The 142,823-nt window shown below is 42.1% G+C and overlaps 6 protein-coding genes and 1 long non-coding RNA gene across 9 annotated transcripts; 1 reads left to right on the top strand and 6 right to left on the bottom strand.

Annotated features, from left to right (window-relative positions):
* Window positions 1-66,153: 66,153 nt before the first annotated feature.
* On the bottom strand, window positions 66,154-68,920 carry LOC146439101 (uncharacterized). Its single transcript, XR_014851223.1, has 3 exons — window positions 68,791-68,920; window positions 68,589-68,617; window positions 66,154-66,279 (listed from the first exon to the last, which is right to left on the bottom strand). It is a non-coding gene; the product is annotated as an uncharacterized LOC146439101 (long non-coding RNA).
* Window positions 68,921-71,097: 2,177 nt separating this feature from the next.
* DTD1 (D-aminoacyl-tRNA deacylase 1) lies at window positions 71,098-83,298 on the bottom strand. Its single transcript, XM_085054554.1, has 6 exons — window positions 83,158-83,298; window positions 81,200-81,290; window positions 78,962-79,197; window positions 75,637-75,734; window positions 73,068-73,244; window positions 71,098-71,710 (listed from the first exon to the last, which is right to left on the bottom strand). Exons 1-5 carry the CDS (start codon window positions 83,198-83,200, stop codon window positions 73,089-73,091), a joined length of 624 nt encoding a protein of 207 aa, XP_084910680.1. The 5' UTR covers window positions 83,201-83,298; the 3' UTR covers window positions 71,098-71,710; window positions 73,068-73,088.
* A 1,251-nt stretch (window positions 83,299-84,549) lies between these two features.
* SMIM26 (small integral membrane protein 26) lies at window positions 84,550-85,874 on the bottom strand. Its single transcript, XM_085054556.1, has 2 exons — window positions 85,720-85,874; window positions 84,550-84,880 (listed from the first exon to the last, which is right to left on the bottom strand). The coding sequence occupies exons 1-2, from the start codon at window positions 85,835-85,837 to the stop codon at window positions 84,696-84,698; spliced, it is 303 nt and encodes a 100-aa protein (XP_084910682.1). The 5' UTR covers window positions 85,838-85,874; the 3' UTR covers window positions 84,550-84,695.
* A 269-nt stretch (window positions 85,875-86,143) lies between these two features.
* SEC23B (SEC23 homolog B, COPII component) lies at window positions 86,144-100,779 on the bottom strand. 2 transcript variants are annotated; one of them, XM_085054545.1, is made up of 20 exons: window positions 100,642-100,779; window positions 98,539-98,774; window positions 97,483-97,540; window positions 96,780-96,866; window positions 96,365-96,601; window positions 95,938-96,023; window positions 95,328-95,472; window positions 94,610-94,768; window positions 93,898-94,013; window positions 92,804-92,927; window positions 92,232-92,312; window positions 91,811-91,900; window positions 91,463-91,569; window positions 91,174-91,327; window positions 89,740-89,817; window positions 89,280-89,441; window positions 88,955-89,041; window positions 87,821-87,976; window positions 86,955-87,020; window positions 86,144-86,404 (listed from the first exon to the last, which is right to left on the bottom strand). In XM_085054545.1, the coding sequence occupies exons 2-20, from the start codon at window positions 98,757-98,759 to the stop codon at window positions 86,315-86,317; spliced, it is 2,304 nt and encodes a 767-aa protein (XP_084910671.1). In that variant the 5' UTR covers window positions 98,760-98,774; window positions 100,642-100,779; the 3' UTR covers window positions 86,144-86,314. The 2 variants fall into 2 exon arrangements, with proteins under 2 accessions (XP_084910671.1, XP_084910670.1); XM_085054544.1 differs by lacking the exon at window positions 100,642-100,779 and adding an exon at window positions 99,662-100,223.
* A 4,598-nt stretch (window positions 100,780-105,377) lies between these two features.
* Window positions 105,378-111,317, bottom strand: POLR3F (RNA polymerase III subunit F). Of its 2 annotated transcripts, none has more exons than XM_085054551.1 (9): window positions 111,192-111,317; window positions 110,646-110,763; window positions 109,721-109,788; window positions 109,530-109,597; window positions 109,118-109,230; window positions 108,225-108,368; window positions 107,528-107,635; window positions 106,624-106,815; window positions 105,378-106,046 (listed from the first exon to the last, which is right to left on the bottom strand). In XM_085054551.1, exons 1-9 carry the CDS (start codon window positions 111,245-111,247, stop codon window positions 105,969-105,971), a joined length of 945 nt encoding a protein of 314 aa, XP_084910677.1. In that variant the 5' UTR covers window positions 111,248-111,317; the 3' UTR covers window positions 105,378-105,968. The 2 variants fall into 2 exon arrangements, with proteins under 2 accessions (XP_084910677.1, XP_084910678.1); XM_085054552.1 differs by lacking the exon at window positions 111,192-111,317 and adding an exon at window positions 110,957-111,018.
* Window positions 111,318-111,326: 9 nt separating this feature from the next.
* On the top strand, window positions 111,327-133,366 carry DZANK1 (double zinc ribbon and ankyrin repeat domains 1). The gene is made up of 22 exons (XM_085054546.1): window positions 111,327-111,410; window positions 111,619-111,713; window positions 112,428-112,514; window positions 113,144-113,297; window positions 114,373-114,490; window positions 114,865-114,961; window positions 115,719-115,843; window positions 116,392-116,477; window positions 117,142-117,259; window positions 118,061-118,174; window positions 119,252-119,344; window positions 121,257-121,379; window positions 122,090-122,251; window positions 122,879-123,107; window positions 126,382-126,485; window positions 128,010-128,081; window positions 128,980-129,076; window positions 129,903-129,991; window positions 131,074-131,154; window positions 131,663-131,790; window positions 132,147-132,221; window positions 132,453-133,366. The coding sequence occupies exons 2-22, from the start codon at window positions 111,632-111,634 to the stop codon at window positions 132,571-132,573; spliced, it is 2,355 nt and encodes a 784-aa protein (XP_084910672.1). The 5' UTR covers window positions 111,327-111,410; window positions 111,619-111,631; the 3' UTR covers window positions 132,574-133,366.
* On the bottom strand, window positions 133,068-134,660 carry BIRC5 (baculoviral IAP repeat containing 5). Its single transcript, XM_085054555.1, has 4 exons — window positions 134,454-134,660; window positions 134,247-134,356; window positions 133,964-134,081; window positions 133,068-133,737 (listed from the first exon to the last, which is right to left on the bottom strand). The coding sequence occupies exons 1-4, from the start codon at window positions 134,568-134,570 to the stop codon at window positions 133,657-133,659; spliced, it is 426 nt and encodes a 141-aa protein (XP_084910681.1). The 5' UTR covers window positions 134,571-134,660; the 3' UTR covers window positions 133,068-133,656.
* Window positions 134,661-142,823: the final 8,163 nt, after the last annotated feature.

The following is a 142,823-nucleotide window of genomic DNA, read 5'->3' as shown; positions in this document are numbered from 1 at the left end:
TTTTACCAACACCAAGAGCATGACTGAGACTGAGCAGCTTCCATTCCAGTCTCTGCACCATGCTGGAAACTCTCACGGTTTGGGCTTTTTTTGCCATCCTGTGATAACAGCTGTGATAAGAGGGATTCACTTCTCTCTGCCCACTGATGCTCTTGTCTCCTCCTGTCTGAGCAGAAATCAGCAAGGACATCCACGTCCTCAACTTGCACCGAAGCGCAAACAAGCAGATGGCATGGCATGAGCTGAAGTGCAGGGGAAAGCAGCGAACCTTGCCAAATTGATCCTCACTGAAATCGCAAGAATTTTGAGATTTGAGATTCAAAATCCCAAATTGAGAGAAGAAGAGGAAGGAGCGCTTGGGGCAGGAGATATGATCAAATAGAAGGCCGGCGAGAACAAACCAGAAAATTTGGAAACGGATCAAACACAAGCAGTGGGTTGGGATGAAAGGAGGAGCAGTGGAAAGAAGCGGTGTTTGCCCGAAATCCACAGGTTGAATTTTTAAAATCGGAAAGGAAAGCATCAAGGCTTGTTTGGAGAACAATGGGAGGAAAGGAAAGGCTGGGGAAAAAAATGGGGAAAATTTCACACCGAAGCGCAAACAAGCAATTGGCATGGCATGAGCTGAAGTGCAGGGGAAAGCACCAAACCTTGCCAAATTGATCCTCACTGAAATCGCGAGATTTCATTACCCTGCCTGAAGTGACGGGTAATGCACAGAGCATGGAGCATCTGCTTTATTCATAGGAACATCCTAGATCCCCTGCTTTAAATTTCAGACAATAAGAATAAGGTTGCTGTTCAACACGGATGTGTTACTGTTCAAGAAGGTTCTGTGATGCGTAATAAAAATGTACAAGCAAACACCACAGGGTATACAAACCCACAACAGTCAAATTTTTTTTTAAGGAGTTGGTTCCGGTTTTGTTTGATGTGTGCCATGACAGTGTGAAATGTCAAATAAAACAGTACCCCAAGGAACATGGCATTGATCAAATATGAGAGTTCAAAAAGGAAAGATTTCTCTTGCTGAGCAGACCTTCCTGATCTACAAGGAAACTGAATTCACAAAATCACCTTAACAAGTCAGTGGAATCTGAAAAAAAAAAAGAGCATCTTCAGCTGCTAATGCAAATCAACAGGAGTTAATGGCCTTCAACAAGAGATTTGCTTTGGTTTTCTGAAGGATTGTGTGCAATCCCAGCACCTGATAAGGAACCTGAAGAAATCAGTGTCTCTAAGGCAAACAGCCCAGATTTCAGTACCTGTGGAATTAGACAAAAGCCTCTACCTAACTTAACAAAACTGAAACTGCACTTAAGCAAAAGCTTTTCCATTCTGAGAATAAATCCAGAAGTGGCAGAGATTGTCCAGAGCAGTTCTGTACTCTCCATTCTTGGATGCTTTCAAGACTCAACAGCATAAAACCCCAAGCAACTTTTCCCAGTCTTATAGCTGACCTTTCTTTCAGGTGGAGGTTGGATTAGGAACTTCCTGAGGTCCCTTTCCAACCTCTGACTCCTATGTGCAAACAGACCTATTACCATTAAAATGCCATTATTTTAACAGCTGCAGTGTGGCAGCAGCCATAAGGATTAGCAGGAGAAAGCCTGTAAATATTTTTATGGAGTTTATTTAAAATATTTTTTTGTTAAAAGGAGGATGGAGCCCCTACTAAATTAGCTGAAGAGTTTACGAGGCTTTGCAGGCCAGATATGCAGCAGAATAACTCAGAATACAGTTTCAGGCTTACTGAATTCTACACCACAATAAAGCTTTGGTCCCTAAAAGTTAAACTCAATATATTCCAAAAATAACTTCAAACTGACAATCTTACATAATTTATAAGGCTATTGTACTCAGTTTATATTAAAATGACTTGCCTAATTAAGAAAAGAAAAACACATTGTTTTCTGAACTATGAGAAAGAGAGAGAGGGGGAAATTAAACAAGGGTTATGACCACCAGCAACTAAAAACCAAGAGAAAAAAAAAAAATCAGCAGCCATAACAAACTTACTCTCTCCACTATAATATCACCAACAGAAATCCCATGGAGATATATTGATTCCAATCAACTGAAAAAAAACTTCTAAAATATTATATCACATGTTACAGATAGTTGAGAGACAACTCTATTTTCCAGTCATCTAGGAAAACTATTTGAGATGTCTGGAAATGGGGATACCAAAAAACACAGACATTATTTAGCCAGAATTTCCAAGAGGAAGGCAATGAGTTGGGAATGAGTGGCAAAGTCAGACCAGCAAGAGCCAAGGAAGGGCAAATGAGCCTTCTTCCCCTAAACTGGAGCCAGGTGAAAAGACCAACTGCACCAATTACTACCTACAAGAAAAAAAAAAAAAAAACACGGGTATTTTCTGGTTTTCCTCTTAGCCCTGAACAATGGCCTGAAGGAGGCTGTCATTGAACACAGGGTTTTGCTGATGGCACAGAGAGCCAGAAAAGCCAGAAAAAGATTTTACTCCACATTCCCCTGACATCCAGGAACCAGAATAAACGACACACTGAAACAAGAGCTACTCTGGTTTTATTACTGCTCTGTGCACATGCATGCATATACACCAGAGGAAATTAAAGCAAACTTGCCTGAGGCATGTTGAATTTCAAAAATCTCAAAATTACCAACTTCTGAGTCTTTATCAACCCCACTAACACATTAAAACTCCCCTGTCCCCAGAATACTCTTGTGTCATTCAACAACACTGCATTTACAGCTGGCTCTCTCCCCCCTTTTCCTTTCTTTATGCCAATGATTGTCTTTCTGTTTCTCCATAGCCTGTGATTTCCCTCCAAGGAGCAAAGCATAACAGTTGTGTATTGCTCAGGAAAACGAATCCAGCTCCTGACTCCCAGCTGTGAGAGGAGAGCAATCTGCCCTGAACCTCACACCAAGCCAGATATTTCACCTGCAAATGCACTCCAGCAATGAGAGGAAAAATAAGAGCCAGTAATTCAAAATACAAATATTCACATTCAAGGGACAATTAGAAGCATCCTATGCAGACAGCTCTAACAACAGCAAAATTAGTACAGCTGAAGGAAAATTAGTGTGGAGAACAAAATGGCTGTGGAATATGAATATTTCCTGACTGGGTTATATTCTCAAATGTAACACCAATATTGGTTTTATTTTCCTCAGAAGGGTGCCTTCACCATCTTGCTTTTATGTCACCAAAGTTTTGGTACTACAGATTTTGTACTATTTCTTTTCCAGCTTATTTTTATTAGATATTGCTATCACATTGCCTTTGGTTCTGTCAAGGAGAAAAAGACAGTCATGGATTAAACCACAGGGATTAAAACTATTATCCTCATGATAGGAAAAAAATTAGTTTTGCCACCTGCTAATGAGCAGATACTTTAAAAAGAAAGACAGTTATGAAATCCACAGGTTTTTAAACTTTTTCTGTGTATGAGATTTCATAAAATATTATGTTTAGGGATTTTCTGGTGGACTTTTCTGGTTCTAGCATTGGAAGAGAGCTGAGGTGGGGGAGGGAATGAAAAAAGTAGCTATAAAAGGTGTTAGCTCCAATATTTGAATTAATGTTTTTCTTGGCATTACCTGAAAGCCCTACAGCAGCATTCAGCCTAGAAGGGTTGCTAAATAAAACACATCTGATTGAAAAATCCCAGGGGTAAGGCACAAGCTCCAAACAGAGAAAGGCAGAAAGTTCTAGTGGGACAGATTTCCCAGCTTATTGGTATCATTTATTAGTCATTATTGTGATCCCTCCAAAACAAGAAGCTTCTCTATTATCTTTTTGTTCATATTTGTTTGGGTATTTTTTTTTTTAAGAATAATCTCTAAAGCATTGTTATCAGAAATTGTCCTTCATTTGTGAGACAATTACTGTTAGACTGACTTATGTCTAACAGAATATTACACATGCCAAATCCTTAACGCTTTTAGAATCAACAGAGGCAAGAGGAGGAATAAAAGATTTGACAATGTGGATTTTCAGGTTTGTTTGTAGAACCCATATCTTTAAAAGACCTAAAGATGTTGATTACTTAAGTGCCCAAGGGCAATACTAGTAAGCAAGGAAACCCAAAAATATATTTAATAAATATTCAAAATTCCTTATTGGAAGTATAATCCAGTAAATGTCAAAATGAAGTGAATCCTGCATTTAACTCCTTTTTACTTTCTGAAATTAGTTGAATTTTAATTCTCTACAGAGTTATACTTCCTGCTTAGTACATATTGCCATAACATTGCATGTGGATCAGAGCAATAAATCTGTAGGGTTTATTTATTCAGGAGATTACTTTATCAAAATATTTCCTCCCTTCAATAGGAAACGCAAGTCTCTCAAGAAAAGTCTCCAGGAGGATGCTGGAAAGAGAAAGGCAAGGTCTGGAATCTCCTGAGTGCTGAGCATTCACAGAAAGTGCCTGCAATTATGCAATTGGATAAATGATCTCTAGGAATTATATCTGAGATGAATTATGTTTTAAACCTATATCAATACAAAGACACTGGGTGTATGCAAAACATTAAGAGTTCTCCAGGAACAAGTTAAAAGCATGTGAGTGTAAGAGATCAGATAAAAGAAGTCCTGGACATTAGTGAGACTTTTGGCCAAGTAGAAGGAATACCTCATAGAATAAAAATTTTCATGCTATGTCAGATGTTTCTACTACCCTATTGTAGAAAGTAAATGGCAAGAAACCAAATCAGACTTTCTCTGCAAGTTCACACCCCTTTTCTGAGAAGTAGCAACTGGTGGTGTGCACAATATTAATTATCTGCAAATATGAAGCCCAAAAGGTTAAATACATTATTATTCTAATACTTCAAAAACCACATTATTTCCCTGTCTGCCAATGAGTATTCTAATATTTCAAATACTACACACTTCTTCCCCATCTGCCAGTGGGCCCTTGACACAGAGCAAAGCCTGCAGGTCAGACTATTAAGAACAAAAATTCTCAACTGATTTCACTGGCACTGTCAGGATTGCCTTATCTCAATAATTATCATTAATGGCAAGAGTATATGCCTGTAATGCACCTCTGTGGAAGATGCTGCTGCTGTATTCATGGGGTTTTGTTGGTTCACACTTAAAGAATAACCATAGCCTCAGAGTGGAAAAGAGACAATGCAGCTACAGTTTATTCATTACCTGACTCTGATAGAATGGGAGTTTTTACAACTCCAAGAATGTGAGGTAAAGTATTAAGGAGTTGCTGCTGCTTGCTGTTGTTTAGGGTGAGGGAACATGCAGTGCAGGACATAAGTGACACCAGACAAGGGTGAAGGGTTCTGTGTTTGAGTACAAAGATCTCTGTCTTGATTTGGATCAACCATCCAAAAATAAAAGCTGTAGGAATAAGCAGTTAAATCTAAAAAAAGCCCCAAGCCTAAATGAGCAATACTTACCAAGGGATGCCAAAAGAGTCCTGCCCACATTTAAGAGGTTTACACACAAGCACTGAAGACAACAAGCACTTTATTCTAGACTGATACTAGAAACAGTATAAATGCTGCAGATGTGGGGTCCATAACACAGGAACTCTCTCTCTCTAGACATGAGAGAATTTATTTTCCCTTTCCAACTTTTCTCTCTGCACTAATTTCTAATCCAGACTCACTTCAATTCTTTCCCAGTGCTGACCAAAGTCACTAGAGAAGAAACATTCAAAATCCCTTATATTCCAATGAAAGAGAAGTTGTTGCTTGAGTTCTCATTGCTTGAGGACACCTCCTGCCTCCTCCCAGGAAGCTTGATGGCCTCTGTTTTGAGAGATCAAACTAAAACAGGACACATGAGTTTCTACATCTTTGCTCCTCCTTCTTCTGTATGATATTTAAAACTGGCAGACAGAAATAATGCTCAAGCTGATTTCCTTTTATTCAGTTCAGTTAAACTGTGATATTTTGCAAATGCCTATCACTTTCATATCAGAGGAAGAAATTTTGCAAAGTATCTTCATTACTCAAGGCTTCAAGAAAAAATGGTTAAAAATCTTGCATATTTAGGACCCTGAGTCCTGCTAACAAGGAACATCTTTCCAGCTTCTAAGTCATGTGGCTATTTTGAAAAAGCTAGCCTGAGTGTAAAGTCACAATTTGTGGCCATTAAAAGATAGGAAAGCTCACAGGATGTCCTAAGTGCAAGTCTTCCCCATGGTAAGGACATGCACTTCCCATGCCAGCTGGCAGGACAGAGGCTCAGCATCCAACAAATCCTACTTGGCCCCATCCTGATCCTCTCTCTTCCATCAGACCTCGAGCAGCTCTCCATGACAACAGGCTGGGGAGAGTCCCAGCAGGGCTGATTAAACACCAGGCACAGAGCTCATTTATAAAAATTGTGAGAGTAAAATTACAGCCAGAAAACTGCAGAAAGGCATTTTTCCTCTCTGAACAGAGCTGAGCTGTGTTTACTAAAAATATTCAGAGCAAGCCTCTTCCCCAGTAGACACAGAGGCAGAGCTCCACTGGAGTTAATGGAGCTGGACTGATTGACACCACTGGAGAAGCCAGCTCAGGATCTGGCTGTTTTAATACTAAATAGATTTCATTCAGACACTAATTTCAGCACTCTGCACCCTCCCTCAGGCACTCATTTGATATCCTGCATGGCTAATTTGTACTCAACATAAAATATGCATGCTTGCTGTTGCCTCCAGAACCAAAATATTCAGCCTACCCATGCATGCCAAAGTCAGCTTCCCCTGTACACTTCAGAGTCATAGGAATGTGCTGGAGCAGGCATACCTGTGCATTTGGGAATGCACCTGAAAAACCAGAAAAACATTTCCAACTGCTTACCGAGTCTCTAATTGCACACCCTGATGTGTTTACTCCCCATGCAATTGCACAGCAATTAAAAGATCCATTTGCACAACTACAAATTCTGAGTTTTAGCACATTATTATTTCATGGAGAACTCAAATCCCACTGGAGCAGGGCAAGAAAACTTCTCACCTAAGGTTTTTTTTGGGGTTTTTTTTCCCCCAAAATGAGGAATAAGGACTCCAGAAGGGCAAATTCAAGAAAGGAATTCCTTAAATTCCTGTGCCTGGAAGGAAAGTCTGCAAAGGTGGAAAAGAACATGGAAAAAAACCTCTGCCAGCTCCCCCTCAGGAGCAGCATTGGAGCCAAAGAAACACTGCAGTTTCAAACTGCATCATGTTTAACCTGACAGAATCAGAGGTCCAGATGCTAATTGACATGTGGCTCACAAATGTGCACCAGCAATCTCATCAGTGCAAAGGAGCACCACAAAATACTCTTTACCTTATAAATAGAGTTATCACCTGGTTGGGGGAAGATTCAACTTTTTTGCTTTTGCAGAACACTGTGCAATCTCACCTCATTATGTGAGGTTTTTTTATTACAAATTAGAAAAGAAATGGTATACAGTGAGATACACACTTGTAGATTTTAAGCTGTATAACACAGATATTTGTCCTGATATCTTACATGATAACCAGGCTAGAAAAACTGTGTCAAACCACTGTTATGGACTTAAAATTAGCACAGACTTAGCACTGTACCAGAAGATCTCAGCAAGTCAACAATATTAATATTCATATATTCCACTCCATATTCAAGCCACAGCCTACATAATTTTCACTGTTAAGCAGGCTGGCAGAAAGAGCCCTCTAGTCTTGTCAGTGTGATCTATATTTTTTTAAAAAAACAAATATTCTACAATTTCTCTCTCCTGAAATTGCATGATGGTGAAACCTGTGCTTTAATTCCTCTGCAGCTATAACTCTGGCTACAGCCTAGAGTTTAAAATATTCTTTGCCAACTATCACAGGCTCTACTGAGCATAGATCTTCCACCAGCAAAGAATTCTTCTGAAGTTGAATTTTAAGTACTAGAAGTAGATTTGCTTGGCAAATGGAAGTCTTACTAAGCATTCAACAACTGTTCACACACAGCCTGGAACACAAAAATTGAGCTGATGAAACCAACATCTTGACAGAGAAAGAAAGAGCATGAGCCCATTACCATAACCAATTTTTTTTCCAGAGAGAGCTCAGAGACAGCAAGTAAAGAAAAGGTATCACCTACAAGCTGAAACCAAAAAAAATAGATTGGATTTACATTTGGTTAAAAACAGCGCAGGCTAACAAGGCACCACCTCTGTGCAAACAGAGGATGCTCTGGATATGGCGGAAGAAAAAACAGTTCAATTATTCAAAAAAAAAAAAAACCAACCCTAGACTTTTCATGTTAGGCAATAGTTCCTACAAATGCAACAAATCTGCTAGGCTTTGGTGAAGGACTTGACCAACAAAAACAAAAAAAAACCCCAAAAAACCCCCAACAAAAAAAACCAACTAAAATCTTTCTGGTTTCATGAGCCTATATAATTTCTGATATAGTCCCCAAACCTTTTGGTTCAGTTGAAAAAATGAAGAGTGAGAAAGTTTTATTTGTGCATGAAAAATGTGGATGTTTTCAAACAGACATTAAAAAAAAAAAACTTATTCTATCTGCGAGGCTGATCCACTTTATTCAGCCTCACAGATAAAAACACTATGTTGAACAGTAGATCTGTTCTCTACATAACCATCAAATCATGAAGCCAAAAAAGTTAAACCCTGCTTAAAAGAAAGAAGGTAGACCCAGATTGATAAACCAGAAGTTGAGGGTTGCTATAGGCAGTTTTAACAGCACAGACATGGAGTGAAATTAGAAGGGTAAAGCAGGAGAGCAGGCCTGTATAATATCTTCTTTTACAGTGATATGTACTACAGCTCAAAAAAAAATAAAAAAAAAAAATCAACCCAAATGCAATGATTTCCAGAGAAATCTGACATGCCAAAGCAGCACAAATCTTGTGCCTGAGTGAGGAGTGCACTCCAAAACCCTTCATATGACAGCAATACACATATTTTTCAATCACACTACAAAGCCTCAGTCATATTTCCATGGAATAGGATGTTCCAAGGACATAAACCGATTTACAGCCACATTTCTAGAACTCCTCAATTGTCTAGTCTTACTTACATTTTCTTTTCTCTGTGCAAAATGCATGTTCATTTATATCTCTTAAACTAACTCTCACTTTGATGCCTAAAGAAAACAGAATAAACAAGCCAAAGAAACATCTCTGAAAACTAAAATACAGTAAAAATAAGGTAACTATTTTGAGACATGGTCTCCATATACAACCCTTCTGGTAAGATTGATTTTCTCAGCAGCTCTCCTTTAAAATAAATAAATGCCCAGCACCATTGCCAGAAGATGAAAAATTCAGGTTGTTTGAGTTGGTGGGATGAGAATAATGTAGTGCAAGGAAAAGAAACCTTCTGCAAGAACTTCCCAAATTCCCAATGGCTGGTTTGCAGTAACACAAGGCATCTTGCTTGCCTGTGGACATTATGTGAACCAGTGATTTTGGCTGCTTTTTAAATAAGTTTGGAGAACATCTCATTCTTATTTCAAAAAGTTATACTCTCTGCTCGCAACTGAAACAACGCATTTTCGTAAAAATAAAATAAATTCTAAAAAAAAAAACCAAAACCCTAACATACATTAAAGCAATCAAATGAAGGAACAAACAGCTTTCCCTGGAATACCATAGGAAGAACTGAAATACTTCTCAATTTGCTCCATAAACACCTGCTTTACAAACAGCTTTGCATCAGCAAAACAAACACCTTTCCCACCATCCCAGACCTCAGCTGGGAGTAGATGGAGAACAATGCCAAAATCAATGAGAATTCAAAAAAGTGACCAAGAGTCCTCAGAGCTGAGCTGTGGTGCATTGTGGAGTCTGACCTGGAGCAATAACAACCTCACAGCGTTTTGGAGTTTGATATAGGCAGACAGAGAAACCCACCATGCATAACAGATATCTCTGTCTGGCTTCTAAGGCTGAGCTTGTGCTTTTCATGTATAAAAAATAACTGTGTTTCAGCACTGGCTGTTTTGGTGACCTCCGTGAGACTTTTAATCAAATCTTGCATATAGCTGGGGCTTTGGAGATTATTTGATTTCTTCTCAAGAAGGAGCAAGACAGCTCTTGTTTCAATTAATATTTCAATCTCACAGAACACTGCATAATCAAAAAAAAATTGAAAGAGGTCCCCACAATTTCAAAAATTTGACTCTGTAATTAAAATAAAGATTTAAAAAAAATATCATGGAATCCTTATATGGCCATGGCAATATAAATACACCTCAAGATACCATAGCAACACTTGCTCTTTTATTATTAAATGAAGTATCTTGCAGGATCATAAAACGCCAGTCAATGCAGACGTGTTTTGGGCATCACTCCATAGAGTACTCATTGCTCTGCTGCTCCCCTTGTCTTGAGCTTGTCTTTTTGAGACACTAGAGGTCAGTCTCACAAAGAAAACTAACCACTGCTCAGCTTTAAATCCAGGAGGAATTGGAATTTATTGCCTTCGAAAGATGCACTGGAGATGTGGCAATCACAGAACCATGGAAGGAAGCCACAGAAACAGGACTGGCTGGGGTTGCTCAGCTTGAAGAGTTGGGTTTGGAGGAAGAACCAGCTCTGAGAATGTTACAAAAAACACACAGCACTGTGGGGGGATGAGGGGCAATAAGCATAATGGAAACAGGAAGGGATACACCTGGACACAAGGGAAAATTGTATTGCCTTGGGACAGCAGTGGCAGAGGTTGCCCAGGGAAATGCAAACCCTCCACCACTGGATAATTATCCACCAGATGGATAATTCTCTGAGTAGCCTGATTTCTCTGGCTAGCTGACACTGCTTTTAGCTGGAGTTTGGAGTAAAGAACTCCTGAGGTCCCTTTTAACCTGAGTGGCTTTCAGTCTTTTCATTTCAGGATATGCTGTTTTAAAAGTCTGTGAAGGATATTCCCTCCTTTAATCTTCAAGCTTAGCCATGAAATTGCATAGAGCTTCCCAAATAAGGGGAGCAAAAATTAGATCTCAGTTTCAGTCCTTACTTTATCATTACTCTGTAACACAATCACTCCTATTTCAGGCTGAAAGGCTTTGCACAAAGGCAAAACCTCCTGAGACAGCACTGATCTGTCCTTCTCATCCCAGAGAAGAGCCACAAACACTTTAAGGTGGCAGAAGTCACCTCACCTCAACATGCAGCAGTCATTCAAGAGTCCACAGCAGCACTACATGAGACTTCAGGACAGGAGGTGAGGCAGAGCAATAAAGCCATTAGAAAATCAATCAGCACAATATTATGGTAACTACCAGAAGAGAACTGCCCAGAGTCAAGGTGAGAAATCCCTGTTGTGACAAAGTCAGTCATTAAGGTGTCAGACAGCTCAATGCAGGGGAAGGATGAGCCCTGCTAGACCCTGGGATCCTCAAAGCCTCCTGCCACCTACTAACCAGGCTCACTTATGGTTTTTTGCTCAGACTAGGGAATCTGCTGGGGGTATTTCCTTTGTTTGTTTATTTTGCTGAATGGCCCTTTCATCTCCAGCCACTCCCTTCTCCTTCCTTCTCCAACCATTTGTCTTTTCCACGGGTGTTTTCATGCTCAATTAGCTCTCCTTTCTCCATCCTCTCTCCCTAGGCAGGGATCACTGCACTGCTATGGCCACAACCACTCCCAAATCTGTCACCTCCATCCCTTCCAGAGCTAATGACCAGCAGGGAAGCTGCAGGTGACATCCCACATCACCTGTGAGCTGGAGAGACAGGATTTGCTCTGACAGGTCTGCTGGCAGCAATGTGACAGAGCAGGAACATCCTCCAGCTGCCAGAGCCACCAGAGCAGCTCCATGGGAGTGACTGCTTCCTAGGGTAAATCTGCATTTTTAGTTTGATGGCTCCATGGAAATAAAGGTGGAGGAGAGATAAAAATAGGGATAAGGCTAAACAGAACTATTTTCAGGAGCTGCATGCATCTAAATTAGGAGATGAGAGAAAGGATGGAGAATGGGTAAACGATATTTTATCCTCAAATAGCAATAGAGAGCATCATTGCAACTTGTAGCCAAAAGTAATGAAATGCATAATGTGTTTCTACCCTCCATACGTCAGTGGGGGAAGAAAAACCAACACAAGTCTGCTGCAGACACAGTAGCATACAACAGCTAAAGAATTACCAGTTGTTTTATAAGGAAGCTGTATTTTTAGAAAGGCAGAAAATCTTTGGGCTTGTTAGGGTTTTTTTTCCTTCCTTTTTTAGTGCCTTCTCTCATTTTACAAAAGCTTATTGTTTAAGCTAGGCATTTGGGATCTGTACTGGGGATCAGAGACATGAAAGCACAGCTTCAGTCAGGCTGAAGTTCCTGAAATCCTCTGCCAAGCTGGATCTTACTGAACCTGTCTGTCACGAGGGACAAAACCAGCATAACACTGTCTCAGTAAAAAATTGCCTCCATAATCAGTTCTAGCACACAGCAGGATCTTCTAAGAAAGAAGGCTAAGAAACAGCTGTGGAAGTAGAAGGAAAGGAAGACAGAGAGGAAAGAGCTGCAAAGGACACTTCCTCCCTCCCTGCAGAATTTAAACCGTGTATTTATGAAACACAGTGAAGGTCTAATTATGTTCCCTTGCAATGAACACTTAAGTGCAATTAGCCACAGTTTCAAGCTGGAGGGAACAATTATTTTTATTACTGCTAATTAACGTACAGGATGCAGTGCAAGATTATTTTTTCCCTAATTCTAACAAAGCAGCCTCAGCCGCTTCATTGCCTCCCTCTTTTAATATGGTGTGTTTCAGCTTTGCCTTCTCTGCTGCTCATCAGTCTCATCCCACTTATTCTTCTGCTTTCATTAGTTCTGTGGAATTTTCAAGCTATGTTATTTCTGTCCATCTCACATACACAGCAAAGCATTATAGTATGTAAGCATTTTCTTAGCACAGGTCTGTAGTCCCACTAACTTCAGCAGCTTCCTCATAACTGGATTACAAGGAAATTCATTTCAGGAGATATTTTCCTGAAAATTGTATTTTTAATGGGTTTTTTTTCCTTTTTTTCATTTCCACCTCCAGGCATGTAAAAGAGGGGGAAAATGCTTTCATTTTTTTTATTTTCTTATCTTTGAATTATTTGTGATCTACCATCCTCACTGAATCAGTTATCAGCTCTTCCTTCTGCTGTCTTCTCCCAAAAATCAAGCACTGGGACTGTGGAGTCTGGTCCAGCTTCACAGCTTTGATGCCTTCTTGGTAACATTCCAAAACAATCTCCTATATGATCATCCTGCTGCATGCTATTACCTCCTGATCCCTCTTTGTCTTTGGGGTTGAGTAGGACTGTTTCTAACTCTTGGGAAAATTGATATGAATTTGGCTACCACACAATTCCTTACTGCTGTATTATTATGACAGAAAATTATAGCCTTTTACCAAACCTAGCACATTCTGAACACTCAGAATGCAGGCAGCTCTGCTCAGCACATCTCAGCTTGGCAACCCTTTCTAAAGACAAAATTTGCATTTAAAATTGGCCTTTCCTGATTTGGGGCATAATGATAGCCCACAATAGGGAAAGCTTGCACTCCTCTCGTGTGTCATCTAGACTGGATAAAGACAGATTACATTGTCTAGAGAGCACTTGTGAAAAACACTAAAATCCACTGGAACACCCATAACTCAGATCTAGGCTTGGTACCATTGCAAGGCAAAAGTCCAGGATTCTTAAGAATATGTACCACATTCTTATATGTTACTCTGCTGTTCAATTCCATTAATGAAACAACACAAGAGCAAAAAATGGGAAGCACATAAACCTCAATTTCTCAATAATTAGACTCTAATAATAAGAGGGTGGAGGGCATTGCCTTTCCTTACAAGTTCATCTGAAGCACCTGATACAACCCATTACTGCTGGATATGGACACCACAGCAAAGGGACCACAAGGTCCATCCAGCCCAACCATTCCCAGTGTCTCCTCCCAGTCACTGCCGTGTCCTCATCTGCTGCAGCTTCCAGGAGATGTCATGGTCAGGGAAAATATTTCTCACAGATGGTTCAGTTCACTCAGTCCAAGTACAACCTCCAGACCTACCTAAGGAGTGCATTTATTTTCAGAGAGTAGGACCCACCATTTTACAGCCATCAAGACAGACAAATATTTCAGAACAGAAAAATACTGAGAGGGCCAAACATGTTTCAAGGGAAGAGGCCTTTTCAGAAAATTCCTTTTTTCCATGGATAATTCAGAAACCAGAATCTGTGTATTAGGGTCACCAAATCAATTGGCCAAACAAAAGAAAATTAAATCATAAGCCACGTTGCTCTAAGTCCTGAAGTGCTCTGCAGCATTCCTTGCCCTCAAAGCACTGACACCAACATGCACAAAAAACACAATCAGAAAGACACTTCATGTTTTGGCTGTCAGCCTGAGCATTACCGTCCTGAAGTACAACTTACAAAACCATGTATTTACCACTCACATCCTGAAGGGAGGAAGACTATTCCCCTGTTTTGCCACTTCATGCTGCTGGGGGAAGCCACCAGCAATTCCTGTGAGAAAGTACTTCTGCAGAGATGCTGTGGTACTTCTGCAAAGGCACCTCATCCTGCAAGGAATTAGGATTTCCCCCAGAATCTGGAACAAGCTGTTCCTGCCTTCAGCAGTCACAAGATATGGTTGTTTCTGTTTATTGGTGTGGCCTGACAGCTTTTGAAAGCTTTTCTGAAATGATCAGAACTTCCTCCTCAGAGCCAGTAAGTGTGTGACTGGGATTGAGGCATTGTGTAGTCTGAGCACTGTATTTTCACAGAGGACTTGGTTTGCTGTTGAACAAATGCCCCATTTTGGCATCTCCACACTGTGTCTTTATACCCTCATCTCTTTTAACTAGGCTGTAAAATCCTGTTGAAAGCTTAGCTCTAAATGAATCACACTTTCCAGGGCAAATCAGGTTGAAAGATTCCCAGTTGGCAGTAGGAAGGCTGGAAGTTGAGCACCAGTGATGGGAATGATTGTGAACCAAGTTCTCCCAGATAATTTTGAGCCTCACTCAGATTTTAAGCTTTGCTATTCCCCACCAGCTTTTGCAGATAATTATAAGGCCTTGTTATAGCCACAATATTTTTTTACACTGCTAATCCATAAAACACTAAAAAAAAGGAATAAAAAAATTGAATTTTTAAAAAAAGTGTTTAACACAAAGAATCAAGTATGTAGTTAATTTAACAAAGTCCTTCCAAGTTCCCCTGATAATAGGTGACTGAAATTTAACGACAAAAAAAATTTTATTCTTTATTAAGGAAATGTCCCTTGCCCTTCACCACAGGATTAGTAAAACTCATCCATCTCCTCAGGATCTTACAGCTCTCTCAGATACAAAGACCTTTTAACTTGCCAGGGCAGTGAAAGATCTGAACCTTTTCCCTAGCAAATGGCCAAAATAATTCTATTCTGTAGGTTATGAAAACCTAACAGTCTCTCCTGATTTCATCTGGTCACAATTTAAAAGTGTCTGAAACCTTAATGAATAAGTCTCCTCTGATTCCCACACACAAGTGGTAAAGAGAAAAGAAAACAAAAATCAAAGTTTAAGTGTGTGTCAATAGAAGGCATCCAATTATTTTTGAAACAGCTGTTTTTCTTGATGAGGATTTCTGGCAGTGCCCTTTCTCTGAGGAGTTACACAGGGCAGCAAAAGGAACCCAAATCTTGTTGCTCTGGGATAATCATGCCATAGCAATGGGGGAAGGGATTGTTTAAAACCAAGGGGAAGCAACTCAGAGTATTCACCTCTTTAAATTACCTTAAACCAAGACACAGAATGATTCCTCAGGCTCTCCTCCTCCAGATGCATTATCTGCTCCCCACGAAGACAGAACACATCTCACACAACTATTGGCCTTTCACATCCTCCAAGGTCAGCAAAGCCTTCTCCAAGACCTAGGGCAGAATCATACAGCTCAATTAAGGAAAAAGAGCCCAAATGAATCCAAGATACTGAAAATATCCATATATCTATTGATAAACATGGTAATATTAAAGAGGCATTGCATAAAGATATTTTATTTCAGCCATAATTGGAACTGAAACTTACAGTGATTCTTTTTTTTCCCCAAGGACCAGTGATTTGGCTATAGACCAAGTTTTCCTACTATATTTCAGTTTCATTTTCACTTTACTGGGATGGTGCTTTTCAGAGGCTAAAAAGCTAGATTTACTCCTAAATCAAAAGAGCCCTGCTAAATCACAACAGCAAGGGATGCAGCACAAAACCTCAATGAATTGGATTTGTCTCAAGTCACAGAGCTGACAGCCTCTGTCCCTCAAGTCACCTTTCAGCAGGTCAGCAAACAGGCAGTGGCAGAGCCCAGCAGCATCCCAGCTCTCCTGTGCCAGAAGGAGCACCAAAGGGGAAATGAGGCTGTGAAAACCTGTCAGGCCAACATTAGGTACAAGAAATTCTGCTCAGCTTCATGTGCTTGGCATCAAAGATGTCTTGGTATTCAATAAATCAAACAGGTGCTTGCTCATGATTATCTCCTCCCTATCTCAGGAGCAGACAAACTCATCCTGCTTCTTACAAAGTGGTTTTAAATCCTACTTAATAAATCTTTAAATCTGATTTATCCTTCCTGTGTAACTGTCAGAGGGCTGCCCCATGTGATGGTGAGCCAGGAGCTGGCAGTGGCCACTTTTGCTGATTGATGAAGAAAGTCCTGAGAAAATTTTTCTCTTCAAACTATGATCCCTGCAGGTGTTATCAGCTAAGGGAAGGATGTTAGTTAATTGTTGCAAATTGGAGCCAAAGTCATTCTGCACTGATCCACTGCACTTGAATCCAGCTGGCCTGGCCAGGCTGCCCTGCTCTGCCTCCAGGCTCTCCAGGGTGGATCTGCACATCCTGCAGAGAGCAGCTTGGGGTCAGCACTGGTGTAGAGCAGCATTGCCCTCAGGACAGCAGAAGGAGCCACACTGAACCCTCCAGCTCATGAGTACTTTCACCTCAATCCTGCAGTTTTCCAAGGCTGTGCGGTGTTCTCCAGCACCTGCACCAATCCACATCAGTGTTCAGTGCAGCAGACACACCTTTGCCTCTTTGGGTTTTCAAACTGACCCCAGAATGGATGGGAAGAGTGTCACAGCACTAATCTTAGCTTAGCCTGGGGCCATTTCTGCTCAGCTCTTCCACTGCCCATTCCAAGGAAATGGCAAATACAATGTGCACCACAGAGGGCTTGGAGGCTGCTGCCTCTCCTGTCAGTGCTGAGGTGAGCCCTGTGAGTTTGCCCTGCTCTGATTTCAGAAAATGCCAAGGTATCAGCCCTTCAGACTGCTGGCAATAACTCACAGCACCCTGCCTGCAGTAGGGTAGGGGACACTGGCACGAGATGCTCTGCTGGCAGAGTTTTGGGGACAGCAGCCTCTGATGGAAGGGAGCTGTGAAGAGCACAAGCACAAAAACTAAACCTCATTCAGGCAAGCTTCAGAAGAGGCCCTTTGCTTCTCATCTCTAAAAGGAGAGAATTTCACTTCTGATTGGAGACTGATGTTATGTTTTAGCAGCCAGTGATCTCCGAGCAAAATAAAAACTGATTAGAAATCAAGATTTGGGGACTGGCTTGAAGTTAATGAAATCAATTTATCATAGATCCTGTTACAAGTAAAAATAACAGAGTGTGTCTCGTGAAAGTCTGGGATAATGATTGCTCTGGCCCCAGTCAGAGCTTCTAGAGAGAGCAGCAAAATTGGTGGTCAAGGAAATGGAATGTACACAGTGATTTATATGCAGCCCTGGGTAATATCATTGAAATTGGTGAAATTAGCTCCAGATATTATTTCTGCTCCTTAGGTAAATTATTTGAAACAAATGTCAGGCAAAACCTAATTTTTATATTAATTGAAAGAGGCCTGAGGGAAAACGTATTTCCAGGGATGTAAACTGGAAAAAAAATGCAAAGAGATTAATGTATCATGATGGAAAGGTAAGGGAAAAGGTCTAAAGAACATAACACTTTTCATCATTAAGGATTTGTTAAAGAATGAACTAGATCATTCACTCAACAGGTTAAGGTGCCTGAAGGAAACAGATTAATAATGAAGGAAAAAAGTCAGGAAAAAATTAAATATAAATATTGTATTTATAGAAATGATAAAAACCTAAGGATCTCCATGTCAGACAAGTGGCTTGCAAGTGCCATAAAAAAGTGGCTCTGCTCTTTTCACTTCCAGGTGGAAAGAGTTGTGGCAGAGTGTGATCAGTCAATGCAGGGCAGTGGAGAGAAACCAGAGTGGGAAGCATCAGCTGAGTTAACTGCTTCCCCTTTTCCCATCCCAACAATCCTTTTTGTCTTTATCCTCATCCAGCCACTCTTCCAAATAATCATCCTACACAAATGCAAGGACTGTGCAAATACTTGTAGCACTTTAACATCCATTTTCATCACTTCTCTTGGGGGAGGTAAAATCAGATTCTAAATAAACAAATAAATAAACCACTGCAATAAGAGAAGAACCCAGCACTGTGGTCAAAGGTTCCTGGTGACATTTACACAGCTCTAGCCCAATCCTAATTCTGCTGCAATAGTGTGATTGCACCAGCAATCAATTTTCTGCCCTTCATTCACTGACTACCTATTCCTGCATCTTCCCTTTCCTTCCTTGTGGGTCCTGGGCTGTGCTTCCTGCACTAGAATATCTTTTCTGAGGCCCATCACAGATAATCCACATTAATATTCCTCGTCCATGACCCCCTTGGAAAGAATTACTGATTTTGGTGGATCACCATTTTTAAGAGTTTTGTGTTATTTAGCTTCTGTCTCCCACAACTGCATCATTGTCTTTGGAAGTATCCCTTTCCATATCCCTCAGCCTTCCCTTTCTGTCACTTATCAGCCACTTTTTAAAGGCCCCCAAACACTTTTAGCCCCTGTCTCATACTAAAATAGCTTCTATATATCTACATATCTAAAAATACAGACAACATACAAAAGAAACCACATTGCCACAAGTTTATTCCTACTTTGCTGTGGGACAAATAATCACTCTGGCACCGTTTTCAGCACCAGGGATCTGATTTCCAAGTCAGAAAGATTTCAATTTAGCAGTGTAAGAATATGGAATATGCAGTCAATCTGCAGAATTGCAGCTTTTGGGCAGAATCTCTAATATCCAATGTCATTTGCTGGAAGTGTGGGGCTACTCAAGCATAGCCCATCTGTAATTATAAACCTCATCCTGTCAGGGAGAAGAGAAACATTTGATACACACATCACTATCCCCTCTTACAAAAATTACCCTCCATTCATCCGTGAATGAAATGGGAATTTTGCCTCAGCTGATAGTGCCCAGTTCATCAGCCATAAAGTACCTCCTATCTCTCTATCAGTGCAAGCATATCCTTCAGGCCATGCTCTATCTACCTGGAGAAACAGACTCTGACTTGTACAGTGCTTCAGCTGAACTTCCAGTGTTGGTGGAAATAAATACCCAATAACTGTTTCTCCTCTCTCTGTCTAGGGCAAAGACTTCAGCTCAGTCATATGATGGAAAACTAGACAGCAAAACACAATGCACCTATTACAAATTGATAAAATTGTCTGGATTATAATTAGTAAATCCCCTTCTACAGGATGGAAGGTTATCTCCTAGAAAATTTTTATAACCATCCAGATTTTTACCAACATCTCCAAGCACACGAGTCTCTTGTGCTCTAGGAAAAGAATTGCCACAAACACCCTAGCAGTACTCATTTACCAAAGCACTAGGAAAATATTCTCAGTATCTTTATATCCATACCACTGGGACTCCTAATTGAAAATATTTACCAGTGTGAGATTTTCTTGGACCCTTTTTCAAATGCCAAAAGTTTGTTTGGTGCATCTCTAGATAACTGATTCTTCAGGTTAAGAGTCTTTCAGATGGAACTAGGTTATCACCATAAGTCCCCAAAATAGCAGCACTCCACAGGAATAAGAGCTAAAAAAAGATCAAAGTTTGGACTTTTCAGAGCAGACAATTCTCAGCTTGTAACTCTGGATATGACTCATTACCAGAAAAGCTGAAATGAGGGAAAACATCATGTCCTCTCTGAGCATAACTTGTGCCCAGTGTCCAGTTTTGAGCCATCAGTGAGGATGCAGCACAGATAACACCCAAGTGTTCATAAAAACCTTCCTCCACAGGAGCACATTGCCATCAGCAGCATGAGAAGAAAAGTGTTTCTGGGAAAATACAGAAGAATGGAGAGTTAAACCACGAGGATATGGACAGACCACCAACTCCAAAGAAACAGTTGCTAAATATCTTGCATTCCAGATAAACAGGAAGAAAATAGTAACCAATGTAAAAGAACCAGGTAAAGATTTTGAGATATCCCCACAGTCCTTGCAATGGGCTGAGATGCTTACTCTGACTTCTCAGGTTTTGATTGAAAATCGTTTGCCTCTGCACATCCAAACACACATTTTTGAATTTCTGACCTTCTTCAAGCCATCTACAGAGCATGGTTGAACCAACAGCTCTAAACAATATCTAGATGTACAGCCCCACACCATTGCCTTTCAGAATTTCCCCAACTGGCCAGGAGATCCTCTTGCCCCACTCAAACTGACATTACATCCAGTGCTTCCAAAGGAAACTTCCACTTGTGCTCCCAACCCATCTCTGGCACAGATTAAAGCCTGAACAGCTGTTCAGCAGCTCTGAATGTAACAAGAGAATGAATTGGTTGAAAACATCAGGTTTTCTGCTCCTAGAAGATGAGCAAGGTTACAGAAGCACAGAACAGGGCACTGCATCATTCCTGCACACAGAATGGCAGGGTGTCCCTAGCACAGGCCATTCCCATGAGAAACTGCAGTTCAGAGGAGACAAGGTCCAGGAAGAACAGCTTAACCAAACTTATCCCTCCTTTAGCTCACAAATATATCTTTTATCACCTCTGACTGTTACAAAAACAGAATTCATATCTATATCCTTTTTTTCTTTGATATTAAGTAGAGATATGAAAGGCCTGTTGTGACAAAAGCTTCTATGTTTCCTGCATTTCTTTTTGAGATGTGCTGGTTCATTTGCTAATGCTAAAGGCTGACAAGGGTTCCTAAGTGATACATAAAGATGTCTTTCCTTTTGATAGAAAGATACCTCCACTGGAGCATCATTATTAACTAAAGGCATTTGTGGTTGTGGGGCCTTTTTTATCAGTATAAAAATCCAAGTTGCAAAGACTGCATTTGGGATACTAAAGCCTCCCCCTTATGTCTTGACTAATTTCAAGCAATAATAGTATAGTAAAACAGTATAATGGAATAATAAAAAGATAAGCACATGTACTGTGAAATAAAGCAAAGAAATAGCTCAGGAAGGACTTACCAGAATTTCCTTTGACCTTCAAGATGGCTATAAAACACAGAATAAAAGGTGTGTCTTTTCTGCATATCACATTTAACAGATCACTTTAAATATCTTCTGCAAAATAGTGTGCCCTGTGACATGGGCAACAGAATTGCAAACAGATCAGCAAGTCCAAGTACTGTCTAGACATCCAAAGCCTCCACTTCTTTATACCAGCAGACAGGCAAAAGTTGACAATGTTAGGTTAAAAAAAAAAAAAAAAAATCCAAATCCTAGCTACATGACAATGAACTCATGGCTGACACCATGATGGAAAGAAAGCATCAGCCCCTACTAGTGCCTGGTACACCTTTTTATACCCTTTCCTCACATGCATATCAGGTGTTTCTTATTACATTAGAGTTAGTTAGCAAGCTATCTGCAGGTGATTTTTCTAATCAGTCATACACTTGGCATTCTCTGCTTCATTTTCTGACAAAGTTGTTTGTCTCTCTTGTTTAGGAGCACAGCTGTAGCTTGTTAAGATCTAGGTTGCCCACAGGCTTTTCCTATCCTACCACAATTCCCCCCTTTTTGCTTTTTAACCACAAATGACATCTATTTCCACACAGCCTTTTCCTATCTTACCACAATTCCCTGGTTTTGCTTTTCAGCCACAAATGAAGTCTATTACCATCAGTGCTGTGGAAACTGAACTAAAATTTGTATAATCAGGCTGCTTTAGTCCATAGGAGATTTGTAGACAGGCATTGCTTTATTGTAGATAAAACTTTAGGTTACTATGTTTCATTACTTCATCTGGCTTAGTAAATATGACAAGAACTTTGTTGTCTCAAGTTTCAGTTGTCTTTTGGAAACCACATAGAGCTTTTGAGAGCTGAATTCTCATTTTTGTTATTAAGTCATGCCCTTGTCTTTGAAACACACTGTGATTCTTTTGATCAAGCACAATTATAACATCACCAGGCTCCAGATCAGGCTTTTGGTCACATTTTCTATCTGACCATCTCTCATAGCTTTGTCAACATGAACTTTTAAGATCTTTTTCTCTCTTACAACTTTACAGTCATTGCAGTTGTCACACCTGTCCTTCAGATTCATTCTGTCACCTTGGTCTTTGCATTTTGGACACACAGTTTGGATTTGCTGCACCATGCCATGTCCAATCTGCTGAACTATTACTTGCATTCCTCTTCTTTACACACAGAACATTTTTCTATTGCCCCTCTCTTTTCAGCACAATTTTCACACTTTGCACAAATAACATTTTTTTGGTTCTTAGCAAACTGTTATTTTTTCACTTATACCTAGTCATATTCATTTCTCTTTCTTGGTGGAAAGGGATTGGTAAAAACTAAGGGGAGGTGACTCATTTCAGTGTTCCCCTTAAATTGCCTTAAACCAAGACACTTGCCTTCTAAATACATGTAATATAATTACTTTCAAAATATAACCACAAGCAAGAAGCTGAGAGAAACTGTTCCAGGATCAAATAATTTTTCTTGACATCAGAAGTCCATATATGCAATCACACTACTCCAAACTCCTCATTTTTCAGTTAGCTGACCTTTTTATTTTGCTTCTGGATTCTCTCTCCCTCTCCTTTTTCTTTATTCTTTTTTTTTTTCACCCCACTCCTGGGTATCCTGGATCCCAATCCCTGCCAGCAGTACCATTCTGCATGCAGATATTCATCTTCCTCCTGCTTGCTATTCGTTAGCAGCACACAGAGCAGTGCCTTTTGACTCCTAAGTTCTGGTGGTTTTATTTTTTAAAGCCCTGTTTTGTGAAACACCGAGTCTGCACTGAAAAGGATTCATCATAGTCATCATTATTCCACATTTATCTACAGTGAGCTATCTTTCTCATCTATTATCCCTTAAATGATCTAAAGCCTCCTATCTGCTGTGTTCCTCTTCATTACCTGCTGTTCCTGTCTCATCCATTTCTTACCAGCTCTGTCTTTGTTCTCTTTCTTTCATTCTCTGAGCTACATATCAATGCTGCTCACCATGATCAAGAGGTTCACAACAAGGAGCCACACAAATGATTTCCTAAGTGTGATGAGGATCACAAAAACAGATTTTATGCTGCACATTTGGGTACTGTTGTTGTTATTCAAACTGAGCCTTTCTCTGTGGTAATCACCCCACCTGCCCCCTGACCTTCCACGTTTCATTCTCCAAAAGCACTCAGAAAACAGCACTGCTAGACTATAAATAACAATAGGGACTTGACTTTCATACATACTCAACACCATCTTTCACCTCCATATTTACTGCTACACACTTGGGGATTCTTTTTTATTTCACGTGTTGAATAGCACACACGCATTAGACTGATTCACATTTCTCTATAGCCCTGACATCACCTATCTGCAGAGGCTGAATTACCTTTCTCACACATTTTTAGCCTCTTTTAGCCATTTTTTAGCCTCTCCATGAGTGCATAAACTGTATTCTTAGGCAGCATTCAGCAAAGTTATTTGTAGGGGAAGTGATGAGCTAATCAAGTTATGCTCCATGACTTTCTGCTATTTCACAGCAAGGACTGCATGCAGCTGATCAGTCATCAGGTAGCTACAGGTGGCTTTTAGACACCAAACAGAGCTAACCTGCCTCTCAACAACTCTGGAACATGAATTTCTACCCCAGGAGTTGCTAGTGGGATGGGAAGATTTCAGAGCTCCCTTTCTACTTTTCTGTACAGCTGTGGACTAAATATATGTGAGAAATACAGCCCAGCCCACAGGAGAAAAAACATCAAGAATATGGTCTAGGAAAGCCTGTTCTAAACAAATTAAAAAGCATTTCACAGCCTGCAATACTGGCTTCAGAGTCCATTGCTCCCATTCAGTCACGTACAAAAGATGTAAGTGTTTTTAATACAGCAAACAGAGACCTACCTATGCTGGCTGTTCACACTGCCAGGGAAAGATGCAGCCCAGGTATTATTCCACCTGGATTTACAGATTAGAAAGCTTGCCTTTTTTTACCTGCCTTTGTGCTTTTCATTCTCTGTAGCATATGACTTCTGAATCTTCCTGAAAACATAACGCCAGCTACACGAAGAGAGTCTTAATGTCATATAAATACCAAAATAATTGAGCTTGAAGAAATTTTCCTGCCCACTGGGAATTAGTTCAGCTGACTGAAATGAAGAATTCTGGGCTCACTCCTACCTAGTACCCAACCTTCCCAATGTTTTCTGGTGTGACCAGTGTTGATTCAAAGGCCTTTTGCTTTGGGATAAGACATGGTGACCTCAGCACAATTTCCTTGGAAAATCCTGTAGAACCTGTATGGAAATCTTCTTGCTGCTTGCTCTGGTTTTACTGGGCAGAGGGTCAGCACAAAGGGCAGAAATTACACAGCCTCATATTCACTGCAGACAAATGATGGGGATTGCTGTGATCAACTGGTTAATGGACTCTGCTTAAACCATTCTCACCTTGAAGTTCACAAGGGCAAAAACTGAAGACAAGTTTGAAGGACAAGCTGAAATTACCTGGATAAATGGAAGACAATGAAATTTTTTCTCTCTCCATTTGAAATTCATGGGACTGAGAGAATGGAACTGGGGTGTTAAAACAAACCATACATTGTTCTATAAAATCCAAAACAATACAAAAGACAGAAATTTATTCCTTAAAAGACTTGAGGATTTCTCAGTTGGAGCTGGCTTTTCTCACAGAGAAAAAACTGGATGGTTTTAGCTGGGGGTTTCTTTTAAGTACTAATAGTAAGCAAGAGGGATTAACACACATGAGAGTAAATTAGACTGAAAAAGCTTCTCTGAGCACCTGTTGTTGTAAGGTGCTTAAGGGTATAAAGACAGATTGCCATGAGTTTATCTTAAAGGACATTTTATCAGTTTAGTCTGTTTGTCCAACAGGGCCTGAATTCAGCATGGTTCCTTTAAGTCTAGCTGTAAAAATCCATTCAGAGAAAAACATTCTTTATATATAGCAACTCTCAAACATTTTCCCAACCACTTTACTTGGCCTTCAAAATTTCCTACTAATTTTTAACTACACTTCCATAACTGTCAGTAGACCTTGGCATTTCCTACTTAAAGAAACTTCTTACCATAAAGTCAGCACAGGAAACCTGCTATGGAAATGGAAAGAAAAAGAAGTCTCTTTGTTTCTTGTCCTCCTCTTAGAAGCTTTATTTAGAATGATTATTTATTTATTTTTTCTTCTTTGAGGGTGGTCAAACACAGGAACAGTTGTCCAAGAGGTCTTTTAGATTCTCCATATGCGTTGCTGCTTGAAACTCAACCAGATACAGCCCTGTGCAAGCTGCTCTACCTGATCTGTCCAACCTGAACAATTCTGTGATTGTCCAATAAACAAGCACAGAGCCTTAAGCTTTTATTTTGGTGGATAAGCAGTGAACCAGGCAGATCTTTGTCAGGTACATTCCAGTTTCTGTATCCCTCTTACATCCCAAGTGCACTACTATCTCTCTATGAGGCACTATTTTAATATATACACCTGGCAGCCCCAGAAAAATCAGTTTCAACTGCAAACGAAAATACAGTTTGTTTTTCAGTAAGGAAAAACTAAGCAAAGCTGGGGTTACTTTGATTTCTGATAAGACAGATTCCAAAAAAAATATATTCACCTTAAGGTGTTGGATCTCTTGAATGTGTAACAGCACAGCCTTGTGGGGGTGGAGGCTCTGAATCTGTGGATTTAACAGCATGAACTCTTCCTGTGCTCAGCTCACACAACTGCACATCAGAGGTAATAAATAAAGACTTGCTGACTTTAGTACCTTTTGTTCATCTAAGAATCCATAAAGAATATTTGGAGCAATATTTTATCCCAGCATTCACCTCTGACTAGACTTTCTTGGTTTACTGCAGGCATTTTTTTCTGTTGGACAGCATGTTGTCACCTGGAGGTTCTCTGAGGACAAACCTCAGTGCTCAAAGTTTCTGAGTAAAAATTACATTAAAAATTATGTCCCCCCAAGTTTTCAGCTACTTTCATAGGCATTAATTAACCATATCATGTAAGCTTCCTTTAACTTAACAAGAAAGGAAAAAAGCACAATATACAAGGAGTAATTTCAGCAAAGGGCTAGAAATATGAGGAAAGAACTGGAGCATCTCCCACACGAGAAGAGGTTGAGAGAGCTGGGACTGGTGAGCTTGGAGAAGAGGGAACCAAGCTCTTGTCAGTGGTGTTCAGTGACAGGACAAGACAAAAGGGACACAAATTAAAGACATGAAATTCTACCCAAAATCATGAATCAGGTTTTTACTGTGAGTGATCAACCAGTGGGGCAGGTTGCACAGGGATGCTGTGGAATCTCCATCCTCAGAGACACCGAAGGCAAAATAAAAATGAAAAAATCTGCATGACAACAAACAATACCCAGACAATATTATAAAGATCAAACCCAGTTTTAGCTGCCTGTATACAAAAGAGTAATCCCAATTGTGAAGTGTGAAGGGAAGAAAGACAAAAAATCCTCACCCATCAGAAATTGTCCACAGTAATTCATCCCCTTACTTTAGTTTTATATTTCACCTCTCCTCCTGTGGGATCAATTCAAGGATGAGGCAATCTGGCAGAGCTAAAACAGTGATTTTACTGAGTGTTTTTTCACTGTCTGCATCAATGTGTTGTCTGGAGAAGGCTGAGCTAAATGCCTGCAAATTAGATTGAGGGGGACAGGAGAAGCAATGTAGCATTTTATAGCCTGTAATTAATGAGTCACTCAGCTTGTAGACAAACATTTTGAATACTGATTGCAGCAGCCATCATTTACCCCAGCAATAGTGTGACAGCAGCAAGAGCTCTGCAATCCCCCAAAGCCTGAATTCACAGCCTTGCTGAGTCAACTTACAGCTGCTGGAGAGAGAAAGAAAGGATATTGAGGTCTCACCTTAAGCATATTAATGGTTTAATAGGACACCAAGATTATTCCAAATGATTCAAGGAACCCACATTGGAGATGCTCATTTTCCTTCTTTGCCAGGCCCGATCTGAGGGGCCTGATTCAACATGACACAAATATTTTGGCTGCTGGCAAGCAGTGCTCAGATCCATACAGAGCCTTTTTGGACTTTATCTTTTTCCCTATAATCAATGCTACTTCTGTTCTTAATTTACACACAGAACCTGACGCAGGAAAAGAGTCTGATGTGGTTCAGAAGCAGGAGATAGGCACTTGTTTATAATTTTTTAATAACACAGAGCTGTTTTCCTCCAGGGTAACATCTCACTGCTTACCCTCCTTCCTCCCTGCCACCTTTCAGGAAATCCCTGCTTGTAGTAATGTGACAAACATTTGGTTGTCACCACGGGGGTGTGCTGCACAAATCACCTAATGACAAATTGTGCCATTAATATGTAATAGTTTGCACTCCCAGGCAGAAGCTGCATCATCTCCACAAAGCTCTCCAGGGCCATTTCCCTGCAAGGTGAGAAATCTCATGTGCTTTACAGGAAGTTCAGCACAAATGTTCTGTAGCTCCTGCTTGAGAGACAGCTTATTTTACTGGTTTTTTAAAAAAAAATCAGGTGTTGTGAGAAGACCACAGGCTTGCTATGCAGAGCACACCTTTTCAAAGTCCCCTGTCATATCACAGCCCTCTGATGAATGCAAGGTTGTAAACATTTCTCATGGCAATTAAAAATGATGTCTTACTTGCCTGGTTGACCACTTCCCCCTCATCTGAATTACTCACTTCATTAGGTGAAATTACTGCTGATCTGCTCAGGCATGACACCCACTGAGGGAACAGCATGAAACACTGATGTCTGGGCCAGGTGTGACCTAAACCTAATACATCTTAAGGTGTATCCATCCTGTTGTTTTTTCCACTTTTAATTAAAAATTGACTTTTCCAGTGATTTCACATTAGTAACAGATGAGGATGAAATTGCTTCTCGCACCTAGAAGACCTAATGCTGCAGCAGTGTGGAGAAATGGGCTTGAATTAATCCTGTGCATGTGCCTGCTAACATCATAGTGAGCAAGGTGACAGCATCAGCCACGGGGAGGCAAGAAGTGATGGCTAAATTAAATGAACAAAAGCCCAAGCAATTAGATTTCTAGAGAGGTGCTGGTATATTTGAAACCCAAAGGAATACACATGCAAAACTAACCATAGCAGCATTACCAGCTACCCTCATTTTAATCACAAGTCTCGTGACACTTTATGTCTTTCTTTGAGATCTATTGTCAGCAAATCTCACTTTTCCTTTGAAAAAAATAGGTTTTTAAACCTCTTGTGGAGGAAGGAATAAAAATTCAAACGAACCACTTGTTACAAGATAGCTTTTTGGGAAAAAGCAAAAAGAGCCACAATATATGTGTTGACTTTCAAGCTAGTCCTGCAATCTGGGAAAGCCTGGGGTTTGCAGTACCATGCTGATATTGAGGCAGTCTGTTTGGTTTCCTTTATTACTCTTCTGGGAGAGGCAAGCAGACCAGGGTTTGATCTTGCATTGACCTAGTGAGTAGACATTCTCATACTTTGTGCCCAGAGGCAACACTCCTCTTGGAAAGGAAGTATTCCTCCTGAATTGGACAGAATTGTTCTAATTTATACTACTACTTCCCTCATCTGCCTCTAGTGGAACATAATGCAATTGCACAAATTTATTGCAGGAATATCACATTACAGATGCACATTACCTACGTTGCACAACCTGGCTATGAAAACCTCATGTCAACACATTATCAGCTCCTTCAAAGTATTATGCAGCAGAGGTAATAAAGAAAGAGTCCAGTAATCAAGCTTCCAAAGGATCAGCTGTCTCTACCCTACCAGAAATAGGCCTAATGCTACAGATTAAAAAAAAAAAAAATAGAAACAGATAAAGGAAACAGACAGGTGAGACATCCTTGCTTTGAGTGGGGAGCTTGTTTGGATATGCTCTTCAAAGCCATCCAGCAACAGTAAAAAAAGAACATGCAAAAATAAATCTATTCATGGTGTTGTGGGTGCCAAATAAGCAGAGTCTGGTTCAAAAATCCTTGAGATCAGTTTTAAATAATCGTGAGGAATTCTCTTCTCTGTGAGCTCCTACATTGCACCTATGCATGTTTGACATTTTTGTCTGCATTCATAGGCACTAGAAAGTTATCATTTTAAAAAATACCTGGAAGACTTTGCAAGTTGTTGTTTGGTTTGTTGGTTTTTTTTTTGTTAATTATTATTTCAGTTTTAAGAAAGGCACAAATACTAAGACACACGGTCTAATTGCACTACAGATAACAGCAGTCAGATTTATTTTGCTATCTGTGCATGTGTCACTGTCTCCCTAATTAAACAGATCAGAATTCCAGGAGGCCTGCAGCCCTGGCATCCAGCAGCCCTGGCAAACACGGGATCCTGCTTTGCTCCAGCTGTGCCTGCTCAGTGCTAAAGTCATTCACAGAGCCCCAGTGTCACAGCTCGGGGAGAGGCAGCAGAGGCAGTGTCACCTCTGCCAGCAGCACACGAACACAGCCCTGTGGGAGCATTAATAATGCAAGGCAGGCAGGGAGCAAGGCTTGGCACAGCCCTGTGTGTGAGTTACCCAGGACGAGCAAGTTAAATATGACTGGAGGAGCCAACAGGCTGTGCTCATTCCTGGTGCCCTTTCCCGTCACCCTCAAGGGCTTCATGAATAAAGAGCAGCTCCACAAACACCCTCCATCCGTTTTTTTCCCTCCAACATCATTGTACATGCACTCTTAATAAACTCCCTTATCTCTTTTGGTAGCAGTGACCTGAAAGATTAAACAAACCGAAGCCTGAATAATTTAATCATATCCAAACAAATAGCTGAGGAAGATGATAAGGGAATGCTTAGCTGACAGTGGTGGATGAACTGAAGCTTATCTTTAGCTGACAATGTGGTCAGTGTGTGATGTCAGCACAACTTAAGTTGCATCAGGTAAGCAACAAACAAGTTGCAGTGACATTTCTCACTGTCATGTGGTGATTTCAAGCTAAATGTCTGCAACAATGAGTCAAAAAAACAAAAAAAGAAATAAGAAAACATTTCTACTTGTTATGGTTCCGTACTATGTGGTTCAGGTTTGGAAAAACCAATGGATTTTGGTATTGCATTAAATGCAAAATCCTAAGCTTCTTTCATTGTGGTTTTGGGGCTTGTGTAAATAGAAATTTACAATTTCTGTTTGACCCCCATGCAGCAGCAAGAAAACATCCCATGGTACTTCAGAAAAGAAAATTAAAAGATGCTATGCTTTTCTACAGGGTTATCACCCTAAGGCATATCCTTTTGATGGTCTTATTTACTTAGCTGCTCAGATTTCACAAATCCTGCTGAAATTAATGCAGCCTAAAAGTGTTTGGTGTCACTGAGCACTAATCAGTGAGCAGCTGAGCCTTGGCTCAAACTGCAAATTTCTGCCTCTGTTCCAAAGCCAAGTTGTCACCTTGGCTGGCATTGTTGTGCCAGCAAAGCCCTCTTATTGGGGAAAGCAGCTGCATGAAGAGAAAAGAGATTCCATTTTTTGTTCAAAAATGCTGTATTCTTAACTCTACCATCTGGCATGCCCTGGCTAAGGCTCAAGTTAAATTTGGGATAGGGTTACTTACAAAACCAATATTGAAGGTACACTTTTATTGGCATGAAGAAGTTCCAGATAAAATCATGGAGAATCTGCCTGTAAAGGATTTTTGAGAATTGATTCTCCACTTGTTTAGCCACTCAGGATATCCTGATCTTTGCTTGTTCTCTGAGCCACCTTTTATTAAAAACACCAATGACTTTTAACTCTCTGAAAGCTGAAGGAGGGTCGAAAAAAGAGGTCAGTTACTCTGAAGTGTCATTTTGGCAGCTTTAGAAAAAATGTGTCCTAGAAAGCAAGAAGGGAATTATTAGAAAATAGATGAAGCCTTCTAAGAAAAGCAAGCAATAAATTCTCAACAGCAGCAGAGAATTCAAAGCAAGCAGAAGAGCAAAATAAACCCCCTAGGAAAAGACATGCAGCTTATAAATTCTACAAAGAACACTGGACCTTCCAGCAAGCACTGGGGAACTGCCAGAATGAAAAGAGAAAATTCCTTGAAAGCACAGTAGGGAATTCCCTCAAAGCAGAGAGGAATTCCCAGGTATGAGACTGAATTTATCTAAAAGAGGCTTCCTAGAAGGCAAGTGGGAGTTATTACCAAAGCAAGTGACAGAAAGCAGCTGGGGGGTTTCCTCAAAGCTGTGGGGGGAATCTGGGAAAGCAAACAGGGAATTGCCAGAAAGAAAGTCAAGATTTCCTCCAAAGTGACCATCCCTAGAGAGACAAGGACAAATCACTAGAAAGCAAATAAGGCATTCCTACAAAGCAAATTAGGAACTCCTCCTGGAAAGCTCAGAGGATTCCCTCATACATAGGCAGTCCTAGAAAGCAATGAGGAATTGCTGGAAAGCAGAGCAGAAACTCACAGGCAGCAGGTTGGGAACATTCCTGGGAAATGGATAGGGAAAGGAGACATGGGGGTTTCCCAGAGACCAGAGGGGAAGCATAATAAATCTGGAAAGTTCCTGGGGTGTGATGTCTTAGAAATTAAAGTGGTGTAGTCTTAGAAAATGTGGCAAACTATTACAGATGCATCCCAGGAGTCCTAGAAAACACCAAATATGCATAGAAAGCATCAAGGAGCAATGCTAAAAGGCAAAAGAATAGACTTCCTAGAAAGCAAAATGAATAGGTTCCTACAAATGGTGAGAATTCCTAGAAATCAAAAAGCAGGGGGAGAAGCCTAGAAAGCATTAAAGGGTGAGTTCTAAAAACCCCCATACAGTTCCTAGAAAACAAATAGGGAAGGGTTTGTAGAATGGAGAGGGTTGTGGTCCTAAAAAGATCCAAATAAGGGAAAGTTTCCTGTAATGCATTATGAAAGAAAGTGTCTAAAGAAAACATTATGAGGAAACCATTCTTGATTTTGAAGGAGAGGCAACATTCCAGCTGCAGGACAGGACTTTTTCCACATTATCTGTGCCTCTCAGCTGCAGGCATGCAAGAGAGACACTTCTGACAAAAGCATGTCAAAAAAGAATCAACAAGAAAACGTCTCCAGCTAAACTCCTAAATCTTTGAGCTGTAAAAATCACTGAGCCTTGGAGAAGTTAAGAGTTGGACAGAAAGTTCAGAGCTTGAATCCAGCTCTAAAGATAAAAAGGAAGTAAAGCATAGAAGACATTCAGAATCTCACCACAGGACATTTTACCTGCATCAACAATTTCCTCTTGAGCAATTGTGTGGGCTTATCTCCAGACAATGGCAGTGCACGTGTAAACTCTGGGGAAATTGAAAAAGAACAGATTTTTGTAGGAAAATCAGAATATATACACAGAGGGGCTACCATGTTATCTTACAAGCCTTATCCTTGTGCCTGTGGGGGATTACTCAGAAACCCTCTATGTTAACATATGGGGTGATTTCTTCTTAGAGCCTTATTCCTGTATTAATCTGTATCTTTTATGTAAACTACTGCTCTAAGCTGAGACAGAGAAAAGCAGCTACTTTTATCTTTAAATGGAAAACAGATAAGAGAAAAATATGTGATTCCTCACTGTCTGGGGAGATGTTATTAATCAAGTTTTTGGTTCCCTGAGCCACAAGTTAAGCTTTGATGGAAATATGGCAAGATGTGTAATTGCCAAAGTATCGCAAGGCTTTAGTGCTGGTCCAGTAGGCTGATCCACCCTCCATGGGCAGCAATTACAGATTTGCCACAAAACCTCCAAGAGAGCAGGATTAAGTGCCTATTTTCTGTTTCATTACCTGCCTTTGCTTCTATTTACACAGTGACTGGCTTCTTTCCAAGGGAAATAACCTCTTGTGAGCCACGATTTCTCTCTCCCATCTTCCCCCTCCCACACTTCTCTTTTATTTCAGGAATTATTTGATTGCTGTACATTCAAGGGAGACTCCATATAAATGCCACATGTTTATTCATCACCACACCCTATCAATCTTCCAGACATGATGACAGACTGACAAGACAAAGCCACACGTTTTTGAGCCCACCTGAATGCTCCTGCCTCAGGTGGCACATTGGGAATGGGTCACAGCCTTTGCTAGCAGGAGGACATCAGCAATGGAAACCTTCAAAATTGCCTCATTTTCATTTCCATTTTAGGATTGAAGCACTGGAAAGATAAATGGCTGGCAAAACAAAAACACACAGTCCCAAGGCACACAGGGAGCAGCCCAACCTGAACTGAAAGGATGCACAGGAGTTCACTTAAAGGACATGAGATGTTGCCCTCAATCCCTATTTCAAACTCCAGCTGGGATCCCATTCCAACTCACATCCTCTGTTCCTGCTTCCATCCCCTCGCTGTCTCTTGAAAATACATTTTAGAGGTTTAATTCAGACATAACTCAAAAGCCATTTGTCCAAAAACAACTCTGCAGAAACAGAGAATCAGGCTTCACTCTGAGGCATTAAGACATTTACATGAACTAGTGGCTGTCAAGAAAATATAATTTAATTTAAAAGAGTCAGAGCTGCAAGGTTTAGTGTTATGGAAGGGGTTTTTATTGGGTTTTGGGGAGGTTTTTTCTGCTGCTTCTGGCCAATTCTCACTGATGCTGCCTCACCCCAAGCCAAGTCAAATGCCATGAGCTAAAGACTCCTAATTAAAACACACAGCCAAGCACCTAAATCAAGAAATCATGTTATCTTGCTCATTCACCATCTGCAAAGCCATGGAATGGTTTGGGTTAGGAAAGACCTTAAAGTTCATCTGCTTCCAACCCCGCTGGGTGAATGGGTGAATAAGTCACTACACTTGCATCCAAATGCCCAAACTGTGATGCTTCAGTTTGCTGTCAGAGGTATTTGACAGGGGTTTGGGTGAGGTGGCCAGGGCTGCATCTCAGCAGGTCATTTACCAGACCAGGAACTACAATTCCTGCCTTGGAAAACACTGTCCTAGCCAGGAGTGCCAAATCCCACGACCACCCACAGATCTCTGCCGCAGCACGATCTTGGGAAGGGACCTGTTGTCAGCACTAATGAGGCAGAGAGCAAAAGAGTCACCATTTAATTAAATTTGCCCACACTGAGTAAAAAAGTCACATTACTCACCTTGAAGGAGAAGCAGCTCATTTACCTGCTCTCCTTACAACCCAGCTCGATTAATCACTTAAGGGGCTGCCTTACATCTCCACTACCTTTTCCCATTTTTCAGCATTCCTGCCTCTCCCAGAACTTCCAGGCACATGTGCCCTGTTGGGAACAACCCAAGTTTGGGGTATTTCCTGACTCTGACAGGGGGAGTCAGCACCTTCTGTGTGTCTTGTAGACTTCTGTGGATTACCTCAAAAGCCTCCCAAAAACTGAGCAGAAAACCTCTTTAGTCAGCATTTGTCTTTATGACAAATTCATCCCAAATGTTTACTGGGAAAAAGGCAGGGTATAGAAGCTCTTCATGGATATTGTTGTGGAGGCTGTGCTCCATCACACAAAAAAAGGAATCAGAGGGAGGAAAGTGTTCTGCAGAGTACAATGCTGGGCAAATTATTCTGTCTGCTTTTCTAGCATCACAGGTTCTTCGAAAATATCAGATATATGCAATGTGTGTGTCTGAAAAAGAGAAATAGTAGTTTTAGAGCCAAGAAATTGCTCCCAAACTGATGGCCCAATAAGATAAAATAATTGCTCAAACAGAATAAAACAAGTTAGTAGAATACTAATGACTCTCTAACAGCTGCAACGTTCTAGGTAAGCCTGTAAGTGGTTTACTCTGGTTTTTATGCTTATATGACAAAAAAATAAAAATCTTTTAATATGTAAGTAGACAAAGAAAAGCAGAATTTTTCTCCCTTCTTTTCCATACCCTTTTTCAGTAATACATGACAAATTAGCCTACAGAGTATAAAAATCAGGTGTTTTCAGGAAGTAAGCTCTTCCTCTTGCCATACAAGCGGCTTTTTCCAAAAGAAGACCATCGACCATCCTCCATGCACATGGAGATACAGCAAGGAGATGACATGTCTCCTTTTGCCCTGCTCAGGCAGGATCAAACCCTAAATCTGCCAAAAAGAAACAATGAAATGCCAGCTCCACTGATAAGCCTCTTGCACTGTCAGGCAGCAGCTGGGAGAGTTAGCCTCAGTCTGAAATCACCTTTTGCTCCTTGATGGAGAGGTGACACAGCAGGGAGGTCACCACAAACACTGGGGCTGCAGAAGTGTCAGATATGAAGGGACAGCATTTGTGAGTTACAAAGGCTTGCAGTAAGCCCTACTGATAATGCACAGTGCTCCATGGTGTCACTTAAAATTCCTTGCCCTGCAGATATTTCAGGATCCATCATTTTCTATTAGCAGTTCTTTTCTCCTGCATTCCTTTGCCAGTACAGATGAAGGGCAGGGGAGAGCAATTCAGCACAAGTTGACCAGAAATTCAGAGCTCACCTCACTCTACAGATGTAATCAAGGCATCAAACCTGAGGGACAGCAACCACTTTCCCCTTGCAATACGTGTCAGACCCCAAAAATCAAAGCAGGCAGTGAGCTACTCCTTCCCAAACAGATTTTATTCATCATGAAGTCTATTTCAAGCAACACTGTGTGTCACCTGTCAGGGAGAATGCAGATGAGTCTTCCCAGATTTCAAATTCAAATGGATGGATATTTCCCAAGCAGGGAGATATAAATGCAGTTTTGTGTTTGGGGCATTTCCCAGCCAAAGTGCCATGGGTTAAATGTGATGCACAATCACATCAGGGGTGTAGGTGTCCATATAAATCTGTGCACTTGCCATCAAAACTTCACACAGCAGCAGCCTGGCAGGGGTGACAGGCAAGTGAATCCTTCATCTCTCTGTCCCTCACCTCTTCTCCCCTGTTCCCAGCAGCTCTGCCACTGCCTATGAGAGATTTCCACTCCTTATAGCTGCTCTGTGAGAGGGAGGGTCAGATCTCTGGGCTCTCAGTAGGGAAAGGAGGCACAAGAAACAGCTGGTTTTGGGAGCAGAGCCCCTCCAGCACGGCTGCTCCCATCAGCAGGCAGAGATCATCAGGTCTCTGCCATGGTTTGTGTTCTCTCAGCACCTCACACAGCCTGAGCTCCACGTGGGGATTCCCAGTGAGCTCAGCAAGCTCAGTGCAGCCTGTGCTCCTCTTCTCCCAGCCCCAAAGCCTTCTCTGTGGAAAACAGGCCAAGGGAGTGATAAAAATCAGCACAGGAAACAAAAAATAAAGAAATAAATTTTAAAAAATAAAAATAAAGAAATAAAAAAATAAAAATAAAAATAAAACCCACACACATCACTTTTCACACCTGACCCCAATTAGGTCAGATCACAGATTTCAAGGATGTGTTTTGCCACCACAGAACGTCTAATATCTTAGTAAATTATCAGTGAAAGCAGACACAGCACCAGCAGCCCTTTGTTTTTCTTTTCCTCTGAGGGTGGTTTTTTTTTTCAGACAGCAGCTGAGGTTCCCAGCTGACAAAACCCCACATGTCCAAGTGCTGTGCAATGCCCTGAAGGTGTCACACCTCCCCTTGGACTGAGCACCTTGCAGCCTCACAGGGCTTCAGGGGAGGCATCACACTCAAGAAGATTCTGTGTTGAGAAGCAGCTAAGTGCCAAGAATTCTTGGCAGCTGGTGTTGTGAATATTACTTAGAAATTCACACCATTTATCTACTTGCTCCTCTGTAACAGGCAGACCTAAATATTGATCCAGCTGGGAGAGAGATGTGTCACCTTATTTGACACTCTCACAGCCCTCTGCTTGAGGGGCTGGAGTTTAAAAACCTTTTGTAGACTTGGAAAATCTGATTTTGAAAATTACCTGAATTATGCTTTAATTATTCTGCACTAAAATATTGAGATGGCTTTATTTCTGAGCACACCTCTCCCACAGTTTTCCTCAAATATATCAGTTTTGAAAATCTGATTCACAACAGTTTCACTTGGCTTTCAGGAGGGGAATGCAAAGGATGAGGTACACCAAGGGCAATATGCATGTACTCTTAAAATAAACACCTTCTATGCTAAAGAAACATTGAATCTGTTTCTCTCTAGGCAAATAAACTGATTTATTACCTGACTTCTTTCAAGAGGAAAAGATAATCAACAGTATTATACAAAGGACAAGCTGAGTTACTAATCAGAGCTGGTGTAAGAACACATAAAACTGCAGTTAGAAGCTCAGGTTAAGGTTAAAGAAAACTTGTAATTAAATAAATTGAAAATTTCACACATGAAAACATTTAGCTCCATTTGAGATTTGACAGCTTCTGCTTTAAATGTAGACAAACCATACTAAATTAATATAATTAAAATACAGAGCTGTCAATGCCTATGCTATTAACAAGAACAGATTTATAACTTAAATCTGAGGCAGAGCAAGACTGGAATCCAGGACATTTCCATCTTCATATTTGTTTCTACCTAATCTGATTTACAAGATGCTGTGAAGCCAAATACCCAGTTTGAGATAAAACAGTAAGATTAAGTAGCATGAAAAACAGGCTTTAGTCTCCCTCATAATAAATATCATTAAAGAATTAAATATACATAAATATTGCTTTTAAGCTATAAAAAAGATGCAAAAAGAATTGAGTTTTCTTATTTAAAAGACACCAATTAAAAACAATTTCCTGGCACTGGGATTTAGGGACACTACCATAGGAACACCACACTCTAACACAGAGATTGGGGAAAATCACTATTTTCAGCATCTCTGTGCCTTCTCATCCATAGAGAACAACTCTTGAGCCTGGAGTGTGCTCAGCTAAGGATGACATGGCCCAGGAGGCTCTGGGGAGCACTGCAAGGCTGGGACAGTGACAATACCCCAAAAAACAGTGCACCCCCTCCCCCCAGGCCTCTTCTTGCCCAGCACTTTGAATTCCTCCACTGAGGGGAGGAAGGGGGGAAGCTTGGCTTAGCCAAGCACAGTGCTCCAGCCATTCCAGCCTGGAGAATGGAAGGGAGCTCATTTGCCCTGCTAACAAACCAGGTTTATCAAGCTGGTGTCACACCCTGGGTGACAGCCTCCCATTGCCTGGAAATCCCTCCATGCACCTGGAAAATGGTTACCCATTGCTCTCACCCCTCTGTACTCACCCAAAGTGATCCTCGATGGCCCCATTAACATTTTTTAAAAGTATAGGGAAAGTGGCAGTTCGGCACTTCCAAAAAATTGCTGTGAGAGACTGAAGGGTTTGAGGGGAGCTTTGGTGGGTGTTATCAGGGAGAGCTTAACTCACAGGAGCTGAAGGGCACCCCTAGGATGGATTAACTCAAAATATAAATGAGGAAAGGTTTTATTAAAGAAAAAATTGATGGTAAGTAGCAGCTTGATCCTGGTATCTGGCTGTGTATCCAATAAAAAGGGTCCTTCAACCTAGTGTTTTTGCTGTAAAGACCATGGATCAAAAGGCTTATGCTGGTATCTCTAGCAGTATTATTTGGGCCACAGAATTAAAATAAATAGGAAACTTCAGCTTGCCTGAAATACTAGAAACAGGATAGTGCCTCATTTCCCTTTTATTTTCCAATCTGGAGTACTGGATTTATAAAATGCCACTCAGCACAGTGTAAGCATCCAGACAGCCACTCTAGAGGCAGCCTGTGGGGACAATTCCTGTGATGCTTTACAGCAAGAACCCAAGGAGCTGTTTGAAAGGAGCTGTTTCAGCATCCCAGTGTGCCTCAAAGCTGGGGTTCCCAGGGAGCTGAAGTCATATCAGCACCATGGAATTACATCCTGAAAGGGAAATCACCTCTGTGGTCTCATGGAGATTGACACAGCCCTGAGCAGGAGCAGCAAAATTTGCTGTGATTTGTCTGATCATGTCAGTGGGGGGAATAAACAAAGATATGATTGTTTAATATGGTTTGAAACAAACACTTGGTGATTCCCCACCTGCCATCCCCTGCTGCTGCTGGATGTTTGGCTGTAGGCTGATTGTGCCTCTTCCTTTGGAACTGAATTCTCCTCTTTGTAAATGGAGCAGGAGAACAGCCCATGGAGCATCTCCTTTTCTTCTCTCACACACACACAACACTTGGAAAGCAATAAATTATAACAAAGCTATATAACAAAGTCATTCAAAGGAAGTCTTCTACAGCACTGCCTTCCAGCCCTCATCCTAGTCCCATCACAATCACTCCAAACACCAACAAAAAGAGGAAGAGATGCAGAAAAAACCAAACAGATGAGACTGTCTGAGAGGGACAAGGACAAGCAAGCTCTGAAATAAGTAGCTGGGTGAAGAAGGAACCTCAAGGAACTTGGACTAAATGAAAACAATTGAGTTCAATCACAAATTGCTAAGCTTTTCCCAGAAAACTTCTCACAAAACCAGGACAAAACTGAACCTTTGTAAACTTCTTTGGAAGAAAAAATAATACCCTTTTGGATAGATAAGAGGAACGAATAGACAGGGGTGGGACAAGCTGAAGGACACCACAGACCAGGATTAGTGTGGAATGCCTCATTCTCTAATTCCCTGGCATTAAAAAAAATTTTTTAAATAGAAAGTGAGAGTTTCTCCACTATTGCCCACCTCTTCCTGACCTGTAGTTAATAATTACTAAGCTATATTCATGGATGGCTTGTCAAGATTGTCTTGCAAGACAAATGGCTCTAATGAGTTTTATACAGCCAAGAATATTTATTGGCTATGAAACAGACTGCTCCTGACTCCCAGGAGGATCCAAGGGCCATCACTAGGAAAGGTACTTCCAGGAAAAATAAAGCAAAAGAGCAGCACCCATCAGAACCATTAACACAGGCTTTTTAACAAGAACCCAGCAAATAACACATTTTTTTTAAAGGGAAAACATTACCCTAGGTATATTTACTTCTCCCTCTCTCAGCAGAGAGGCCCTGACTCAATGGATTAAACATCTAAGGAGCCTCTCCTGACTCTAGTGAGAAATGGGTCAGGCAATTTCTCACTCAAAATTACTCATTTTAGATTATTTCAATCCATTAGCACTGTCTTAAATCTGAGTTACACTGAAAATATACTACATCCAGTGGTCTAAACATCTTGAAACCACCAGAGGTAAAGTCTAAACAAACAGTGTGCAGACTGATCAAATACACATGGAGCACGCAGCAAAATAAAGCACATATTAACTTGGGTAAATAACACTTTTGTCAAAATATCTCCTACAAATTTACAGAAGTCTAAATGGTGTTTACCCAAGAGTTCCAAAATGCTCCCAAGCTGCCCCAGCATCCTTCCTTTTCCCAGGTTAATTTAAGTTAAAGTGTTCTCAACTGTTGATCCATGTTGGTGATGCATCACCATTTGCAAACAAAGCCCTCCGTGGCTACAGAGGCAATGCTGGATTCTTGGGGAATATTTACCCTGCCTGTCACACGTGGATGTGACACTGAAACAGAGCACCCCATGTGCATCCTGTCATTCCCTGCATCCTGAACCCCTCAACACAACCCTGCTGCCCAGACTTTCCTGACAGGATCAACTAAAGCTAGTTTAATTTATGCCAAATGCTCATCTCTGAATCTTTGCTGCTTCTGTTGCACCTTTCCTCTGCTCCCAGCTTTTGGAGCAAACATTGTCCCTTCAGCAGCAAAGTTTGGGGGTTATTTCCTTCCTCACACATTTCCAGCACCCCTGTAAAATTTTAGAGTGTCACCAAGGTTCAGCAGATATTTATTGGGGAGCTGCAAACAAGCAGTAACCTGTGTGGCATGACTGTGCAAAAGGACAGCAACAACACTTTACCCATTGCTGAAATCAGCTGGAAAACCAAAAAAAAAAGGGAGCTGGCAATAATCTGCAAGAGCCATTCCTTTGGGAATCGACCAAAACTCGTCATGTCAAGTGTTTCTGGCAACATAATCCCAAAATTCCTTCCTTTTCACTGCCTTTGGGTTTTGTTGTTACTCCTTCCCTCCAGAAGCAGCTGCATAAGCACAAATCTTTTGAACTCTGCCTGCAGCTTGCTAACACAGCTTTTAGTCTGAGCCCTAAGAGAAGTAGGTGGAAACCAGTAATTATTTGCAGAAGGGATTACATTCTACCACTGATAACCAAAATGGCTTTGTTCCTTCCTTGCTTGTATTTATTTCTTTGAAATACCTTTGGATGACACAGATAATTACTTGTTCCATCAGACTCCACAAAGGCCAAAGATGACCCCAATGCTTTGGTTCAAATTGTGCAAAATAACCCAGAATTGTTAACCAGAGCTTGTAATTGCAAACAAATCAAAGAACCAGTACAAAATACACCCACTGTCATTACTAGCCCAATTGACAACTTCTGCACTCAATACACACTCCTTTTTCCAGCTGGCTTCAAACACTGCTCCTTCACTTTGCTCAAGGGCTGTTTCTTTCACACAACTTCACACTGAAAAAGATAGAAAACTCCTTTTGTCCCCAACAGAATATGAATAGATGTTTAAACAGCACAAGCATGACACATAATCTGCATTTCACAGCACAGAAGCAATTTGTATATAGACCAGCAAGCAGCACTACCAGGAGTGTGATAACAATTATCCTTCCCCAAGTTTAAATAAAAAAATAATTGAGTTCAGTTAACCAATCCCCTGCACTTAGTCATTAATTTTCATGTGTATCATTAGGAAAAGTGAGAGGGAGGGTAATTATCCACTGGAAAAAGCTTGTCCCAAGGAAGGGCCCAAATTAGGACCAGCACCAGAGAGCTGTAGCTTTTTGAACAGCAAATTCAGTTAAATGAAGTTACTGTGCTTCAGATGCAACAGGAAGAAATTGATGGAAGTGAGGAGTAAACGAGGTGAATCTGTTCTGTTTAAACAAAACCTATTCCACCACTGCAAAAATAAAATGTAGCAGCTGTAGCATTCAAAACAAAAGCTGTTTCTGGGAGTATTTAGGGAGAGAATTGTGACAAGAGAGCACTGCAGAACTTCTGTAAAGAAAACTAGATGATCAAATTAGTGTAGACAAAAGGTTTACTGCTGTATTACATTAATATAGCCCCCAGAAATATAAAATACAAGAGGACGAAAATTCAGAGACTACAGTTTGGGATTCAGATATTATATCTCATTGTTAACTAAAAGCAACTTCTGAGCCCATACCACTTTTGAGGGGGCTTTTGGGAAACACAAAGCAATGCTTGAGGGAAAGAAAGGTTGCGCCAAATCATTCAGGAGATCAGATGGATTTACAGGAGCAGTTGTTAATCACTGCTTGCACTTCATTACCCACACAAATCAAAGATTCACTACAACATCCTCTCATCCCACTCATTTTTCCAGCACACTCAGGCCACAGACTGACCCTGAAACCATCCCTGGCTGCCACCAGACTCCAGCACAGCTTGCCACAGGAGATTCAGACTAGTGCAGCCACCCCAGCAATTGCTTCTTGCTTCTTCCCATTTCCCTCTTTTAAACTTCACAGTCTAGCTGGGCTGACCAATGCTGGCTCTCTTGCCCTGGCTGGGAAAGCCTGTGATGATCTCAGGGACAGGCTGGAGCTGTTCCTCTGGCACACCAGCCTTGGGGAGGCTGCCAAGAGCCCTGGAGAAAAGCTCCTTTCTCTCCCTCTTCTTTCACTGGTTTCTCCTGAGATTCTAGCTTTCTTCTCAGAGCCTCTGCAGACAAAGGTCAGACATAACCATCCATCAAACTAGGACTTCAAAAGCCCTCAAACACATTTCCCCTCTTTGCCCCATGTAAAAATTCTCTTCTGCTCTCAGTCAATTAATTTTTTTTCCTTTTCTATAGCTAGTGAAAGTGATTTTCTTGCAAGCAGAAGCCATGGGACCAGGCAAGCCAACACATCCTCTCTTTAAATCCCAGGCTGTGCTTTGCTGCTAGCACCATAGAGTGATCTGTGTGCGCCTGGCCAGAGACAAACCAGGCTTCAAACTCTTCACAAAGACCTGGAGTTACACCCACCCACTTCTTGAAACAGCTCATGTGTGCAATTGCTCCCTACTTGGCTACTCATTTGCTAGTGGCACTCACTCCTTATTTTACTCTTTGGTTATAAAGGGTTTAAAGACACTAAAAGACTCTCAGAGGTATTTGATAGAGCTAAACAAAGTGACAGGAACACCCATCCTGCCCACGGCAAAGGGCTTGGAACTAGGTGATCTTTAAGGTTCCTTCCAGCCCTAACCATTCTATGAGTCTTTGTAAGGATTGCACCAATTATATGTTTATTAGCCCATTCAGGTTGTAGGGGGGTCTATCCTAGTGAAAAAGCAGAAGTAGACATTTGCAGTAATAACTTTCAGAGAGCTTCTGATTTACCAACAACAGTTAATATTCACGCCGTGAATTATCCTTCATTCCAAATGTGGAATAAAAAACTTGAAATAGGTGAGATGGTATAGCACCAGCTGGGTCACCCATTTCCTCTGTGTTACTGTGAAATTTATATCCTTGTCTCAGTTGGTACCTGATGTCATTTAGACATTGAGATACATTGGACTGTACTAGAGCTCTGCTTCTTTAAAACCTACAGCTTTGTCTTGACTTGTCATTGTTTTCCTGCAAAGCAGTGTCCAAATGGCATCTCTGACATTTCAAAGTGACAGCAAACAAGCTGAGTAAGTGCACTCTCTGGAGGGAAAAAAAAAAAAAAAAAAGGAACCAGTATCAGAAAAAGAAGGCATTTGTTTACTGTTGGGTAATGAATTCTCAGAGCTGGGCTAAGCAGACAAACTGTTACAATGAGGATCTGAGAGTTCTCACTTTAAATTCTGGCTTCTGAGCAGTAATAGAGGGAGGTCCCATTAAATCATTTTGTGTGAGGAAAGAAAAGGTGAAAAGAGAACAAAAAAAAATCCATCTGGGAAGCATATCTACCCCTTGTTGTGAATACTACTATCAAGTTTTCCAGTTAAACCTGGAATGCATTCGCCATAAAAGCCAGCTCTCTGTTTGCAAATGAAAATAAGCACACGAAATAAAGCAGTGCCTATACCAAGAAACCTCCCAGGTGCTGGAAACCTGCAGGAGCTATCAGACCAGACACATAATAACTTCCAGGGTTCTAATATCTCATTTCAATAGGACATAAACTAATGACACTGGGAAAATATGCTAAGTGCAAGAATGATACTTTGCTGCTCAGCAAGAATTTCTGAAGATCTGAAGCACAGCAGTCTCTGGGCTATTATTCAGAGACAGTGGATAAGGCTGTGCAAGGCAGTTTTGCACTCTGTGATATAAGTGATTGCTGAACTAAAAAAGGAGCTAATTCTGTGGAAGGTTGAGCACCCCAGCAATCGCTGTGCATTAAAATGAAATGGATATAATGGATTTTGCAGTGGGAACAGAGTGCAGCACCACAATCACAGGTAACTCCATGTAAAGCTGCTATGGAAAGTCCCTGGTAAATAGAGCACTTCAGTCTTTATTGCAGAGGGAATGGATATACACTATTAAATGCCATTTGAGGAAAAGCACTCACCTCCTCCCTGGCAATACGTGGCTGGAATTTGACTGGACATGAAAACAAGAAATGCACTGGCAGCCAGAGTTCACCTTGCTCTGCTCCTGCCCTGACACAAATGGGGAGCACATCCACTGAAAACAGCCAGAATTGGGAAAACTGGAGGGAAAGCAGTTCTATTTCCTGTACATTTCAAGAGCACAGAGTGCCAAGGCACCTGATAATAAATTACCCCACTCCAGCTTCAGGGGGAAAGCTGACAAATTGCATTTCTTCTGATTTACTCTTTCATAAGAAAATCATCATGCCTCCTGGAGATGCAGATATTGCTGTATCAGCCTGGTCTTTGCAAGATTACAAAGGGAGCACTGAAAAGCATTTTTAGCAATGGCTTTTCACAGGTGAAGAGATTTGCAGAAATGCTGACTGCTCACTCAATTTTATCTTTTCCTCCCCAGCACGCACAGCAGACACACGTCAAAACATTCCCTGAGCTAAAACATCGTGGAGTAAACTTGCAATAAACTGAAGCAAATAAAAATTAATGTAATGTAAAGATGAAATGTTATTCTGACTGGAGAGTTCCATTTCAATTCCCATTCCAAGAGGGCTCCCCCAGCCTGATGTGCCCATCAACAGCTTCACAGAGGGCACCAAATTACTGATGGCTGATGGAAAAACTGCTCTGAGAGCCAAGCCTGGGGTCTCCTGCTAATTCTCATCTGAAATAGTGTCTGTTTCTGAGGATCACCCATCACAAAAGATACACACTAATGATAGAGCATCCAGAGACTGCAACTGAGAGAGATCAAGGTTTTAGGAAACGTGGTCTCACAGGATTAATCTGAGGATTAATGGACTTGGGATTCAATGCCAGGAAGATAGAAGAGAGCTGTGAAAGAGCCTTCCAGTGTGCAAAAGGACACTGCAGAGAAAATTTCTCCCTGTGTTCCACGATGAGGGCAGGGAGTGAACAAGGATGATAGGAGCAAGCTTTTCACCCAGGAGAAGAAGACAGCTGCATAGCCAGAGGCTGGTAGGGACAACACTGCCACAGTAATCAGACCTAATATGATTGTCAAGATGTCAAGAATCCATAAAAAGAGACATGCTATCGAAAGAGCCCAAATCACATTTGCTCTGTTCATCCCCATTTCCTCAGCCTGCATTAAGCCTTCTGAACTGGCCATTTATGCCCACTCCAGTCTCTTGGGAATTAAGGGAATTTTAATTCCATAGCTCTACACCAACTCTTTCTACCAGCTAAACCTCCCTACAGCACTCCTGATCATTGCTGCATGCTCAGAGTCACAAGGAGTTAATCCCAGCACCGGCAGTACCTAATGTAATAGAGCTTGGAGAGAAGTAATTTGAAAGACTACAATATTGGTGAGGTTTTAAAGACCTTTTTCTACTAACTGTGTCTGAATTTTACACAGTGCATACGTAGGCATTGTAAAAATCCTTTTCCCCTCGGAAAGGACTGCAACTTGCTTTAACATTATGGCACCATGGATTTTCCTCACCTTCCCTCAGAGCATTGGAACGATTCAATGAATTTCCTGACTTATTTTGCAAATTAATTTGGGCCTGCAAATATGGCTCTAGAGGCTAATTCTCCCTATGCTGGCACTCTAGTTGTGCTCAAGGAAAAGCAGCAGCTGAGGACAGAATTCTGCTGCACTCCCAGGGCAGTGTTCACCATCACTGGGAACAGGGGTTAATGCTCTGCAGGATATATGGGATCTGACAGGTCTAACAGACCCCCAAAAACCCACTGGAGAGGCCCTGCCAGTGAAATGGCAGGTCCAGATGTTTTAATCTTTCGGTCTCTAGACATTTCAAGCCTTGGAATAACTCATGGAGGAGAGGCAAATGCTGTTAGGTACCCCAAATGTTCCACCTGACATAATTTAAGGGAAAAAAAATCTGAGACATTTCTGGCTGCTGTGGGGCCAAGCTACTAGAAAACCACTGTTAAATCAACCTAAATACTCACTCCAACTGCACTCTAGCATTTGCTAACAGCTAACAAACAGATTCCTGTTTATCAACACTGTTCTGATTCAGTGTAATCATCCAACAATCAATACCTCCCTTTGTGACAATCCAGCAACTCAAAAACTGCATTTGAGCACTGTCCATTTCTAGGCATTGCCAAATCTGCCTCTGGTTCATGGAAGTCACTGCTTTTTAGGCCAGCTCTCCTCTCCTGGGGGTAATGGAGATCAATCACTCAGTTGTATTCACACCAGACCAAGGGTTATTCAGACATGACTTAATTTCCTCCACCATTCTAGAACTTGGAATACAAATACATAAGGTTGCACATTATTGTTGCTGCTTCTGATTCCTAAATGCAAACTGGCTCAGTTACCCTCTAGGTCCTGAACTTGCAAACATTAAGGAGCGAGTGCTCCTTCCTCAGGGAAAAAAAAAGTAAATAGACAGGCAAAAAAAAGAAAAAGTGAATTGAAAATTTTGAAGGTCAGTGCTTCTTTCCACCTTCCAAACTGTGCAACATACCTAAAAATGCAAAATTCACTATTGCTGGGAGGTATAGGAAAACCTTGTACTATGGTATAATTGGGGGGAAAAAATACTCCTCAGAATAAATGTCCAACAGGCATCAGGGGAACCATGAGTGTGAAACTCACACGTGTTTGGACACCATCTGCCAAGGTATTAAAAATGCAATTCCAGGCACAAAAAGAAGCATCACAAATTCAAGAACCTGCCAAGCACGAGGGTTCTGAAATCCTAATTCTGAGAGGCCAGGAAGAAAAGAATTGACGAGATGAGGAATGTGTTTCTTGCCCCAGATGGTCACTCCATAAATGTCTACAGTTCTAAGAAGACAGCCCAGTACAAGCAAGGGAGCATATTTGTACTTTGGAGAATCAGCACAATAGCTGGGTTTGAAGCACTTGTACTTACTGGCAGAAATTATTTACTGCATACTCTTTTTCAGTATAGAATGGGGTCATTATACAGTAAATATCTTAGTCCAGAAACACATCCAAGCATTTACTCATGGCTGCTCCTGGCCTCTCTCTCATGGAGTTATGTTCCTCAGAGACAGCTTCACTCTGCACTTCAGACAAATGGTCAGTGTAGGGCACCACCAGCATCCCTGTTTTATACACATTTCAAATTCAGTCCCAGAAATCAAAGCAAACACAGCCCTGACACAGCTTTCGCTTCCTATTATTTCGGATTTAGAAAATATCCCCATTAAAATTTTCTTGTGAGTGCCAAAGTCAGAGGGTAAAATGTCAAACTGTTACCTCTGCAAGCCAGATAAACAACAGGATGTCTGTCCTGTGCTGAGGCTGCTCTGGACTGAGGGTTAACTACACTGAAGTTTCCAAATCGAGGATGAGTAAGGAAACAAACATCATAAAACCTCCAAGAAGAAGCTACAGGCCCCAAAACACATTTTCCCTGCACAAGGTACAGGACACAGGTGCATTTACTAAGAGGCCAAAGTTATTTTGTCCCATGCCACTCGTGTGAAGATGTCTGTGGAGATTATTCTTCATTCTGTTTCCATCCTAAATCTTTGGAAGAAATTTCTTCCCCCTGCCTTTCCCCAGCCTTCTGTAGCAGAAACTGCTAAGAATATAAACCTCATTCCTTAAACTGGTATTTGAGGAAGTATTTCAGATGAGAAAATACTGTGGCTTTTGGTGAACTCCTGCACTGCCAATAGGGCTTTTAATTCATCAACCAATCACTAGTCCATGTAACCTGAACTGATTCAGCCCATGGCAGCAGCTCCTGAGAGAGAAGGGAGAAAACAGCCAGAGGAGCTCATCTGCTCCCACTCTGTGCCTGGCAAAGCTGTTCTCCAACACCCCTGGGTGGTATCCTGAGTAATTCTCCTTGAAAAAAGGAGTTGGTACCAGGCTTCACACTGAGATAAGGCTCCACATTAAATCAGAGCACAGGGATTTGGTGCTGAACTGTTTCATCACTTGGTGGCTTAGCTGACCTTGGAACCTCAGCTTTCTGGGCTCAGAGATAAATGGCTTTAAATGGTTCACCCAAATTCCCTTCCAGGCAGGCCAGGGCACACTGGGGTCACCTGTCTTTGCAGCTACCTCAGCAAGAAATTGGATAGTCCAGCTGGCCAGGTACAGCCTGAAGCAAATGACCAACATTATAATGTGAGAGAATCTTTCCTCTACTACTTTCATCAGCAAATGAGTGGGTTTTGCTCTAAAATTGTGGAGGAATAGCCAAGACCCAGCACAGTGCAGTAAATTGTGTCTCTTTGGAGTAGGCACAGCTTTTATTTTTTTTCCCCAAACATTCTATCACTGCAGCAGGATCTTGCTGTGCTCAGGAGTGAAGTTCCACAGCTCTGGTGCAGGACTCTTACAATTTGCTGAGGCTTTTTGAGCAGAATATCAGAAATACCTCACTCCTGCCTGAAAAATGTCAGCTCTGCCCCAATCTGCAGAGGCAGCAGAGCTCAGCCAGCAGAACCCAGGAGCCTTGAATTCACTTGGTGGTGTCACAGGTGCAAAAAAAGCCCCTTTCAATGAGTGGGAAATGGGAGAAATTGAAGGAATTTGGGTGGTGGACACACCCAATATATTAACAAAGTGAGCAAAACTAATATTTATATAAAACCCCATTGGTGACTGGATGGTTAAAATCATTCTCAGCTGGGCTCCTGGGCTGTTGGATGACAGAGGAAGACAAGATGTCATGTTGGCACTCCTAAAATCTGCATGCAGAATGGGGAACCCTCTGAAGATGGTTTGTGGGACAGCCTGAGCACCCCAGGGATTAATGTCTAAGTATTCCTGCAAAAATGCAGACCAGCAAGGCCAGAGAAATTTCAGGCTAAGGTCTCCAAGCACAGCTGGAGATTCCAGGCAGGGCTGCACTGGTGTTTCTCATGGCACAGCTCCTGCAAATTTTCTTTAGCATGCTAAAGATAAAGCATGTTCTGTAACACATGGCAAGAGCTGTCAGAGCTGAGATTTACTACTGCAAAGCCCATTTTCCCCTCCTTGGCTAAGACACTAAGCATGCTGCTATTTCGAGCAAGTATCCCAAAGATAATACTTTCTGTTCCAGTGTGTATTACTTCTCTCATGTTTATTACACATTTCTAATGAAAGGGAGATCAGTTTGTTGCCTAGCTGAGCGAACCCTGATATCTTTTCCACTGGGGATTCACTCAAAGCTATTCACCAACCCAATCCATGGTGGAAAGGTGTTTCCAAAGGGAATGATCTCTAAGAAAAGCAAGGAAGAGAACAAAAGGCAGTGGATACGGTGGGTGAAACAGCACAGCAGAGAGCCCGGTGAAGATGCCCTGGGGGACAGGAGGAGGATGGGAGATTCCTGCGGACATCACAGCACACGAAAGCTGCGGTGACAGCTGCTGACGGCCGGGAACACCCGATCCCTGTCTCCGGAGAGGTAAATGAGCTCTGCCCATCCCGGGCTGTGTTTTTCCACGTGGGAAGAGCTCCCCCAGGCTGCCGCGGGCTCTGCCCGAGCGGCCCCGGGATGCAGGATGCTCCCAGCCCGCGCCGGGATGCGGCGGGGAAACCGCAGGATTTTGGGAAAACCTGGCAGCACAGGGGGAAAAGGGACACCTCTGTCAGCCCTTGTCATCCCCGCTGTGTGCTGAAGGCGTGCGGCAGGCTGGTCGGGTTGATTTCTCTTTATCTGCACCAGGTTTGTTTAAACCTGCCAGGGATCTGCTCCTCCTCCCAGCCCCGTGATGCTCTCCCTCCTTCTGCCTTCTTGGATGTTTGCCATTTCTGATTCTCAATTCCCCAGCCCTCTCCCTTCCCTCGGCAGCTCCCCCACTGTTCCCATCCCGTCCTCCCTGCGTGTTGTGTTTTTCAAGGGAAAATAATGAGTGATTCAGAGGCAAAAATCGATACATCTACTGGATTAGATAAATACCAGGTCGTGTTTGCCTCTGTGTAGGGAAGATGTATATATATCCTGAACTTTCTGTCTCTTTAATGTGGTATCCTAGGCAACCTGGATTTTCATGTTGGAGACACAACCATCCCAGCTTTTCTTCTTTTAATATAATGATTAACCTTTGCACATCATCTGAGAATTTAAGGAAGTTCATAACCTGATTATGCCTAAACTCCATGAATTATTCATTTGTCTGCTAGTAAGTGAGATCAGATTTAATTACATTTGAGGGACGTCTTGTATAGAATTAAATGTTGAATTCCTCATTTGCCTTCGTTGCAGCTTTAAACACAACCTACACTGGCCTTTAAATGTACATACATACACATGGCATTAGTTAAAAAGTTAAATTAAACATACACCAATACCTCCATACAACAACAGACCTGTTCAGTTGTTTGTATGTTAAACCAAACACAATTTTATCTCCATTATTACAAAATTAAACCAACAATAAGTTAATACCACATTGTCAAGAATGTGGCTGTGAGTCATATAAAATATTTATGTGCTCTGTGAGATAAATTTCTTAAACGGTTACAGGCTGATGTCAGCCATCAACAAATGTGTATCAATCACAAAGTAACAGCCTCTTGTCCTATTTGGCATGCCTTAAATCAGATTCAAAAGAGGGAGTTTGATATTAATCAATATTAGTTGTCTGTGTAAGCACTTTACAGAACACTTTTGCTCTGAAACACTGATGAAAAGCATCTTACAAGGGCTCTAATAACAATAATATAAATGCTTCTACCCTTTCAAAGACATTCATTGCCAAAACCTAAGATACACTCCAGTTTCCTCCCCTCCAAAATTTACTTTAAGGATTGACACTCCCCTGCATTTATCTAAATTCATACACATTTTTAGCCTAGAAGATTTTGGTGTAGCCATTCCCCAGTAAAACTGGAACCATATCCCAGTCAAGCCATCCCACCATTTCTCTGGATTGAGGGCTCTAATTTTTGGTTTTATTTTATTTGCAACTGCTAATGCAGATCAAAATTTCCTGACAGCAAGCACTCTTGTTTGTAGGGCCTGATGTGCAGGCTGGTTCTCTTGACAGCCAAATGAGACAGAGCCACAGTCACCTTATCTCTGACCCCACAGCTTGAGATGACACTTGGCAGGGAAAGAATTTGCACTGCCTCAGATTTGCTGCCTAAAAGTTGATGACACACATTTCTTTTTCATATAATATTTCAAGACCTACTGAGAACAGCCCTGTTTAACAGGCTGCCATTCTTCTCAAATGCTTAGTGCAATTCCAAAGCCAAAAAAAGAGAGGTTGTTTTTTAGGCTGGTATTTCCTGGTGGCTTGATTTTGTTGAGGTTTTCCTGGGTATTTTGGTATTTTTGCTTTGTTTTGCTTTGGGTTTTGTAAATGGAAATTAGCATCTCTTGTGTATATGTGTGCTGGGTTTGTAGGTTTTGGTAGCAGGGAGGCATGTCTGGTATCCAGCCAGGGTCAACCCACTACAGCCTGAAACTCTCCCTGGATGTTTGCCTTTTCCATGAAGAAAAAGGATTTGGAGAGCAAGCCAAGCACCCAATTCCTTCAAACATGACCCCTTTACAAACTGACAACTGCACTTTCAAAAATTCATTTGACCAAGAAGCAAACATAACATTTGGTGACATATAAAGGACAAGGCTTCCCAAACTCATAACCACTGAGGACACACAAATCACCTGCCGTGGGTTTATCCCAGGCTACAATGCACAGTTTCAATGTGTGTGGCTGTAAAACCAGAGGAGACCCTGAAAATTGCTCCCTTTCTCCTATCCAGCATCTTTTTAAACCCAAAAAGCTTCACATGAAGAGTAGTTTGCAAATCTACCCTGGTGGTTTTTTCCTATGAGACACCTTCTTGTGGTTCGTTTCCCATTGCAAGGCAACTAAATGGATAACATATTTTAATACTTTAATATACAACACTTTATTGTTTAGTGAAATATTAATGAGTCCTCAATGCATCCTTATGTAACAGCTGTAGGTGTCTAAACTGCCTGCTTACTTCAAAACTGCTGTGCTGCATAAATTTAGGTTTTCTGTTACTTTTCTAAATGCATCATTTTCTGATAGGAACTCCTTGCCTACAATAAATAAAAAGTCTTCATGGACAATTGTCTTCCCATAGCAGCACTCTGAGCACAGGGGTCTTTGAGCCCAAAGTCTTGCAGCAATTCACAGGAGGATTTCAGGATGCACAAAGATTAACCTGACTCCTGCAGCATCCCAATAAATGTTGTGCTCCCTCCTTTCACAAACCAGGATATTGCATTATACAAACATGCCCTTTCAGAAGCCACAACTCAAACACACATTCAGCCAGGCACCTCAGCACCAAATTCAGCACAAGCTAAAATCCCAGTGGTGCTTAAATTCATGTCGATATGAAGCCTCAGTGGGACTTTAAACAAGTGCTGAAAGCTAAATCCATAGTGGGCCTGGGTGATTTGAGACAGACACGAGCACTAATGGGCTCTCCCGAGCTGTGTGGAGCTGCAACTTTTCCCTGCTGGCACCAGGGGGAGGGAAGAAAGGCACCTGCTAAGGTATGATTAGAGCCAGAACATGCAGCAAAACAAGAGTTTCACTCTGCTTTGGGGTTTGTTTTTTTCTTACTAAAAGGAAATAAGTTTTTCCCACATGGAAAGACTTGAATTTTCAAATTTACCTGTTCAAAAAGGCTCTCCGTTTGCTTGGTGTCTCATTTCCACTCCTTCCTTGTTGCCAACCCCTAGGTGTGTTATTTTTCAGTGCAAGTAACACACATGACACTAAATCTCAAAAGTTTTGTGAGATTTTGATGGTAAAGAGCATGAAGTCTGTTAACCACCCTGTGAGAAGAAAGGCTAAAAACTAGCTGCAAGGCTCCAGAAGCCAAGGACCCTCCTAGGTGCTGCTTCCATGGTCTGGAGGGACAGCACCTCTGAGACCTTTCAGTTGGCTTCTTCTGCTAAGATCAGCTAAAATAGAGGCATTTCTTGCCACCTTGCAGAGGTATTTTTCTTCTGTGAGCAGCTAGCACACTCCTTCGAGCTCCCTGAGCAAAGGATGCTCTGGTTTTGTGTGTCCTTACCACTGTAACCTTAAAATGTGTTCAACAAGGAGCACATGGGACAGTCCTTCAGACTCAGTGTCTGCTTGGTGAAGACCCACTCTCCTGAGTTTAAAGCATGGGATTGTTACCTTGGGGGTGTTTGACACCTTGAAAAGTCAGTTTCTTAATGCCACCCGAAAATGGACCAAAAAATATAAAATAGGAGGCTCCAGCCTCCATGATTTGTTTAAGATCATGCATCCAGCAGTAGTAAAGACTATCTCCTCTTCAAAAACATTCTTGATTTGGTAAAATTCAAGTATTTGAAAGCACTGAGCACAGAGCTGAGAGTAGCAAATTATGTCTAAAAATGTGCTTTTATGAGCCCATGCAGCTCCCTCGAAAATCAATAGGATCCTGCCCATGTTTAGCTCAGAGCCTGGAAGACAGATTACCTTCCTGGGAGTGAACCTTCACAGCAGAGCTGCCTGAGCAAAGAAAAGGGAGAAATTATTTCCCCATCAGACATGTTCCCTGGGTCAAATGCTCTGAGGTGCTCTCTGCCCCACAGGCACAGCACAACTGCCCTGTTTTCCAAAAGCTTCATGGAGGTGTGTGTGCTGCAGGTTAGCACAGTTTTCACCCTGATCCTGAAAAGTGTGTATATATAAAAATATGAAAAGTCAAGAATAAGATGAAAAAAAGAATATATATATATATACACACACATATATACACACACACACACACATATATATATATATATAAACCTGGCATTTAGAAAGAAAAATAGCAGGAACTTAAAGCCATTTCAGATTTCGTGGATAAGAAGAATGAAGGTGATGCACAGCCATTCTCCTTAGACTTTTGCCCTCCCCTCTGAGCAGGTGCTAATTTTTTCTGCAAACACTGTTATTCTGTCTGCCCCAGGAAGGAGCTATGCTGAGCTCCTCACTGTTTCTAGAATTAGCAGAGCTCACTGAAGTCCCCTGGAGTTAATGCTGCTGATTTTTAATCCCCTCTGATCTATTTCAGAACCACCGGTGATGGTGGTGGGAAAGTCACTCAAGCTCTGAGTTCACTTTTGTTGTATTTCCCCTGTAGACAGGCAGGGACCCTGCTGGGGAGAGACCTGGGATGAACTCTGAGATCCTGTTATTATATATATTATTATAATCTCTGGATTTTAACAGGAATGAGCTTTCACTCAGGAGCCTCAGAAGGCACCAGAGTTTGGAGGCTTGAGCTGAGCCACTCCACAGAACTGGGCACATTCCTTGCTTCACTCCCTCCCTAGCTACACATATTCCTTCCATGAAATCTCACTTTATTTTGCATGATGCAGTTTGAGTGCCACAGGTAAAGGCCCTGCCAGCCTGCCTCTGTGAAGATTATTTTATTGTCACTTGTCAGGATTTGGCTTTGGAGCAATAACAATGAAGACATTGGAGATGGAAAATGAGAAAGTAGTGATGATTGGGCTTCAGTTCAAAAACCTGGCCCAACCCCAAATGAGCTGTGCCTCCCCACAGCTGACACAAACCACCTTTTGCAGGAAAGCAGATGAAGACTGAAAAAAAAAAAAAAAAAAAAAAAAAAAACTCAGGATGCTTACAAGGATTAACAACAGACTCAGGTGGAGAGGTGGAGTTGCTCAAAGAAACAGATTTTGCATTTTGTTGGCTCCATAAGCTTGATATCATTCCTTGTGACACTGGACCAGGAATTTTATTCACACCTGCTGCCAATGCTTGTTATGCATGTTAGTTTTGGTTGCCTCTAGCAGGGTGTCTTGTTCATGTTGCTTAGTTTCTGCAGCATTTGTGCCTGGAAGCATTTTGTTGGAAATTCAGCTTCTAAAAGCTAAACAACCTGGAAAGGTCAATCTGACACTGGGGATGGAGACACAGATCCAAAAAGTGCAGTGGAACAACGCAGAATTTCCCCCTATCTTAAGGTATATTTAAATACCTTGAGGGGGATGTTGCTTGAGGTGAGTATTTGGGGTTTTCCATCTCTCCAAATGTGTGTACAAACACAAACACACTGTCTGGGAAGAATATACAGAGGAAAATGTATCAATGACAACCAGGGCAATTTACATCTTCCCTGACACTGTTAAATGTGTAGAGAAGGTTTCTGGGGATTCCATTCAATGCAGTCCCAGAAAGGGAAGTTCAATTTATTCAGCCTGTAGAAAAGGAAGCTGAGAGGTGACTCAATCTTTGTGCATAGGTAATTTCATACTAAGCAGTATCTGATTTATTAACCTCACAAAGAGCCAGCAAAACCACGTGGCTGGAATAGGAACAAAACTGCACCAATTCAACCTTGAAATAAAACTGCTCCTGTCATTGGTGGTGTAATAGCAATTAGGGACTGAGAAAGAGTATAAGGGGAATCTTTAGAGTCATTCACTGGAGACATCCGGACAAGATTATCATAATCTTCAATTATAATATCTTCATTAATGACAGAGGAAGTGAGATTGAATGTTTTACCACATTCTTACCAATAAAAATGGGATTTCTTGTGGTAGTCTCTATAAAGCACTAAACCCTATTACCCTTTTTTAGTTTTGATGTTTTCAAACAAAAAGGCAGCAGCTTCTCAAAAGTAAATCTTGGCTCCAGACTACTACCCTAATGACCTGCATTCAGCTTGATTCATTGCTTCTACAAAACAACTTCATTCAGTCATATTTGCAGTTCAAAAAACACAAATAAAAGTTTTTTCAAGCGATGTTTGCATCAATCATTCAATCCTAATATTCAGATGTTTTACAGTCTCTTTTGTGTTCTAAAATGAAAGTCTTACTTTGGACTGCAGCAGAATTCAACTTGTTGGGAAATTCTTCCATTGTAAACTTACTATTTCCTATCATAATATGAAATAAGTCTTTGAAGACAATTGCACCAATCAAGTCCCTAAACAGTTATTTTAAGACAGAAAAGAGGCTGGGGTTTGCACTGAAACTTTTAGATTTGTTACCAAACTTTAAGTGTTGTGCAGATCAAAAGTTACACTAAATACAAAGGTAAGAGATACACTCTTTTGTCTTTCCTGTAACAACACAGCCTCCCTTTCCTAGAAAAGCACAAAGTTAAGACGAAAATTAATTCATCCTTTACAAGGGCAATGGTGAGCAAAGTAGCAGCTGCCAGCAGACAGCATTTTCTTGAGCCAAAATCCTTTAATTTTTCAATATTGCAGGGGTTCTAAGAAAATGCTTTTCTTAAAAAAAAATTTCATTATGTCACCTTTTAGTCCCATATATGTGAAATAAACTGGGGGTTTCTGCTATAAAGGAGACACAATGAGCAGTAAATTCAATGTGCCAGGAGCACATGTCAGCTGCAGGTGTGAACACCTCTTCTTGAACCTGTCAGCATGAACACTCCACTTTTCATTTCCCATGCTCAGCCCTGTGATGAGCTTAGCTCAAGCTCTCAGTCCTGTTGGAGGGGGAAAGGCCACATCTCAGCAGAGCAGCTGGCCTCCCCACCTGCTGTTGGTTGAGAGAATGAAAAAGGGAAAAAAACTTATGACTTTTTTTCCCCTCCCTCTCTGCTTCCTCACTTTGGTCAGTGGACACCGAGCCCCTGTGCAAGGAGAGAGCTGCTCTCCTGCTGTGGTTTCAGTAATTTCAGCTGCCCATCACATCCTTGCTTCTCCTCAAACACATGCCTTCAAACATGTTAGTGACAGGCTCACTGTCACAGGGGTAGGAAACTTGGATAAACATACCAACAATGAAGGAAGGTAATCATTCTTTTCATATGTAAAGTTTCAAATGGAAATGGAAACAAAGAAAGTACTCTAATTAAATTTCCCCAGGAAACCCTCTTTGTCATTCCAAAAAACTTATGCCAATTAATATTAAATATAATATTCCAAATAAATTCTAATAGCATTAACACAGTTTTATCACCCTTCAAAGAAGAATTTTGTTAGCAATTAATCAGCACCAAAGGCATTTGAACACAAGTTTTCAGAACAATACATATATTGTGTCATAAATTCTATATGTTAAATCTGCTTTTCTGGAGGGTGGCATTTGAAGACAAAGAGCTATTGAGGTGTTTTTTTTTTTTTTTTTTGCTGACCTCATTTTGATTATAGAACTGACAATAAGCTGTAAATATTTATTATGATAATTTCTGCTATTTGCATTTTAGTTGCTATCAAGTGCTAAGATAGCAGGGTAGACACTTTGTTATAAGTCCAAATCAGATTCCAAAACAAGTAAACAAAGTCAGCGGGACATTGTCTAGAAAATGTAATCAAATAACACTCATTATCATCTCCTACATTTCCCAAGAAGCTGAACAAATCCCGTCAGGAAGGCACAGTGCTAATTTACATCCACTGCCCATGCCTGGGTTTTCCCACATGAACTCCTCTTCCCTGTTCCCAGAGTGAATCCCAGCTCCCTGTGGGTATCAAAGGCAGTCTAAAAAGCAAGGCTACATCACCATCTCCCAGTTCCTTCCCTCATTTAATCCTGGAGTTGTACAGGGAATGCAGGTTGGTGTGTGTGCTCACAGCATCACCTTGTCACAGCAGCTCAGGGACTTCCTGTGGCATTCAGCACGAGGCACACACAGTCCTGTCCACTCCCAAGTACATCTCATATCCAAAAATACCTCCTTTAAACATGACATGGATGAAATAAACACCACAAGCAGCAAAATGCATTCAAATGTCATTTTTTTCTGCGAGGGTAACTGTTTCTCCTCCCTGGTTTTGGGATAATTGCTATTGACTGGTTGATGTTCTGTTGCTATTGTGTGGGAGCACAAAGAGCTGTTTCCCACTTAAATTCTGGGAATTGGGGCATACAGAGAGGTTTTGCTAATTGTACCACTCACCAAAAGACTGCAGGCAGCCCAAACAGCATTCTGGTCCTGGCCTGAAAGGTATTGCTCCACAGCTGGAGGGAGTCCCTCCCAGCTCATTAACTCCAAAATGAAATTAAGGGCATCCTTATCTATAAGATAAATCCAACATAGCCAAACACTCCTCTAAAATTTTGACATTTCACACAATAGCACAAAGATAAGAAAGGAAACAATACACAGACAGCTTTGCTGCTTTTCAACAAATCCTTGCCCCATTTATATCCTAAGGACAGCAAACCATCAAAGACAATTTTAAAGCCAATCTGACAGTATCACCCTTGCTCATGCAATCAGATATTCCTCTGTTTCTTTTTGAAAGGAAGTTAGGCTGGGAGAAAATGTACCTGCTTTCAAAGGCAAATGCCTCAGCCAAAGGCAGAATTCTGCTATCCCACCTCTAATTCCAAGTTCTCCTGGTACCAGGGAGGCACTTCTGGAGAGGAAAAAAAAAAAAAAAAAAAACAACAAAACAGATGAAGTATATTTAGCTTTTGTGTTGTATTTTTTTTTTAATACAGAATTAACAAGAGTTTCAAACTCTCCTTGCACCGGAGAGTGTATTTGTACATATTCAGGAATTGCTCTAACTTACATTTCAAATCTTTAGCATGTGAAGAACTTTGAATGATGGCTTAATTGGGCAAGTGGGGAATGCAGTGGGTATGAGCAACTGTTCTGGCTTTATGCAGGATAAAAAGCCATGTCATTCCTGTTTAGATCTACATACATTCCTGAATTTCCTTCTACATGGGAAACTAAATGTGCTAAGTGCAAAAAAAAAAAAAAAAAAAAAAAAAAATTTAAAATAAAAATTAAAAACCCAAACAAAAAAATCATCAATAATTTGCTTTTTTTCCCTGTAGAGATTTGTGTCAAAAGTTATCTTTTGCACACTCTAGGGTGGTTTTAAAAAATTGTTTCATTTTTCAACATTAAAGGACTTCATATTTGGGTGCAGCCAGAAGAAAATAATTTTTTAAGCAATGACCAAAAAATATACAGGGGAGAGACCCCAAAGGCCAGCTTTCTTTCTCTCTTTAAGTAAATTGTGATTTTGCTTTTGTAACTCAAACTACAAAGAACATAAAAGCAAACTCTAATAAACATTTTTTAAAGTCCCTTTCAGCTAAAAAATGTTTTATTGAAATACATGTGACATCTCAATGGTATCTGAAATATAAATCAATATTTAAAAGTAAGTAAATTTTAATATCCTGCACTTTTCATGTAACTGAGTAATAATTTTAATGACATTATAAAGCCTAAATTATTTTGGTAAAAGCTCATAAATATGGAAGTCTAAGCTTCTTTTCATGGATAGTAAAAATCAGAAGGAAATACAAATACTCCATAATTTTCAATTCAAGTTCATAGGGCCTAGTTAAGAGCTACACATCACCACACAGTTATTTCTATGTGAGAAAATATCAAAGTTAGACTGGTATTTTTGCCCTGCTGTTTTGTCTCACACAATGTCTAAATGAACCCATTTCCTTTCCTCCTAACCCTCGTTCACTTTCATCTCCTGTAAATTCATACCTCTTTCTATGCATCTCAAGTTATTCTTATTGCTCAGCAAAATCTGGGAACTAATACAAGGTGTTCAGTGTAAAAACAGAGAAAAGATGCTTTTCTCCAGGGTGGTAATAAAAAATTTTTCATTATGGCTTTCTTCCTATAGATAGGGAAGCAATTGGTTTTCCTGAATTTAGCCTTCACCCCCCTCACTTCTTTATTTCAGATTTTCTATAACCCTCACTAAACCAAATCAAGGTCATTAATTACCACATACCATCCTTTGAAAGCACATCTTGAAGTAGCCAGGCGAGAGTTTTGGAGCTTAGCAGACCTTATTTAAATGAGCAACACAGCATTATCTGCTTTGCAGGTGCCCTGCACACTAAATTCACTGGATTAGAAACACCTGACAGCAGATAAAGCAGCTGATCCTCGTGCTGCTCCTGTGCTTCAGCTGCATTACTTAAGAATCATCCAAATAAACTCCTCGTGTTACAAGGGGTATCCTAAATTAATCCAGAGGAGAGGGATTGCATGTTTCAGGAGTGTGTTTATTAAATCAAAACCCTAGAAAGCTGAGGACAGACAACACCATGCCCATCTGCTTAGATTTCACCTTCAAAGCATGCCAGGTGAAATATCAAAGCACTGCATCTCAAATACGGGGGTTATCCTGATACTGGGAACTGGTTTAGGATTTACATCCAGCTGTGCAGCTTTGGCTTCAATGGCACACAAAGTCAGTCAGTCAGTATTATTCAATAACCTATCCTTCCTGAATAGAGTCGAACTAATTAAGAGTCAATTTGACTCAATTACAGCGTCAAGCCAAGTTCCCAGAAGACAGAGATGAGCCTGATAAGGCCTTTTGAAAGCACAAAATCTAGACTGCAATTATGTTCTACAAGGCTCCTCTTCAAAGAGCTGAGCTTCCCAAAGGAGGTCCCAGCAAGGTGGTTTGGCTCCTGCAGGCAACCCCAGCCCCACACAGCATCCAGGTACTAAAGGTGTAACTCTGCCACCACTATTAGCAACTCCAGATTACTGCAAATATTACTAATTATTACTAATTATCTGTGAGACATTATGGAACAAGTACATTTTAATTTTTTTTCTCATGAGTGAGATTGCTTTCCTGAATATTTCTTATTCAGTAATATTCTCATGACAAACTGTGCTTTGGCACTGATTTACATCTCTGACTGGCTGTGTAAATTACATTGCACACAGAGGCTCAGGTGCCTCTAACATCCTGTATTCCATTACTCTGTGTAGCCAAGCAATAAATGTGTTTTAATTAGAACCACAAACAGATATTCAATATGACCCAGCAATCCTTTTACAGTGATACTGGGTGCTCATGACACGCATTTAGGTCCCTGAAGTTTAGAGGGGACCATGTGAGCTGCAGCCAAAATTAGTATTTCCTTCTTCTGAGCACTGAGATATTGGAGCAGAAAAATAATCCTATTCATAACTTGCCCTTCTGACCTGCATCCTCCCCAGCTAACAAGGACTGGGAGAGAGACACTTGTCTACTGGCACTCATTTATTGATGCTGCTCAGAGATTGAAAACTCATATTGTTGGAAAAGTTGCAAAGGCTGGCTTTGATTTAAAGACATTTCTGGTACTAACAACTTTTGCCAGCCCATCTTTGATTCCTGAAGAGTTGAAGGAAAAATGCTGCTCTCAATATCTGCTGCATCCCAACCTCATCAGCCTGGGAAGAGTCCTCAGTCTGACACAACTTCAAGGACAGCGCAGCCAAAGATTCTCTTTTTTCTAAGGGTTGAGATCAAGTATCTCCTCACTCTTTTGCAGTTTTAAACATAAAACTGTATCTGATGATAAATCAGTGTAAGTCTAAAAACCCAAGCTAAATGAACAATGATCATTACCAAAGGGTAGAAACTTTAAGTGCTGCAGTTTTGCATGCTGAGCAGCAACAAACACACAATTCAAAATTATCCTCACATTCCTGAGCTGCTCTTTTCTCCAGGATTGTTTTTATTTTTTCAGTGTATCCCTAAAATAAATACGTTTCCTTTAAGAAACACTGGAGAACTGTTATAGCCCCCTTTTCCCCCACATATTACAAACAGAAATCAGAAAAAATGCAGTATATTCAATGCTCTAAATATAACCTGAAAAATTGATGGTGGAACAAATTAGACAAATTTAATTTCATTTTTCACATTTGCTCATTTACCTAATCAACAGAAATGGAACTCAAATTAGCTTATTAGAACCACTAAGCCATTATATTTCCATTCTGGAAATAGGTTGTATGTCTCACTTATGAAGAGTTATTAAACAGAAACCTTTCTAAAAAAAAAATCTCTTAACAGATTCCCTTCCCGAACATAACAAATGAACTCATAAATAGACACAATATTCATCATGCCTCAAGAATTATTGCTGGTGTACTCCCAGTGCATCCTTTTAATGCAGTTCAACTCCATTAGCATTTAGACTGCCTTACAGCTGGCAGGATAGGGCAGGAAAAAAATCACCTAACAATGGAAAAACTATACAAAATATCATTCAGAGTGCTGCATTATGTGAAAACGAGGTGGTAGACTCAAAAGGTACCTGACACAAAGCTTGGGGCAAGGAATTTCATCCAATATCCATGTTGGAACAGGCCCCTTGCAATGCCTGTGTGCCCATTTACAGCACCTTCAATCCCAACAGGAAATAATAAATCATTCTCATTAAGGAAATATAATTAAAGGATTCAGTGCACAACTTTTTTTTCCCCTCCCAAATTCTCACTGCAACAATCATAATCCTTTTAGTTTTGCCTCCCCTTCTCAAAAGCAAAACTAATTTGTACTAAATGATCACACAGTGCTGGTTACCATGATATCTGTGGCTTGGTCTAAAAACCAAACACACACCCCCTCCCTGACTTTACTGAGTTTCATGTCAAACAAATCCTTTGCAACATTGCTTAGAGACAGGACAAAATATTTCAGGTTCTGAGATGAAAATGAAGGTGCAGTCAGTGATTAGACCAAAGACAAGCACATTTCCCTCCCTTCAGGAGGCACAGCTGTAGAAATCACAGATAAACTTATCAGTACCTGATTCCTTACCCTCAGAATTAAGGCATTTTATTTTAAAAACACTCACTACACCCACACACATTGAAATGGGGAAGTTACCACAAAGAAGAGGCAATCACTTGTGCAAAGCAGTCAGAATTAGTGTTAAACTTACCATCTGATGATGTTTAAGAAGTACTTAGAATATAATTATCTCCATGTGTTCATAAGAAAATGCTGTTTTTCTTATTAATTAGAATTTCATCAGATGGGTATTAAAAGGTAATGCAAAGCTGTAGGAACTTTCTTGGGCTTGGGAGTGAGATGCAATGGTCTGAGTATGTGGTGAGTAACAATTCAGGTCACACAGACCTTGCCAATGCAAACTCCAGGTAACAAGGGGTTTTAGTTCTGATTTACACTGTAGGTGGTGAGCACAAGATCATAGAAAAGATTCCTTACTCCATATTAAAGGGGATGTGTAAAACACACTTGCTGATGCAAATTGAGATGTAAATCAATATATCAAAAATGCTGCAAATTGCTGGTTGTCTAGAAGAAGAGGTTGACCCCCACCTGGCTGCAGCCTCCTTCCAGGGATTTGAAGAGAGGGATGAGGTCTCCCCTGAGCATCCTCTTCTCCAGACTGAACAGCCCCAGCTCCCTCAGCCTCTCCTCACAGGATTTGCTCTCTAGACCCTTCACCAGCTTTGTTGCCCTTCTCTGGACATGCTCCAGTACCTCAACATCCTGTTAAAATAGTAGAAAGCTAACTACAGTTTTGGTTTGGTGTGCAGCATTTCTGGAGTTTAAAGAAGCATATGTCTGGGGAAAAAAGAAAACCAATCCTATTACTAGAAGTGTTTATATTAAAAATAAAATAAAATTCAAAGTACAGGCAGCCAAAGCAAGAAGCAAGGAATTCACCAGAAACAGTCTGTGAGGACAGTGAAGAACCACCTGCTTGGAAGTCTTTCTTTTAACTCCAAGAAGTCTCCAGGTACCAAAGAAGGCTTAGGTTTCACTGCAAAATCAACAAAGAATTCAAACAAAATATAAGTGTATGCATACTCCTGATGCAACATTTCTCCTTCATCAGTTTTGCTTCTAGGAGCATCTCCTGGCCCATGCTAAGCAACACACCTCAGGAGACACCAGCAAGTAAATTCTCTTTGAAAGAGGATTTTGACAATCAAATCAGTCTGGAAAAGCAGAAACAGAATTTAGCACACCCTGTGAAGTAATAAGCTGCTGGACCTGCTCATGTCTAGCTTAAGGTAGCTTTAAGTTTAAGGTAGCTTTAAGGTTGATCTTAATAGGAGAGTACCAAATATCCCTGGCTGGAGGTGACAGATTGTTGTGGGCAACCCAAAATGTTACTGTATTCCCTTTGTGCCCAAAATTGTTACTGTCTCTTTAAAATCCTGCAGGACACAGATGCACATATATACTATATATATATATGATATATATTTATAAAGATGACATATGCATATATATGAATTTTAAAGTGGCACTTTTATAGTGCCACTTGGAATTTTTTTTATTTAGTTTATATATAGATATACACTAAATATCTATATATGTAATATAGATATATGATATATATGCATCTTCCAAAAAGATCTGGCTTGAAGGAAAAAGTTGGCAACTCTCGAGGCAATCATAAAAAGAAATGCCATATGAAAACCCTGTTGCTGTGAGGACTCAGGACACTTTCCCTTCAGTAATCCAAGCTGATTTGACAAAGACACAGCATATTTCCTGAATACAAAGAGTTGCTGCAATTTCTCCCATGTCTCTGGATTTCCCATCAGAAGCAGAATTTTCAGCTGATTAAAATTAATCCTCTGTCAACCCACACTCATGAACTTAATCTCCACTTTACCCAGATGCTGGTGATGCAAGAAAACTGAATTAAGTGAATCGGATGACCAGGCTGATGAGCTGGAGATGAAAACCATAGTCATACAAATAATGCCATGGCCCAAAAGGCCTTCATCAGCATCTCCTGTCCATTCTGAATGGGGGGCCAGCAGCTGAACCTGTCCAGAGCTGTGTGGAATGAAGGTCAGGATATCTGTGTTCTGCCTTATTCCTCCTGTATCGAGGAGTCACCAGCCCCCTGATTTTTGGCCTCTGTAGGAAGAATCCCATGGCAGGTCCCAAGTGAGGTTGTGGTTTGGTATAAAACAGATTTAATAGGAGCAGCACAGAGGGAACAGTGGATGAACCTCAGAGCTCAAACATTACATTTCAGAGATGTGTAATGACTGGAGATGGCTGAAAAGTATTGCATTATACCAATGTAACAGGCCAGAAAGATGCAAACAAATGATGGCCAAGATTCCTGCCTCATGTACATTTAGAGACAAGCAGATAATCAGCCTACAGATTCCACTTCAGAGCTCTTTAGATTACAGGTCAATGTATTTTATACTTTATTTACAATAGCATGGCAACACCATCAGGGTGCATTTAATTAATCTCCTATGGCATTTACACTTGGTAATGCTGGGCACACTGCCATCAGTGGAGGAACACCCAGCTCTTATATGAGGCATCTTTTACTCCACTTGGTTTGCTCCAAAGAAAAAACCTCACAGATACAACCAGAGCTTCCAGCTGTTTCCCTTTTCCCTTGCACCCCATTTCACCACTGGGACCTCAAAATTATCCATGCCTGCATAGGCAGGCAGGTTTTTCCTTCCTTAGCATCTTTTATTTTTACATCCTTCTAAATGTTTCCAAAGCCAACACAAAGCCCACTTTGCAAGCTGTGCTGGAAATTCAGCTTATGGTGGAGCCTCGAGAGAATGGGTCCACTTTTCACCATGGGATTGCAAGGGGCAGAGGAGAAGGAGCTGATCAGCTTCTCATGGGGCAACAAGGGATGCTGGAAGGCAAGACAAAATGTGCTCAAGGCAGTGCATCTGGCACCTTCCTTGGAGGCACGAGGCACACACAGCAATTAAACGTATTCTGTGTTTATCTTTACAAACACAACCATTTCAAGTAGGAAATAGTTGGAAAAAATGTTGACTGATCTGGCATTGATATGCAAAATCTTTCTGCCTTTTCTGGAGCAGATTGGAGGATCACCAACATTGGTACCCACATCAGGAGCAGCACAGCTTCTCCCAGCCTGAGATCCTATTGACCCTGAGAGGTTCCTGGGGCTGGCACAGGTAAAAAAACAAGTGAAAACACATCAACACAGAGCACAGATTGAACACCAAAGCAGACAGCAGCGAACAAGATTTGAAGCTGAAGTTAAGAGGTTGTAGCCAAAACTTCTGAGCTAATTTTAAATCCGTTTTCCTAAATTGTGTTGAACATAATCAGTTCCAGTTTTAATGTCAGCACTTTTATCCTTGCAACACTGCACTATGCTGCTGTTCAAGATGGTTTTCTTATCAGCATGTGGCTGCATATGACTCCATGGACTTCTCAACAATACTTTATATAAGAAAGAGACATAAGTCTCAATCTAAATACTCTGATCAATTTTCATGATGGATTTTAACCAATAATACATTATATTTCACTGTAATTATGTCCAGGAACATTCTGGATAGCTCAATATACTTTCACCGATGGTGCATAATGAAAAAATACAATTTGTACTACCATAAGAAATATTTCTAATCCATTTTATAGAAGAACAACGTGGATTTCCCCAAAACACATGTGGGGAAAAGGAAATTTATTCATAAATTGTTTTGTTAGATGCAATAAAAATATACTCATATTAAACTAGCTGAACATGTAGGAGTTTCTCACCTCTCCCTTCTCCCCTGAAACACAGAGGCAGTTTTGCAGCAGGCACAAAATTTCCTGGGTGCAGTGGATACCTCAACTTATGAAGCCCACTGGCTATATTTCAATAAATTTCTTAAAACTTAGAGTTTTTCTTGTTGTTCCTTTTAACCCATAATAAACATCCCATTGCTCCACCCTCCCTCCCATTTCATCAAGTCCTCACTGTACATTAGCATACCATAAACTATTCCAGGAGGTTCAGGGTGGGTTGTTCAGGTTTTTTAAGAACATTTATCAACTTCTTGGAAATTTTCCACACTGGCCAGTAGTTCCTTGGCTAGGTATCCCAAGGCTGCTGCCCACACTGCTCCACCTCCTAAAGCACACCAGGGAATTGTTACCTGGCTGATTGCTGTTTGTGGCTGCTTCAGGGACAGCAAAGCTCAGCATTGAGACCATGACACAATAACCAACTCTTCATAGAGAGAAATATTCCATCTGACTGCCCTTTTGAAGCTTTATCCTGAAATGATAGCTTTTAGAATGTGAATGTATTTTAGGATTGACAACCACTGCATTTGCTCTTTGCATTCTTATCTTGTGTTGTCCTAACCCCAAACAAAGAAAAGCAATTAGAGAAAACTTATTTGGAGCTATCACAAGACACAAAAATCCATTGCACAACAAACAGTGTCTGGCTTCTGAGGAGCAAGAGCATCTCCAAGAAACAAACTCATGCCAGGATGAAAGTATTCACAGCCTAATCCAAACTGCACAAGCAAAGGCAACCTCCTTCCCTAGAGGAGATCTTGTACACACATTTGTGAGTAGGAGCATGCTCTGGTTCCATTCAAAAGGCACTCACCTGTTTCCACAGGCAGATATTTGTCAGTCCTAAGGAGTGATTATGGTATTTGTAAGCATTTCCTGTTCATCTCAGGAAAATCCACCTCCTGCCTTGACACCCAGAGCACATCTATTGGTGCTGCCAAAAGTGCAGTTGTGTAACTTGACAGAAATGCTCTAAACCAAAGACAGCTCAGAGCCTGAGGAGTCCAAAAGGCAGCACAGACAATGCTGATGCCACCACGGGGCTGTGTGAGCTGCAGAAACAAAGGGTTGCTCCTTCCCCTCGCAGCTTCTCTGCAGGGCTGAAGGATTTGCACAAATGGAATGCAGCTCACTGGGTTAATATGCAAAAAAAATTATTATATTGCACAGTTTTTGAAGCCTGGAGAGTGTAAATACTTATATCAAATACACTCTCGTTCCGAAGAAAGAGAGATGTCAATTACCACCAAAATGATAATTTTTCTTTAAGGAAGACTTCAGTGAAAAGCAACTTAAGCCATTGTAATGGTTTTCAATTTCTTAGGTTTTGCTGACACCAGGTGGCACAAAGGAAAATAGTCTCAAAGCAATAAACATCCATTGCTGCTTCAGCAGCCACATCACACTTTTCCCTCAAAGTCAGGATTTGCTATTTTCATTACTACAAAACCAATACACTCAAAATTTTAGAAGAGATGCCATGGAAGACTTTCACAGGTTAATAACATCTACCACATGAACTGTTCAGCCCAAGCACTCCAATCTTTTGCATACAGTTGTGTTAGTGCAGAAGGATTAGTAAAGACATGTATTTGCTCCATACAGCCAGAGGATTTTCAACCACCCATATGAGTTCCAGCTCTTAACAGGAAAAAAATTCACCATCATGCCTTACCTTGCACTTGTCAACATCCATCAGATAACCTAAACACAAGAGGAAAAAACACTTTTGCATGAATAGCAAAGTACTCTCTTACACAAAGTCACAATCTCCTGCACACTAGAGTTTCAATATACTCATTGAAACCAACGATAATTTTTTGTCACGGAAATACAGGAACAGCTCTAAAATATTGTAGGTATTATGTTAAACTCACAAAGAACAAAAACATATCCAGATACTGCTGACTGCAAGTACTAAACTATTTATTAAATCAGATGAACTCTTTGAAAGAATTCAGCAAGAAATAAAATATTTGGACCATTCCCTTCTCCAGCCTGGCCTTTATAAGTACTTGGCATTAACTGCCATTCCCAAGCAGGCCTTTAAGGAAGATTATTAGGTTATTGATAACACATGTGGTGCAAGCAGAGCTGTTGCCCCTGGCATCACTTCTCCACCAAGATCAACTCCTCAAGTTTCCACCTGGCTCATCATCTGTTTGAAAGAGCTCAGCTTTGAGCCACTTATGCCAGAGTGAACAGGAGGCTAGTTCACATGGGAAGGACTGGGATTTAGCCTAGCAGACCATGGACTGGGGAGCAGACAGGGTGCTCTCCTCTTATGGCATTGGGAATAGAATTACTTACAATAAAGTTGAGGTTGTTGTGAGAATGGATGTGTACTCCAGAATATGGAAAGGTGACCAGGAATGGTATTTTCACAGCATCTGCTCTGATTCCTTCCATCTCACTTCCACTGAGAACCAGATGTGTGCAAAAGGTTTAGGAGCATCTTTTTCAATTTTCACCAAACCTTTGCTGTCTGCAGTCCATAGTCACACACAGCTGAGCTGATGGAGAAGCATTTCTAACCACTCAGATGCAAGATCAACCGAGAAAAGGCATTTCTGAGAACAGTGGGACTGCTCAGGATGGACTGGCAGCCAGGGACGAGCAGACACCTCACACCAGCTCAAAACCTCCTTGGGGAGATCTGGCTGCCCTTTGCTGGGCAGGTGCTGAAAGGAAGAAACTCTCTCAGTCAGAGGGAGGGTGCTCCATGAGTGAACATCTCTGTAAATCAGAACATTTTTAATGAATTGTTCCCACTAGCTTCTGGCACTTACTCAGTAGTCATGTTATTTTGGCTTGGATTCACTGTATTTACACCCCAAAATAAAATAGTCCATTTTTCCAAACAGCTTTGTAGAAACATCACTTATTCTGAGTGTTCCATTCTTAAAGTCCTACTTTTCAAACTAACATAGCCCATAAATTCAGTATCTGAATGGAGATGTTTGAAAAACACCTCCCAGACAGATTTTTAGTGTTGTAATTACTGTATTTTCTGGTAATTCACGTTTTAATTGGGGGAGGGTCTTCTGCCAAGAATTTTTTTTTCCTAAGAAACATCAAGCAGAGGAACAGAGACAGGAATTCATGTCTCCTGGTTTTTGCCTGCAGCTCTCTACAAGCAGAAAAATCCATGGGATAGATATCCAGTTTCAAATCCATGTAACAGCACTTGGAAAAGTGGCCTTGCCCAAGTTTTGCTGCCAGCGCAGTAGAACAGTAACTTTTGTTAAACAGTACTTTTAAATAAAGTGGGCTTGGCTGGTTGGTGGGTTCTTTTAAACAAATCATGATGCATAAAAATACTCTGGGCACAGGACAACAGGAAATACCTGTCCAAACACACAGCTTTCCTTTTATGCATTATATTGCATATAATGGTCAGATGGAAAGTTATGTAATTCTTAAAGGCAAGACTAAGTGTAACACTTCCACCTATCCTGCCCACTCACCATTCTTGTTTAAATACCATGTGTGTAGCTTGCCAAATCTTTACTTAAGCCTCATGGTTTTCAAAAAGCCATGTCAGGGTACGGTTCTGAAACTCTTGTCTTGGTTTGACTGATATTTTACAATACAAGCAGCTCAGAAGTTAAAAAAAAAACACCTCAGTGGTTACACAGTGTGCAACATTAGACTAACAACTCTCTCTAGTGAGTTATCCCTACAATCAGGCAGAGAGCTGTGCAGTGGCATCCTGGCTCTGATGGCAGTCACAGCACATAGCTATGGAAGACAGGAAGGGCAAGGCAAACTTAGAAAATAGCAAATAGAAAATGTAATGCCATCTCTGAAAGAAGTCAGAATGTAACAACCTGCAATCTTTCATTTCCCCCAAAGCTTCCTTGGCAGTTTTGCAGCTGCTTCTCAGCTCTTGCTGTTTGCTGGCAGTTTCTAAATGCTCTTGTGCCTCCCACAGACCTGACAGAAATGTCAGCAGCCCTGCATGCAGTAGGTGGAGCAGCTGTGCGGCATTTTGATGGCCACCACAAAATAATTGACTTAGATGTTTTAGAAACAGCAAAGATTTCAGGTCAGCAGCCTGACTTCCACCTTCCACAGGAGAGGTGGATGAGTTGAAGCAGGTGTTTCCTGACCTACAACTTTAGCTCTGTGTCCCCCCCTTTTGTTACACCCAGGGAATGCAATACACAAACACCAACAGGCACTCAGCTGGCATCTTTTGTTTAATAAAGTCTTTTCTGGTTTTAAAAAAGTTTACAAGACAGATGTGTTCCACATGATAAACAACTAGAGGCTGATCTTTCCTTGTAATAACTTAATCCATGCAGAAAGACTGGACTGCCTAACCTGGTGTTAGGCAGCAGCTAACAATTTACCAAAATATGCACAGATCTGCACGCTGCAATGGAAACAGGTAGCACATGACACCACAGAGTGAGAATCAATACACAAGCCTGCCCGGAGAATTTTCAGAATTCAAGTGTAAGTTTAAGGAAAAACCCTGATTTATTTTTCAAATGGGGCTTATGTACTGAGAGTGAAATGTTCTGCTACAATCTGCCTACAGTCACCCTTTACTCAGCAGTCGTGTGAGAACGCATACACAGAAATGTCACAAGTCCTTTTCACTACTGATACTACACATTAACAACTGAATCTGATAGCATTGCTTTGGTTGCTTCAATACAGAATGATAGGTTTCTAATGTCTCAGTTCTGCTTTCCCATTTTCCATCCTTTTCCAAAGTCGTTGAAGAGTGTTGCTGAGGCGAATGTCGGGTCTTTCTTCAAGAATCCAGTGGAGCTTTTGTGTAAGAAACTGTGGAAGGCAAACAAACATGAACATTACTAGAGGTGGAGGAGAAATACAGCAAGATTCCTTCAAATCTCATAGAGAAAAGTATCTTTACTTATAGTCACAGCATGAAAATTAATGCTAGGTTATCTGTATACCACATTTTAGAGATGATCAGCTCCTTAGAAATCCAAATGTTATTGGAAAGACTGGACTGACCAAAGTACCCTAGAAGGTCTGCACACCCTTCAAAACCTTATTTCCACACAGAACTCAGAAACAGTGGGGGCAAACCTTGTATGGAACAGAAATCATCATTCAGTGTCTGACCACCTAGGAAAGTCACAGACTTAAAAAACAAAAGCAAAGAAAATAAGGAACTTTGTGAGCAATGCACGATGCTGAACTGTATAAATCACAGTCAGACTAAACTCTAGGGACAGGAAAATGAGAGAAAGGTTGAACCTCAACTCTGCAAAGCTGTTAATAATGAAACTGCACAGCCAGCTCAGGGCTTCAGTGTGCAGATGAGGATAACAACACTTTCTTGAGAGCTTGGACACATTTGGAAAAAGTCAAAATCAGCAGTGTAGCTTTTACAGGGGGGCAGGTAGGGGGAAGGAAGGTAATGAACGCTGCGTCCTGAAGGATTAAAACTGACTGGAAGAGTATGATAAATATATATCTACAATGGCAGATAATCCATGACAAAGGATTCAGGTCTATATTCAGTCTAATTCCATTCACTGATGTCTAGGCATGTCCTGCAGGTTGAGTGCCTGAAGGGAGAGAAGATCTCCTGCTGCTGAGGCAAGTCTGGCTCTCACTGCCTGGCATAATGTCCTTATGAGATGGTGAAGGTCTATAAAACAGCCAATTACTAATTCATCCTGGGAAAGAACAAATTGAGGAGGGACAGGTAAGAACCATGAAAGGAAGCTGCAGCTCTCCCCTGTCTCCAACTTCTGAGCTGTTTTCCACCTCCATTGCTGGGGACTGTGTGGTATTTGGGCTGTTCCAGTGTGAGATCCTTGCTAGGTGAAAACAGATAGAATTACAACCCTGTGTCTCCATGGAAATGAAGAACACAAGGCAGGATCCTGAGTGAAGTCACTGCTCAGACTTTCAGATTTCCTGAGTCAACATGGAAGCAGTCATTCCTGGGTCAGAGTCACAGACACAACTCCAGCCAAGCACACAGCTGCAAAGAGGTTTTCACCCACGCCAACATTCTGGTGTGCAAGTGAGTTGGGAGCAGAGGTTACCCACCAGCAAGATTATAACATTTCACCTTTCACATTTCTAATACCACTCTGTGTGTGTGTTGCTTCAGTAAAACAGGCAGGGGGCCAAGCATTACAGAGGAGAGGAGAAGCCAAACCTGAGGCCTGCCTTGGATGAGCTAAGGCTCTCTTTCTGAGGACACATCTCCTTCTGCTCCACTGCTGGCACTGGGGTCATCCTTGTTACGGGGGGCATTTCTTTCTCTGCTTGACTCAGAGGGCACCTTGGTTCTGGTCTTCTCTTTTCTTTGTTGCTGTTTTTCAAGTTTTGTCAGCTATTCACAAAGTAAGGAAAAAACACTTCATGGAATAAAACAATTTCAAAAGTCTGTTTCTAAGAAACAGTAAATGTGAACTTTTGTATAAAACTTGCACCTTAGATTCACAACAATACATGTATCAGCAAAACAAAAAAGACAAAAAAAAGCTAAAGGCTTAGATTTTCAAAAATTTAGAGAAGACAGTGAATTATCACCATAAGCTAACACAATCACCCTGGATTATAAAAGAGAAGTGATTTATTATATCCCTCTAGCAAAAGGAACATAAAAACCACATTTGGATTGACTAATCCAAATGTACTTTTACTAATTACATTGCAAATTACTCATAAAGTTCAGATTACCAATTACAAATACAGACAATTGCTCAGACAAAATGAGGTATTTCACTGTCACATCCAATGACATAACAGAGCTATTCATCAGCAATTATTTGTCTAATCTCTTCCTGCTAAGATCACATTGAACACTGCAGGATGGTTCAGCTATCTCTTCTGGCTAATGCAGAAAGCAAGAGCATAAAAACCACACCATCCCTAAGCCTTAGTTCCCATTCCACAAGCAAATCAACAGATTTTTGACAGCAAAACAGGATGCAATGGACAGGGAAGAGGAAAGAGAATGACAATTTAAATTGGCTCTTCCGGATCACACTTTGTATGATGGATTTCTTGACCCTACCTCCTCTTGGAATTTCTATCAGCTGAAAAGTGCTGGAACCAGGAGTGGGAGTTATACTCATTTTTTTCTGTAACTTTTCTGTCTCTTTCTTCTGCTAATTCTCTCTTCTGAGAGTTGTATGTAACTTAAAATCAGATGGGCTTGGAGTCTGCTAAGTTGAGTGAGTTAAGTTAATGCTTTGTGAAATGTTTTATGTTGACTGGATGTTGCTCTAAACTTTTGCCAAAGCTCTCTCATTTTCTGAAGGTTACCAGTAAAATTTTTGTTGTTCTGACCTCTTGAGAATATCCAGTTGGTATTTCTCCCTTGTGTCTAACACAGGGAACACGAAAAACCCATAGCCCTTTTAAGAGGCTTGTCAAGTGAGTTTTGGGGCCTCACAATGCCAGAGAAAGTTTAAAAACCAGCATACTTCCCTGCCTTCAGCCCATGTTGTGGCCACCAAGAAGGTGTCAGATGGGTAAAGTAGGCAGCCTTGAACTGTGAAGGCAAAATCCTTAAACAAGTCAATATTCCCCAAGAAAGAAATGAAACCTTGCAGATCCTGCACATTTTAGTGATTCCTTGGTTACTTTACACCTACACACAGGGCAGTAGTTCCCATTTCAAAAACAGAGCTGCTGCTACTGCTAATTACATATGGTTTGGCTTGAGAACTCTTTGGGCTAAAACTGTGAAGGTACAGAAAGAAAGAGCCGAAACAGAAGTAATTCTTTCCGGGGCTGAAACATCACACAAGAACACAGAACAGAATGTGAAGGTAAAATGGAACTGACATCAAACCAAGATACCCAAGCTATTTAAGAAACAGAGGGCACTGTGTATCTGCTCATTTCATAGCTGGAGGGCTTGTTGAGAAGGATGCTACAAGGCACAGTATCAAAAACTGTACTAGAATCCAGAAAAACTAAATCCACGACCTTCCCTTCATTCACTTGGCAGGTGACCTTATTGTAGAAGAATATCAAACCAGTAAAATCAAATCAGCATTTCAATAGCATCCAGTATGTTCTCCATAATTTTTCCAGGCACTGGGGTTAGATTAACTGGCATATAGTTTCCTGGTTCTTCCCTCATGCCCTTCTTATAAACTGCAGTAACAATGTGAACAAGGTTAAGTGAATCATTATACAAATAAGGTTGGTGTGGCCTTACTGAAGCATAGCTGGTAACAAAAAATCCTTCCCCTTTTTCTTTCAGCCTGGAAAAGTTGGCCACTGTTGTGTTTAGTGGATGAGGAAGCCTCATCACTGCATTTGGTATTCAGCACAGCTTGTGCTGTTCCTCAGCAGAGCTAAGTCTCCTCTCCACTCCAGACTTAACTTTGAGACTGAAATGTGCTGTTCCCTAGTTTCTGACAGAGAAGCACCTCTCTACTTCCATCCACTCACCCACATGCAAAAGCTCCTACAATGGCAAGAAACTTCACTAAAGACAGGCAGGGGACATGGTCCAGACACATTAAAAACATCGTTAATGAGTCATGATTAAACAACAGCTTTAATGAGGAGGAGGAATAAACCACAAAAAGCTGTTTTGCATTACACACACACAACCCCAGGACAGCAGGCAACCATCAACAGGCCAGGGAACTGAAGGACAAGGTCCTTGTGCCTAAGGGAAGCTATACTGCATGGCAACAGGCATGCTACAAGTTTGCAGAGGATACACATCATTTCCAAGACAGACCTTACGGGTCACTTACTTGTTTAGGATCAACAGTGGCTGCTGGGGACTCCAGTTCTATTGTTACAGGACCATCGTTCTGGATGTGTACCTGCATGTAGGCACCAAATTTGCCATCTGAAAAGGGAAGAGACAACAAGTGCTGAGGGCCCTTGGAAGGTTAATACATACAAAAGTTTTTACCAAGTGTGCTACCAAAAAGAAATAAAAAATACACAGAATGGCAGCAAATTAATGAGATGCAGAGAGTTACTAAGAAAAAACACAGTGTATGTTCAGCCAGCTATGTAGTTTGACATTAAGAGAGGACAAATACACAGCTAAGTACAGAAATATGCACAAAACAAACCAAGTCTACAGGTAATCAGGTGTGTCCACAGTTCAGGATAGGTAGGATAGTTCTCACAGGAAGGAGATGAAATTTTAAAGGATGTAACAACAGGTAAGCCTAGGGATCCAGTCCAAACCAGTTGATGTTTTGAAGAAACTTTATATATAGGCAAAAGATTAAGAAGACCTGGAGCCTAGTCTGAAGCATTTGACATTGAATACCCTACAGCAGGGGACACTGGTGTGCAGCTCAGTCCCAATCTGCTACAGCCATTTCTACACTCCTGCTTGTAACCTAGGTTGTAGATGTAACCTATACCCTGTGACCACAAAACCCAGTCAAAATTAATGCATCTTTCTTTAATAAACAAAGAATATTTTCTTTGGTAGTAGGAGCACAGCTTTTCAAATTGCTCTCTGCATATTGTTTCATCCCTCTGCTGTACTTTAGTCACAAAAAAGGATGGCATTTTCCATTTTCCATGCATGTGTACGGACCTAAAATAAAGTAAACTTCACAAGCCCCTTTTTACAGAGGCTGATGAGGTGGTCAAATAAGCCCCCACCTTCACCTGAACATTCAAACATCCCATTTCACAAGCACTTTCTATCTAGTTTTGGCACCAGAATTACTGTCAAGGAAATATCCTTCTGTAACAGCTCCCTCCCATTCTCCTCACACTTCAACTTCCAGTTACTGCTCTTCAATGTAGTAAATATTTCCCCACTTTAAGACTTCTTGACTGATCAATTCATCTTGCAACATCTTCTGCAATAAAACAGGATCCTAGAAGTATCACTAAAGTGACAAGTTTATGCTGCTGGACACCCATCTCTCCAAATTCTTTGTCTCTAAAAATCCAGCAGCATGCCTTCCGCAGATGTAAGGAAGATCTCTATCTGAGGTGAGTCAGAGAAGCCACATCTGAGGCATAAAGACTTGAAAAAGAGGTATCATTTCCTTCCAGAATATTTTTGTACATATTTCAAGCCTTATGACCTAGAAACTTCACACTTTTTATATTCAGGAGTTACTTCTAAGCTTGTCTGCTTGGAAAGTTATTCTTAATTAACCCCGTGTGAATACTCTTGCTCCAGATAAGAGCATTTATTCTGAAGTGACAACACTCACAAAGGGAATTAATCAGGGAGAACAATTCTGCTTTCAACTTGTACCGAACTTTAATCTGAATTAAACTCCTCCTTGTGGAACAATCCTCACATATTTACTTAGATATTACTACTAAGGGAGTAAGACATTTCACACTCATTTTAATCTTTACTGCCTCAGAGGACTAAATCCACATTCAAGACAGAGAGCAAAGGCCTTGGCACACAAGAAGAAGCCTTGGTAGGCCTAATATTTGGATATTAGCTAATAATTGGATATTAGACAAACTCTCTACTGAAAAAGGAACACTATACAATACTACACAAGGAACCAGAAAACATAAGGCTCTTAGGAGAATGACAAGACATTTATTGATCTATCTTTGCCTCAGCTACACAAATTCCACTTTCAGTGATTAAATTACTCCTCTCAAATACATTAAGCAATTTGTAAGATCAAAGGGAAGGGCACCTACAGCAATCCAGAGAATCAAACTCTAATCTCCCAATAACTACAGTTGTTGTGTGTATGCCTAGAAACGTAGGGGAAATGTGTATGAATACAGAGTTTCCAGACAGCAAACAAGCAAAAAACACTGACAAAGCAACTGGCACAGCACCAACTCTGACCCAAGAGAATCTTAACAGACTTGGGTGCAACACACCTTAATTGGCACAGTTTAACAAGAAAGCAAAAATACAAATTGACAGGTAGTTCCAGTGCTACCAGCAGTTTTAAATGCATGTGTTATCTGACACGATAGCACCCTTGGGTTTCCAAGTCTGTGTTTTTAGGATGGGAAAAAAAATGCTGAAGTGAAAGCTCTTTTTGCAGAAAGCACTGGCAAAAAAAGTGCCAAAATATGGGCACTTAATATTCATTTCAGGTATACAACTGCAATACACTGAGCGGAGGGATTCAAAAAGCTGCTGTCAAAACATAAACTGATTGAAGGGGTATCAGAAATGCATTCCTTATCAGGAACAAATGTTGATGGGAAGAACATGTCAAGCTAGAAAAGCTTGAAAAAAATGGACATTTTTTGTGTGCATTTCACTGTGCCTCCTTGGAAAGCATTGGGATAACTACCCCAACCTAGAGTCAATATGAAAATTAGCCTCTAAATCTTTCCCCAGCTATCAGTTTTCTGACTTCAGCTATTTTTTTCTTCATAAGGAAAGTAAGGCCAACCATTATCTATTAACAGCCACCATTAAAAAATAGCCTTTTCTAGAAACTTGTCTTCTGTCAAGTGTAGCAAAAAGTTAAATCTGAATATGACAATGGACAGAAAGCACCCAGAAAATCAAACAGAAGAGACTGAGTGTGGACAGAGCACAAATGCACAGGGAAGCCAGGCATCCTCTGATAAAGAGAAAACTCTTCCATACATGACATAGAACTGAGGAAAGGGAGTCTAAATCAAAAGCTGTTCTCAAGCAGCACATTACACCTCCCACTGTCACAATTCCATTTAACAGGATGTGGAAGTGACAGATGGAACTGTGCTGTCCATCATACACTGGTGACACCTTCGAGCCTGACTAAACACATATCTCAGAAAAAATTACTTATCTTGGGTTAATCAAACTACACAGCACAAAACATCCAGCCTTTGAGGGAGCCTGACCCCAGAGCTTGTTCTCATGGCTGCAGCCTCTCTGGGCTGCTCATGTTGTGCAGCCAAAAGGAATACAAAAACATCTACATGTCATCCAGAGGAAGGTCAGGAAATGGCTGGGGTAGGGGAAGATTGATCACCCTGACAGGCTCTAGAAAAAATATCATAACAACCCCTCAGCTACAGAAAATCACAGAATAAAGCAAGCAACAAACAGGAAAGAACACACACAAGAAATGTCCACTGGTCACATCAAGCACCTGACCCACCTTCTGCCCTCACCTTTAATAAGCTCTGGTTTGTAGGCTTTTCTTAGCTGCTCTAGGAAGTTGTTATAAAAAGATTCCGCCTGCTCCGTGGGCATTGCCATGTGATAGTCAGGCTTGTTTCCTTTCAGGATGCACTGGAGAGTAAATTGGCTCACACACAACACTTCATACTGTTTATCCATCACGCTTTTGGACCAGTGCTTCCCACTTTCATCTTCGAAGACTCGCAAGTTCAAGATCTTTCGAACCCTAGGAGGAGGAAAACACAGTTCCTAAATTGTCCCATGTAGGATCAACAGGTACTACACAGAATGAGATAACAGATGCATAGTCTGACTCCACATAACATGATATCCCTTTGCACCTTCATTCCCAGCCATGGGAATCTCATCACATTAAGCAGAGCCATTACCAAGACAGCCCTTATACAGCTACACAACAGTGTCAGATCATTAATCCACACCATCATTTTACAGAGTCTGGTATCAGGACAGAATAACTGCATGGTACACAGTGACATAAAGATGGCACAGGAAGTAAGAAAGCTCACTCTTTACTATCTCATTTTATGTGTCATAACATTATTTAACATGTGAACAGCTTTGGGAAGTTTAATCCTCCCACCACACCAGGAAATCACACTCAGTAGGAAATGAGATCATCCTGAACTGTGTTTAAAACTGTGGTTTTTTTGTTTCCAGTCATGATTCACATATACTCCTCCTGCTTTGTCACTTCCTAGCACTATTCCCAAACCAGGTCCCAGAAGCCAGGTGACGACAACATTTTTTCATCAGGATGAGAAGAAGGAATACAAGGAACAGGGCAGAACTGCAGGCGGCAGAAAGTGGTTTGAATTTTGGGACGGTTTTGTAGAGGTGGGGGACAGAACTGTCTGGCTCAAGACAACAAGAGGACCTGACAAGTGGATCCTGAAAAGCAGCAGGCAGCTGCAACCCAGTCCATGTCAGGACTCTAATTGATAACAGGACTGTATGCAAGCCACTCTTCTGTTTTTCGTTTCTTCTTCTGGCTTCACTACACCTGCAGCATCAAGGGGCCATATCAAGTGCAAAGCATTTCAGCTGCAGTCATCAGCCAGGCATTTTATACTCCACCAGAGGTGACACAGTCAGTGTAAAACAAAGCTGAGACTTTGCTATGGTCTAGCTTCAGGGCTTTGCCATCACAGTCACAAGAACATCCTTGCCAATTTGTGTGTGTCAACAGCAAACAAAATCAACTCCTGAACGAAGTGGATTGTTGAAAGCATCCACTGGAAGGCCCCAGCAGAAGGCTTAAATCATCATCACAGCTCTGTCCAAATCATAGAGATGTTCGTTGTTTCATTTACAGGATTACTAAAGTTTCCTTTAATAGGACCCGAAAAGCCTTGTTAAGCTGATTTCTCTCACTCCTTTTGCCCAGATGCTGGCTTCCTGCCCTCCATGTGTCAGCCATCCCAACACCCTGGTGTTGAGAGCACAGTCACTGCACATCTCCTGTCTGCAAATCCAGAAGCACCTTCTACAGCCACCAAGGCAGGGATAGGAAGTGATGGCAGAGCAAATGTCACACACTGAAGGAGGCAAACAGTAAGGCAAACCAATGGAGCACATCAGAATAAAAATCCCTTCTTCTTGGCAACAGTCAGCTCCATTACCTGTTTCTTCTTTGCCTTTGTAAGGATTGAGGTCAGCCCTAGAAAAATTATCAGTCCAAAGGAGACAGAAGAAGCCCCTGGAGAACCCTCTCTTGCTTGTACTTGCTGGCTGAATCCCACTATTCTGTGGCCATGGAACAGATGGCCAGAGACAGTCCTCCAGGCTGCCAAAATTCCGCCTTTTGGAAGAACAAAACTCATGTGCAAGCTAAAAGGAGGGTTTGAGCTTTCTGTTAAATCCCATCCTTGAAGGATGGATTTCTTCTGGGCAAATTCATGCAGTTAAAAGGACACACATCTTTAGAAAAGGGAGACCTGAGATACCCAACATGTTGACTGCTCCTTTTTGAGTCTGCTCTTGATAAAAAACACATATGGAATGGAGATTTTTCTCAATGGAACATTAAAAGAAAACTCTAAGAAACCTGTATTGAAGGTAAAATCTGAAGAAGAACAAGCAAACCTGAACTGTCCAACAGGAACAGCCCACTTGTTTGGCTACTGTACAGGTGTCACTGGTTCAGTACCAGCAATGCACAAATAAAAGAGTACAAGAGAGTACAAGGCAAAAGGAAGTGAGTGACTTACATGTGCTCCAGCTCTCTTTGTGTATCTTCCAAAGAAATGCCCAGCAGCACACAGAGGCCTCGTCCTATTGAACTGATTTGTTCACCACCCACTGGGGAGAGGAGAGGGGGAAAAGAAAAACAAGGCTAAATGCAGGTAAGTACCGGTTTCAGCTGTCCAAACACTAAAGAAAACAGCATTCTAAACCCTGTTTCTCTGTCTTTAGTTTGTAGATTTGAAAGATCACATAGAAGCATTCTTTCAAAAGCTTTCCAATGTCACAGCTTCTTTATGAGCTCACGTTATGTCCTCCAGTATTTAAAAACACTGTATAAAGATTTTTTTTACTACAATTGGATCCGTTGTGCGAACCACAGAGGCAGTAAAACCCTCTCCAATCCTCGTAAAAATTATCCATCTGGTTGATGTCACTCAATTTCTCTACTCCACCATTCCCTTCGTATGTTACATTTGTTGTGAAAAGGTGATTACTCCCTGATAGAGTTCTCACGGAATTCTTTGAAACATTACTTTTAACAACTTGCAAATTCACCCTCCTAACTGGGAAAACAACCCCTTTTAATGACATTTACAATAAAACATGAACTATCACAGATCTGTTGTGTTTTTCTAAAAAATGTTGTAAATTATCTTAATTTAATGAAATTATCTTAACGTGGTTGACCCTGAGAAGACTGTAGTGAGTCTTAAACTGAGATAAGTTACCCAGCAGTTAAAACTCCACCCAGGCTCGTGACTGGGAAAAAAAGTTCCAAACATAAAATGAAAAAGGAGATCAGGCCTCCAGTGAAAGCTGAAAGCTTGTGTCTGTGCACTAGTGGCCAGATCAGGACTATTCCCAATGGGCAGAAGCAAACCAGGGGAAAAAACTCCTCCCGAAAATTCTTCCAGTCAATCTGGGAATGAGTCCTCCAGCTCAGCAATCAGCTAAGTACAGCACTGTTTGAGAGTGACATCTCAAACTCTTCAACAGCCAGAAACAACTGTTTCAATTCTCCCCAGAAAAGCACAAATAAGTGAGTAAGAACCCCAGTGCTGACAGGGTCTGACCAGCTGTGCCCACAGCCCCAGCTGTGCACAAAAGCTGTGCCCTTACAGACACACTCTGCCAGCGCTGCACCACAAGCAGAAGCTGTTTGATAACCAGAAGGCCACCCTGCTGCACACCCAGGACTCCCACAGCAGGCACTCACTGCCTCACGGGTAAACTTCTTGGGGATTTTAAGCACCTTGAGCACAGAAGGTCCAAACCACGAGCAGGGACATTCCATCAGGACACACCATTCCTATTGGCACCGGGGCTAGACCCCGGCGAGCAGTGCCTGGTGACAGCTGGGATAGCTCCACCGGCACACGCGAGCAGTGCAAAAGGGTGAGCCAGGCTGCACTGCCAACATGCCCGCGATGTCACTGAGGTGACAGGGACTGTAGTGCCAAGGCACTCAAGCCCCAGGAGAAGGATACCGGGATGGCACTGCCACCACACGCCCGGCAATGCCCAGCAGCGACCAGGCTAGCCCCACCGAGGTGCTGTCACAGCACCGAGCCGGCGACAGCCCGAGAAGCGTTCGGACAGCGCTCTCAGGCACAGGGTGTGACTCCTGGCGATGTTCTGTGCTGGGCTAAGTTGGACTCCATGATCCTCGCGAGTCCCTTCCTACTGGAATATTGTGTGATTCCGCGAACGGGAGAGACGCAGGATGACTGCGACTGTGGTGCCAACACAAAGGCGCCCTGCAGGAAGAGGCGATGGCAGCGTGCCTGCCAGCCAGGGCTGCTCACACACCTCCATGCACACCCCTCACACGCACCCCTGGGGACAGCGGCCGGGGCCCGGCGGAGCCGCAAGCCGGCGGACTCTCGCCAAACCCACGCGGGGGGACGAGGAGAGGGGAGCGCCCGCACACACCCACACCCACCCGCACCCACGCAGCCGCCCCCGGCCCCCGCGCACTGACCTGTGACGCTGGCCTGAGCCACCCGCTGCACGATCGCCTTCATGGCGCAGCGCAGCGCAGCGCAGCGCGGCCGGCGCCGAGCGGGGACAGCAGCGGCGCCCGGCAACGGCGGCCGCTCCCCCGCGGCCCGCGCGCAGCGCCCCCCGGCGGGCCGGAGGTGCCGCCGCAGCCCCCGGCACGGCCGCACAGGGAATTCTATGGGAACGGGACAGGTGTGCCCAGGTGTTCGGCTCTCTTCCTCTGAAGGGATTTATTGCCTGGAGAGTTTGGGGGGGCGCCTACGAAAAGGAGAATATGTAGGTAAGCTGAGCAGCATCCGCTATTGGAACAGCTATAGGGACACAGCGGGTGCCTGTAAAAATTAGCGGCTGGGAGGAGCCCTCTGGAGAAGGAAGTAGTGGCTGAAAGAACCTGAGGAGTCCACATGGAAAGGTGGATCTGTAGATGCATGCGTTATAAAAGCTGCCATAGAATCATAGGGTGGTGTGGGTTGGAAAGGACCTTATCACCTCATCCCAACCCGCTGCTGTGGGCAGGGACACTTTGCACTAGGCCAGGCGGCTCAAAGTCTGATCCAAAACCTGGCGCTGAATCCTCCACAGCTGGGGCACCCACACCCTCCCCAGGCAACCTCCTCCAGTGTCTCACCACTCTCAGAGTCAAGAATTTCTTCCTAATATCCAACCTAAATTTCCCCTCTTTTTATTTGTACCCACTCCCCCTTGTCCTATCACCCCAGTTCCTCATGAAGAGCCCCTCTCCAGCATCCCTGAAGGCCCCCTTGAGACGCTGGAAGGATGTGGAAGCTGAGGTGTATGGGCAGAGGAGCTGGAGACAGCTTTCCATACGGCAAGATGGACAACCTTAGAGACCCACGTGGGGCAGGGCAAGATGTGTCCTAAAAGACTGCAGGGAGAGCCCCAGGAGAAACAGGGAAGGTCCTAGAGAAAGGAAGCAGAGGCTGCAGGGAGGCCCTACAGCAACGAGGCTGAGCCGTGACAAAAACAGAGGAAACGCCAACAGAAAATGATGGCCAGGAGCTGGGAAAGGAGGAGATGTTCACAAGGACTTGGGAAAACCCTACCGAATGGCCTTTAGTTATGGCCACAGAGCTGAGGTACAGTAACCTACAAGGGGACTCAGCATGAGTAAGGATCAAGAAAACCCCTAGAGAAACAAGAGTCTGGAACAGAAAATTCAGTAACTTTTTAGCTTACAGTAACATTTCCACACTGGTAACTCATCTCTTGTGAGCTTTTATTTGAAGGACAATGAAGAACTGTCATACCCAAAACATTAAACTAATAGATCCTTCATGAAGTATCCATTTCAGAGTCGCTCAGTTAAGGAGCCATCCCAGGTACCTGCTGGATCATCCAGGTACGTCCTGCACACCAGCTGGGAAAGGAACTTCAAACCAGCTGGTCAGAGCTGCTGTTTCAGCAACACAAGCAACAGTTTTCAAGCAGTGGTCTGGTGTCAGGCACTGGGATGAGGTTCTCAGAGCTCCAGCACAGTGTTCTGAGCTTTTGGACAGCTCATTTTTCAGAAGGAGGCTTGTCATTAGGAACAAAGAATGATACCACACGCCTGAGCAGTCGAGTAACAGGAGGCAGATCCTCTTTGTATGTTACTTGTGTTGTCACTGTCAATCCAAAAGGATATTCTTTAGTGTGTACTTCCCTGCGGGTCCCTTGGTTTGTCTCGGGATCATTTTCATTCTCTAAGGAATAGAAAGGAGGTTAAGGGGAGGGGGGAGACAAAAAAGAGCACAGCAATAGAAATGTTTTATCTCTTCATCATGGCAAAACAGCAGCTACACAGGCATTCAGTATTCTTTTTCCTTTTCCTCACATTCTGAGGAATAGATAGCAAAGATTTGTTAACTGTGTAGCCAGAAAAAGTGATTTTCTAGAGTAGGCCAGATACCTGCAGTGGTACAGGCCAAGAATCTGTACTACAGCAGCTGTAACAACACGATTCCCAAGCTACCCACGTTAAAGCTAGCCCAAGAAGTCCAATGCAAACGCCTCTTAATTCCGCTGTCTGCCCACCCTGTCGGTAAAGAAATGTTTCTTAATGTCCAGCCTAATCCTGCCCCAGCACAGCTTTGACCCATTCCCACAGCTCAAATAAAAAGCAACAGGTTGGGAAGACTGCAATCCCCGTTCCTGTGAGCTGAGATAAAGCACAAGCTTCTCCGATCAACACGGGATTTCCCTTCCTTCAGCGGGGGCTCTCAGGGGGACAGGCGGACACCCGGGTCACTCAGCAGGCCCAAGGGGAGGCCGCGCTCCGCCAGCCGCACAGCCCGAAGCGCCTTGCCTTTCCCGGCCGGGAGAAGCGGCAGGATCGGGTCTGGAGGGGATCCCAACGCCTTTCCCGGCGGCCAGCAAAACCCAGGGCCCGCCCGCGGCCGAGCTCCCCTCAGGCAAGCCCCGCCCCGAGCACGCCCCGCCCCGGACACGACGCTCGCCGGACCAGGCCCTCCCTCAGCGAAGCCGCGGCCGCCTCCCCGCCTCCCCAGCCCGCGGAGGTGACCCCAGGCCCCTGTAGCGGTACCGGTAGCGCCTTTGTCCTGGCGGCTGTAGTAGATGAGGGCGCCCAGCGTGGTCCAGCCGCCCAGCGAGTAGACGAACGCTGCCCTGGCGTTCCACACGGCGGCGCGCGCCGGCTTCATCGCCTGACGGGTGCGGTGCCGCGCCCCGCCCACAATGGGGCACGCGCCGGAGGGCGGGGCGAGCGCGGGAAGGCGGGAAAAGGAGCCAAGAGCCGCCCACGGCACTGGCAGCGGGATTTGGGGACAGCAGTGCTCCTACCCGCGGTTATTTGTCATTAATACAGCCCCCTGGTTGCTAAGACACCCCTTAAGAACACTAGAAGTTAAGCTAAAGACTGTCAAAATCTCTCATTGGCTAAAACGCCTTTCAGCTCTAATTACAATGTGTGGGAAATGCAGAGTAAAGAGAATATAGACAGACAGGGATGCAAATAAATTAGACGGGAGAAGTAAAAAACTCTCCCTGAATGTTTATTTCGTGTAACAGTTAAAAGCCCTACTTTAAAAGAGAGAAAAGGAAATGTAAATAAATTGCTCCACTTCTGTCATCAACACGATCCATGTAAATCGTCTGTTCCTGCTGCTCAGTTTGATCAGTCACGATGCACTTGAAACTGCCAGCTTTTTTAAGTGGTCCATGAATACCTGTAGACTCACATCGTCTGTCAGAATTGGAGCTCCTGATTCCTGCAGAAAAAATAAAGAAATAATGAGCTTAAAGTACTGCTGTTAATGCAGGGGACTAACCAAAAGCAAATCACATGTCAGCACTCTGAACTAATTGCCTGCTAAATCAACCATCTTTTCTCCTGCAAAAGACAGATGCTACTCTTTGGCAACAGCACTGACATTATCCTCTAGTGCAATCTGAACTACTGCAGGGAAGTCTCTTCTTCCTAAAGCATTAGGAATTTTGGTGCCAAAAGCTCTACACAAACAATGTAAGAAAAGAGGATATAAAAGTCTAGCATTCTCAGCTAAATTAGATCTATATGTATCCATATGCTAGTTACTTTTTCCAGAATACTGAAAATACATGACATCCAGGCTTGCAAACTGTATTCTGATCATCCAGTGCTCCCCACCAGTGCTGTTATCAGCAACCATGATAAGGAACCAAGGACAAATGTAACACCACTCGTGGCCACATGGTGAGACAGGATGGCTACTGCACACACAAACATGTACATGTGTATTTTACAGCATTCCCAAACATGAGCAGCTCTTCCATGCTTACCTGGCCCCAGGCATAGAGGTTATTGTGGGTCTGAGAAGGATTCACTTTAGACAGGAGGAACCGGGCCTGTAAAGACAAAAGAGGAGTTTTGTAAAATGTCAGACCTGTCAGCTCCCTCAGCTCCATCCCAGTGTAGGTCCATGGCCAGCAATGTTCCTCTGCTTTTGCAAGGTACTAATTTAACTTAAGCAGGTTTCAAGTGCAGAAACAGCCCTGCTCCACAGACGACTTGTCTCCAAGGGGCACAGAGCACTCTGCTACAGCAGGCTGTGCTCGCCTGGCAGGGCAGCTCTGATTCCATGGGACAAGGCAAGTCACCAGCACTGTTCTCCCCATGCCACATCCCCTCTTCAGAAGAGGGTTCAGTGCAAGGCCAGTGTAACAGAGTCACATCAAAAATCAACACCAAATCTTTGGTTTGGAGCATCAGTTCCTGCCTCTTCACTGCTACAGACAAGCACAGTGCAACTGCAATTCCAGAAAGACCGAAAATAAGAACTATTTTATACCCTCATTCAGTGTCTGAGAATGAAGAAACAGATGATCAGTCATTCAGCATTACTATCCTAGCAAGCTAACTATAGACACATAACCAAGTCATTCCTTTCCCACATCTTTGGGGAATAAAAACATATTTAAGTCAGCTTTTCCGTTTTTTTCCACCCTCTGATTTCAAAAGCATATCCAGCAAGTGATTAGCTTATAAAAGACAGAGTTGTAGTAAAAGCTGATGAGAAAATATGCAAGCTCTGTACTTCAAAGAGCTAAATCACCACTGTAACTTACAGAACCATCCTTTCAGAAAAGCAGGATGAGCCATTTGAGGTAGGCAACAACAGGAAGAGTTCCTCCAGAAACTTCCTTACCTGACTGCCCCCGTGCTCCGTGTGGATGTAACGTGGCATTGGGAATCTGGTCTGCAAGATCTCCTGGGCATCATCCAGTGGGGCTTGCAGGAGGTGCTTGAAGTTTTCATATTCAGGCATGTCTTGGTATCCAGCTTTCTGCCACTGTGCAATAGTCTGTTGACAGCACAGGGAGAAGATGGAAACAGAGCACAGATGTCTGCAAACCTCCCTTTTTTATCCTGCATGTCTTAAGGCTGCAGAATGTTACAGGGAAAAATATACTTTCACTACTCTGGCTACAGCATTAGTCTCTGTCCCTGAACTTAAGCACAGGCACCCAACACAAAAGCTGGCAGCAATTTGTGCAGTGCAAGAGCAATTTGTTAAAAATCTTCAATATGTTTCAGCCTGTGCCAGCACAGCACAACAACAGAGCACTTATAAATCACTGACATTTTGAATCTGCCTTGGCCTTACAGTATTTTCAAGGTACCTATTGCATGTACCATATGTATGCAGCAATTGCTCTATACATATACAGGTCAGACATTTGGCTCTTCCCTTGTCTAAATATTACCCAGTTGCTGAGTGTCTTGTTCTGCAACAGAAGATAGAAACTCTTTAAGGTAACTCCAGAAGACTTTTAGAAAGGGCCAGTATCTAAGCACTTACCTCAGTCATGACAGAAGGAATATTCCAAAAACATCCAGTATTTAAAAGCAAAAACTGGAAAACTGCCTAACTGATTTCTCTAAGAGCAGCAGTAGCAGTATGTAAGTGTGAAAACCCTGCAAGCCAGTCTGTCACCTATCTGAAAATACTTGCAACTCTGTTAAAATATGTATCATCTTGTACTTCTGCCCTTATTCATTTCAAGTTTCTCTGGCCTTTTCCAAGCATGGTAAAGAACCACCTTCATGGCCATGCTAACGTAACAGCTGCTACTCAGTGCAGAACACATCTTTGTTAATTCCAGTATTATTTTCACTCTGACAGTGGTTGGGATTGTATTCCAACAGGCAGTATGTATATACCACATCATTATGCTGTGTGGGCTTTGCAAGAAGCTTATTTCATACTAACAGCAAAGCTGTTTGCATGCATGGCAGGAGGGAAGGAGTACAATCAGGGAAAGAGAACATGTCACTGTACCTCACCAAGGTAGATAACTATCTGGAAGAAAGTATCCATCAGGAGGATTCTGTCAGGGAGAATACTGCTGCTGTCCAAAAGCACTGGCTGGGGAGAAGAAAGAAGAGAGTCAGGCACCCCTAAACCCTCAGATCTCAGGATGCCAGACAGCAATTTATATGCCCATCCAAGTGTAATTTGATATGATCTTGAACAAAAGTATCTTGTCCTTTAATCATTAAAAAACCCAAAATCTATAGGGGACTTCTGGCTGAAATAGTATTACTCCAACTGAATAACCAATATTTTGGGTTGATTCACCTCTTCCTGGAAAACACAGACTCACCTCAGGAGGTCCATGGAAAGAATAAGCATAAAGGATGGGCTGGATCATAATGAGGGACTGAGTCAGATCCTGCCTGGCAAAGTGGTGCCGGTAATAAGAAGATTCATCTGGACTGTTATTGAAGACCTGCAGGAATGGGGAGCGTCGCAGGTGGAAGATGAACTGCACCAGAAAGAGAAGTGAGACAAGAAATGTCAGCCAAAGCTGCTAGAACTTTGCCAATAGCAATCTTTCTGAACAGTAAACTCTTTTCAAAAAAGTCTACCCCATATTAACTCCTTAGATTTCTTCCCTTATCAGTTTCTTGCAGGACTGAACCACAGGACAAGTCAATTAAATTAAATTAAATAAGCATCTGTTCCTTTGCTCCTGAATCTGATAAATAGTACAAGATGTTTCATCATCATTCACACTCACCCCTGCCCACTTTTCTCATAGCTGCAGAAAGTGACATTCTTACCTGAGGATACAAAGAAAATGATTCAGACAGCCTAAAGGAGTTGGGATCATCTTTGTTGTATTGTCCAAATTTCTGACACTGTTGGAAGCAAAATGGATATTTTGGTTATCCCTCTTTTTTTTCCTATTTCTTTCTTTTTTTTTTTTTTAGAATTAACACCATTTTTTCTGAAAGGGTACTCTCTGTTTTTAAACAATCAAGGCATGAACCTGACAAGAACATGTAATACAACATTTACAGGCTATTTTTCTTTAAGTCAGTGGTTTCTCTGTCTTACTGGAATGACAATGAAGACTCAATGTATTTATACATATATACAAATAAAACCTAGATTTGAAATTATCAAAAAAAATTAAAGAAATGGTGCTTCTACAGCACTAGCCTTTTTTTTTCCCCATTAAATCAGGGCTACTACATTACACCTAAACTGCTTTGTACACTATGGAAGAACACTTCTGCAGCAACTACTTCCTTGCAGAACAGCAGCAGACTGGCATTTCACCAACTGTTACACTGAAAATAAGCATCAATGGTTTTAGCAATTAAACTCTAAATGATCCCACCCTCATTTCAGCACACAGCATGCCCCTGTTTGTGCTTGTGCTCCAATCTCTATTTGAGTGGCCCTGTTTTTTTAGGGTCTGATGTGCTACATTGTGTTAGTACCAACTCCACATGGGTGTGTGGACGAGGCCAACACTGATTCAGGCAATGTGGGCTTGTGAAATTCAAAGCAAGAGACAGTACAGGTGTCAGAATTAATTCAGATTACAACCCTGAACTTGGCCCACATCTGAATGCTGTGTCCAGTTTAGGGCTCTCCAGTGCAAGACAGACATGGATATACTGGATTGGGTGTAGCAGAGGACACCAATCTAGTCAGGGGCTGGAGCATCTCATGAAGAAAGGCTGAAGAAGCTGGGTTTGTTCAGCCTGGTGAAGAATGGGATCAGGGAGTCAAATCCCTGCCTACCTGACTGGTAACTGAGAAAATGGAAATTCTGATTGAGAGATAGAAAAGAAAATCAGTGACTGTGATCAGACATTGGAACAGGCTGTCAAGAGAAGCAAAAGAAATCCCATCTTTGAAGATCTTCAAAACTCAACTGAACAAGACTTGGAGCAACCTGGTCTAACTTCAAAGCTGGCTCTACTTTTAGCAGGAAGGTTGAACCAGAGACCTTCCCAGCACCATTATTCTCTGTTTCACCATCCCTTATTCAATCTCAGGTTTAACCCTTTCAGCATGATGGGATGTTCACCTACCCCACCCCAAATTTGCTGATCACACTGGGTTCTGAGCTATCAGATACTACAGCTATGTGACCATGACCAGAACACAGACAAAGCAAGTCAATCCGAAAAAGATTGCTGTTGTCACTTCCATTTTTCCTGAAATCAAGAATGCCCCCAAGCTCAGTGTGTTGGTCTTACCAGCCTGATGAGCTGCCTGTCCAGCCAACGCAGAACATCAGGTCCCTCCTCAGACTCAGCCCTGTACACTCCCAGCCGAGCCATGAGCACTGCAGCTGCCTCCTGGTCAAACGCAGCCTCGATGTGCTGGAGCTGAGTCTGTGCATCTGCCCAGCTGCAGGGTTAGCAAAGGGTTAGTGCCACATGCATCCATGTGTGCCAATGTGTGCAACAAAAGGCCAGCAATTCCAGCACAGACTGGAGCTGAAGTTTCTGCCACTCTGCCAGAGGGCTGGCACAGGGTACTCACTTTCTGGCGATGGTGGTGACACGAATGCGCCTCTGTGTGCTGGAGTGTTGATAGTGAGTGACAAACTGCACTGCCCCTCTGCCTCCCTGAGGGATGGGTGCATTGTGCTGCAAATGAAACAAGGCCAGCCTTCAAAATGTGATGGCTTTTCCATAACTCTTCCCAACTGTAACAAGCCCACACAGCACACAAAAGAAAGAGACACGCACAAACAATTTCTGAGATTATTTCCCCATCACAAAACATTCGGTTGCTTTGCTACCATCCTCCTGCAACACAGGATGGCATTGCATTTTCTGGCCCTGTAACAAGTAGTATCATGTGTGAAAAAGAGAAGCCAGGACTGACCTGATTTACCACTTCAAAGTAAATGGCCAGAGTTGTACTGGGATCCAAACTACAGATTTTCCATTGAGATGTTCCTCCAATTCCAAGCTCCTGCACAGAATCAAAAAGAAAGCTGCAATTTTTCTCTAGCAGCAGGAAAGGTAAGCTCATGTTAAACTCTGATCAGAGGTACAAGTAATGGCAGGCCTTCTAGATTCCTTATCTTTTGGGTGTGAATGAAGTTACTGAAGGCCACACAGTTAAAAGAAAGCCTTATGGAGCAAGAATTTAGTCTAGCAAAGACTGTCATTTCCTAGGGGTGTTTCCAAACTGTTCTTCTCTTTGAAAACTCTGACATTCTAGCTGAGCTGTAGGTCTAGACAGGAACTTTGCATTGTTTATTTACTTATTTATTAAAGAGTTTTCCATGTCGGGAACTTACATTTTCAGAGACACATGGCCCTTTAGCATTCAGGGATATACATGGTCCAATGGCTCCTGCAATTTTCAGCTCCCTAGAGGTCTAGAGCAAGGTAAAAAAAAAAGTTTGAGTGTTTTTTAATCAAGTCAGTCAAATAGAATACACATGGTCTAAATCAGCTTTGATGAGATGGTGCTTTCCCAGACCACCTCCTGCTACAACTAGTGAAGGTAAGAGAACCTACAGAGCCACGTTTTAATAATGAAGACATATCTATGTAGATGAGACAGTATGAAATGCTCCTTGCTGAGTGAGGAGAGGCTGTGCTCAGCTGCTTTAAAATAAAACAACAAAAAAAAACCCAAAACCAACAACAACAACAACAAAAAAGCAGCAAAACAAAACCCACAAACTTACTAAACTTCCAAATAAAAATCCCTCCAGAACAATGCTTCTCCCAAGGAAGCACTACATCTGACCTCAAACACGGAGGCTTTTTGAAACCCCAAACACCCCAGAGACTGAAACTGACTTTTGAATCAACAGCACTTGTATTTCCCCATTACTGTTATCCAGTCAAAGTCATCTCTCACCTTCACATCCAGATTTGCACCAAAAGCCATCCGAAATTCCCCATTGTACCCTTTGCTAAACACGCGCTGGAAGGTCTGCTTGAAGAGAGAAGTGTTGAAGGAGTCTCCCATCACCATGTGTCCTCTGGGAAAAAAAAAAATGATACAAGAGGGAAGTGAAGCAACTGAGAACTAGAAGTACAAAGGATACATCCCTGCTCCTCTGACATGCAAACACATGCAGTTACTGCTTTAGAGCATGCCTTTGCATAGGCAGTATTCACAGCAGGGAGCGCAGATTCATGGAAGCCACACAGGTTAGTGCTCCATCTTTGTCAGCTTGCTTCCTCAATTATACTTCTTGCCGTTGCTTTGGCTGCCTTCACAATGTTCACATTCCAACAGTTAGAAACTCTGGAAAGCTCTTTGCTCAGCCTGCTTTCCCTGGGCAGGGCTGGAACCAGCCACACTGCACCACGGGTGGCTGCACCATTGCAGCATGTGGAAGGTGCATGGGTCTGTGCTGGGCCTCCTCTGTGTCCTGGCAAACCCAAGCTTGACCAGATTCAGCTCAGTAACACAACCAAAGGGTCAAACAATCTCTCTGCTCCCTGCTGAGCCCTGAGGGATTATTTACTAACACCTTGCACTTGCAGTAAGACATGCCAAGTCCCCAAAAGGCCTGGTTTAGCACACAGCTGTCCTCACAGAGACCATTTTCAGCAATATGGAACACAGGCATTTACCCCTTAGAGATGTCACTTAAAACTGGACCCAGGGAAATCAAGAATCCCTGGAGAAAGCATAAGCAAGCTGTTAAGCAGAGAAAACTTGGCCCACACAAGGAAAGCTTCTACCCACCATCAAGTTTTCTAACAGCAGTGCTAATTCACATGCTGCTTTGAGACTCCAGAAATGTGGACTGGGATCAGGTGAGGCTTGCCATATAATTCCTGGCAAATTCAAACCACAGTTTAGAACAGAACGATAGAAAACCCTTTTGCCCTGATAGCAAACTTAACTGCTTTCTGAACCATTCTCCCCCTCCAAATAAAAAAAAAAAAAAAAAAAACCAATGCAGGTTCCAGCTGTGTGCTGCCCTGCTGTGAACATACCCAGTGAGGTTTGCACAGCACTTCATCTCCAGCAGCCCAGTCTGGTCCAGAGCACAGGCGTAGATGTCGATGCAGTGCCCGTTGGCTGCAGAGCGGTTGGCCAGAGTCTCGTAGTGCTGGGAACACACACAGGGGTTAGGAGGCTGCAATGTGCAGGATTTCTGCTGCTCCCCAGCTCTCCCTTCTAGGATGAGGGATGCACTTGGATGAGCCTGAGTTTATGGTCTCAAACACAGACAATGCATAAATCACATGGGATCATCTAGCCTGGGATGACTTAGAAGAAACCCAAAGATTTCCAGGTGATAGTTAAGAGAACATCCTGCTTTCTCTAAGCTAACAGTGACATTTCGTATCTGACATTTTTACTATTTTAATGGTTGTTTTATATGTCAAGAAGACAAAGGAGGCTTTCTGGAAATGACCAATTCTTGGGAGACAGGCTTTTTCCAGCCCAGAAGGAGATACAATGATATGGATGAACAAATGCTAAGAAACAACAGTGAAACAATACCTTCTTCTCTGAGAAGACACAAGACCATGATGGAGAACTAACTCAGAGGAAGCTTTTTTACCCTTCCTTTGACCATCCTCATAATTTAACATACACAAAGATTCAGGTATTTCAAGGACAACTGTGCAACCCATGTAGTGTTCTGACACCCCATTCAGTTTTAGCTTTTAAACACACTCAACATGCATTAGCACCTACTTTGGTGGCCTTCTTCATGAACCTTGCATTATCCTTCTCTATGTCATGCCAGGAACGGATGGGAGTTTTCAGTTCATCTCCCACCACCATGCCTGGCCCTTGTGTTGGTGGCCCACCTGTGAACAGCATTATTCTGGCTCCTGTGTTTGGAAATGTGCCCTAAAATAAAAACAAAGACTTATATCAGAAGGAAGGACAAGGAAAAAAAAGGGAAACTGATTAAATGGCAACAATGCTTTCTTTAGAGAAGGGTCTGCATGTGCTTCTGCAATGTCAGTAGGGACCTGTCCCTGCTAGAGGCCACCTTGATAAATAGTGATGCATTTCCTGACAGTCACAGTACTCAGAAAAAGTTTAAACTCAAACTATGTCAAGCTTCATGTCTTCAAAACAGGAAGCAGGCAGTTTCTGTTCTCTTTACTTATATCTTAGATGACACTCAGATAAATCCAGTGCATAGTATCACCTCTTGTGTGGCAATACACACAAGAATCAGAGACCTTCAAACACCTACATTTTAAACACATAAATTTTACCATTTAGCTGAAACCTTCCAGCCCATTCTACATTAGCTGGTGCTAACAGAGCTCAAATGTCAGCAGAGACAAACTGCAGCTCTGCACCCCAGTGTAACCCAGCTGCACTGACACTCATCTCAGCATGCATTGCCATGTGCTTACTTTGACCTGCTCATCTCAAACAACAGCATTAAAAGTACCTCCAATAAGCCAACTGCAATGGAAAGAGCCACTCCAGTAGAACGTAAAGGTCTCTTTCCCTGGGTCACTGGCCATGGGTCCCTTTGCAGCTCTCCAAGCAGATCTGTTAAATTCATGTCAATCTTATGCACGGGCTGTAGAAACCTGCAAAAATTCAAATTCAATGTTTTCCTGCTTCTAAGTTCAGAGAAGGAAAAAAAGTGCCTCTTTGTTCCTGGCACACATAAATTGCACTGAGCAGTAATTAGAAGTAAAAAAAACATGCAGCAGGTTGCCTTCTTACATCCAAACTTTCCAAGATAAACAAGCCTGTGCAAAATAAAAAATTTGATCAAAGCAAGATATCAGGAACTGATAAGAAGGCAAAGTCACATAAACAGGAAAGAACTTTAAAGGTGATTTAGTTTGCTCAAACACATGAGAGCTGCCACTGAATAAGAGGAGCTGAGAAGGAGAAAACTGTGTTCAACAGAGGAAAATAACTGTGATAAGACAATACCATTTAAATCTTCTTTCCATTTTTGGGAAACCCAGGGTTAGAAGAGTGACTACAGCCACAAAGGGGCATAGAACATCTTCCCTGCTGTGTGCTGTGCTGGTGAAGCTTACCTGCTGGAAATAACAGGTTGCTCTGGAGTTTGAAGAGGTCTTCCCTGTTGCATGGGGACAGCTGGCCTTGAAAGCCCAAGCATATCCTAGAGAACAGTAAACAGGAAGCAGAGATGTACTACTCAAATACGAAACAAATTATTTATTATTTAATATACCCTGAGGTCTGCAATACTGCAGCATTAAATATATTTAAATCCATAAAATTATTAATCTTTGCATTGCCATTAGGAATGGATCAATGGGTCCATTATGTGAGATACACAAACTCAATCCTGAATGAGCTTCTAAGAAATTTACAGAGGCAAAACGACAGGACAGATACTGGGAGGACAACAGGCTCACAGTTATGAGCCTTCCTTTCTCTGGAAGAGCCCAAGAGAGCTGAGAGGTTCAAGTCCCTGGCCTGAGGGGTGGCAGAGCACACCTGGATTTGCTTGGCTGTCAGGTCCTTGGTGCCCCGGAACACGTAGCTCTTGGAAATCCCTTCACAGCTCAGCTCGTGAACCTGGACCATCCTGCCAAAAGTGATGAGCCCCACCAGGGCATCAGGAGGCAGCAGGCTCAGGGACATCTGCAGGGACTCCTTCAGGGCCTGCAAATCCTCCTCTTCCAAGCACGTGTCCACAACATACAGGAAGATCAATGGTGTCTGCGGCCCTCGCTGATGTGGGAAGAAATGACACTTTATAAAACCCCCAGCCAAGGAATAAAATTAGCCCCTTCTTAAGCACCTTGCAGATATTATTTATTTGCATTATCCTAAGAAAATTTCACACATATATCATCTGTCACAAACAAGACAATCCTAGGGGCTTCAAACTCGCCTGTGATTCATTTACCTGCACTATATATTCAATTGTTGAAAACTGAGGCATAAGCTCTGCTGGTTGGTTGACTTCAGAAATGCCTGCATATGCTGGGGGGAACTGAAAAAGAGAACAAAAAATTAGGACAAGGAAGTTGCAGGACAAAAATGTAAGGCTCTCCCTCTGCAGTACAGAGCCTGCCCTGCTGATGATGTGGTTATTCAACTCTTTACTTACTGCCACTGCAATGACCTGATTAATTCCTGACAATAAACCCCCAGTGCAGTTCTCCTAAGCACAGAAAACAAGTGGCCAGCAGGATGGACAGCTGCTCAGTCCAGTGTAAATAAAAGGTAGGCTACAGCAGCAACAATGTATTAGTTGAAATTCTTTTAGCCACAGTTTCTTGTGGCAAAAGTCTACTCAAATCTAATGAATTTCATAGTCTGCAAGAATAGTAAATATCAAATGCAAGCAACACACTGAAACACATGGAACAAAACAGCATTTTTATCTCCTTCCTATACCTTGCATGCCAGTAAAATCACTGGCAAAACTGCACTGAAAATAGACAAGATGTCAGGTAAAGCAGACTGCACTCTGGCCTGGGTTTAGCAAGACAAAAAGGCCAAAGAAAGGGATCTAGAGAAGTGGAATTTATGCTTAATGTCCAGGGAAGGCCATCAATAAAATGTTCACTGAAAAGGTGGAAGGGCTGATTCTTTTTCCAACTTACCTGGTTTCTCTGGAAGCAGAAGTTACAAGCCCAAAGCTTGGCCCGATAGTCAACTTGGCTGCAAGGGAAAGATGAGGCATTACTGTGACTTCAGGAACAATTTTACAACACCGTTCAGAATTAATTCATTAATCTATGTTGGTTCACTGCACTGAGACAGAAACAGACACTCCAGCTTAAACAGCAAGTGGTTTAGGCACTCAGACACTTGTTCTATTACCATGAAGTTCATTAGCTCATCCACCCCTGCCATTTCCAGGCTTGTAGGCATGATGGGCTACTGACAGCTCTCCAAAGCTTAGCCCTTGGCAGACACAGACTTGGGTCGACTCATTCTTTCACTACAGTTAGGCTTATCTCATTGTCTTATTGTTTGTGCAGCTGTATGTAGCACACAAGTGCTCCAGTCACAGAGCAGCAGGAGCCATCCACCCAGATCCTGTGCAAACACGGAACAAACAGGCTGTTCCCTGTCCCACAGAGTTTACTCTCCTCAGCCCATTACAACATCCTGCTAGTGAGGGATGCCTTGCCACGTTCTTACTCCATGGCTTTGATCTCATTTCACTTCCTCTTACTGGCATTCCCTGCTTTTGCTCAGCCCAAAACCATGCTCCAAGAAGGCATGATCATGTGATTTTGGGAATGAGATAATTCCTCTGAAGTTACTTCATGGTGCTCATGCTGGAACTGACCTACAAACATCAGGATGTGTAGGAAGCAGGAAAACAACTGAACATCACAGTCCAGAGGACAGTATCAGTATAATAGGCATCTTTGTTTTTTATGAGTTTCCTCATTCACCCAAAATTCTCTGGGATGGTGAGAGGATTCTCTGCCTTAACAACCTCCCCAAAGACCCTCCTGTCTGCTCTGGTCTTGCCATCTCTAGTAACAGGCATATTGATGTATGTAATTTAACAAGCCCACCAATCTAAATGAAAGAGGCTGCCAGGCACCGAGCAGAGAAAAAGGGGAATAAGGAAGTAGTGAAATTCAGACAAAAATTAGGTACTATCCAGCCTCTCCTCACATCCCCAGCCAAGCAATTCCTACCAGAGTGGGTTGAGCACAGCTTTGCAGGTCGGCCTGCTGCAAAGCACTGGCTCATACTGCACGGGGGGCAGGTCCAGACGCTCCTTCAGCGGGGTCAGGAGACAGGCCAGGGGCACAACCATCCTTGTGGCCTCCAGCCTGCTGGAAGGCCACACGTTCCAGCTGAAGCGCACTCCGTCACGCTCCTCATTCTGCTGGATGAACTCCAGGTACGTCGCCATGGCCCTGCAGAAGCTCTGGAAGGACAAAAGAAGGCACCTTCAGGCTGCAGCCACGTGTGTGGACAGCGGGCCTGAAAAGGAGCTCAGCAGATCAACTACAGGTGGTGGGGCACAAGACACTGCAGGACAAAGCCAAGACAGTACAATGAATTAATCCCATTATCAAATGAACCATGTGACTCCGTTAATCTCTTCTGTCCAGGGCTCTCATCAACATTACAGCCAATTAAAACACCACCAAATCCAACAAAGAAAGCTGACACTCAAAGTCAGAATGCAAGGGTTTGTTGTTTTTTTCTTATGATCCAGATTTAACCAACCAGCCTCATGCTGGTCTCAAGGCACTCCTGCCTGACTGGGTCAGTAAAGGAAAACAGGCCAGATTTGCAACACATCCTGGGGCCTTCAGCTGAAACATTACAAGGAGAAAAGGAGGCCAAGTCTGAGAGCAAAACAATCACAAATGGCACCAGGCTGCCAGCCTGACCTGCTTACAAAGGGGAAGAAGTACATGACAAAATATCAAAAAAGGTCTTTTGTGATTTTCAGACACCCACTGTGCATGGCACCATTGTCTCACTGCCAGTAAGGAAGGAATTGAGAGGCCAGCAGACTTCAGAAAACATCAAGGAGGAATATCCCCAGCACAACAGAGGAGCCACTCGCTGTGCTGCCTTACTAAACTCTCCAAAGTAAGACACAAACAAGAGCTTCCTACCTATCACTACCTTTGATTTCTCTGAGAAAGGCAACGGCAAGCCTACCAAAACCTCACTTGTCAAATCCAGACCACAAACACAGCACTAGCAGCAATTCACAGAGCCAAAAGCAGCAGCTCCACAACCTGCTTCAGACAAGGGAATTCAGAGGTTCACCTACAGCTGAGGATGCTCCAGGATTACCTTACTCTTGGTCCTCACTGTAGGTGGATATTCAGGAGGGCCACAAGCAGGAGAAATCAGAGGCATCACTTCCCCTCAGAGGGAAAGTTTTGGTGTAACATTTTCCTACAGAAGTCCAAACTCACTGACATTTTCTTCATCCTTGCTATTAAGGATGTAAATCAAGCCTAGGGAGAACTGCCCTATACTTCCACCCTCCTCTCTGGATGGACAAACAGAAGGGCTCACAATGCATCTCCACCACAAATAGGTGGGGTAAAAGCTAGAGCCGAGTCTGCCTGTAAAAGATCCTGCACATCAGAACACTAAGAAAACGTTTGACATCGCAGGTATGCAGCACCGCCACAGGGCAAATTTATCCCATGTTCTTCCAACCATAGCCCAGCACCACCTCCCTGCCTCAGGCAGAGCCCCGGTTGCCGTGCTGGGTTTGGCATGGGCTGTGGCCCCGCTTTGGGCTCAGGACAGCAAGGAGGCATAATGACCCAGCTGCTGCGCTTGGCACGGCTGCAGGGGACACACAGCCCCCCAGTGCAGCCATAGGTGCCACCTCCGCCCCCAGACCACTGATTGCCAGCGCGGCCTCAGGCAAAGCACTGACCCCCTGCACCGCTGACCCCCCAGCACAGCCACAGGGGACACGACTGACCCCAGTCCTGCCCTGGGGGACACTGCCGATCCCCAGCCCGGGCAGAGCTGCAGGGGACACTGCCAAGCCCCCGTGCTGCTCTGTGCGACACTGCTGACCCCCATGCCAGCACCGCGGCAGGGGACACCGCTGACCACGCTCAGCACCCTGCCGGGGACACCACTGACCGCCCCCCAGCCCCTCCTCTAGGGGACACCCTTGGCCCCCCAGCACCCCTCAGAGGGGACGCCCCTGAGCACTGCCCCCTCCCAGGGGCCACCGCTGCCCCCCAGACCCTCCCCTCAGGGCACACGGAGCCGCCGCCGCTCCCGCTGCGCCCCGCCGCTCCCACCTGCCCGCGCCGCGCAGCGCCGCTCCCTCCCGGCACGCCCCGCGCGCCCGGCAAGGCCACCTCAGCGGTGCGCGCTGCCCTCAGCCAACATGGCGGCGGTGGCACAGCCGCCCCTTCCCCGGTGAGGCTACGCCGCCATCTTGGCTAAGGGCAAGCTACGCCGCCACTCTAAAGGAGGGGAGCGGTGTGCCCCTAACAAACATGGCGGGGCGGCGGCGTCAGGGACGCCATCTTGGTTAAGGGCGGCAGGTTCCGCGTTGGAATGGTGACGGACTGGGTGTCCCTGCGGAATGAGTGACGCGATTCCGCGTTCCTGCTGTGGCACGGCGTGAGGGAAGCAGCTCTCCCCTCAAGGGGTGCGGCTGCCGTGTTCAGCAGGGAGCATGGAACCTCCTGGGAAGAGGATATCAGTAACACTCCACTGATAACGCAGACATTTTTGAAAGAAATAAACCGCAAGCCGCAGGCAGCATCGCCTTTGTGTCAGTTCCCGGCTCTTCTCTCGGGCTGGTGTGCCCGGGCACCTCGGCCCAGCAAAACACACCAGGCAAAGTCATGAGGCCACCCAGGCCAGCAGCCAGGCAGGGACAATGCACTGGATTTCCCTCCAACTCTGTTCCTAGAGCAAGCTTTACCCCCACATCTGCTTCCGGCTGCACTGCTTCATCCCTCTGCCAGGAAATCTGTGCCTGCAAAGACCCCTGGAGAGGAGAAATCCAGCGATGGACAATCTTCTGGGCGCCTGTGGATATGTGCTAGAGGTTTGGCCAAGCGTGACTTGCCCCAGGAACGTGTCTCTCTCTGCCTTGAAACTAGGCAAAAACTCCCTCTTTCATTGCTTCTATCTCTTGTTGTTTGCCAGTCTCTTCCAAAGCCAAGGAGGCAAACCCTTTTCCTACTGAGCCCGACAACAGGAATCATCCCCTGCAGCTTTGCATAATGCCATGCAAGGGGGATTTGTCCTACCTGAATGCACCAACCAGAATCCATTTCTGAACACTGCAGACTTTCACACATATTTGAGAGGCAAAGGCATTACAGTGAAATATCTCAACCTGCTTTTAATAGTTTGGGTGTTTGCCTTAAATTCATGCAGTGGTCAGCTTATAAATGTTCCCCAGGCCTTCGTGTGGGCATTGCTCTGCCTTTGCTTAAAGGAAATTAATGCCCTGTGGTCAAATTCACTCACCCATGCCCTGGCATGCTTTGGGGGGTTTTTTTCCTGTTTTCTTTCTTTTAAATGCAACAGAAATGTGTGTTTGGAATGTGCAGAGTGCTGTTCTAGGTCCAAAACAAAGCAAAATGAAATGCTGTCTGAGGTGAACATTAGTTTTGCCTTACCAGCCTCCCAACATCCCAAATACAGTGGGAATAAAAAGGTAGAAGCATAGTACTGATGCATGTATGCTAAAGTGTGAAAAATTCAAATTACTACTATTGCTGACATTCTCAGACCCAGGACTGGCTCTCCAAGAAGGAGCTTGTCACAATACCTACCTTTTTGTCTCCTCTGGGCTGCAGGCTAAGCTGGGCTCAGCGTGGCTGAGGAGAGCCTGGCCATGCATTTCTCACAGGTGAAATGACAGAAAGTCCCAGCCAAATGGAGCAAGAGGAGTGAAAAGTGGTCTGTGTGTGCCAGGGGACAGCTCTGTTTGAGGTGTCTGCATCCTGTTTCAAAGCATCAAGTGTTTAGCAGGAATAGGAGACTCAACTGTCTCCACTCACTACAGTTTCTTCCCAAAAGCTGCTCTGCAAGTGGAGGCAAAAAAGAAACCAGTGTGGCTTTTACCCTTTTGAAGCTCTGGGGGAGCTATCCCAGGAACAGACAGGAGATGGTGCTCGAACAGCACTAAAGGAACAATAATTACCCATCACACCTCCAGCAGGCTCGTTACCATCAAAGTAAAAATTTAAAAAAAAAACTCCCAACCAACCAAACCTAGGAAAAACTAACCAGCCACTCAGCCACGGGGTAAATGTTTTCCCTACCAAAACTTCAAGTTTACCATTCATCCTAATGTTTTAAACTTTGGACTGTAAAGGCTACACATGCCTGACAGTACCTGTCAGCTGTAGACTGTCAGTTCACAATGCAGACAGCTACCATAGCCCATGTTTCTCTTGGAATTAAAAAGTAATTTTGCACTTGATTCCGTGTGAAAATGACATGTGCCCACCCTCCAGCTTGCCTTTGGACAGTTGGCTACCTCTAGTGAGGGAAACACTCAAAAGAGGCTCATGGGTTGACAGCAGGATCAGGGCTCATGAAAACAGGGATGAGCTCTCTCCAGCTCACAGGAGTTCTCATGGTCCTGCAGCAGCTGAACTCTGACCTCTTGTATGAGGCCTGTGTAAATAAATTAGCAGATCATGCTTCCAGTTTGTCATCCATGTTTTAAGGGATAACTCAGCTTTCTACATGTAAGTGTTTTCATATTGAGTACTGGAGCTACTACTGTAGCTTCCTCAAAACTTTGCATTTCATACCAGTTTGGAATAGGGACAGCTTAGCCAGGGAGAAGATTGACAAAACCAAGGTGAGTATTAATGCTATCTTTTAGCATTTACTCCCTTTTTGATAAGAATTTCAGGCTGATAGATTAGCCAGGTTCATGAAGAACCAGAGTGCCAGAAAGGTAATTTCTCTGATTCATACAGAAATAGATCAGACAGATTTCTATCTTACAGATAGGAAATTTAAATTACTTTTCTCTTACAGACTTTTTTTTTCCCAAATCTGAGAAGTCTTGTTATAGCGCCAACACTAAGAAGTTTCAGATACCACAGAGGTCATCTATACCAGATAAACCCAATGCCAAAATTTAAAGAGCATAATAAACCATATGCTACTTCCTAAAGCTCTTCACTGAGGAGAAGCTTTCTCTCCTTTTTCTTATTGCCAATGAGTGTGGTTATAGAGCATAAAGTGACATACCTGCATAATAAAGTCGTGTTGTTTCCCTGGAAGTTATCTTCTAGCTGTGGTAGAGCACAAACATTGTGTTATCTCTGCAGCAGCAGGACCCAGGACCCCATTGTGTTAGGTCCCCTTTGAAGACAGGAAGACAAAGGCAACCCCAGCCTCACCTCTCAATGAAATTACCTTTGGCCAAATAAAGGATGTCTGATCCAAGACTCCCTCCGGGGAAGTGAGCACCGTTTTCCCTTTGGCTTCACTGTGCTGAGTGGTTGGAGGCAGAGGAAGAACAAACATCCAATCACTTCACCCCCACATCTCTTTTGTAAGAGCTCTTTTGCCTCTGCAGAGATATGCATCCCTTTCACCTGGAGACAACACTGCAGCAAAAGCAGAGCCTGCTGGGGGTGCTCACCTCGCTGAGACAATCAAAGTCATTCCACGGACTTGCCGGCTTATCAATGCTCTGTTGTTTGCTCCACTACACACCTAACTGTTCCCACACAAGGAGCCTTTGCCTCTGCATCCATACCCTCCCTGCATGGGACAGGAACCGTGGGGTTTTTTTAATTCTCTGTACAGCAGTTACCCACATTAGCCTCTGTCCTCAATCCATGCTGTAAGAAGGGAAATGGAAATCAAGCAAGATTTGAACACTTGTGTATGTGATCCAGACTGCTTTTAGAAAGTGCAAACTTCTGGACAGTATTGAAAATGTAAAGTCTCTTACCCTTATGAGGTAAACTTCCAAAATCCTGACTAACCCTCTATCAGAATGTTGCTATCTCAGCCATAGAAGTGCTTTCCCATAACACTGCCAACACAGGGTCCAGGAGGGCTTATTTTCAGCTAGGCACATTTGAAAATAGCCAGATGCAACAGGCCCTGAGTTGTGCTTGACCCCCTCAATTGTTTCCCAGTTTCTGTTATGAATATAATGAATAACTGTGTAGAGATCCAGCTGGACAGAGCCAGCTGAAGCCACAGGCAGCCAAGTGGTACAGGGACCAGACTGTCTGTGCACAGCCCATGTGCATCCCACCCTGCCTGCTAGTGTGTCATTCCAGCCCCCGCCACTCTGGACACTGGAAGAGCTGGCTGTACCACATATGCACACTATTCATATTTATGAAAAAGGAGGTGACTGGTTTTTTTGCTAGAGGTTTGTTTGATTATAGGTTAAGGAAGAGGTAGAGTAACTAATTATCATAGCATAGTTGGTACAAAAATCTGTTTACTTCCTCATTGGGATTTGAACCTACATTCTCCAAAGACAGTATCACCACTCTAATACTGCCAGATGGACATTCATAGCCAGAGGAAGTTAACTCAGCTCTCTCTTAACAAGTCCATGGTCCATGCGGGCATGAGACTTGTAAGAATGCTCCAGTCTGTGTCTTATTGCCAATTCATCAGGGTCACAGAGGAGCCAGAGGTCACACTCAAGAGAAACACAGGTTTGCTACACATCTCAGGAAGAGATGGTTGTGCTTTTTTGATGACGTGCCAGTATTGTGCCTTTTTCAGATCACAAACCAAGGCCAGAGGCCATATTTATGCACAAACATCTGTCATGGGCATATTTTTCAACCCTGATGGTATTCAGACAATCTACAAAAACATTACCTGTATCATCAGGCCAGAGGAACCCTTTCTCTTGTGGAAAACACATCTTCCCAGAATACCTCTACTCAAAATTTCAGTGGCAATATCCATGTATGTGATGCAGCTACAGAACACAACACCAGAAATTTGATGATGAACGATAAATCCAACAGATGCATCACCAGGCAGCAATAGAGGAAACAAAGCACAGATGTACATAACAAAAATCTGAGTTTTAATGATAAATTAAAAGGTAAGAAAGATAATAAAGAATCATTGAGTTCTGTTTGACATATTCAGAATCTTTCCCACAACAGATTCTTAGTCTTCAATTAGATGGAAGCTATCATGGGAGAAAAGTGCCAGCTTTAGAACTTTAGCATCCATCAGAAGCATTAGTCTGAAAGCAAAGTTTGGGATCTCATTCTTGGTACCACTTGTTAGAAAGTTTTTCTGATCAGCTGTGAGGGACTGATAAATGTTAAGACAAAAATGTCTTAACATTGAACTTCATTTTGAGCTGTTGTTTATAAATCTCTTTTAACGCTAGCCACATTAGTTGCCAACTCCAATTTTGGTTCAAGAATGGATCTACATTTCCACTTCAGCCTTGATCTTCAGCAATGACTCCACTTCCAGTGCACTCCCAAGATAGTTCACACAACTGATACATTGCTGATTTACGTATCATTGTCACTCCATGTCCTGAAGCTACTTACAAATTTAGAAGTCCGCTTTTAAAAAAAGCAAGCTGTTTGTCACCTTGGCTGTGAAGCACAAACCCAGTTAAGAGTTTTCTTCCATTTTAAAACTCCAACCACTCTGTCATATAAATACAATTTGATGGAGAAATCTCACCACCTTCGTGACAATCATCAAAAACCTGCAAAAGAAAGCCCTGTGTCAGCAGAGTAATTACTTCCAGTTGGATGATGCTTGCTGTGTGTAACATGGTCCCATGTTTTCTGCTCCTTCCCCAGCAGATCAGCATCAGTCTAACACAGGCCAAAACCTAGGAAGTGTTATGGCAGCTCTGAGAGAGAAGGGAAAACAGCTCACACCACAAAGGGACATGCTGGCAAGTTTTACCTACAAACCAGTTTGCAGTCCAGGGAGGAGAGACCAAAAGCTAGACAGAAATAAGTTAGCTTGTTAAAAACACAGGCAAACTTGGGATCAGAGACATAATAATATAACTCAGAACATGCTACACTTGACAGCATCTCTTCACATACAGGCCAGTAAAGAGACAGGATGGAAGTGGGAAACAGCTGGCAGACAGTACAGAACCTGCCTGTTACACCACAGCTAAGGCATCACAGGCAACTTCTGAGCACAGCTGGCTTACAAACCACAAGGCTGACTTGTGGGTAGAACTTGCAGTGTGCCATCTGGCTATTGCAGGACTGTGTTCAAGAGCTGCATGCAGCCACTAATGGTACACAGAATTAGTTACTCACAGGGCAGAGTCCACAAGGTGTCCTGACTAATCCCGTGGGTTGGATGAGAGGACTGACGGCTCTGTACAGCTTCATCTGCCCATCCACACTGCCCACTGTCCCCTCCTTGGCAGCAATAATTGTCATCTCCACTTTGCCATCATAGATCAGAGTATTTAAAATGGTTTCGATGTCTTCCATTGACAACTCTACCTAAGAAACAATTTGTGAAATAGATGTTAGGAAAGATGCACACCAGCAAGTCCTGCAAGAAGGAAATGAACAAACCCCATGACTAACAAATCCTTAGAGTTGTAACCTAGTCCAGAAAAAGACACCATTCTCACTGGGAACTTTATGGGGTTGTGCAGATGCAAAAAGAAAAGCAAATGCTAATACCTCCTACCTGCTGAGCACTTTTGATTTGCACTAGCCTTGGTTTACCAATAAGAACTTCCCTATGCACCTGAGGTGTCTACATCATCCTAGCACGACACAGTTCCAGTTTTGCAGGAAAACAATAGTGAAAGAAGAAAAGACTGCTAAAGATATACTTGTTGATGGTGATAATAAATGTGGGGTATTTTTCCCCTTCTTTTTTTCTCCCTCCCCTAAAACTCATTAAAGTGCATACGTAAATTTAAGAGAAATTATGAAACATAAACCAGCTGAGACTGCTAACAAGGATGTGAATGCTAATTCTTTTATATAACTCTGAAAACCCACGTGCACAAGCTATCCTGGGACCCCAAGCAGTATCAATGACCCCTCCCAAAAAGCAGTGAAGCTACAAAGCTCACCTCCACTACACAAACTGCAGGGTACTAAGACACTTAAGAGACCTTCAGCAAGTTTGCAGTACTCAGCTCCTACAGTTAACCATGCACTGACAATTTGAACAGTAGTGAGATGAATCTCTTCTGACCTTACTGATGCCCAGTTCACAGATGTACTTCCACACCTCGTGGGATGAGGCAAATGAGCTGTTCCTCTGTATCATGGGGTTCTGTTTGCTGTCTCGAGCTGCCTCTGCCTGAGAAAAAAAGCAAAGCTTATAGTCAGCACTCACTGCCAAGAGCCTACTTTATGGTTCAGTTTCAGGCAGACTCAAATACAAAAGTTGATTTCCAAACCATTTCTGGAACATGTTTAGCATTTAAAGCCATGTCCTTAAGACTGGTGTATGTGAGACAATGCAATGCACAACCAAATATAATTTTATAAAAAATGACACAAAATTTGCACTGTAATTCAGATTAATATGAAGGAATTCCTGCATTTGGCATTTTGTTGACAAAATAAAAAAAGTTTCTGCTGTACCTAGAGCCAGTAAAAACACATTGTAATGGAATAGACAAATGCTACAATCTGCAGACATTTAATGAACTAGAGACAACACAGACAAGGGGCAATTGCCATCTATGCAGAGCTACCTGACTGACTGCTTCCTTACCCTCCCAGAAATGAGGAGCTCTGCACAAAACACAGTGCCTTTTCCTAAATTTTTTGGTCCTGTGCTCCTTGCTGCCTGCCAAGCTAATTGCAATAATGGCCAACACCTATGGAAAACTTAAGCCTTGCCTGGCACTGGTTTTATAAAGAAAACCATCAGTGGTGCTCACCTTACTCTGCAGAAACTTAAAACACTGTTGATTTAACACCTCCACAAATTCAGACTCGAAGTCCTGGTCGCTGTACCAGGCCCCACCAGTGACTGAGCGGTCAGGCTGCAGGTTGTACAGCATATAGACCTTCTTCTTGGATGCCTGTGGGAGGAAAATGTACAGCATAAGAGGTAGTTCATTACTCCTATACCTAGGACACAGCAATCCAGCTGACTCGAGCTATCTTCAACATGCTTGACCCTCAGGTAATGCCAAATCATTTTATATCACAGTGTCAGAAGACTAGATGAAGCCAGCATCTCTCACAAGAACATGAAAAAACTACTGCTTTTCTATGTCCAACTTCTCTACCTGCACCTGGTTTACCAGACCCAGTATGAACCAGATAACTGAAAGGAGTTTCAGGAGATCCAGGGGAGAGGAACCTTGCAGAGTCACGTGCAGCTAGGTAACCACATCACTAGTGCCACATGCAAAGCTGAGATTGCTTCAGTATCAGAAGTATGAAATTGCTGCAGCAACACTGGGACCCATTGAAAAGTAATTATGGGCAGGTTGGTTATTTGGGTGCAGACTAAGAGAAAAGAGTGGTAGAAAAGTGGTAACAAACAAAAAAGGAGAAAAAGGTGGAAAAGAGAATTAGAGAGGGCAGGATCTGCAGACAGTAGGAGTGTGGATATGCATAAACAGCAGAGAAGCTGATCTGTGAACCCAATATCTGCTGCATGTCAGTCCTGCACACTAAAAGCAGAGAGTCAAACACTGGTTGACAGTCAAAGAAAAAGCTGGAGGCAAAATGAGGTTTCCCTGCTCTCAGTCCCCTGTTAAAAGCATACAAAGCATGCAGCAAATGTTGAAAATGTTAAAAAAAAAAGTCACAAAATACTCACTGCCACAGATTTAACTGCTTTGATTAGTTTCTTGCTTTCCAAGTTTTTCAGTATCTTGTTGATCTCCGTTAAAGGCAAATTACTTTTGTATCTAATGTCTCTGCTCCAAATACCTGTTTAAAAAGAGAGAAGTGAACAGAAATAAACAGGAGAAACCATTTGTTTCTGTACATACTTGCCAAGCAAAAGTGAGATCACAGCACAGCCTGAGTCAGTTGCCTATCACAGGATGGATCCTGCCACTCCCAGCAAAAGGGGAGGAATGCACAGAAGGGATTGGGGCAAAACAAGCAGGTATGGGAACTCTTAGATTTTATATTTGTGTTGTCTGGGCAAGCATTTACAAGTTTGGATGGGAATGGTTCCATAAGTAAAGACAGGTAGTACCATTCACAGTCGTAATTTAAAGTACCTTTGTTGCCTGCATCCTCTATGATTTGGTAAACCAGCTTCTCTTGATTGTCAGAGCCTTTCATTTTACTGTAAAACAAGGCAGACATCAGGATTTTTGAAAGGTCCAAAATTTGAAAGAAGTTGGATTTGTTTTAAACTACAAACAAGAATTGTGTTCCAAATGTCTGTATCCAGCAAACACAGGCCTACCTTGCATTTTGAGAATCTTTGATTCTGTACAGGAGACCAGCACTGCTCCTCAGCAGGTCCAGCTGCCCCTAGGAGAGATGGGCACAATACACTTACTGTCCTGCAAACAGCTTGTTTCAGAAGGTGCTTTAGCAGAATGTTCTGAAATTCTGAAATAAAAACCTTATCTAATGTCAACTAAATAATGCAAAATGAAACCAAACATTTCTAACCACTGGAAACAACAACAGCCTTGAGGGTATTTTTTCCCCTGACAAGTATCCACTTGTCATCAGCTATCAGAAATAACAGTTCCTGACCCCTTCCCACAACATCTACACAATTCCTATTATTTCACCTGACTCTCACAGGGTGCAAGGGACATCAAGCTCTTGCACACTTTGCTCTCACTTTGCATCAAAACACTCATTTGCATGGCAACCCAGAAATCACAGCACAGCTCTGGAACAATGCCAAGCTCCAGTAGCAAAGTTCTATTTTTTATTAAGTGGCCATCACTGGAAAGCAGCCAACATTGATGGGAAGTGACCCTTAGAAGCAAATTACTGGCATCTCTCACACACATAAAGAATTGTTCTGCTCTGCATGCTTGTGCCAGGCAAAATCCTTATTTCCTACACAAGAGGCAAGCAATTAGACAAGCCTAAGAGTGTCTATATAACAATATTAACATTCAGTCTTTCATTGCCAGCTGATCTTTTCTTATAATTACAGCCTTGGTTCTTACAGATTTGGCATGTTTCACCTGAGTGCCATCAGAGCAATCCACAAGCTTGGGGTTTGTGAGAGAGAGAGAGGCTCAGAGAACACCTTCACACAGGAGACCATGGGCTAACACCCATCCTTTTCCCCATGGCTGATTAATTCCCTATCATTAATGGGCCTTGTTGGCTGAGGCAGAGTGAGAAAGGGGGGATGTCCCTACCATGGAGAGCAGTCTGTTGATGGCCAGGGCTCTCTGCTGTGCATCCATGTGAGGCATCTCGTTCTGGATCACCTGGTCTGTGATGCCGTGGGGGAACTGGTGGCACAGCTCAATAATCCTGTGAGGGGAGACAAGCAAGTTTAAGGTCATGTTCTGTAGCACCCAAAAGCAAATCAGGATGGAAGAGAATGACAAGAGTAACTCAGGGCAAAAGTATCCACTAATTGCTTCTTGAGGGAACTGGGCACCTACTCCCTGTGCACCGCTTCCCTTTCCAAGACAAGAAAAACACCAGGACAGCCGAAAGTCACCTGGCCCAACCCCCAGCGCCACCCAGGCGCCTCTTAGCACGAAACCCTCAGTGTCCCGACGATCCCCTCCTTCAGCACCTGTCTCCTGACCAACACTCGGGCCCTGAACGACAAGGCCCCGCCGCGCTCCACCCTGCTGCCCCGCCCCAGAACCTCCCTGGCCTCCCGCCGGCCTCCTCACACCCCTCCGGCCGCCCGGCAGCCTCCACGCCCGCCTCCCCGGCGCGGCGCGCACCTGCCCTCGATGTCCATGGGGTCGGGCACCTCCGGCTTCACCTTCACCTCCGCCATGGCGCGGCACGCTGCGGCGCGGAGAGGTGGCGTCAGAGACGCGCGACGGAGGGGGACGGGGTGGGTTGCTAGGCAACGGCCAATGGGCGGCGGGAGCGGCGGCGCGCGGCGTCCCTGGAAACGGGAGCGAGGGGGAGAGACCGCGCGGGGTCCGCGGGATCCGGTGAGCGGGGCCGGAATAGGGCATGGAGCGGGCATGGAGCGGGGATGGAGCGGGGATGGAGCGGGGCCTGGCCGCGCTGGGGGGGCGATGCCGAGGGGCTGAAGCGGAGCCGCCTGTGCCTTTGTGCCAGGAGCAGGTGGGAGCGTGAGGGAAAAGCTCTGAGCCCCCTCAGGCCTGGGAGAGATCTGATCGGCCCGTAGGTGGTGAGGCTGTGGCAGAGGATGGAGCAGGCTCTGCTCCGTGGGGCCAGGCAATGGGACAAGAGGCACGGGCAAACTGAGGCACAGGAAGCTCCAGCTGAACGTGAGGAAGAATTTCTTTCCTGTGAGGGTGGCTGAGCACTGAAAGAGTGCCCAGCGAGGGTGGGGAGTGTCCCTCCCTGCCTGCACTGGTGAGTAGCATGAGTTCTCTCTGGAGCGTTGGTTACAAAACCAAATCCTTGCAGCATAAACGTGTTTCCTGGCCCTGAGCATCACTTCCCAAGATCTGGAGTACACCTCTTTGTTTTGTAAAATGTCACCGTATCCAAATGCAATTTTTCTTTCCTGAATTACATGACATGATAATGACTGTGTACATTAGGATAAATCAGGCTTGGCACCTGTTTTATGGATATATTCTCAAATCACATGATAACTGGCATAAGCTTAAGCAAAAGCTGTCTTGCCTTAGTCCTTTTCAGGACATGTTGTTCTTATTCAGGTGACCATAATGAAACGAGGCTGGTTTCACATCTGACATGGTGAGGATAGATATTCCTGTTCCTTACTCCTTCCATGCATCACTGACATATGGTGCTGAAGTTCTTTTAGCTCAAACACATGGAATCACAGTCACAGATTGGTTTAAAGAATCCAGTGTTCCCTTTTTTAAGAGAAACAAATAAAGATACAGAGTCCTGTTAAGAGACCATATTTCTCAGTGCATTCTTCTGTTTAGAAAAATTATTGTCTGCCTTTTTTATTTTTCTATTTTAAAGATCACTGCTGAGAAAAATGACAGCTGGCTCTGTCTCAGTTCCTCAGATCATTCCACTTCGAATTCCACCTCCAGGGAAAGCTAAACGGGAAATAGACACAAATACTCTCATAGAAATAAAATCAGGTATGAACAAAACTTTGACTCCATGTCAAACCTTTACTTATGTGTCCATTTGAAATGTTTGGCTTCTATGCTTTTTTTTTGCATTTACTTGCATTTTGTTAAGGAATTTATAAAATTAACCTACTGGTTTGATGCACCAAATATACTTGCACACAATTTTATGCATTCAAACAATATTACTGACATTAAAGCTATATGTGTTAGCAGTTTTATTTGCTTCCAAGGCCAAACCTTCAAGCTGTTGCATTTTGCTTTGACTGCAAAATCAGTGCTTGAAAGTATCATGTGCCTGGCTCACTCCCAACATTGTCATTACAGTTTTTGAATTGTCACCTTTCACTATGGCAGAAAATACCCTTTTTGTTGTTGGAATGGACAAGCTGCTGCAATGTTTTAATGCAAAACAGGAAAAAACATTACAGCTACTTTGCTGTAAGAAATATTGCTTACAATGAAATTGCTTTTGTTGGGTAGCTGATATTTCCTGGGAGAAATATTTGGTCCCAAACATTCAGTCACTTATGGAACTGCTATTTTCTTTATGTGAGAAAGATCAAGCACAGTAGTGAGTACTTTGGTTTTCCAAGGTTGCATACAGTCTGAGGAATCACTTTCTCTGTTTCTTTCAGATACACCTGGGGCCTCTATTTATTACACTTTAGATGGAAGTAAACCAGAACTCATTAGGAAACCTGGCTATGGGGCATGTAACACTTTGGAGTATAAGGGTCCTATCATACTACCAGTGGGGAAAATAACAGTCAAGGCCTTGGCAGTTACAAAGTGAGTATCCTGTTTTATTTTACTCCTGTTTTGGCAAGGGACAGATATCCCTGTCATAGCTTGTAGCTGTGTTGTTTAAAGCCCTCCATACCTTGCAAGTGAGAGATGAGCCTTTCCCCAGGCAGTTTGCAACCTAAATGATCCTCATTAATTGCACTGACATGGCTTTCTCATGATACTTTCTGTCCATGGAGTGCTTGTGGGGGTGGACCATCCCTTGGATGTTATCTCCTGCACTGTGGCTGTCCAATGATCCATGGAGGCTGTGGGTGAGGAGCAGATATACTGACCTTAGAGCTCATCCTCTGGAGTGTGATCATCAGAAACACCAGAGGAACCAGGGTGGTGTTTTCTGGAGTCATCCAGTGATTCAGGGGATTTACAGAAGTTGGTCTTCCTGGGGATTTGCTTAATTCCTCCCAAAGGATCCCAGAATGCTGAACCTCACAGCTTAAGTACAATGTTGGGTGAAGCAAAAATACAATACATAGAAAGAAAACTGGATTTTGCTGCACAGCCACTGACTTTGTCCAAATTAGTTCCATGCTTAGAGACAGAGAGAGGACACATAAATTCTCTGTCTGTACTGTGCTGCATTTCCAAGGGAACAGAAACTTCCACCCAGAGATCTGTGCTTGCTGTTCCCTATTAGCTGCACTAGCATACAGCCTGTGCTTGTGTCTACACTGGAATATAACAACATTTCATTCTGTGTGCAGGTAAAACCTAGGCCTGTGTCTGTTTTCTTGCTATCACTACCTAGATTAACCCTTGTTTCCAGTATGTTTTTATTAAGACACTTTCAGGTGTGCTGAGAGATGCTCTAGAATGACTATCAATCATGAAAGAGTGGTTTGGACATTTACAGCAATTTCAATTTTACTGTTGCAATTAATTAGGTATTGGAGAATGACAGGTGTTTTATTAAATAAATATTGCCTAGGATTCTATAGAAATAAGGACTGGCAAGCTCAAAAGGGATTTTCCACCTAATAAGCCACATCCATCAGTGATTTACTTGTTGCAGCACACAGGTTTGGGTCAGGTTCACAGCTTTGTGAACATTGATTTTCAGAGACTACAGGGTGAGTTCAATTGTAACAAAGGTGTTTCTGGTGGAGTACCAGCAACCAGACATCCTTTCCCCTACTGATGATGACGACAAGAATTTCCTAAAAGATATGACCACACAGGTAAGTTTCAGCAATTGTAACCCCTTGTGTGAATATAAGATATTGTATATAGGTTATTACTTAGAGATTAAGCTTTGACTGCCAATACCATTAATATATTTTATTTATTTCTGTTTGCCCATCTTTGCTGCTTTGGTCCTTTTTGTAATATTAAAATTTCATGGGAACACTTTTTCCCCCCCCAGAGGTATTTTATGACTAATTGAGGTCAAATATTTTAAAAATACATTTATAATTTAAGCTTTTCAAATGCTTGCATTGAAAATAAATAGCTTAAGCACGTACTTTTAAAGTTTTAACAAATAACTATAGCAAGAGAGGATTACAGCAAAAGCAAAAATGTTATTTGGAATTCAAATGGAATTACCTTATAGAATAAGGAACGTGGAATGTTTACTGCAAAACCTAAGAAGAATAGACTGAATGTGGAAATCAAGCCTGCCTGGGATGAAACACCCCAAGACTTTCAAGGTACAGTATTACTCCATAAAACTGAGATAGTCTTCTGTTCTAGCAGAAAATAGTAAAGTTTCCCTCTTGTATCTCTTGTAAAATATGGGTCATTTTAAAACCATCTCAGAAGACAGAACATGCTCTGGGAATTCCAGTTTCAGTTGCTCAACACTGCAAATAGAGAACAAAACTTATCTTCCATACATTTCACAAGACTCCTTAAAAATATATTAAAATGTCATTCATTTCTCAGCAACACAACAAGGCCCAGTCTGTATTTCCCTTTGTGCCAGAAAATACTGCTAAATTAATGGGATTGCAAATCCTTTACAGAGTTTCTTTACTGATGTTTGCTTGCAGTAAGATTCCAAAATAAATACACAAAGTAGAAATGAAAGCTTGACCCAGATTTTCTCTGTAGATAAAGCCTCTTATTCCATGGCAACAGCAATAGAACTGTTTTAGAGCAGGGAATTGTATTAATGTTTACTTATTAATTTACTCTTAGGAGCTGGGGTTTTTTGAGCATGGAGGAAGGAAGAAAACTGTAAATAAATTAAAACACAAAAGTAAGCTCTGTCAGAGAGGTGTGGGGTTTCTTCTAGTTTAATTTCCTGTAATTCCACACAGCTTATTTAAACCCAAAATGTGGATGCCAATTATATTTTTAAACATGCTTAAAAACACTATGTAATATTCATCTTAAGATATATATTAACTGCATGAAGTGCGTGACAGTGGAACAACAGGATTGTAATTTTAATCTTGGAAACAGGAAGGAAGATTTCTCACAGGTGCCTTCAAGGACCACAGCTCCTTGCCAGTCGTTTGGGAACAACAGAGTACAGAGAGGAATCCACCTCAGCACAACCAGTAGAGTCATTGCAGGTGATCAGAGGGGTAAGCTGAAGAAAACTGTCCAAGGCTGTCATCAGGACAGGGATCTAAAAAAATGAAGAGGTGAAGATTTGTGGTCTCTCTCAGCTATTAATGGCTTTGTCTGCATGCTCCAGTCCTGATTTAAATGTAATGGTAATGACACACTAGAATAGGAATAGAATACCCAAAGCAGGACATAGTTAGCAGGATAGACAAAATCAGGCAACAGAAGTTAACAGTGACTGCATTCCTAGTAATTCTCTCCTAATACATTACTGAATCTGCTGTTAGCAAATACTTACTGCTGCATGTTGGCAAGTTAATATTTAAAACTCAATATTCAGTAATGCTGTGGTGGAAGTAAATAGCAAGACATTGTTTATTTTTGTTGGAAGAAGCCGTGGATCCTTAATGAAACTAATGGGGGAGTCAAGCATAGTAAGTACTCCTCAAAGCAGTGCATTTCAGTGCAGTTTGTTTCAGATGACATCTTTAGCTGATTTTGCCATCTTTATATGCATTTTGCAAGTATTTCCTTACTAAAGCCTAAAGAATTACCTTTATTTCAGTTTGCAAGTTCCTCTGCAGTGACCAGCCAGAAAAGCTTAGCAAGCACACAAGTGTCAAAGATCCAGAGTGAAACAGATTTCTTTAAGTAAGTGACTTCTCCTTTTCACATATTTGTCCTTTAGAAAGTATCTGAGCCTTTTGCAACAAGCTGATAATACTGTGGGCCTCTATAAAAAAGAGGAAAGCAAAGACAGACACTGGCTCATAACTCGGAGAGTATAATCTAGGTAGGACTTTAAAAATTCTTTCTCTTAAATATACTTTTCAACTGTCAGTTATCAACTGTCTTACCATCCCTTAAAGAAATTCCTAACACCCATGGGATGTGGGGATAAATTATCTTTTCAAATTATAGTACAGCCTCAGTGCTTTAGGTGAAAACTGCTCACTGGAGTAGTCTCACAGAACATTAATGCTTGTCATTATGGTTCTGTGATCTACAGCAGTGGCTCCCCGTGGTGAAGCAGTGAGGCCTGACACAGACTGCCTGTCAGGAGACCTGTTTACCTCACATGATGAGGAGGAAAGAATGAAACACTATGGTAGCCAGAGAGCTTTCTACTTTGCAAAGCTGTGTAGAGTTCAGAACTTCATATCATGGATGCTAGGGCATGGTCTGGTGTCCCATCACAGCTTGGAAACCACACCTGAGAAATCAATGGCCTAAGTCCTGTCACAAGTCCCATTATTCATTATTATGCAGCAGTGCAATACCAAGACAAGCTCAGCCAGTTTGCTCTTGTTTTCAGATGTGCACACTGTTCTGCCCCTCGCCTGTCCGACCCCTTGGCTCACTTCTGCCAGAATTGTGGATCTCCTATCCCACCTGTGCCAGTCTGGCGCTTCCCACTCCCTGAAGGAACACAGGTCAGCAAAACATCATAACAATCCACACATCATCCTTGGAGAAAACCACAGCCTCTGCAAGTTAGACAGTCAATGCTGGCAAACATGTTACTCAGTCCCACTTTCATTTGGAAATTCTGTTCTAATTGCTTTGTTCTGCTCAATACTTTCAGCATGGGCCCCAGTGAAATTCTCCAATGATGGGCAAAATTAACCATAGAGTTTTTCAAGTGCCATGTATTCTAATAAGGAAAACAGTGAAAAAGTAAAGTGGTTTATTTACCTGTGTCAGGAAACAGTACCAGTCCTGAAACCTTAAATGGTGGCATGTGTGGGCATAGCTAAGAGCACCGAGATTTTGCTGTGGTGCCTGTAACTGACTTCTCTAAGCTCTTCCCAAGAGATAATAACCTGATCTAACCAGTCAATGGTGTTTCCTTTCCTGTATCATCAAAAAGTTGTCTTGTCTTGAAAAATGCTGTAGATTTAAGTAACAACAGAGAAGATTCATCACCTCTTTAAATTAGGTTCATCATGAGGAGAATGTCAACTACCTGTATATGTTTTATAGTAACATTTAAATTTTACTGAAAATTACCTTAGGACCTTTCTGTCATTCTCTTTCCAGATGTCTTCATAGTTTCTCAGTATGATCCTTTGATCTTTAAGGATCAATATCAGTATCAGTTGCTGTCAGTTGCTATGTTTCTAGTGACCTTGCTGCTGATGTAGACTCCAGCTAGAAAAATACTGAAATCTCGTGATAACCTTAATGATCTCATTATAGTCCTTAACATAACTGTGATGTGGCTTTTCCTTCAGATGGCACCATGCCTTGAATGCAGGCATCTTGTGCCAATGAATACACCCACTTGCATTGTCTGTGAGTCACCAATAGCTCCACAGCTGCAGCCCCAAAACAACATCTGCATAAAGGTAATTGAGAATAAATAGAACAAAATGGTGATTTAACTCCTGGCATGTATTTATCTAACAGATGACTTCATTACAAATATTTTGATCCAACCTGGTTTTGTATAATCCCATTTTGACAGCTTTAAGAGTTAGGATTAAAAACAGCTTGAATGGAAAAAAGGATTAAAGGTTCTCCAGTAAAAGAAAGACACAGACTTACTTCCCTTGAGAAGAAAGGAGCAGCAGAGGCAATGTGTGAAGAGCTGACCATAAACCCCATTTCCCTGTGCTGCTGAGGAGGGCAAGAGAGAGAGAATCAGGAGGAAACTTAAGCCTAGGAAGGAGGGAGGGGTGGGGAGAAGGTGTTTTTTGAGATTTGGTTTTATTTCTCATTTTCGTACTCTGATTTGATTGGTAATAAATTCAATGACTTTGGCCAAGATAAGTGTTTTTCCCATGACAGTAATCAGTGAATGATCTCTCCCTGCCCTTAAACTCATAAGCCTTTTATTATATTTTCTCTCCTCTGTCCAGCTGAGGAGGGGAGTGATAGAAGGGCTTTGGTGAGCACCTGGTCAACCCATCACAAGTGAGTTATAGACATTGGCCCAAATGTAGTGTTTTATGACAGCCCTGATGTAGGTGCAAAGGCAGACCCAAACTATTTGATGGCAACACCAAAATAGCAGATTCATTATTCTTAGCTCTGGTAGAAATTCAGTTGTTAATAGTGACTGTGCCAAGACCTTGTAGAGATCTTTTAAGGCACCTCATGTTATTTTGGTATTGGATTGTTATTAATAATTTTCCTTGCAGATATTGGGCTGTCTGTTTTGTGTGAGTATAGTGACTAAGCAAACTGACACTAGTGTATATAAAGACCTGGAGATACTGAATCTCCTGAGGAAAATATACCATAGATAAAAAAATAGTCACCAAGATACATAGATTTGTGATGACCACAAAACAGCACACACTTGAAGGATCTCTTCTATCTGCAGGCCTGAATTACCACAGCACTTTGTAAGATCAAGTCTTTTTCTTCTTGTTTACAGTTTTCAAATACTATGTGAAATGTTTTCTCTCTCTATTTAAAAGGGCAAAGTCATTTGTCAGGTGTGTGGTACAGGGAATCCTCTTCACCATAAACACTGTGCAACTTGTGAGAGCAAACTGCCTGAAGTACAGATGGTAAGATTTCAATCACACTGGGTAAATCAAACCAAAGCAGAACATTCCTTGTCTTTGGAAAACTGAAGTCATGTCCCTGAGTCCCTGTGTTACCAAAGCAGAGATTCTCTCCCTCATGTCATATTTGAGCCCAGTACTCCCACAGAACTCCTACAGTACTCCAGCACAAGTGTCCAGCTAAACATAAGTGCCTCATGTACCTTCAAGTTTCTCATGTGGAAGTCAGCATTGTGAATGCCACTGAGAAAGCTCAGAAGGCTCTTAGAAAATGGGTAGTCTTGACTGCAAGGGAGTTTTTTTTTGTGTTCAGATTACTTTCAATTGCAATTTAAAAAATGAGTATATACACCGTGAACATCATGTAACACTGATTTCAGTTATTTTCTGAAAATACAATACACTTCTATGTTATTTTTCATATCCCCGCTTTTACATTATTTTTCTTATCTCCATTTGCTGCTTCCCCAACATGCATACAGCTAGCATGCTTGTATTTGGCTGTGACTCTGCACAGAGGTGAGAAAAGCAGTGAAAGCACTAAAATTGCTCTGTTTTAACTCCCTATTTAGCTTGATTCCTTTCAGTTCTGAAAGGTCTTGTATGAAAAATGCCTGCTACATTTCACTTCTCCAGGTTGTGGTAAATGCAGAAATGATAGAATAATAATGGTTTGCAAGTTAAAATCTTCTGATTATAATGAATAACATCCTGAGTTCTAAAACTGTCTATAGCTAGAGGCAAAAGTCTCTTGTGTAGCCACTGAAGTGCCATTTCAAAGTGAATTTCAATAGGATTCTGTACTTTCCTTGGAGAAATGTATGTTTGTCTGCTTCACTGACTGTAGATATGTGTGTAGATAATGTGTAGCTGCATACGTAGTTAGGCATGTGACTTGAATGGTAAGACCTGTAGTAGCTGAGAAAGTTAAATTACTAAGAATTATTAATAGTAATCAGAAATTTTACTAGTAATAGTGATTAAATAGTGACAACGATAGTATTTTTTAATAATTAATAGTAATAATGCTGATATTATTACTAATGTCTGTTTGATAATTTAGATTTAGAACACATTTAGACTTGTGCTTTTGTAAATTTTATCTTCCAACTGAACCCCCAAATTACATTCTTCAAACTGCAATGCAGGCCAGATGAAAACAGGGCTGTTTTGTGTTTGCTTACTTGCTGTTGTGGTGTAATCAAAATAATTTTCCCTGGGTTCTGTCCCTCATCCATATTCCTGACTTGAAGAGAAAATAAACTGCATAAGCCTTGAGGCAAAACCTAACAAAACATTTTTAAGTCCTATTTGTCCTAACTGGGATCTATACTTAAGCTCTAGAAGTTTCCAATGAAAAACCTGTTTTCTTTGGCTTACCTATACAAGTTAATTGTAGCAAAGTTGGGTAATATAATATTTGCATGAGCCAAAAGAGTGCAAAAAAAATTTATGCAGCAAATTCCAAACTGTGACAAAACTCCTTGCCTGAACACATCCTCCCTGTCATACTACTAACAAGAAAGGTACAAAGAAAATTGTGTGCTGGATTTGAAAATGTAACTTTATCAGCAGGAAACCTCCATCTTAATTTCAGCTTATACATTGGGCCCTCTTAATAAATACTCAGTTTAAAAGCACACCATTGATAAAGTTTTTAATTTTTGGTGCTAGTTCTGCTAAAAATATTTTCAAATTAATTAATGCTACATTTTACTGTGGTTTTGTAATGAAAAACAAAATTACAGGTTAAGTCCAAGTTACTCTGTTGTTCATTCTAAGCTGCAATAATTCTTTTCAGCTCAATATTACTTTATGTTTTTAGAGCAGCTTGCTTTCCTCTTTCCCCTTTTAGGCTTGTGGACTTTTCTTCATGAGAAGCATTTTCTCCCTAATGCTTGTTTTGTTTTATTAGCCCATATTTGGAGGAGACTCCTGCCCGCCTCACCAGGGCCAGCAAAGGAAGAGAGCTGTGTGCTCAAAATGCAACGGAGTGAACCAGTGTGACGCTCGCTTCTGTGCCTGGTGTGGGGCCAAGGCATGTGCTCCTGGTGTCTGTGGGGACAAACCTGCTGCTGCCTCTCTGCAGCAATTTCAGACTTCTCTTTGCAAAACCTTTGTCAGTCAGTAAACATTGTTGTTATCAAGATACCTGCTTAGAGCATAGAGGATGGAAAAATGTATGGTTTTGTGTATGGAAAAATGAAAGGCTTAGATGACATCCTGACCCCATATCAGTGAGTGACCTAAGGGTTTAGAGTTGCAACCAAATTACCCTGGGCCAACAAGCACCAGTTGAGATGCAACAGCCCTGTGCTCAAAGTAACTTACCCATCAAAGGTTAAAGTATAGCTAACCTAATGCAAGTTTTTCCCATAACATCTCAGAGCTATAATCACCTATACAGGCATGAGATGATGCATGCAATTGTGTTGACTGAAGGCCTCATTAACTTCAGTAAAGAAAAGTACTTAACTGCTGCTCAGTAGAGTTACAATCAATGTAAACAGTTTCCCCTTGCATAGTGCTTCTACCTCAGATCAAACTCAAGGAGGATTTGTTTTCTGTGAGCTGAGTGCACATAAAATTTGAAACACTCCCATACGTGCATAAATAACCATTAGTCCTGTACTGTACCAAGGGACTCAGGGTGGTACTTTACTTCCTTCTAATTCATTCCTCTGCTCTTATTCCTGAGTCACTCATCCTATGCTTCTCTAGTGACAAATGTTCCATTGAACTTTCCAGCCTGGACCTCCTCCGTCCTACTTCACCTGTTCCAAGTGTGGGACAACCAACCAGCCCTATGCTCGCTTCTGCATCTCCTGTGGCGTGTACATAGAGCCCTCATCCAGGCAGAGCTCTCCTGGCAGCCTCATGGCTTCTGGGGACTCACTGGGATCTTCTCAGGTAGGACACACAGTGTTACAAAGCCAGGTTTGAACACAGCTCAGAGGCTGCTCCATATGGGGATCAGCACAACTCCATTCATGTCCTTGGGACAAGGTTGTGGTCTGGGAGCACAGTGAGGGCAAAAAATGTTTGTTCTGCTTTCTGCTGGAAAGCAGCCTCAGCCCAAGGCCTTGATCCAGCCTCTTTCTAAATGGCAGAGGGTGAAACAATCAGCCTTTCAAAAGTCTCAGCTCTTCAAGTACTTTTATCTTACTGGTTGTAAGTTTTTGTGAATGAATTATTAGTGGTCTGCTGATACAAGGTATTCTTTCATGCAAATGTAATAGTGTTTTTTAAACTGTTTTAAGAAAGAGCCCAATACTTAGCAAGCCAGCTTTTGCCCTACAAAAGCATATCTGTCTCCTGGCAATCATGAAGCATTTGGATTTTGCTTGAATATTTGTGATAAGTTGCATTGTTGTTACAGACTGGCAATTAAAATTAAAAATTGTTAATGATTCTTCCTGGTAGCTTTTTCATTCCCTTATAATTTGATGTACTGTTCTGGTTAAGTTATGCTTGTAAGCCATTGAATTATATCTAATTATATTACTTAAATTTTCCCTTTTCCCCCACCCCCCACAGGCAAAACGATTACAGGCTCAAGTTGCCTGGCAGCCTCATCCTGTTTCCTTGCCCAAATCAAGAGCAGAACTAACAGAAAAGGAAGATAAAGGAACCCAAACCATTGGACTTTTTTACCCATCCAGCAAACTGTTGGAAAAGAAGGAGCTTGAGCTGATTTCACAAAAAGAAAAGGTGGAAAAGATGAGTGATCATAAACCTCTCCTGACAGCCATTAGTCCTGGAAAAGGTAAGAAGTTCTGATTTTATGATTTCTAAACAATTTATGACCTTGCTTTTCCTTGAAAATATCATAGTCTATGTAATGTGGCATTAGTAGTACACTGACATCTTTACAAGTCTGTCTTCCACCAATGACTTTAAATGCAGTGCCGTAGAATTCAATCACTGATCACCATCAATAGCTAAAAAGAAAGCTTTCAGCAATATCAAAAGTGTGGCTACCTGTGACCCTTGTGCAGCCTTACTAATTTGGTAGTAGTTTGATTTCCTCCCATCCCACAAGAATGGAGGCAGGTGTCCTCTGTTTGAATTGGAAATCACTGAGCAGCTCCCAGTGCCCAGCACCTTCCCCAGCCCCTACCATGGGAACTTCAGGTTGAGCTGTGATGGGATATTGATAAACAAAACTCTGAGACAGAGGGGATCAGAGCTCTTGAAAATATGGTGGAGCTTGTCTACATGAGGAACTTGTTTGAGGTGCTGTTGTGGTATAAATTATAGAAGCTTCAAAAGCAAAGAAAGCTCAACTAGAGGAAGGGATTCTTAACAGCATTATGAAAATATCACTCACTGAAGAACCTTTCCACTCACAGACTACAGAAGGAGCCACATCACTACTGCAGACAACTTTCTTTCACAGGGAGTTTTGGGGTCACTTTGTTCTTTGTGGAATCACTTGACTCTTTGCTGTCATTACATGCTTGCCATTTTTAGAGGATTTAGTTTTACTATCCAGAGAAATCTTCAGCTTTCTGGATCCCAAACCTTTGACTAAGGTCCATCAGTATTAATTAGGGATCTAATAAATGGCTCAATTGGCAACATTGTCTTTAATCTCGCAGAGCAGTCCAGCTGGGCAATCCATAGACTAAGTTAATTTTAAACCATTATAGTGCCAAACCATGGTTTGGAGGAGCAGTTACTCTTTTACATCCACTTTCCCATCTAGCTCTCTTCAACAATCAGATGGTAACCCCTTACGCTGTTATCAGAATTAATTTTCTGTTGGGTAGTAAAGGTTGCTAATCAATGTTAGAAATTCCTCTTTTGACTCTGCGTATCTGTATTTGGATGGACTCTGATTTTTAAAATAACACTGGGGAAATCTGTTTTCCTCCTCCCTTGCTCTGAAATGTGACATGTTCTCATAGACATCACTGTAGGAAATACAACGCTTGACTCAACATGTCAGGGAACTTAATTTAGACAGAGATAAGAAAGGATTGGCCCCTAATAGTGCCAAGGGAAAAGCAAAGTAACACTGCATATTTGTGTGTCTCTGTCAGAAGTACAGCTCTTGACTTGTGAGAGCTGCTGTCACTGGGAAAGGTCAGGAAGAAATTCTGAACTGCTTTTGAATTCTTTTCATTTTTATCTGCTTAGCAGATGCAACTTTGTTGAAGTTGCATGGTGTAATGTATGCTCCATTAGATCCTCCCGAGGACTGAGGAACATATTTCATTCCATAAATCAACAAATGTCTCTTACAGTCAGTTCATGCTGAGTTGTATACATGGCTTGAAATTATCTGTATCAACAAGACTATGCACTATCACCCAGGAAAATCTTGTTAATATATGCTAAATATGATCATTATTTCTTCAATTAAAATAGGATCAGACATTCAATATTAAAGTTTTTAGATACAAGTGATTAAATAAGATGTGGGAGGTTATTACTTATTTCTTGACCATATCCAACTACTAACCTTCATTTGTGAAGATCAAACAAAACCACTGAACTCGTTAAGAAAGGGGCAAACAACAGCAGTACCAAAACACTAATCCTTGGTTTGTAGTGTATTTCTTTTTTTGCTGTGCTTTCAGTCTGCTTTGAACAGAGCCAAGATATTTACCAGGTAAACTTTACAAAGAAGGCTTCCCTTTTCTACTGTAACACAAACCAGTGTGATATAAGCGTAATCAGCTATTGGCAGAATGGATTCAAGTATTCCCTCAGTGCTGCCAAAAACCTTTTGAAATCTAAGAAAACATCAACCATGCAAGAATATGCTCCTGACCATCTGGATTTTTTAAAATAAAATCTGGGGATCTAGGCTAGTTATGAACCCCTTTATGGCAAATAATATTGACTTCTACAGAGAGATCACTCACCAAGTAGTCTATTTTAGATGTTTTAATTACTACTTTCAGCTTGTACTAGTTTTTGCATATGAGACCACAGCAGGGAACAATTTATGTTGTTATATGGATCCTTCTTTTTCTATTCATTTAAAGCTGCTTAACAAGTAATATTTGCTGGTTTAGTTTGTCATACCAGCTCACCCTTGAGTCTTCCAAGCACAAAACCCCTTGTGCCCTTGTTTGCTCTTGTAAAAGCCAGAGCAGCACTTTCCTTCTGGCTTGGTCTCTTTTCACTGTTTTAAGCCTCACTTAACATGAAAGAAAGGATAAGGTCAGAACAGCTTCATTGTGTAAGTTAAATGAGGTTACCAAGCCTACACAGTTTATTTACAATGAAATGAATCATGCTCTGTACCATAAGGATGCTAAAAAAATAAAATTAGCCAATCCTGAAAACAATCAGCTAAAAATGAGGACAAGTCCTTTTGTTTCTTTCCCTGATGAAAACAGAATGTAGCTCCAGAAGTGCCTGGAGAGGAGGTGCAAAAGCTCTAAATGGCTTAAAATGAGTTTTTAATCCAGGCTCATTCAGCCCCTCACGTTTTGTGCCCTCTATCAGCATAAAGGAATGCTGACTCTCTCCCAGAGATCCTGATAGGCAAAAGAGCAGGAATGCTTAAGCTTTTAATATGCTCTCACATATATACTTGAAAGAAATTTATTTGGAGAATATTTGCACAGACCAAAATGCTGTGTATGCTGAGTTTCTGTGTTTGCAGTTTTCAGATTTGGCTTATTGTTCCCTGGCAGTTATCCCAAATCAACTAAAAATCAGTTCAATTACACACAATTGCTTAATTGTAGTATTTTACTTTTTTTCTTATGATCTGGAATAGTATGAGATTTCCCTTCACACAGGGCCAGTTTTGACTCCCAAGGATCATCCCAAGACATGGCTTTGTTGTGAATAGAGGTGCCCTAAGAATGAATTATAACCTATAGATAAGACAGTGTTTCACCTGACTTTTTAGGGTATAACTTCCCTCTCATTGTCTTGATTAGACAAATTTTCTACAGAAAAAATATATTTTTTAATCTCAGTAAACTATGCAATCTTTTAAATCTCCCACCACCTGACTAGAAGGCATGTTAGTCACACTTTAAGGACTTTTCTCCTGTTTAACTCTCTGTGAACAGGTTACTGGAGAAAACAAGTGGATCACATTTGTGCTCACCTTAGAAGCTATGCCCAGAACAACCCTGAATTCAGAGCACTGATTGGAGAACCTCACATGGGAAAGGTAGGCAGAAGTTTGTGAGTAACATCTTCCTATGGAGGGTCATGAGTTTATTGTGGTTACTACATAAAAACACTGGAAAAAGAAATGTCTCCCTTTGCTTTAGATGCTGACTTGGTTTTGTGTGTAATTTGTCTTGTTTTGGTGTTCCATTCTTTGCTCAGTCTTTCTTTGAAGACTTTTTCTACTTTCTTTCTGCAATTCCTATTTTCTCACCTAAGAACTATAAGGGAGGTGAGAAAGCCCTTGCTCAGCTGCTTTTATAAAACAAGAAGGTGGAAACTGGAGATCCTTGTTAAGGAGTCCTAGAAGATAGAGCTGGTATGAGTGAGAGACATCATTTGGTCTTTGACTTGAGGGAGGATAAACTGCCTAAACTGTTCCTGAAAGATATTTGTAATGAAGATTTTCAAACTCACCCTCAATGGTGATTTTGCAATTGCCCCAGGCAGTCCCTTTCTTTTCCCAGCTGCAGTCCTGTACTGCTTTCTTGGCAGCTGCATCCACACACGTTGCTGCCGAGGTGCTGCCAGCACAGCCACTTGTGGCTTTGTCCTGTGGACAGGAGCAGTGAGTGACCCAGGCTGAAAATAGCTCTGGAGGGAAAAAAGGGCAGCAGTGCAAGTTACACTTTGGGGAAGAATGAATGACACTCCAGTAGTACTTTGTACCTGATTTCTGTATCCACTGACACCTATTGTCCATCAGCATGTTCAGAAGCTGTAGTACCACTATAAGAGAATATCTGCTTAATAGAGTTGAGGTACAGTCCATTGCAACTTGTTTCCTCTGCTAGAGGATTCAAAAGGATAGGCTTGAAAAATATAAAATTGCCTGGAGAAGGCTATTCCTGCTGCTTCTTGGCCTTTTGTCAGTTTATTGTTGTAAAAGCAGTGCCCCCAAAAGTTACAGAAATGGTTCAAAGCAGATGCCAGCTATCTGGGTTTAATGCTGCTTTTTCAGTTTTTCATGTGGATTAGAAATATAATCAACCTTACTTCAAAATTTTCAACAGGCTGCAATATAATCTTCATTCTGCTTCTTTATAATTCCCTGTGCACTCATTTTTGTATGACTTGGATAGAGACTTGTTGCCTGCAGTACTGTCTCAATGAATTGATACACAAAGGTACCAAAGTTTTAATACAGAATGTGCTTCCCAGACTGGTGTGACTAAAGCAGCCACCAGTTCTCCTGGAGCTGGGAGTCCCAAGAACAGCAGAGCCTTTTATGCAGCTACAAAATCTTGGTAGAGAATGACTGAACATTCATGAAATGCAGCCTCATTACATGTTTGGGATTCACTTGGCATTTCAGTTGTTGTGAAATTTCCAGTTACTCAAATAACACCTGCCCCTTGCTCATTGACATGGGAAATGTTGGTACAATATCACAAGTAGGCAAAGGCCACACTTGTGATTTTGTGTGTTGGCTGCACAAGAAACACCATCAGCAAGACTTATTCCTGAAAGTAGTTCTGTGGGGGTTTTTTGGTAAGACATACTAATGGCTACTCTTTGCTTCTAGATTAATTATGCTACCATCTCTGAAGATGACTATGAAGTCACTATTACACTGAATTTTGCTGCTATTAACAAGGTCAGTTCAGGGGATGGGGCCTGTTGAGAGGCAGCTGATGGAAAGCTGTTACTAGACCAGTGTAATGCTGATATATTTTAAATTCAAAATGCTTTTGTTCAGACAGTGTTAACTTATCACTTCAGAGAAAAGAATTTTGATCTCTGTTGTAGCTGGATGAACAGGTATCTTTATCTGATTAAGCCAGACTTCACAGTTATGTTGCTATCATTTCACACTTCATTAGCTTGTTATTAACTTACTTCTTTCAGCTGATGTTGTTTGATGATTCTAGCACCCCTTAGCTTTTGATCTCAGATCCTGCTTTTCTTCAGCCTGCAATTTGTGCTCTTAAGGAATAAGCTTAGCAATTTTAAATAGTTTGGAGATCATGTTTGTCAGAGTTCCTGTTAACTCTATTAAAAATCTGGAATCCCTATCTCAAGAATTACCATGTTCCAAAAACCACCGACATACTCATTTCCAACTTTGCAAAGATGGAAATCTACCATTTCAAAAATCCAAAATTCAAACTGTACCTCTTGTGTAGAATCTTGGAAAGCCTACCTTTCCATGTGGGGCCTGAAAAGCTGTAATACATCATTTCAGAAGTGAAATTTTTCAAGTGGTAGAAACACTTTCATTTGGATGAGAATCTTCATTTCATTAAGTGAGGTTGTGTCACTTTTTTTTCTAAGTCAAAAGAAATTCCTAGCACAAGGTTTAGAAAAAATGCTAAGGTTTAGAAAAACTTTTGCCTCAAAACACAGTTTGATTACATATGATGATGACTTGTGGTAATTTGACACTGATATTAAAAGCCTTTGTATTTTCTTACATGCAACAGTTTTGTGTGACTGAGATTATAGCAGCATTACCTGATAATCTTAATAACTGCCTGCATTTGATGATTCTACAGGATATTCATCCTAACAAAGCAGTGAAGTTCAGCAATGATTACCTGAGTGCTGTAACAGAAGTCACAAATGGACAGGACAGCAGTCAGACTAATTTTGGTAAGATTTCCACACCCACCCCCCAATCTCCCCCATCGTTACAGTAAACCATAAATACAGCAGTCAGGAATACAGAAGAAGTGCTTGAAAGCTTAGACAGGCAAACATTCTGTGCTTATTTAAGTTGATCTTTTAAGCCTCAAAATGTGTTCGAGTTGAGATTTAAGCAATATACAGACTCTCTCAAACACTCCTGGGAATGCTTCATCCCTGGAGAGCTGAGGAGACCAGTGAACTGCAGCCACAGCTCACAGCAGTGTTTTTATTATAGTAGTAAAACTTCAGATGTTTCACATATTCTTTTACAATAGGAACCATAAATATCAATATCATCTCTACTTCTGAGCTCTGCCAGGGACTGCCAGCTTTGGCATATTTGGCAAAGTTAAGAAATTGCAAAATACATTCATTCTAGACCTAGTTTGCAGAGATGTTAACTGCAATCTCCCACTGGTGTAAGTAACAGCTCAGCATTTTAGGCATCCCAAAGTAGACTTGAGTCTTCATTAAATCAACAAGTTGTAAAGTCAGCATCAGAATTCAGAAATTCCTGTAGCATCATTTGACATACTTAATTCACATATAAGTTTCATCCACTCTGTGCTTCCAGTCTGAGACTTGGCAAGAGGCAGCCACTGCACTGGGAGCTGTGTAAAACTTTTGTTAAAACCAGTATGATCTGCAACAAGTATTTCATCACTTTCTCATGCAGAGAACTGATAAATACTGCTTTGATTGTGGATAAATTATTTCCAGATCTCTCCTCCATGTTCTAGTTAGGATACTGACTTTGCTTTGAATTAACACTTGTTTTCCTTTCTGGTAGGCAGAGATTATCATAATCTGTTCTACTCAAGAGGCAAAATAAAGAGAACCCAGTCAAGAACATTTACAGGACAGGAATATAAGCTCTCCGTAAGTATCTTCTGCAAATACAGGAAAAAGTATTTTTAGAGAAGGACTAACATGAAGGAGGGCATCCAGGGGTTAAACTAGAAAGGTTTTAACCCTGACTGGGGGCAGAGGATGAAAGTCCAACTTAATGTAAAACCTGAACAATGGTAATGGACATTTAGTTCAGATCTGAAAAAACTACTTTGTTTTTCTCCTAAGGGTTTAATTCAATTTTTTCTCTCATTTTGAGCACATTCAATTCTGACACTTCACTGACACAGGCCTAAGGATTGTTGCAGAGTGATTCTCTTACAGATTTTTTCAGAAGCAACATCAGATGGAGGTATTGTCATCTTCTCTTGACTTCACAACATTTGACTCCATGGAGGCCTAGTTTAATTCAAGAAGCAAGGCTTTAATTCCACTGGAGACCAAATATGCTGAAAGAACTCTCTACTAAAGGGATTGTTAGCAATGACATGGAAAATTTCAAAAGGGAAATGTACATTAATCTAAGCTTGGATCAGTCAGCCAATTCAATAGGTGGGAGAAGATACAGAGCTCTGTGATATGAGTCCAGAGATAAAAATTCTTGGTCAAGTGATTGAGCTTTCAAAACAAGAAAAGGAGGTTGAAAGCTGGGAAGAAATAAAAAGTTTTAGGTTTTGTTGTTTGGTTGTTGTTTTAAGATTTAGTAAACCAACTTCTCTGAGGCAAAACATACACGTTTTTAAAACAAAATACTTCCACAAATTCTGGAAGCTTCAAACTTTAATCCTAAACGTGTACCTGTTTAATTTTACTGTGCTGAGCAGAGTTTTGTACAGCCCTGGAGAGCTGCACTGACATCAAGCCAATAATTTGCAGACACACTTGCTGAATGAAGACCTCAGTAGTGAGCTATTAGCCTGGGTTCTCCAACACTTGCTGAGATTCAGAAAGACATTCCCAAAGAAGTCAGGGATCAATAACAATGAGGCTCAGATACATCGAATTTATGCCACTGTGTGCATTTTTGACTTTGACTCCAAGGCAGGATCTGGCCCACCTACATGTGTTTTCACTGTGTGAAACGTTACTGGCTGTTGTCTGTGTCTCCACAGCCAGAGTCCAGACAGCTCCTGGATGAACTGGGACAGACTGGGAAAGGGAGAATCGGCTTCATAGAACAGTTGCTCAGTGAAGTAAGTTCTCCTTGCTGAAGTTTCCTTTTTCAACTCTTTGGATGTTTACTGCATGAATATTAGCCTGGAATGCAACTTCAGCTTGAGGATTAGGAGGCAACAGCCTTGCAATACCAGTCTTCAGATTGAAAGAGCATTTTAGAGAAGATAGGGGCTGTTTTAAATATATGCATGTTCTCCCCAAATTTCTATTTGGTCAGTGCATAAGGCATTCTTCTCTGGGTTTGTCAAAGCCAAACAGAAAGAAAAATGTCCTCCGTATAGCAAAAGCAAGCATAGTATGTGTCTGCTGTGGGATCTTATTTGGCTACTGTTACACACATTTACTCTGGCATTGAGCTAGGAGATGACAAACATTTTCAGAAGAAAGCAAAACAACACACTTCAAACCTCTGTCTTGAGCCTGAAGCCCACTTGCCAGCTCGAACTGGCATAATACAAAAGCAAGATGGAAGCTGAAGAATCTGTATGGTGTTTAGCAGCTCCCTTTCCCTGTGCTCTGTTGCAGGGAGCTGACCCCAACTCCCTAAGTGAGGAGGAGCGCCCTGCTCTCACCGTTGCTGTCCTCAACGGGCACACAGGAGCCATCTCCCCTCTCGTGCAGAAAGGGGCTGACATCGACCAGCAGTCAGGGCCGTGAGTGAGCTCAGATTCTCTGCATGGCCTCTTTCCCAGTGTTACCAAGAAGCACACATGCTCCAGTTTTAGAGAGAACTAAACCCCCACCTCTCCTCCACAAATCTGTAGTGGAGGAGCTCCTTTCAATGACAGTATCCACATACCTTCTTCCAGTTGCTAGCTTTGAAGAGTTCTCGTAACTTGTTTAAAAGCTGTTCTGTTCAGTTCCTTCCCCCATCCACTCCAACTTATTATGATAAACCCCACTAAAGCCTATCACAGTTCTAGTGTATTCTGTATCCTATGCATTTGCCTTAGTTTTATTTGCTAACTTTTCTTAGGTAATGAGTACATTGCTCGTTCTTCCTGTGCAGGCACAACAACACAGCTCTCCATGAGGCAGTTCTGCTGGGATTGGAGGGAGAGGAGTGCATCCGAGCCCTGCTATGGTAGGTACTGTGCCTGGGCCCCCAGCTCAGCTGCAGGCTCACCCCAGCCTGCCAGCACAAACCTGCTTGGCACCACTGAAGGGCCAGAGCCTGCTCTGTGTCCCTGCAGGAAGAAGCATCCAGAAATTCCACAGTTATTCCACATCAACATTCACCTACGAGCCACTTCACTAAATGCAGTCACTTGCAATGCATTTAATCAGTTTAAACCAATGTGTTCTGTATTTACAGCTGCAATGCAAGCGTGCAAAAGAAGAATGCAGCAGGGCAGTCGGCACTGGATTTGGCTCTTGCAGCTGGAGATAACAAGGTTATTTCACTTTTCCAAGTAAGTCTGGATAGAGAACGGTGAAGAGACTTATGAGACACAGGAATATTGTTCTCATCAGTGTGTTATTGCAACAGACTTTTTCCCCAAATAAAGCTGAAGGTTCTTTGACTTTGGGAGCACCTGATCATGTGTGTCCAGGTCTGTCTGCAGAATCTATGACCCTATGTGATCAGCTTGGGCCCTGTAACAGTCAGATATTTTCTCCAACATTCCCTTTCCAGCAGTTCCAAGCACAATTCCTCTCTGACTGCACTCTATTCTGCAAATTTTCTTTTCCAAACTTGTGTAAAGAAAAGGACAAACCAAACCTTCCCAGGCACAAATAAAGTTGAATGTCTTTGTAATGCCTTCAATGCCTGATGAAAACTGCTTAAGAGGGTTTGCCACTTGAGCAACAGCACTGCAAGCTGTAATTGATGAGCTTATTTTCCTTTCTGATGTTAATACTGCATTCAGTGCAGCCCATTGCAGTAAAGGTCAGCTTCTTGTCCTGCAGAAAATCGAGTGAAACTATGTTGTTTTACCTTCAACTTTTATTTATAAATGCATCAACACGAGCAGCAGCCAACTACAGAGAAATTTACAAGAATACCAGGCACTGTAAGATGTGGTATAACTTAACGTTATTAGCCACAATCTTAAATCCCTGAAATATTTTTAAAACTCCTTCCTCTTCCTATGTCCCAAAGTGTCTAAAAGCATTTCTCTGTTCAGCACAAAAATGGAAATGCACGTCAAATCTTACCAGAAATACAAGTTTTAGCACCAGAGCTACCAGTACCTCTGCAAGATAGCAATATCTCTAAACAGCTGAATTTCTTAAGGAAAAAAAAAATGCAGATAACAAACCCACAAGTAATAATCCTTAATTAAACCAGCAGGAAGATTAGGAGAATTCCTGCAGAAAAAGATTATGTATGCAATGCATCAAACCCCAGGTACTTCCCAGACAGACGGAGAGGAGTGAGGCAGAGAATTCCATCTGCTTCTGAGGGACAGCAGGTCTGGAAGCAGCCTCAGGACACACGGCCATTCAGTCACAGTGGCAGTGACACAGCACACGGACAAGACAGATGTCACCAGCAACCACGAAGCTGCAGCAGTCTAGACCAGATTCTTTATACTGCACCGCTGGGTCTTGGCTTTATCTTCAAACTTGACCATCTCCTGAGAAACCTTTTTTTTCTGCAAGGAGTAGAAACAATGTTACTGACTCACCACTAAACTGAGTATTGCTCAGCTTCAAGGGGAAAGCAGAATACATCCCACATGAAGCACGGCTGAGAATCAAGAAAGGGCACACCAGCCGATCCAGCCCGAGCCTGGATGCAACAAAGCACTTTGTCCTAAGCCTTGTGGTAAAGAACGAGCCCAGCTAAACAAGCCACAGACTAGAAGCCCGCGTACGTACAATTGCCTTTCTCATTCGCATCTTGTCCAGCTTCAGGAACTCCTGCACCGTCAGGTTAGCAGATAATTTCTGAAGAGCAAGAAAACCGCAGTCCGCAGAGTGCTTTTTGTGTTCTTCCCTGAGAAGAGGCGGCAAAAAGGAGAAGATAAGAGAAGGCTGCAGCTCACACCGAGCCACACGCAGCCGCTCCGCCCTGCCCCGAGCACCTCGGCTGCCACCGGCGATTCCCCGGGCCGGGCGGCGCCGATCGGGCTGAGGGCCCGAGAGATCGCTCGGTACTCACAGGGGGTCATCGTCGGGCTCCCAGCCCTCCAGCTCCTTGAGGCAGAAGAAGCACTGCGCCACGTCGGGGCTGTTCTCGCTGGGACAGTGCACGAAGCCCGCCTCCGCCATCTGCGGGCACAGGGGAGGCCGTCAGCAGCGCCCGCCCGGCCCCGCTCCCGCCGCCCCGCTTGTCATAAAAATCGCGCCGCCCCGGCCCCGCGCTCACCCGCTCGGGCGTGCAGGCGCAGCCCTCGGTGAAGGGCCAGTTGCGGAAGGTGGCGGCGCGGGAGGAGGCGAAGTAGAGCCACCATTCCTCGGGCAGCGCCGCCAGCTCCTCCGCCATGGCTCGGTTCAAACGGCGCGCGCGGGGCAGGGCGGGAGCGGGGCGGGGCTGTGCCCTCACGGCGCTCGCGAGGAGGCCCGGGGACACAGCCGCCAGCCCGACGGGAGATTGGGCTTCGTTTGCTCCTTTTAAACCCTCCGCCTCCCTTTTCCCGAGGGGGAAACCTGCCTTTGGCACCTCCTCGCACTGCTACAATCGCCGCCCAGCCCAGGGAAGCGTGGAGCGATGGTGCCGTGCAGGAGGGCGGGTTGGCTCCTCAGCCACAGCACTCGAGTTCCCGAGGCGCCAGAGGGAAGCAGAGGGCTGAGAGAAAAGCGTGTTGGCTTGTGTCATTTTGTGCCTTGGAAGAGCCTCATCCCTTCTACAGTCATGGCCATTCAAGCGGTGGCCCTAAACTGAAAAGCTTAAGAGACATTTAAACTTGTGGTTGGAAATGTTCTCTTGAGAGCAAGTTGGGATATAATAGTTAACTGGGATATATTAGCTGTTAACTGGCTAATTTTCCCAGAAATACAGGCAAATTAGCAAGAAACAGAATAACAATACTCATCTGAACTCTATAAGCTTTACCAAGCTCATTCTTACCAATCTTCCTGCAGAAGGAAAACAGCTGAGATGCAAAGGCTCGAAGGCGTTTAATCCCTTTACTGCCTTTGAGGATCTGAGGTTAAATGAAGGACCTGTGTCCTTCCCAGGGCTGTTGTAACACCATCATCACGTGGCAGCCTCCGGAGGACAAAGCCACAGAGCAACAGTCCTCAAAATCTTCGTGGTCACCTTTGAGAATACAATGCAGAACTGATCATCCTCTTCAGACTATCCTGTATCTCCGAATTCTGTCTGGAAGGGAGTCTGCTAAAGTCTGCATGGTGGTTTCTGAGCAGGTAGCCAGTAGGGAAATTAGGAGTTTCTTGCCTTGCCTCTTGCCCACACACATCCTCTAAAGGCCCTCCTGGACTCTGCTAGATTTCAGTGAAATAAGATGATGGAGAGACATCTTAACAAACAGTCTGACTACAGGCAGGCTTTTCCAAGGGAAGGGCTTTAATTCCACTCATAAAGACATGTATTTCTTTTCTTCCTAAGTACAGTAACACTGAAAATTTTCACATAGTCATGGAACAGGCAAAAATGTGCATGGATGTTCAGGCACACAACCCTTGGCTGCGCTGGTTTTCCCTCCCCTTCCACCATTTTTGTTGGACATTGGCTACATGAAAACATATTTTGTGTCCCTTTCTCTTGTGTTACCAAAATGAAGACTCCACTAAGGCAACTACTTATTACAGCCAGGTAGCCAACAGGTACACATAGTAGATTAAGGACAAAGAAGTCACATTTGGTGTGTTGGTCTCTGTGGGCCTGATGTGAAAGGACCATCTTGGTGGAGTAATCTGTAGTTAAAATGCGCAGACTGACCTTTGGTCAGTCAATTTAGCTTCATTATCTAATCAGAGACGTAGATCTAATTAAAAAAATTTATTAATTAAAAGCAAGCGGATATCAGTCAAGTCAGCGCTGGACGGGCAGAGATTCAAGCATATCTCTATGCACTGCGCCTCGGGCCTGCAGAGGATTGAATTTTATAACCCTTTAGTACCTCACTCTTCCCGTATGTCTTGATTGGTGTCTCTTTATGAATCCTTGATTGGCTGTTGAGACGTCTTGGGCTGGTGTGCTCTGCGTTGGGTGATGGTTACTGGGCCTCTTGGGATGGTTTCTCTGTGGGGGTTGCACAGGGGGAGGTTTTTATGGACCCTTGAACCATATTTTTTTTGTATCTGCCTCATAGGGGCTGCACAGGGGGAGGTTTTTTATGGCTCTTGAGCCAAATTCTTTTGTATCTGCTTCATGGGGGTTGGGCAGGGTTCCTAACAAGATTTGTTTTTATAACAGCAAAAAAAAAGAAAGAAAGAAAGAAAGAAAAAAAGAAAAATAAAAGGAAAGGCAATTTTAAGACTTATCACCTTTTTCAAACAGTTCGTGAACTAAACTGATTGTAATTTATTACAATCCCCCTTTTCTCATGTTCATTTAGTTCACGAATTTGTCTGGATGATAATCTAGGCTCTGACAGTGATGACTAACTTGTTTATAAGTCATCTTTATTTTCGAGAGCCGAATCTTCATTAACTGGAATGTCTTCATACTGTATTGTAATAGGTAATAGATGTGCTGCTTCTAAACGGTTTTTAACAAGTGTAATTAAACGATTAAAAATGCAAGGTCTAAACGTTAGGGCTAGGATTAACATAATTAGGGGTCTAGCAATAGTGGATAGTAAGGTTGTTAACCAGGGAAAAGATTGGAACTAATTTTCATACTATGCTTGTGTGGCCTCTCTTTCTCGTTTACGCTTTTTTAGTCTTTTTCGTAGCTCTGTCATTGCATCTCGGGCTACTCTAGTATGGTCAGCATACACACAGCATTCTTCATTTAGAGCTACACACAATTTACCCTTATGTGCGAACAAAACTTCTAAACTCTTTCCGTGTTGTAATACAACTTCAGACAGAGATCTTAGAGAACTTTCTAACGCAGTAATAGAACTTTTGATTTTTACAAGGTCTTCATTAATTGCTGTTCTTAGTGCGGAAAACTCTTTTCTTTGTTGTACGAGGGAAGCTATACCAGTGCTAGCTCCAGTAGCTCTCAATGTTAATAAAGTGGCAATGGTTATAGCTGTGATCGGCTCTCTTTTTATTATAGGGTGTTCTGGTATCATGTGATGATCCAGCACATATTCATTAGAGTGGTAAGTAAGTCGGGGAATAATTATGATTTGAATGCAATGATCTGTGGTTTTAAAAGCATTCGAGGGTATGCATGGGGTGACTCTAACACTGGCACAAACTCAATGTGCATTTTTTGCGGGTAACAACCATTTAGCTGGTTGTTGATTGTTAGGATTTTCTACAATTTTATTGCACAGGCTTTGTTTTTCTTGTGGCACTCGACCGATGCAGGTGTCAGTTTCAGTTACTTGTGCTAAGGTGATTCTAGTTTTTATATTTAAATCACTTCTCTATTTACACTGGGTAGGATTGCTGTCATTGGTTTTAGTTTTTCTTCCATCAATAGCAATAGCTTTATAAAAGGGTGGTTTAGAGCTATAACAAAGTTAGCAATGTTCTGTTAAGTTAGGATTAGTAGCATTTAAAGCATAGTAGCTATTTTTTACTAATTTTCATAGATTATCTGAATCTGTGATGTTAGTTTTTGGTAGCATATTTTGTGGATTGATTGCTGTGTTTGGACTTATAGGTTGTGGGTCTGGAAGGACTATTTCTTTTTTTATGTAAAAGAGGCCTTTCGGATCGTGACTGAGACTATTTCTTGGTTCGTTAATGGGATTATTGCTTGGAATCTAAAGTCTAAACTCTCATTTTTTTCTAATTATCTACTCTGGATCATCGGGTTGTTTCACATGTATATCTGCAAATTGACAAGGAATTCTCTTTTGTTCTTCTAAACTACTTTTGGCATATGGATTATAGGTAGAAAGTCTCTTGTTATATCTAGGTGGTTTGCACTCGTATGGTTTCCACTAGACTGTGATAAACTGATCTTTTCCGGCTCTTGGAGAATAAACTGAGTTTATAGTTTCACATCTGTACTATGTACAGTACGAATTTTGTTTGACGTACTAAATCTCGCTTCTCTTAGTGTCTGCTGGATTTGGATTAGGGCACATGTAAAAGGCTCTTGGTCTCACCCATCTTTTTGCTCGTGCTTCTGGGTTTTCACAGGGTGAGTAATTAACTATGTTATACGAGGTGACGGTGAAAACTGGGGCTCTTACCATAATGTGGGTTTGTATTACAGTAGATTTGTCTAACCTGCCTAGTGTTTACTTAAATGGTTGGTGTGGGTGGTGTGAGAGTGTCAAAGCTGCATTGCTACATGGCATGGAACAGGCTATTATTAGTAACACATAATATATTTGCAAGGCTTGAGTGGAGGATCTCACTGCCTTTGATATTTTAAACAATGTCAGATTATTCTCCAATTTGATTGGCAAATACTTCGGTTCACTCCGTTTCGTGAAAAGGAAGTTTAGAGTCTTATTTTTAGGTTGCATTCTCACATTTGGTTTCTCACTTTTGCTTCGCTTGTCGACTGGGTTGCTTCTAGTCACAGGGGTATCTATTTTCTCAGCAGTAAGGATACACCTCTGTGAAGCACTTGTGCCGCTGCTTCCAGCGGTTCTGGTAACTAATCTAGTTTGTGTGTTTGACTGCTTCTTTTGAGCAGGGTAAGTGCGCAAGTTTGACTTTGCATTCGCTCTTAACAAGCTCGGCCACCATGGGTCTGGGTTTATCGGAGTGATAACAGTATAAGTCGGGGTGAATGCCATGGGTGAAGGTTTCTCACCATTCTTTAGACCCCTTTTCTAATCTGCCCATGATAGGTGCCAATTATAACATTTGCATTGTCTCAGCTTTTTTTGCTTTATAGCAAGGGAGACAAACCCTTGATGGGGGTCTCTCTTTTCTGCAATGGATTCACCACTTTTTATTACATACTTTGCAAACAAAGCACACAAAAGGATAACAATCATAATTAGTATTATAACATTTAACTACATAATCTTGTGCATATAGGCTAAGAGCATATCCAGATCTATAACTGTAAACAGGCTTTTTTAAATGAATGTTGACAGGATTCATGTGAGTTATAGGAAGCTTATTGCTTTTTAAGCCTTAGCTTTAAGTCCTCAGGCCGTTGCGATGGGATGATTTGCCACGTCGGGTCTTGGGTGAACTTCTTCACACGGCTGGCGTGAGTTTATCTTTTCTCAGCAGTTCGTATGGCAGACTCTGTGGTGAGTAAGATAACATAAGGTTTTTCCCATTGAGGGGTTAGTGTGGATTCTTTTTATGATTTTATTAGTACTTCGTCTCTCACTTGAAGTTTGTGTATTGGTATTTAGAGGGGAGGTCTTTGAACTACTAAGCCTTTTTGTTGTAGTTTTTCTCTCTGTTTAAACAACTGATTAATATAAGTTTGTAAATGAGCATTAGAGATTTTAGGATGATCTGCAGGGATTTTTGCATCAAAGGGCATTTCATACAACATTTTAAATGGAGACGTTCCTACATTTGAGCGAGGCTGTGTCTTGATGTTTAATAGAGCTAGCGGTAAGCACTTTACCCAGCTCATTTTTGTTTTAAGCATTAATTTAGTTAATTGTTTTTTTATTTCTCTATTTATACGCTCTACTCTCCCCGAACTTTGTGGGTGCCAAGGTGTGTGATGTTCTCAACGGATTTTCAGTGCATCTGTAACTAATTTAGATACTTTAGAGACAAAATGTGGTCTTCTGTCTGAGTCTATGACTTCAATTAGCTCATACTTGGGAATTATGTGTTCTAATAAAGTTTTAGTAACAGTTTGTGCCGTGGCTCTAGTTGCAGGAATGGCCTCCACAAAGTGGGTTAGGTGGTCTACGATAATAAGCAAGTGTTTATATCGTTTCACTTGGGGTAAATCAGTAAAATCTACTTGCACATGTGAAAATGGATGATGAGCTAACTCTCTTCCCCTTGGGACTGCTTTTCTCAAATGCTGTTTGTTTATTCTTTGACAGGTTATACACCCTATAGTTATCTGTTTAGCTAGGTTGTACACTCTTAGACACATATATTTATTGGCAAAGTGGTTCACTAAAGCTTGTGTTCCCCAGTGTGTTTTCTCATGTAATTTTTTTAATACCCGAAGTGCTATGCTCTTGGGTAAGATTTCTCTCTCATCAGCTAGCATCCATTTCTCTTCTGAATTTTCAATTGTTTTCGTTTGTGTTAGTTTTTCTTTTTTTTTTATAGTAAATGTTAGTAATTTTGGCACAACATATTCTATGTTTCTACAGTAAGGGTTGTAGGCAAGTTTCTCATGATCTTTAGTATCTGTGTTACACGCATAGCAGTAGTTTCTGTAAGGATTGTAGCAGCTACACACAAATGCATTCATTGGGTCTAATTCCTTTAGACAGGAATAACAGGGTTCACTTTCGGGATCTTGTTTGCAGCTCTCATAACTTAACCGGGGATGTTTCTAGGGGTCACCAGGCTTACTCACAATTCTTATATTTAGTAAAGCTGCACGTTTGGCTTCCTGGTCGGCTATGTTATTACTCCGGATAGTTTTACTAATTCTCTTTTGGTGCTCTTTTATATGTACCACAGCTAATCGCTCTGGTTTCCTGGCTGTTTTTAGGATCTCTTTAATTAGCTGTTCATGGATTAGTTTTTTTCTCCGAGATGTAATTAAGCTTTTTTCTTCTCATATTTTTCCAAAGGTGTGTATTACCCCAAAAGCATATTTAGAATCTGTATAAATTGTTCCTTTACTGGAGCTCAGGATTTTTAATGTTTGCAGCAAGGCATATAACTTACAAGCCTGCGCTGACCAAGCAGGACTTAAGGGTCTTGACTGAAGTACTTCAAAGCTTTCACCAATCACTGCATAGCTTGATTTTTTTTTTCTTTCTACTACTTTGGCAGACCCATCTATATAGAGTTCTTTGCCCTCCCCAAGTGCTTCTTTTTCGAGGTCAGGCCTAATTTTTGCTTGTTCTTCTATAGTTCGAAGGCAATTATGTGTCAGTGGTTCTGTGGAGGGGGTTTTATATAGAAATTGTGCCGGATTTTGGAGAGATGTGGTTTCTAAAGTCAGTTTAGGTGATGCTACTAACATTCCTTCATACTTTAGTAACTTGGCATCAGTAATCCATTTGTCTGCTTTTTGGGCTAGAATTCCCCTTATGTCATGTGGTGAAAATACTCGGATCTCACTTCCAAAGGTGATTTTTATTGACTCTCCCACTATCAGAGCGGCTGCAGCTACTGTCTGTAAGCAAGTGGGCTACTCTTTACTCATTGGGTCTAATAGTTTAGACAGATAAGCCACAGGCTTTTTGCTCTCAGCCCAATCTTGAGTTAGCACCCTATATGCTGTGCTCTCATCTACATTTATAAACAGACAGAAAGGCCTTGTTAAATTTGGGAGGTTTAGCACAGGAGCATTAATTAATTCTTGTTTTAAAACTTGAAAAGTTTCATCATCTTGCTCTGTTCATTTTAGCAAGCCCTCATGAGTTAGCTTTTCGTATAGAAATTTTACTTTTTGGCTGTAATTTAAAATCTACTGCCTGCAATATCTAAACAGTCCTAGTAGTTGCTTGACTTCCCTTTTGGTTCTCGGAGGGGGCATATCTAATATGCCCTGGACTCGACTAGGATCTAATTTCTTGGTTCTATTTACTAACTGGTGTCTCAGGTACTTTACTTCTTGTTCTGTGAATTGTAATTTGGATTTGGACACTTTCAGTCTTTGAGAACCTAGAAAGTTTAATAGTTTAATATTTTCTCGTCGAACATCTTCTTCAAGCTGTCTGGCTATGAGGAGGTCATCTACATATTGAATTAATTTTATAGCAGGTCCTGGTTGGTAATTTTGTAAAATTTGATTTAGTGCTTGGCCAAATAAATTAGGGGACTCTGTGAATCTTTGAGGCAGCACAGTCTATCGGAGTTGCTGTTTAATATGTGTTTTTGGATTGTCTTATTCAAATGTAAAGTAATTCCTGCAGTTTACATCGAGTGGGCAAGTCTAAAAGGCATCTTTTAAATCTATGACGCTGTACTATATATTATGTGGTCTCAACTGGCTTAAGATAGTGTACGGATTGGCTACTATTGGGAATCGCTCAATGGTCTTTTTATTTATTTTTCTTAGATCATGGACTAATCGGTAGCTGCCGTCTGCTTTTTTAACTGGCAGAATTGGAGTATTATAGGGAGACATGTATGGTTCAAGGATACCTTGTTTTAATAATCGTTTTATTTCTGGTTGCAGACCTTTCTTGCTTTCGTTAGATATTGGATATTGCTGTATTTTAATCGGTATCTCTGGGTTTTTGAGAGTAACTGTGATTGGTTCAATATTAAGTTTACTTACGGTATCTGGTGTATACTATACCTGTGGGTCAATTTGTTGTTCGTCTCGAGTAGACAAGGTATATAATTTAACTTGCAATTTACTCTCTTTTATTTGTAACCCAATGCCTAATTTAACCATTAAATCTCGTCTCAACAAGTTAAATTCTGCTTCTGGTAATAGTAGTAGTGATCTCACCCCTAATTTAGATGGTGTTTTAAATAGTACATCCTTAATCACAGATGCTCTAAAAGGTTCTTCTTTGGCCTTAATCACTTGTACTGTATCTCTGGAAATTTTGCACTCTAATGGTAA

The sequence above is a fragment of the Lichenostomus cassidix genome, chromosome 3 (assembly GCF_008360975.1).
Source record: "Lichenostomus cassidix isolate B80296 chromosome 3, HeHo_3.0, whole genome shotgun sequence".
Classification (NCBI taxonomy): Eukaryota; Metazoa; Chordata; class Aves; order Passeriformes; family Meliphagidae; genus Lichenostomus; species Lichenostomus cassidix.
This window is presented reverse-complemented; position numbering and strand designations above follow the sequence as displayed.

Excerpts from the sequence above, each read along its gene's own strand:
- DTD1 (XM_085054554.1), bottom strand. The coding sequence starts at position 83,200 with ATGAAGGCGATCGTGCAGCGGGTGGCTCAGGCCAGCGTCACAG. Across the intron at positions 81,291-83,157 it reads GGCTCAGGCCAGCGTCACAG|TGGGTGGTGAACAAATCAGT; the intron begins GTCAGTGCGCGG and ends TCCTCTCCCCAG. Across the intron at positions 73,245-75,636 it reads CCACTGTTGATCCTAAACAA|CTGACAAAACTTGAAAAACA; the intron begins GTAAGTGACCCG and ends CTTTGTGAATAG.
- SMIM26 (XM_085054556.1), bottom strand. The coding sequence starts at position 85,837 with ATGAAGCCGGCGCGCGCCGCCGTGTGGAACGCCAGGGCAGCGTTCGTC. Across the intron at positions 84,881-85,719 it reads CCAGGACAAAGGCGCTACCG|AGAATGAAAATGATCCCGAG; the intron begins GTACCGCTACAG and ends TCTATTCCTTAG.
- SEC23B (XM_085054544.1), bottom strand. The coding sequence starts at position 99,727 with ATGCCTCTGATTTCTCCTGCTTGTGGCCCTCCTGAATATCCACCTACA. Across the intron at positions 97,541-98,538 it reads GCTGTGCTCAACCCACTCTG|CCAAGTTGACTATCGGGCCA; the intron begins GTAGGAATTGCT and ends TTTCCCTTGCAG. Across the intron at positions 89,442-89,739 it reads CATTTTCTTTGTATCCTCAG|TTCATCTTCCACCTGCGACG; the intron begins GTAAGAATGTCA and ends TTTCTGGTGCAG.
- POLR3F (XM_085054551.1), bottom strand. The coding sequence starts at position 111,247 with ATGGCGGAGGTGAAGGTGAAGCCGGAGGTGCCCGACCCCATGGACATC. Across the intron at positions 110,764-111,191 it reads CCCATGGACATCGAGGGCAG|GATTATTGAGCTGTGCCACC; the intron begins GTGCGCGCCGCG and ends CTCCCCTCACAG. Across the intron at positions 106,816-107,527 it reads GTGAACTGGGCATCAGTAAG|GTAGAGTTGTCAATGGAAGA; the intron begins GTCAGAAGAGAT and ends ATTGTTTCTTAG.
- DZANK1 (XM_085054546.1), top strand. The coding sequence starts at position 111,632 with ATGGAGCAGGCTCTGCTCCGTGGGGCCAGGCAATGGGACAAGAGGCAC. Across the intron at positions 115,844-116,391 it reads CATTGCAGGTGATCAGAGGG|TTTGCAAGTTCCTCTGCAGT; the intron begins GTAAGCTGAAGA and ends CCTTTATTTCAG. Across the intron at positions 123,108-126,381 it reads AGCCATTAGTCCTGGAAAAG|GTTACTGGAGAAAACAAGTG; the intron begins GTAAGAAGTTCT and ends CTCTGTGAACAG.
- BIRC5 (XM_085054555.1), bottom strand. The coding sequence starts at position 134,570 with ATGGCGGAGGAGCTGGCGGCGCTGCCCGAGGAATGGTGGCTCTACTTC. Across the intron at positions 134,082-134,246 it reads GAGCCCGACGATGACCCCCT|GGAAGAACACAAAAAGCACT; the intron begins GTGAGTACCGAG and ends GCCTCTTCTCAG. Across the intron at positions 133,738-133,963 it reads TGCGAATGAGAAAGGCAATT|AAAAAAAAGGTTTCTCAGGA; the intron begins GTACGTACGCGG and ends TACTCCTTGCAG.